This window comes from Miscanthus floridulus, chromosome 17 (assembly GCF_019320115.1).
Source record: "Miscanthus floridulus cultivar M001 chromosome 17, ASM1932011v1, whole genome shotgun sequence".
Classification (NCBI taxonomy): domain Eukaryota; kingdom Viridiplantae; phylum Streptophyta; class Magnoliopsida; order Poales; family Poaceae; genus Miscanthus; species Miscanthus floridulus.
In genome coordinates this window covers 11,306,893-11,451,071 of record NC_089596.1, presented here as the reverse complement: position 1 = coordinate 11,451,071, position 144,179 = coordinate 11,306,893, and the positions used below count along the sequence as shown (strand labels likewise).

Here is a 144,179-nt window from a genome sequence, read left to right as displayed (position 1 = left end):
TCCCATTGCGCGGAACCTGGTGAACAGGCTAAAAGACATGGTTCTCCCTTTGAGGAAGTAGTTAGTTGAATAAGTTTGATAAACAATTATCTATAATATGTGGACAAGTGTCGGTACTTTCGTGTCCGAAAACAGATTCGTAATTTTGTTTTGCAATTTTGTTTCGTTCATTTTGAGCTTACTTTATTCCCTTTTGCTTTCGAGAAAAAAGGTTTATGCGATTCGATCTTTCCATTCGTTAAGACCGTAGGGCCCAAGGTGTATAAGGGGAAATTTCGATTGTGCTGGTGAGCAAAATTACCATAGCCGTCTAGGCATGGGCTTTTTGCAGTCTTACCAGGCATGTTTGTTTATCTGTTCCCACAAATCTTGCTACCAGTCTCGATGTGAGGAAAAGGTTTGATGCAATGACTGTTTCAAAAAAGGGAGGTATTCGTACCTTTATCAGCCCTCGAGTAAGATCCGACCCCTTGTGGTCCCTGGGGCCGGATGTTACTGGAGACCGGAGCGAGGGTAGCAAACTTACTTTTGTATTCGCACGTACCCCCTACTTAGGATTTTGGTGATCGTTCCATGACCGTGCGTTTGGTCCCATTGCTCGCTCGGCCTTCCCCGAGCCCCCGTGCATGGCGAGGATTCGGTCAAGGGCCGGCTCATTTTGTGACTGTCGTCCCGTCCATAGTTTTTTCGCAACTGGAGGGGTTGAGGCGGCGTCACTTGCCTCGACAGCTCGAGTGATGTGCCTAATGAGCTCGCTAATGGGGATGTTCGTTTGGAATCTGATCCTATTGCTTTGCAATAGGGTCAACAAAGCCCTCGGGTGGCGTTCCGTTGCTCCTTGACCCGCCTTCCAACAGATTTCCCCTTAATGGGGATTCTATGGGCTCGGCTAAAGGCTGGATTGACTTAGAAGGTTGAGATGACCCTATCAATGCGAGTTGGGCAAAGGCCACTGAGGCTCATCTGCATTTTCTCCCCTAGCTCTTGTTTGACATGAAGTGGCCTTGGACCCTTCATGGGTCAGCCTTCGAACCTCAGTCTCTTGATCTCAGATCGAGCGGCTCGAGCCCTCGATCCCCTTAGGGTCTGATAGGGGTTGGCCGTATTTTGAGCGTCACCTCATCCTTGATTTCCGCAACTAGAGGGGCTAAGTTGATGACACTTGCCTCGACAGCTTGAGTGTCGCGCTCAATGAGCTCGCTAACGGGTATGTTCGTGTGGAATCTAGGTCCATCATTCGCTGACGGGGTCGGTAGAGCCCTCATGTGGCATTCCACTACTACTTAACCCGCCTCCCGGCAGATGCCTGAGCCGTTTGATAGGCTCAGGTGGCCCGTTGGCCTCTCCTCGACAGAGATTCTGTGGGTTTAGCTCAAGGTTAGAATCGAACGAGAAAGGTTGCGATGTCCCTGTCCGCTTCTGAGCGGGGTCGGGCAAGGCCGCTGGGGCTCATCTCGATTTTTCTCCCCTGGCTCTGTTTGACGCGAGGCGGCCTCAAGCCCTTCGTGGGCTGGCCTTCGAACCTCGGTCAGTTGCCGCTCATATCGAATGAGGCAGGCACCGCTTTGTGGCATGACACGAAGTGTTGTGATGCGACGATCGCATACGCAACATTTGGATGATGGGATTAATGTACGATTTAATTGAAACATAAGTGGGGGTCGGTAATGTTAGCTTGGTGGTATGAGCGATGAGAAGCTCTTACCAGACATGTCCGTGCGGGGTTCCAATCTGATGTTTGCAATGGGGCCGACGTGACCTGCACGAGCATCATGATTTTTTGTTTCCGTCTCTCGGTGGCGATTCGAGCCATTCGATTGACTTTAAGTGACCTAACAGCTTCTCCTTGAAGGAAATTCTGCAGGTGGACCCCTCTGAACCCTTCTCGAGAAGGCAGATGCAAAAGCTTGGGGTATGGGGAACTGTGAATTCGATTGTGCTGGTGAACAAAAACACCATAGCCGCCAGGGCATAGGGTCTAGTGGTTCATCCAGTTTTACTCAAAGTTTTACACCCGCACCCCGCGTCTCTGGTTTTTAAATGTAAGGAGGGGTCAGGCGATGAGGATGTCTAAACAAGTAGACACCCTCGGCATCCCCCGAGCAATGTTCGTGCCCCTACCGTTGCTGGCGTCGGATGCCCGGTAATGAAATTAACACGCAAAGTAAGTAAATAGAGGTGCTTATCTTTCAGCGGTCGTTTGTTCATTGTTTTACCTGGGCCATCCGATCAACCCAGGAGGCCCGTTGGCCCCCCTAGATGGGGGTTCCATCATCAGGTCGTTCCATGGTCCTACTTGGGGAAGCGAAGAGTCGCCTGCATGCGGGTGCGCCCTGATTCTTGCGCTCGGTGTGTGGTGGTGGTGGGCCATGCCCAGGTAATGTCCTATTTGACCAGGCGGAGTCTCATCGACTAGGGGCATCCTGTCGGTCCAGGTGTGTCCCCTCGGATTCCCATCAGCATTGATTTCCCATCTGCATTGAATAGGGGAAGGAAGAGAGTTTTTCGTCCCAACCTTTTGCCGTTTCTAAGCTGCAGCACCTCTTCCTTAAATAGGGAGGGGGAGGGGAGTTCTTGTCCCATTCCTTCACTTGCTTCTGAGCTGCTACCTCTTCTCCTTCCTTTCCACCGAATGTGTTCGTGCATCGCAATGGTTCCTAAGTGAGAGAGGGTAATGCTAGGGAGAGAAAAACTCATAGATCCGCTCGTGAATCCAGAGCGTGATATTGAGCTAGAGGTCATCCAATGTAGATGAGATGGTGTCGGCCACCTTTGCCAAGAAGGGGCCGCTTCCGCCGAAGGAGGAGGTGCACTGGACAGTGCTGAGCGTTGTCGGTTTTGCCATCATTCGTGGTGGCATTTCTTTGGCAGGAAACGCCCCCTACCGAGATGCCATTGTCAGGGTTGTGGCTGATCACAATGGCGTAGTACCTGGATGCCCTAGCGGAGGTGCCATTGTTAGGGTTGTAGCTGATCATGATGGTGTAGTCCTTGGACACCCCGGCATAGGTGCCGTTGCTAGGGTTGCGGTTGATCACGATGGCGTAGTCTCTGGATTCCCCAGTGGAGGCACCATAGTCGCCGACGTGGTGCTCGACGTTGCAGATGATGGTGCCCTCGAGGATTCTGTGGAGTGGTAGGACATCGCCGATGGAGAGCATGGCACGACGACCGTAGTAGTACTCATAGTAGAACTGGTCAGAAACTGTAATCGAATAAGTTTGTGGGGGAGCCCCCGAGTGAATAGTTTTTATATTTATGAATACATCAGTCCTTTTCGTGATGAAATTACTTTGTAAGCGATGAATTTGTGCGAAAAATGAATAAGTTTTCAACTTTCGTTACGACAATTAGCTTTTCGGCTTTTCTCCCTCTTTTTGTAGAAGAGGTTTGGTGCCTTCCGACCCTTCTCATAGTTAAGGTCGCAAAAAACTCGGAGTGCGGGAGAGCCAACTCTAATCACGCTAGTGAGCAAGGAGGCCATAGCCACTGGGGTGTGGGTTTCCCACAGTCCTACCAGTTATACTCATATTTTGTTCCTAAAATTCTAGCCTTTAGGACTTACCATAAGAAAAGAGGGAAACACAGAGAATGTTTGCAAGATAACATAGAGAGTGTTTGTAAGGTAAACGTACTTATATCAGCCCCCAAGTGAGGTCCAACCCTTCGCACTTTGTAGGGGTCAGATGTCACTAAAGATCAAGGATTTTTAAGACAAAAACTGATAAAAAGGTATGCGTTTATTTAAGGGTAAAAATGACGTAGCTGCTCAATGTTCCAAGCATTGGTGAAGACCTTTCTGTCAATGGTTTTCAACTTGTAGGCACCTGGCCGGAGTACCTCCGTGATGATGTATGGTCCCTCCTAGGGCGGGGAGAGCTTGTGACGGTCCTTGTTGCTCTGCACGAGGTGGAGAACCAAGTCCTCGATGTTGAAGGCTCGGTCCCATACCCATCGGTTGTGGTACTAACGCATCGTCTGCTGGTACTTGGTCGAATGGAGGAGGGTGATGTCACGAGCTTTGTCTAGCTGGTCCATGGCATCTTCATGGGATGCCTCGGCTCCCTATTCGTCGTATGCTTTGATTCTTGGCGCTCCATAGTCGAGGTCGGTTGGGAGGACAACCTCAGAACCATAGACCATGAAGACAGGCGTGTAGCCGGTGGCCTAGCTGGGAGTTGTCCTCAGGCTCTAGAGCACCGCAGGGTGCTCGGCGACCCAGCGTTCGCTGAACTTGTTCAGCCAGTTGAAGATCCTGGGTTTGAGGCCCTGTAGGAGCATGCCGTTTGCGCGTTCGACCTGCCCGTTCGTCTAGGGGTGCGCGATGATGGCCCAATCGACCTAGATGTGTTGTTCATCGTAGAATTGAATAAATTTCTTGCATGTGAACTATGTGCCGTTGTCCGTGATGATGGAGTTTGATACTCCAAAATGATGGATAATGTCAAGGAAGAACAACACGGCTTGCTCAGACTTGATTACGGAGATCAGCCAAGCTTCGATCCATTTTGTGAACTTGTCTATGGTGACAAGCAAGTGAGTGTAGCCCCCGGGAGCCTTCTTGAGAGGCCCAACCAGATCAAGCCCCTAGACCGCGAAGGGCCACGTGATAGGGATCATCTAGAGTGCCTAGGCCAGGAGGTGAGTTTGCTAAGCGTAGTACTGGCACCCTTCGTAGGTGCGTACAATCTGCTCGGCGTTGGCTACTATAGTGGGCCAGTAGAAGCCCTGTCGGAATGCATTCCCAACCAAGGTTCTAGGCGTGGCGTGGTGACCGTAGACCCCACTATGGATATCGCTCAGCAGAAGCTTCCCCTGTTCAATGGGGATATAGAGCTGTAAGATCCCGGTGTGGCTCCATTTGTAGAGTTCAACTTCTACAAGAATGAAGGACTTGTCACGACGTGCGAGCCATCGAGCTTTCGTCTTGTCTATCGGTAGCATGTCATAGAGGAGGTAGTCGAGGTAGAGTGTTCTCCAGCCATCCAGAGGGTCAGGCTCTACCGCTGGATCCTCTTCAAGCTCCATGACCTCAGGGCCAGACGGAGCCATCGGTTGGTTAGCCCCTAGGGTTGGATCAGATGGGCTGTCATCGGACCGCTCTGACCCTTCGTAGCATACTAAGGGTTTGTGTTGGCCATTGGCAAAGACGCCCATTGTCACTGGCTCTTAACCGGACGCTGCTTTGGCAAGCGCCTCATTGAGGCGCCTTGGGTTGTGATTGAGTTCAAGGCCACTGAATTTGTCCTCCAGCCATCGAACCTCTTAGCAGTACGCAGCCATCTTGGCGTCATGGCAGCTCGACTCCTTCATGACTTGGTTGACGACCAGCTGGGAGTCGCCCCGGATGTCGAGGCATTGGATGCCCAACTCGATGGCGATTCGTAGGTTGTTGATGAGCGCTTCATACTCAGCCACATTATTTGATGAGGGAAAATGGAGCTAAACCATGTACCTCATGTAGACCCCGAGGGGTGATACGAAGACTAGCCCCACGCTGGCATCCTTCTTCATCAGCGATCCATTGAAGTACATTGTCCAGCACTCTTGATCGACGACCGCCGGTGGTGTCTAGACCTCGATCCATTCCGTGATGAAGTCAGCCAAAACCTAGGACTTGATCGCCGTTCGGGAGGCATATGTGATGCCTTGATCCATCAACTTGAGTGCCAACTTCATGGTTCTTCTCGTGGCATCCTTGTTCTAGACGACCTCGTTGAGGGGGAACGACGTCACAACCATCACGGGGTGTGACTCGAAGTAGTGGCATAGCTTCCTCTTGGTGATGAGGACAGTGTATAGGAGCTTCTGGATCTAGGAGTAGCGGGTCTTAGAGTCGGATAGTACCTCACTGATGAAGTACATAGGGCACTGGACCTTGAGGGTGTGTCCCTCTTCCTCCCGCTCTACTACCAGGGCGGCGCTGACCACTTGCATGGTGGCCGCTATGTACAGCAGGAGGGATTCTCTGTCTCTTGGAGGAACTAGGATTGGGGGCCTTGTCAAAAGCAGCTTGACCATGTCAAGTGCCTCTTGGGCCACAAACATCCACTTGAAGCGGTCGGCTTTCTTTAAGAGTCGGTAAAGGGGGAGACCTCATTCGCCGAGGCGTGAGATGAATCAGCTAAGAGCGACGAGGTACCCTGTGATCCGCTGAACCCCCTTTATGTTCTGAATTGGCCCATCCTTGTGATGGCTAAAATCTTCTCTGGGTTGGCCTCTATGCCATGCTTGGAGATGATGAAGTCGAGCAGCATGCCCCTCGGGACCCCAAAAACACACTTCTCGAGACTGAGTTTGATGCCATTCGCCCGGAGTTTCACAAAGGTTTGCTCAAGATCGGTGATGAGGTGGTCAACCCATTTGGACTTAACTATGATATCGTCGACGAAGGCCTCAACGGTCTGCCCGATGAGGTCCCCGAAGCATTTGAGCATACAACGCTGGTACGTAGCCCCAGCGTTCTTCAGACCAAATGACATTGAGACATAGCAGAACGATCTGAAGGGGGTGATGAAAGACGTCACGAGCTGGTCAGACTCTTTCATCGTGATTTGATGGTAGCCGGAGTAGGCATCAAGGAAGCAGAGGGTTTCGCACCCGAGGTAGAGTCGACTATTTGGTCTATGCATGGCAAAGGAAACAGATCCTTTGGACACACCTTGTTGAGACCCATATAGTCTACGCACATCCTCCATTTCCTGCTCTTCTTTCACATGAGAACAGGATTAGCTAACCACTTTGGGTGGTGTACTTCCCTGATGAATCCGGTGGCCGACAGTTTTGCTATCTCTTCACCGATGGCCCCGTGCTTTCCCTCATCGAAGTGACGTAGGCGTTGCTTTAATGGCTTGGAGCCTGGATGGATTTTTAGGGTATGCTCGGTGACCTCCCTCAGAATGCCTGGCATATCCGAGGGTTTTCCACGCAAAGATGTCTTTGTTGCCGCAGAGGAAGTTGATGAGCGCACTTTCCTATTCGAAGGAAAGCGTGGTACCAATGCGTACCATTTTACCCTCAGAGCTGCTGGGATCTATGAGGACCCCCTTAGAGCCCTCTGCCGATTTGAACAACCTGGTCGATTTCTTCACATCGGGCGCTTCATTGGTGACCTCCTCTCTAAGGGTGGTGAGTTCCCTAGAGGCGACTATTGCTGTGGCATGGCCGTAGCACTCGACCTCGCACTCGTAGGCCCACTAGAAGGAGGTGCCGACGGTGATGACCCCGTAGAGGCCCAGCATCTTCAGCTTGAGGTATGTATAGTTGGGTATGGCCATGAACTTCATGTAGCATGGTTGTTCTAGGATGGCGTGGAAGGTTTTGGGGAACCCAACCACCTTGAAGGTGAGGGTCTTAGTTCTATAATTGAACTGATCCCCGAAGGTAATGGGTAGATCGATCTGCCCGAGTGGCATGACCTACTTCCTAGGCACGATGCCATGGAAAGGCGCTTAGGTTGGGTGGAGGCGTGTCCAGTCGACGCCCATCACGTCGAGCGTCTTGGCCTACATGATATTGGGGCCGCTGCCTCCATCCATCAGTACTTTGGTGAGTCACTTTGGGCCAATGATCGGGTCGACAACAAGCGGATATCTCCTCGGGTATAGGATGGTATCCGGATGGTCGGTCCGATTGAAGGTTATGGCGGATTCCAACCACCAGAGGAAGGGAGGTGTGGCTGGTTGGGCCGTGTAGACTTCGTGACGTGTGACCTTCTAGTGGCGTTTGGAGTCATAGGTCGCTGAGCCTCCAAAGATCATAAGGCAGCTATCCGGTGTTGGATAGCTGTCGTCCTTCTCCTCGGTGTCATCCATAGTGGGGGCAGGTTCCTTCCCCTGCTCCCCTTTATTGGAGCTTCTGGACAAGAACTTCCGCATGAGGCTACAGTCCTTAAGCAGATGCTTTACGGGAAAGGCATGGTTTGGGCACGACCCCTCGAGTAATTTTTAGAAGTGGTTCAGAGTGCCCTTCGCGGGCTTCCAACCACCCTTACGATCAGTGGTGGCCACGAGCGAGTCCTCGTGCCATTGCTTCTTGTTCTTCCTTTTGGCAGAACGATTAGAGGTGCCTTTGCCAGCACCCTCGTCCTGCCTTGCCTTGCCCTCGAGGCAATCAAAGATCGCTTCGACCGCCTTCTCTCCTAAGGCGTGGCTGGTGGCGATGTCCAGGAGTTCCTTAGTGGTTCGTGGGCCCTTGCATCCTAGCTTACGAACCAAGGACTCATAGGTCATCTTGGATAGGAAGGCTCCTATTACGTCGAGGTCAGCAATGTTAGGGAGCTCATTGCACTATCGGGAGAAGCGCTGGATGTACCCACAGATGGTCTCACCGACCTTCTAATGGTAGTTCTTGAGGTCCCATGGGTTCTCAGGGCGCTTGTACATGCCCTGGAAGTTTCCCACAAAGATCTCCTTCAGATTCGCCCAACTCTGGATTGCGTTGGACGACAGGTGTTCCAACCACACTCGTGCCGAGTTGGCCAAGAACAGTGGAAGGTTGCGGATAATGAAGTCATCATTATCTGCACCATCGGCTTGACAGGCAAGCCGATAGTCTTCAAGCCAAAGTCCGAGGTTTGTCTCCCTAGAGTATTTAGGGATATTGGTAGGTGATCGATACGTTGGCGGAAATGCAGCATTGAGGATGTGCAAGCTTAAGGACTGAGGCCCTGGTAGGCCAGGGTTCGGGCTTCGGTCCTCACCGTTGTTGTAGCATCCACCGTGTTGAGGATGATAGCCATGGTGGGCTCCTTCTCTGGGGTCACTGTAGGTGCATCTGCGGGCGTCGATGGTGCTATGTGCGTCACGGTTGTGGCCAAGACACTGATGTATTCGGACTGCAGCGCACTACCTACCACCTTGTGGTGCTTGGTGGACTGATGCGTCCCTGGCGGGACACACCGAGGGTGTACACTGGCTAGTGTTGAGCTCGTGTCGTCAGGACAACGAGCTTACCGCCTGCTGTGCCACCGCATGCTCGAGCAGCATGCGTATTTTGCGGTGGGCCCGACGATCCTCGGGCGTTGTGACCTCTGGAAGGCCATGAAGCAAGGTCGTTGTGGCGGCGATGTTCTGGCTTACTCAAGCAAAGTGAGGAAGGGTTTCATTGTCGGCGATGATCCTTCGGTTTACATCACGGGCCATAACATGTGCACGCCCACCGTTTCCACGGCGTTCGATGTCCTGATCGACCTCCGTGTACTCCCGAACAAGCTATTGTTTAGCTTCATCTATCTCCCGCTTTCAGGCTCAGCTGCTCCACCCCTACATGAGGTGGGGCCGCTGTCCCCCTTCGGTTCTGCCGCCATGGTTGCTTGCCGGAGTAGTCTCCTCCGCAGAGACACTTTTGACATGTCCCTCGGGGGTTCCCGCCATGAAACATTACCAGGAGGGGTGATGGCTCCCCTTGCTGGAGTTAGAGCCAGAGTTCAACCTCGGCCCCTCCGCGAGGAGGCCATGGAGGGATTCTGTGACACTTTCGATCATCCCCACAAACTCGTTGTTCACGGGAGATAGAATCGTGCGCTGTGCCATAAGGTGGCTTACGGTCGCCGTGGCATTGCGGAGACCAAATGAAAGCACCATCGAGGTGCTCCATGCAGAGTGTTTTGGAGAGAGGGTGAGGCAACGTGGGTCCTCCCTGGATGGCTGGGGTCCGAGGGAGACGCCGAGCTGGCGCTCAAGCCTCCCGTAGCTAAAGTCAATGGAGGGGAGAGATTGGATGGCGACGTGGGCCAACGCCAACTCTCCTCCCACCGTGACAATGAAGTCTAGGTCATCGAAACACACGTGTGTGTTCGGGACCCAGCTAATTGCGTGGCTAGCCATCGAAGGCCTGATTTGGAACGTGCAAAGGCTCCTACCTTGCGTGCCAACTGTCGGTGTTTCGAACAAACACCAGCTAGTAAATTTATAATTGTTGCGCGTTAGGCTCGGATGGTGTACTAAAGGACACAAGGTTTATACTGGTTTGGGCAGAACGTCCCTACGTCCAGTCCGCTGCCGCTCGTGTTATTAGTACCGAAAAAAGTTCATAGTAGGGGGTACAAACGGTCGAGAGAGGGACGGGTCCTAAGTCTCTGATGGAAAGGTTGAAAGGACGCCAAGAGCTCGGTTGCTGCTTGGCTGTGTCTTGTCTATCAAAAATGATCGAGGCCCCTTAGTGGGGTGCCCTGCCCTCCCTTTTATAGACCAAGGGGGAGCAGGGGTTACAGATGGGAGAAAGAGGAAAAAGCCAAAGGTAGAGAAGGTCCTTTGAGGGAGCCGGGTCTTCCTTTTCCCCTATGTCTGCCCTGCTAACATGATAGACCGTGTTAGGGATGACATGTTCATGGATCCTTATAGGGCCGTGCCCTGGCCTTCTTCAGTAAGTGGGTGCGTCCCATCCTACTCCGATGGACGGTGCGGCGTGCCAGAGAGCCAAGCTGTGACCCTTCAGGGAGTAGATAGGGAAGTGACCATGCGTCCGTCACTGTGGATGATGTGAGTTCTATCTTGGATCATAGTGGTTGTCGTATGCTTGTGTTAGTATCTGCGTCCGAGGGCTGATGGCGGCGCCTACAACACTGTTTGGGCTCCGTCAGGATGAAAAGGGTCTAAGGTGCCCGTCCCATCGTATCCTAACACCACCTTCCTGCAGGCATGCAGGGCATGGCCCTTAGTACTGCGGTTGACTCAAATGTCCTGTCGTACCCTGTGCTCGTCTTTATGAAGGAGCAGGGTGTGGTTGTTGAGCGAGGTGGAGCCTGCCCTCAGACATCGGGCGAGGTGGAGCCAGCCCTCAGCCGTCGAGTGAGGCGGGGCGTGCCCTTGGATGTCGAGCGAGGCGGAGCCAGCCCTCAAACATCGAGCGAGGCGGAGCCTGCCCTCAGCCGTCGGGCGAGGCGGAGCCTGCCCTCGAACGTCGGGTGAGGCGGAGCTAGCCCTCAGCCATTGGGCGAGGCAGAGCCTGCCCTCAGACGTCGGGTGAGGCGGAGCCAGCCCTCAGTCGTCGGGTGAGGCGGTGCTAGCCCTCAGACGTTGGGCGAGGCGGAGCCAGCCCTCAGGCGTTTGGGTGAGACAAAATCTACCCTCAGCCGTCTAGAGAGGTGGAGCCTGCCCTTAGCCATCGGGTGAGGTGGAGTCTTAGCCCTCAGGGGTTGGGCGAGGTGGAACCAATATTCCGTTGTTTGGGCAAGAAGTGTAGTAGCGTTCTTGTCTGACCGGAAGCGTCAACGTTTGATGGTTATTAATTCTACCTCATTAGGTACCCTGACATTAGGTCCCTGACACTGAGCTAAAGCCAGAGCCATGTAGCCCTCACAGTTGTACTGTAAGTCCTAAATATTCGCTTACAAATAAGTCCTTAAGGAGAGGAATCTAGAGCATCATAAAAACAGCCCAATGCTCTAGCCCCCTTGTTCCATGTTGCTAAAAAGCATCTTTTAGTATTTATTGCATATACCATTAGTCAAGTTACAAGATTATGGCCTTTAATTGAGCACTAACATTATACTACCCAATGCAATACCACATAGGTGACAAGGAATCCAGGATATCAAATAGCTAGGATAATTACTATGGTTGCCAAGGTAGACACATGCATACTTGCCTTAAATTATTAAAGTGAATAGGACAACAAGGAAGATCCCATGCTATACTTGCCTTAAATTCTGATCCTTCTTCTATTGAATTGTAACCTCCAAAGGACTTCTTCTGTATCACCAACTTCTTTTATATCACCAACTCAAAGCTCACCGACTGGACATGATCATAGAACACCACACAAACATCCATGCAATCAGACACGAAGCAAACAATAATACTAAATTAGAACAGTACACCAAACATAATAAACAACAAAGTAAAAAGGTTTTAAAGAGGGTCTACACGTTAGTACGATCACATAGTCACGAAAAGCACTCTAATCGGAGCTATAACGAAAAAGTTATGAACTAAATAAGATTTCTTTTAATAAATAATAGATTAAATCTAACCTCGAATTTCAAAATTTGAAAATATATTTAACAGTAGTATAAATATGTAGATTACGCAATTATGAATCTAACGCAACTTGAACGGATCAAATCGGAGATAAAACAGAGAAATTATGGCCTAAAGAAAACTAGTGGCAAAACTGTAAATACACGAAAACATATTTTGAATCTACTAGAAAAAATACGCTTTCAGAATATGATAATGTATTCTGGAAGTGTGCCATGGACTGCGGGTTAGATTATTCAAAAGCCAAGGGTCTCTTTAGCAAAAGTACAGGGACGGCGGGTTCTATATTAGAAAATGGCAGGGACTCTTTTGAAAGTATGCCGACCGAAGAGGTACGGTTGGATTTAAGTCATCCGATCGAGATTGGACGGTGGGGATTAGATGGGGGGGGGGGGTTGAGTGAGGGCATGGCCGGAACAGGGAACCGACACGGTGGGACGCCATTGCCGGCGACGAAGAGCTCGTCGGCAAGCGTGAAAACGGTCCTAGAGACCACGGAAAGGCAAACTGGAAGCACGGGGAGGAAGAGGAGAGAACTGCAAACTTGGCTAGGCATCTTACCGGGGCGCGGAGCGGACAGAGGCGGTGCATGGCTCGGCGGGGCGACGGCGAACAGCGGCACTAGGGCTTCGCGGCGGCGCGGCGATTCGGCGACTTGGCAGCGGCTTCGAGGCTAGGAATGAAAGCGGCACGATGCGGGGCTGCTATTTATGGCTGGGAAGCAATGTGGGGCCCAAGGCAAGGCGCGGAGTCGTGGCGACGTTGGCCTCTCGCGGCGGACAGAGTCTGTGGAGGGGACGACAGAGGTAGGAGATGGCGTGACTGACAGCTGGGTCCCACAAGTCAGCGACAGGGGAGACGTGGAAGAGAGAGGGCACATCGGGGCGGGGAAGCAGGCCGAGAGAGGAGAGAGGTGGCGCGAGCGCGCTGGGCCGCGGGAGAAGGAAAAACGGAGCTGGGCCGAGAGCAGAGGCGCGGAGAAATTGGGCCGCGGCGATGGACTGGGCCTGAGTGGGAGGGGAAAAGGTGGGAATGGACCGGGCCAAGGAGAAAAGGCCGGCGGGCCAGATGAGAGAAAGGAAATTTCTTTTCTTTTTAACTCATTTTACTTTTATTTTAAAGCCATTTCAAAACTCTTTTTAAAAGCAATTTGAATTATTTTGAATTTTATACAAAACCACACATTTCAATAATTCCAATGCACCTGCGTGTATGGACAAACAAGTTGCTAAACCTTAGGATGAATTTTAATTTACTGAAAGATATTATTTTTTCTATGTTTTTATGAGCACAAAAATACAAAATTAAATTTTTTTAGTCCTATTTCAAAAAGAGCAAATTTTAAGATGTTACACGTAACGCTTACATCAATCTTCATGGCTTGACTTTTCGGGTGGCTATTGATGGCGTCTCTGTATGCAGATTCTATTTTGGACCCCTGATCGCATTTGGCAAGTATAACCAAGCCGATCCCTTCAAGGCTGGCAAGGTGCTCGAAGCCACCAACTGGACTGCCCTCTTGCAGTTGCATTGCACCTTCTTCAGTATCTGCAGTATCTGTAGCCATGGCATTATGTATTATCGCCAGTATCTGTAGCCATGGCATTGCGTCTGGCTCAAAAGTCAAACGTGACGACAGCGCTTGACTTCTCCAGAATTTGAAGCGCTTGAGGCTGTGGAATGTGTTTGGGTGGATAATGATGTTCTCTGGGATTGTTTTAGCTGATAAGTCGAGGAAGGTGAGGCAGGGCAACTGTGCAAGCACCTGGACGTCGTCACTTCGGAGCTCATGGACACTTAAATCAACATCCGCCAACCTGTCAGCATGCGCAATCCAATTTGGTAGCTTGGGCATTGTTACGCCATTCAATCTAAGCCTCTGTAGATGCCGTGGACGTGTCAAGCAGTTACTCCAGAACTGTGCTGAGGGGGCCCTTTCACTTGATCGAACCTGAAAATCCAGATGCCGGAGGTTGCTGTTCCCAAGCTTGTTATTTTCTACGCCATCTGCCCTGGAGAAATCGAACATCACATTAAGATTCCAAAGATTGGTGAACTCACCGAGATCTCTGATGCACTCTATGGAATTAGTCCCAACATCAAACTTGGACAGATCATGTAGGTTGCACAACTAGCTAAGCCCATTTTTGAACACTACACCTTCTGGTAAACGGAGATGCCTCAAAGATGACAAGGAATTAAAATCCACTAGTTGTTCACTCGAACCATACAACCATGAGTTGGGCATATCTAGAGTCATCAAATGCTTTAGCTTGCCAAATTTCTTTGGCAGCTCGAGAAGAAAACCATGGACCCTCACATACTTGAGCAGAAAAAAGTGATTTACAGCAGACAAATAAAGGCACCTACGAGGCAAAGAATCATCTTCCATGTCCAAGACTCTCAAAAGTTCAAATTTCGAAAGTGGAGGCATACAATTAGTCACACTGAAGGAAATGTATGACCGAACCGTTGATGCACTCACACTCTCCACTGTCAGGGGCATGTTTGTAACACCCAGCCCGGCACACGGCACAGGCCCACTCTACCAAGGGGTGGGCCCCACCTACGTAGCAACTCGCTTGCGCTTTCGTTCTCGCTTCGCGTAAAACGGTTAACCGAATGTTACTACACGTCCTTGGCCTGGCTATTTAAGCTGGTTCGGCCATCGCTCGGTTCCCGTACTAAACCTTGGGTAAACAGTACTCGGTGGTGCTACAGTGAACTGATTGTGGCCCGGCCCAACTCGGTGATACAGTCGCGCGACTACAGTACCCTGCAGATACACAGTACCCCCCAGCTATTCAATTCGGCCCAGCTCGGCCCATTTAGGCAGGGATGTTACAATGTTTTTGACATGGAACTGATGGCTGATCCGGCGAACTTGTGATGCTCCATTCATTGGATACTTCTTATCAATTATGGTGATGAAGTTTTCCTCTTGGCACTTCAATATAATAAGATCGAGCATTAGGTCATGAACTTGACAATATTTTGACACCTCACCAAAATCAGATTCATCGAAGAAAAGTTGGATCATACTTCTGTTAATGAGTTCATTGAAACAGTTATCAGCAGCTTCCTCTAGATCTAAACCATGTTTTTCCCTAATAAATCCTTCAGCCATCCATTTTCTCACCAAAGCTTCGTTGGGGATTTTATAATCTTCAGGATACATTCCAAGATATAGCAGACAAGTCTTGAGCTCATGGGAAAGGTCATTGTAGCTCAGACTTAGCACATGCCTCATCCATTCCAGTGTAGGATTTGTGTCCACCTCTGAACCCAATGAATTATGTATCTTCTCCCATATCTCAATGTGCAAGTGGTTAGCCAAAAGGCATGCAATGCTAGTAATTGCCAACGGTACCCGTTTACATTTCCTTAACATGTCATCTGAAATCTCTCTGAATTTCTTGGGACAACTATCTTCTGTATCAAATAATCTTTTGAAAAATAGCCTTCTTGAGTGAAGCTCATTGAGGGGTTGCATCTGGTATACATGGCCTTGACTTGAAAAGCAGCAAGCTGTACTGACGTCTTGAATACGTGTGGTAGTTATCACTGCTAGCATTATTATTTTCCACAAACGCGCACTCAATAGTGCGCCAATCCTTGATGCTCCATAAGTCATCAATTATGACAAAGTACCTGCAAAGTAAGTAACTTCTAGGTCAATCCTGTTTGTGCATCACAATATGACAAAGTAAATATGAGTAATATGTCACCTAAATAAGATGGTAATTTATGCCTTTTCCATGGCTTCAACTACCATTTTGATATTTGCTAGTAGCTGAGCAAAAAGTCGATATACGAGGGAGGACAGATCGAAATAGCAATTCATCGTATGACCAAATAACTTTTAAGAGCTTTTGGTGTATCAATACGAAATTAAAATATTGCTATTAGACGATAAGATGACAATGGAAAAATATAGATATTTGAGACAGCCAATGAGAAATAGAACACATACTAAAGTCTACAAATAAGTATATAATACCATAAATTCTAGATAAACACATACCTCTTATTTGTGAGCGTTTCTCTAAGGATCTCGATAAGCTTTTGGACATCATCTTCCGTTTCCAAGCCACCACCATATCCAACTCCGGAGAGTATGTCCTTCAGAATCTTTGGCATGTGAGGAGTACTAGAGACAGATACGAACGACGTGCATTCAAACTCATTCCTGATTTTAGCATACACTTGGTTTGCAAGTGTTGTCTTGCCGAGGCCACCAAAACCCACGATGGACAGCACTTTAAGTCGTCCAGATTCGCTGTCATCTTCTTCCATCAACTGCTTGATGATCTCCTCCCGTGGACCATCATCAATGCCCACAAGCCTCTTTGCATCTTCATACATTGCACGAATCCTTGGGTCAATTTCCACTCTAGGCTCTCGGATAGATTCCTCAACCTTGTATCTATCTCGGCTCTGACTTTGTTACTCAACACGAGCTTTGATATCTTGAATCATGCCGGCAATCTGGAAGCGCGCTCGCAGTTTCCTGATCTTGCGTGCAGTCTTTTGGAATAAGCCATCCTTGTCATCTCCGGCTTGGTCATGGTGGTGCATGAAGATGTCAATGATATCCAAGCTACCAAATCATTTTCTGACTTTCAAGCTCAAAACCAGTAGTGAAGGCACCAAAATCCGGTAGTGATGATGCCGACATTGATGTTCAATTCTATAGTAGTGCCAAAAGTGTTAAATCGTCTTATTTCTACACTATTTTTGGGTTGTTTTTTTGAAGTCAAATAGTTTGGAGATAATCTACATGATTTTCTATGAAATTAAGGCTTTCTTAAAAAAAAATTGGCCAAAACTTTTTGTATCACTGATAGATTTCCAATATTTCCTATTTATCAGTCACCACTATCGCTTGCCACTAGTATAGAAAATATTTTTAGAGACGGTCAAAAGTGATCTTCAGAGACGGTTTTAAAACCGATACTATGCCAGCAATTGTAAAAATAAGTGATTTTCAGAGGTAGTTTTAAAGCCGCCTCTAAAAACGATTTTTAGAGGCAGTTGACTTAAGACAACCGCCCTTAAAAATCGATTTGCAGAGACGGTTGACTTTTTAAAAATGATTTAGACTCTAATAAAAATAAGAAAAAAAATTCTAATGTAGCCCGAGGGCTGAGGACTTATTTTGTATAAGTGCCGACACCCAGGATTCTAACCTCGCGCAATCTCTCCCTCTACCACCGCACCACACAATCACTTGTATCTAGTTTTACGATGCTGTCTATTTGTACTAACATGTACGAATCTTGTAATTAATATTTTAACTCATAAACAATCTTAAATGAGAAAAACTTTCAACTACAAAGTTTTAGATCTCATTAAGCACTACAACTCTGATATAGAATATTTCTCCATCTAAGGTCATTTGAAAAATTAAAAAATTTGAAATTCAAAATCTGAGACTTAATTTATATATTTGGAACCCTAAATGATCTCAAACAAAAATTTTATCAACTACAAAGTTTTAGATCTCGTCGAGCTCTATAATTTTGATATAAATTTTGTCTTCATCCGACTTCATTTAAGAAATATATGAATTTATTTGTGTTGCAGCTATTTTTAAGGACGGTGACTTAGTCAACCGCCTCTGAAAATCGATTTTTAGTTGCGGTTGTCTTAAAAGAACCGCCTCTAAAAATCACTCATTTTTAGAGACGGTTGACATAGGCAACCATTCTTGAAAATAGTATTTTTCAGAGGCGGTTCTCTTAATGGAACCGTCCTTAAAAATAAATACATTTTTAGAGGCGGATTTCTTAATGGAACCGCCTCTAAAAATTGATTTCTAGCAATGACTGTATAGCTACAGCACCTCTTCCGAAGGTTAGTGACGACGTGTTAAGACGACCGCTTCTGTTAGAAAAGAGAGGTGCCTCTAAAAAAACATTTCTGTACTAGTGTGCCCTCCTTCTCGATGCGATTGCCATCCTTGTCTTAGTGAAGAATATGAAAAGATCGAGACAGAGAGGGAGGGCGATGGGCACGTGAGTGGGCCCCACGACAAGCTTCAAAACAGGTCCCAGTCCAGCATGAAAATAACAGTCAACTCTTTTTCTCATCTCCTTGTCCCTGTCTTCCAGTAAACAAAATAATGAGTAAACAAAATAATGATCGGGATTTGTATAGTGCATGAGGTGCCCTTGTTAGAGGTACCCATATCACGGATTAGCTCATTGCTGTCACGGATTAGCATCTCAGCTTGCTCATCGCTGAGGAACTTGATATCCCTTCGGACACCCTTGAGGTTCTTGTACTGATCACTAAGCAGCAGTGACAGCTTGGAGAGGAGTGAGCTCATCATGCACCCCAGTGGCAGCGGTCAGTACAATCCCTGTTGCCATCGCAAACCTCCTATCTCCCTTCCCCGGCAGCGACGGCAATGGCGTGGTTTTAGGTGGTTTGTGCTGGATCTGTGGTTGTTTGAGTGAAATGGGCGTCGCTGTGGTGGAGGTTCTTATGATCATGCAGGAACAACCATATGCAAAACGTTACTACTCAGCAAGCAGCAATAAGCAACCAGCTGCCGAGTTAGAAACAGTAATAATTAATAAATGTACTCATTAAATTAGCAAGATCCACTACTACAGAATGGACTTGTTGTTCCGGGCGGTAACGGCCTTTAGTCCCGGTTACCGCGCCGGGACAACGATCCCGGGATTAAAAGTGGAACCTTCAGTCCCGGGTCATCAAGCCGGGACTAAAGAGGGACCTTTAGTCCCGGTTGGTATTACCAACCAGGACTAAAGGCCCTCCAGCCGAGCAAACCTGGCCGCACCCTTTAGTCCCGGTTGGTAACCCTAACCGGGACTAAAGGTTCATTTTCTTTTTCTTTTTTTTGTTTAATTTGTTTTCAGTTCAGTTACACATATTTGTTTAATATATAATATATTTTTATGTACGTATTCTACGCTGTTAATATAAATACACGCACGCATATAATTACATCTAATTCTCATCTCGAGCATTATTATATTCGAATAAAGTATGAAACTATATATATTATAGATATATATGTATATATACAACACTTTCATAATCTTGTTCTCGAAAATAACGATATCAATAAACATTTAATTTACATCATTAGTTCCTTAGATCAAATTAGAACTCGCCGTTGGGATTTAGCACTTTTTCTAGAAGATATCCTGCTATTGACTCTTGAACTGCTTTCAGATGGTCTTTTTGCATGACTCTTCGTTTCAACCATTCAGTCTTGCATTTGAAATAAAAGGAAAAGTATTAATACATATATATACATTCATTTAAAAATAAATAAAAATTGATATATACGTACTCTGAGGACATCTTCAGGAGTTCTTCTTATGTATGCAGTGATAAATTCACAAACGTAGTATCCATACAAGTTATTACCTGGTTCCTGCCGCAAACACCACTGTACGAGAAGAAGATTATTCTCATTATCTCACACGTAAATTGAAGTACGATATAGTAATTAAACACGTGGGGAAGTATATATAGTACAACTTACTGGTATTTCAACTACATTAAGTGGTGCCTTGCAATCCTTGCGGTGTTGCCGAATAAACTCTTTCTAAACCCTGTGTGACCAATAATGTATGATCGTTAATAAATTATGGCAAAGTCTATTCAATAATAGTTGTGCGCGAGAGATCGAAATTATCCCTGGATAATGTCTATCATATCTTGGTATAGTGCTCGCTCTTTTCTCAATGAGTCCAAGATTACTAACTGACTTGAGTTTAACTCAATGACAATGAGTATCCAGTGAAACCTGCATTGGTTTATACACACACGTACATGCATATAAGTTGTATTGATATTACATAAAATGTGTAAACTACATTATTATTAACACTTACTCAAAGTTGTACGGGAAAAGTATTGTTGTCTTGTCGTGCTGCTTCACGAAGAACTTCATGATATTCGTCTGTGCTTCAGATACCCAGTGCTCCTTGACAATAAAATCGGTTTTGAATACGATATAAGGATCAATGAAGCCAACACTGGTGTCTTGTATTCTTTGGAGCTCTAACATCTGGAATCTGTATATAAATATAAGTTACATGTGAGGATAATTATATACACGTACGCATGGAAGTGAGTTTATTAAATAAAAGTAAGAATCACTTACAAACAAAAGGAGCTAATGATTGATTTGTCCAGAGCGTCCAAGTGGAATAGTTGATGCAATTCTTTGAAACTAATATGTAAGATGTCATCTACACGGAAGTAATGATGGTTCTAAATCTGACAAAGATCCACTGCTCACCCCTGCCACACGCCTACATGTACCACTTGTTGAGCAAGTATATTTGCGTACCCAATTCATTCAGAGGCGCAGGGTTGTACAGACTTTTGCCAAATTTATAAGTCTTCCAGGTATCAACTTCCAGGTTCTGGATTGGAGCTTTGCCCGTCACTTGATCTAAGGTTAAACCAGTTTGTTCAAAAAAATCATTAAGGTCTTAAACCGACACTTCTCCAGAGTTGTCTGGTCGATAGACTTCTATGTTGGAACCATATTGATTAGCAACAACAAGATTTTACATTGGTTGCTTCTGTTGTCCGAGTTGTGGGACATCCTTCCCTGATGCTCTTTTCCTTTTCTTATGTGCATCATATGACTTCACGAGGGAGCGGTCATAGTCTGATAGTGGCGGTGGCTTATGAACTTCAAGCATCTTTTTCTTGTGAGCTTCGACCTTCTGCCTTAGCTGATCTCGTGGTATGTAAAAGTACGACTTCTCCTTAAGCTTCGCTTGTCTCTGCTTTGGGATATCTATAAAAAAATCTTTCACTTTTTTGCCTTCTTCAGCTGCTATTTGCTCATCAGTTTTTTAGGAAGTATTTCTTGAGAAATAACTCTTTTTTGGGGTCTTCTTTGCCGCCGGGACCTTAGACGTCTTTGTAGTGCGTCGCTGTGGAGGTGGTGGGGGCGGTGTTGGAGACCGGCGTGGAGGTGATGAGGCCGGTGTTGGAGTCCGGCGTGGAGGCGTTGGAGATCGTTGTGGAGGCAGTGGGGCCGGTGTAGGAGTTGGAGATTGTTGTGGAGGCGATGGGGCCGGTGTAGGAGTTGGAGATCGCCGTGGGGATGAAGTCGTCTCGCCCCCCGCAACGCTGTGATGAGATGGGGAATGAATGATTGGGCTAGGCTGGGGGGAGACCCTGCTACAAAAACAAGTTGTGGGTCAATTATTTTTGAAGCCAATATAAAATTAATGGAAAAATAATATTTCATTCACTATCATTCGTACCTAGGGTGAGGTAGGGGAAGCGGTGGCGCTCCAGGAATGATGATGAAGCGTTTGCGCCATTGAATAAATGTCTTCTCTGCTTCTCCTAGTGTCTTCTCCCTATCACCGCCTTCAATGTCAAGAGGAATATTGCTGTAACCTTTGAGCACTCTATCGATCGAGATGCTAGCATATCCAGGTTGAATAACTGACCCATGGATTCTTGGTGTCTTCGTTCGGTCTATTGGAGATACAACCCCGACAGCCATCATGATTGATGCATTATTACCATCTGGAATGTGCAGCTCACATGTTGTTAGAGGCTCGGTAATGTCATCAATAGGGAAGCACAACCCAGCATCACCTTGAATAACTGGCAGCTCCGTGGAAGCACAACTGCTTTTCATCTGACCAACGGGGCTAATGGTGACTCCCGGCGTCGATTGCATTTGACTCATTGCTAGCTGCACTTGCCTCTTGATCTCCTCCTGCATTCTTGCCTCAAGAGATTTTTCTCGTTCACGTGATTCAAGCAATGCTTGTCGTGACTCATTAACAAATTGCTCCAATACACGGATTCGGTCTGCCTCCTCATCCTTCTTTCTCTGGCGGCTTCTGTAGGTATCCCTGTCTGCTGGGAATGCTTGTAGCCACGGAACCGCCCCATAGCCTCTTGTTCGACCACCGTGTTCGGGATTCTCTAGGGCATATGTCAATTTATCCTTTTCTCTGTTGAGCTTGAAAACACCACTGTCAGCTTCTTCCCTAGCACGAGCTAGTCTCTGTGTTGCTCTCTCAATTTTTTGGCTGAAAATTAGCTTGCCAGTGTCTGGGTCTAGGCTTCCCCCATGAGCGTAGAACAAATTCTTTGCGCGTTGAGGCCAGTTCTTCTCTATTGTTTCAGGTATGATTCCCTTGGCAGTAATCTCTGCTTCTAGGTTCTGCCACTTGGGAATAGCACTCCTATAACCACCTGATCCCATGCGATGATGGTATTGCTTCTATCGGGCATTCTGCTGATTCCTCATCACACGTTCCTCACTCTCTTGAGATGTCTTGTATTGTACGAAGTCATCCTAATGGGACTCCAACTTGACAAACGCCTTAGCATTGAAATTCGGCGTTTCATTCTTCAAGATAAACTTTTTATACAATGTCTTCTTCCAACTCTGGAACAATGTTGCCATCTTCTTCATTGTCCAATCTCTCACTAGCTCCTTCAAAGCATCATCTGCTTGTAATGTGAAATGCTGAGTGATATCTCTCCAAGCTAGGTTCTTGTCACGATCAGATACAAAATTAACATTAGGAGCGGTTATCTTCTGCTTCCATTCACGAGCACTAACTGTGATCTTATCCCTTACAATGAACCCACATTGATTGACATATGTCTGAGCATGTGGTCCCAATGGTTTGCCGGTGTCGGTGTCGAATTCTGATATTATGAAACGGCCCTCTAATGGCTTTTTTGGCCCTCGGACTTTCCTACTCTTGCCGGTGGTTGATGTAGATCCAGAGACCGGCTACATGAGTAGAAACACAACGATTAACAACAAATATACGTACGCATGCATCTATAAGAGATGATATATAATCGAATATACCTCGCCAGTATTTTCTTGCGCGACAATTTGTTGATCTTCAACCACCGGCATATTCAGGATATCCTCATAATCAGCAAAGTACTGACTCGTGTCATCTACATCCACATTGGTGCCGGCGTTGATAATATTCGCCATTATGTCATCATTCGAATTATCATCCGGAGCAGCCATTTGTATCTTCAAGATAACACATAGATAGAATTACTATGGCACATAATATAAGTACATGTGATAACACATATAGAATTACTAAATCCAATTAAATATAATAACACATGGAAATAATTAAGTACATGTATATATACATATAGAAATAATTAAGTACATATATATGTATACATATAGAATCTCTAGATAGAATTAATTACTAAATCTAATTAAACCTAACATATATACATAGATAGAATTACTAAATCAAAATTAAATCTAACACATATAGAGAGAGAGATAGAATAATAATTACTAAATATATCAAAAACTATAATAAAAACTATTTAAAAAAACTATCTAAATAAAGTACTAATTAAATTTTAATACATTTAAATCTAATTAACATATATCAAAAACTATCTAAAAACTAAGAATAATAAACTACTAATTAAATTTTAATACATTTAAATCTAACATATATATCAAACACTACCTAAAAAACTATCTAAAAAAACTATCTAAAAAGTATCTAAAAAACTATCTAAAACAGGCTAGCCGGCCATGCATGGCGGCTGGGCGTGCTGGCCGGCCACGGGGCCGAGCAGAGCCGCGCGAGGACGACGTACGGCGGAGACTCGATGGCCGCCGAGCGGGGCTTGACGACGACGGCGGCGCGGGCGCGGCAGAGACGACGAGATCGAGACCGGGCGGGGGTACACGATCGACGATGGCGGTGCGGGCGCGGCAGAGACGACGAGATCGACGTTGTAGATCGAAAAGTAGAAGATGAACCAGTCGATATATATAGGCCGGGACCCTTTAGTCCCGGCTTGTAACACCAACCGGGACTAAAGATATTTTTGGGGAGGCAATTCCGCCCACCCTTTAGTCCCGGTTCCTGGCCTAGGCCGGGACTGAAGGCCTGAAATTTTTGCAGCCCGTCAAAGTGTTGTTTTTTCATTAAGGATTGTAGATCTTGATGAGCTGCTCAAATGAGACACTAAATGACCTCAGATGAAAAATCTCTGAATACCAAGTTTGATCATCTCAGCAAGATCTACAATTGTTACATAGACCATTTTCCCATTTGAGAAAGTTTTATCAAACACTAGTCACAAATTCTTGAATCTCATATAGACTTTCTAAAACTATGTCACACACTTGTGAAATTTGAACTACATTTTGTTCAAACTTTCTCAAATGAAAAAATGGCCTATATAAGGATTGTATATCTTGATGAGCTGAACAAACTTGGTATTCAAAACTTTTCAATTGGAGACAATCTAGGATTTGCATCGTTGTATCATGCGGGCACAACAGTGAATTTTTTCTTGACATATGACCCTTGGTTATGATCTTGTCGTAACCATGGAGTGTCATCATCATTTAACATGATGCTTGGATCTTTCTTCACTATGAATGGTGGAATTCGGACATTTCTTTCATAATCTTCTGACATGTCTGACTTGTCTTCAATTCCCACTATATTTATTTTTCCAGAAAGAACTATGTGGCGCTTTGGCTCATTGATCATTGAGTTGATGTCTTCGTTTTTTCCTCTCTTTGATTTTGTAGACATGTCTTTCACATAGAACATCTGACTCACATCGGCAGCAAGGACGAATGGTTCATCTTTGTACCCAATATTGTTGAGGTCCACTGTTGTCATTCCATACTCTTTGTCGACTGTTACCCCTCCTCCGGTTAGCTTCACCCATTGGCACCGGAACAAAGGGACTTTAAAATTAGGTACGTAGTCTAGTTCCCATATATCTTGTATGCGGCCATAATATGTTTGTATATTCCCATTTGGATCTGTGTCATCTATGCGAACACCACTATTTTGATTGGTGCTCCTTTTATCTTGGACAACTGTGTAAAATGTATTCCCATTTATCTCATACCCTTGGTACGTGAGGATATGCCATGATGGTTGCCTAGCCAACAAATACAGTTGCTCATCAATATTGTCATCGCCTTGACATTCTTTTTGCAATCAACCATTGAAACTTTCCATGTGCTGACGCCTAATCCAAGCTTCAGTCTTCCCTGGAAACTTGGATCGTAAGAACTCCTTATGTATCTCGATGTACGGATGCACCAATGATGAGTTCTGAAGAACTATGTAGTGTGCTTTATTGAAATAATCATCTTCCATGCCAATATATATTTTTTTCCCTAAAGTTCCTTTACCACTGAGTCTCCCCTCGTGTCGTGATTCGAGAACGCCAATCGGGGCAAGGTCAGGAATAAAGTCAACACAGAACTCAATGACCTCCTCTATTCCATAGCCCTGGGCGATGCTTCCTTCAGGCTTAGAATGGACTTTCACATATTTCTTCAAGACTCCCATAAACCTCTCGAAGGGGAACATGTTATGTAAGAACATAGGTCCAAGAATACTAATCTCCTTCACCAAATGAACTAGGAGGTGTGTCATGATATTAAAGAAGGATGGAGGGAACACCAACTCAAAGCTGATAAGACATTGAACCACATCATTCTGTAGAGTAGCTAGTTCCACTGGATTGATTGCCTTCTGAGAAATTGCATTGAGGAATGCACATAGCTTCACGGTGGCTAGACGTACATGTGGAGGTAGAATTCCTCTTAAAGCAACTGGAAGCAATTGCGTCATAAGCACGTGGCAGTCGTGGGACTTTAAGTTTAGGAATTTCTTCTCTGGCACATTTATTATACCCTTTATATTGGAGCAGAATCCTAATGGGACCTTGATGCTGCTTAGACATTCGAACATGCTATCCCTCTCTTTTTTGCTAAACATGTAGCTAGCAGGACTTAAGCAATTGCGTGTAGCTTAGACATTTGGAATGTGTACCTATTCTCTTTTTTGCTAAGTAGTGATCTAACTGAGTCGCAAGCCTCTTTCTTCATGACCACCACGAAGGCCATCACTCGGGAAGTCGGGAGGTTCCTATCCTTCTCAGATTCTGTCCGAACCAGCTAAGACTAATTAGCTTGAGCTAAAAGTTAGCTAGTTAAAAAATAGCCAACTAACTATTAGCCAATATATGTTTGGTAGATTCTCAGGCTAATAGGTGCATATATCACTAATAGTAAACTATTAGCTAGTTATTATATTTGGTGAATGAACAAAGAGTATCTCTAGCAATGCCCCCTACTTGACCCCTTATTCTGGATTTGGATAGTGAGGTCTAAAAACTAACTCCAGCAGGCCCCCTACTAGGCCCACCAGATTTGTTAGCCTCTTATTTCACCCCTCCAACCCTCTATTCCTGTTGGCCGCTACTCTTGACTACCCAAACTTTTTCTTGCGACCACTGCTGACGTGCCTTCGTCTCCAGCGACTGTGCCCGATGCGGCCCGGCGTGGCCTGCCCTGCTACTCGCTTCGCTGCCACGCTGACACGATTCTCCCCCTCCGGCGGCCCTCTCAATGCTAGCACGACGGCCCTCCCTGGTGGGCGGGAAGGTCACCGGAGCGGGCACGACGGTCCTCGGCGCGGGCGCGGCACTCTGCTCGGTGTGCCTCCCCGGAGGTCTCTCCTCCCACCGCCACCTCCTCTGTCTCCTCGATGTCGTGTGTTGGCTCTCCTCCGTCCAACAGTCATGGCTGAGTTTGTCTATAGAGAGAAGAACATGAGAGGGGATGACATATGGGTCCCACATGTCATACACTATCATAATGGATTTGGTGGGTCTGTTTTAGGTAGTATTGCTGGAGACAACAACAAAAAATGGTCAATCTCAGAATAGGTGGCTACATAAATAGAGAAGTAGGAGGTGTATGGGGTCAGTTTTAGATAGTGTTGCTGAAGATGCTCTAACAACTAGCTAAGCGTAGTAGTTAAAAAGTAGCTCATCTATTAGCACTCCTGTTTGGATAACTAGAGCTAATTTTTAGATGCTAACCATTTGTTCATGAGATCCAAACAGTTTTGTTTGCTAATAAGTAGATAATTATGTGCCGGGTTCAAATTAAACAGCACCGAGATCGACAGAAATCTGTACAAACTCCTATGGGACATTCTGCATTGCACACGACAAGTTCGATTCCGGTGTGGGGTCTCCTCCTTGCACCCGGCAGCGGATTTCGTCCGGAAAAGGTACGCTCCAGGCTCCACTGCACCCAGAGCGCAATTCTTCATTTGGCTGCTGATCTCTACCCGAAAAGGATGATAACCCTCTGTGTGCGATCTGTGAGCAAATGGAACAAGAGAGTGGCGGAGGGGTTGAGTACTTGAGTGGCAAACCAGACCAGGAGGCCTCACCAGTCAGCAAGGTTAGAGCAGGACTCAAGCAGTCAAGCGTGGCGCTATTTCCGATTGGTCCAGACATTGCAGAGCTCTGCAAGATGCTCGCCGGCCAACGACTGGACTGCCTTTGCTAGCTCCAGGCCTCCAGCTATCAAGTTCAGGGGCGAGGCAGGGTGCCCGTCCATTTGCTCGCCGCCCGTGCGTGTTTGGGCTTACTGGGAGGGGGAAAAGGAAAAAAAAAACATGAGAGGACAAAAACAAACAAAAATAGAAATGACGACCACACCTTGTGATCAGAAGACAGACGCGCTAATCCACTGCGCTATGCGGTCATTTGTTGTTTGAAGTTTCCATTGATTTTACTTGAACTAGTTTCTCATCGCATTCACAAATAAAAGTCAAAGAAAACTATGAGATCTCCCAACGGCAAGATCACTTAGGTTGTCTGGGCTTGCCATAATCCACCTTAACATCTTTCCTTTTTTTTAACATAGGTGGCAAGAGCTATGTCATTGAATTAAGACAGAAAAGAGTTGGTCCAGTTTATAAGGAAAGTCATGTCGGGAAAACATTATAATTGCATGGTTTAAAAAGGAAAACAAGTAACAACCCTAACATCAATAGCATGACCGGTTGGCCAACGCAAAAACGACGCAGCCCCGCCACGTCATTATTGCCGAGCTCGAGAATAGCCGACCCGGTCTGGCTTCTTCCAATGGACCAAAGCCTAAGCCTTAAGGTCACAAACACACCCTTGCCATGAGAATTAACACCACCCAAAAGAGGTTGCAGATGTCACCATTGCCGAGCTATGTCGGATCCCCACAACATAGCAGCTTTGACTTCACCAAAGCAAACTCTTCCAAGCAATTCAATCATCGCCATGTGGTGCACTGTGCAACACAGAAAGGTAGAGTCTCATCGAATGAGCAAGAGGACCAAGTACCAGTCGGTGAACATGAAACTCCGAACCGTCGCTGGTGCAGGGAATCTGGACAGGGTTTTTACCCGAAGAATCATGCAAAGCGAGAGGACGGCTAGCACAATGACAGCCGCAATAGGGAAAGCGGCACCCTTCCATCCACAACAGCCACATCAACACACCACATGCCAAGAGGACATCAACCATGATGCCCGACGCGAGTGTATCCACCAACAACGCGACACCGGTGCCAAAATCGCGGCCCTTGCTAAGCTGACGTTATCGATGTTACCAAAAGGCACAGCTAAGGCCATGACGTGCCCGTCGTTTGCCGCCAGAGGGCAGACGCCATTCATGTTGACTCAGCACATGGCCAGCGCCCGACCAAGACGTACCCAAGTCGACCTTTGCCTAGTCACCATAGACTGCTCCAGGCCAGACCCAGCCATGGAGAGACAGGATCCACCCAAGGGGATGGCTGACAACTGACCCTCGAGTCGCCCAGCCACCGCCAAGGTCGCCTCTAGGAGTAGGCACGAAAGGGAAGGGGATGTGAGGGAGTGCTTGGGCTCAGGGAGAGAGCCTTGCCGCCATCCTTGCGTGCTCGTATACAAGCTTCTGGCGGCGCGCTTAGTTGACAGTGAATGCAGAGAGAGAAAAGGCGCTTGACCTTGTATTTTGACAAATAAAGCAGATACACATGCATACGCAAAAAAAAAAAACAAGGAAAATGATCAAGACCATGTGCTCTTCTTATTCAAGTTCTTGCATATAAGTCATTACATGGCATTGTGGCCCTTGTGATGCATTCATCCCTACATCACCAACTATTCTCATTCACACCACTCATCGCACTCAATTACCATGGTTGATTTTTGCCTCCACGGGCAGTAGAGGTGGCTCATCGCCGCCGCCCCAGAAATCACTAGGCTTAGAGGGCGGTATGATCTTTTGCGGCAACAAATTCCCAACCACGCCATGTGATGTTGATGGAGGCAGCACATCCAAGTAAGGCCGTGCATCTGCCACTGTTGCCAGGAGTGTCGTCGCTAGTAGTAGCAACACCACCACCACTGTTGCCCCGGTGGCGGCAGTGTCACTGGTACAGAAAACGTTTTCACAGGCGGTGGTAGAGGCATTTATACAGGCGGCCAAGTCCACCGCCTGTACTAGGGGTCAGTACTAATCGGCCCACAGTACAGGCGGCGGGCTGTGAGCCGCCTGTGAAAAAAGGGTTTTCACAGGCGGCTCACTTTGTCAACCGCCTGTGTAAATAGTTATTTACACAGGCGGTTCACTTTGTCAGCCGCCTATGAAAACCCATTTTTCACAGGCGGCTCACTCTGTGTGCCGCCTGTGTAATTATTTTTTTATTTCAAATTTTAATATTTGCCTCCACACTGTACTATATTTGTCACATATATATATATATATATATATATATATATATATATATATATATATATATATATATATATATATATATATATATATATATATATATATATATATATAAGATATGCAAACATGAACCATAAAATTGCATCATACATACAACACATATAAATATTACAGATGTGTACACATGAAATCAAACATCAAGCATAAAATTACATATAATACACGTCATTTCATGTTATGAGTTCAACCATTTGGTGTTTACATGTCATTTCGTTTCAAGTTTAGACCTGCTAGGTCTGTCAGCGCTCTAAATCTTTCACTTGCTAAATCACCGGCTTCATCAAAATATGATCCGATACTTGGAATTATTTCTCTCATAATAAAACCGCACAAGTCTGCTACTATATCTTCCATAGTTTTTGGAGTGAATGGCCACTGCATGAATAAACGAGTGAGCGACACATGTACTTAGGGTTAACACGATAATTTGAAGTACGTATACGAGGTCACGCTTACCCAAAGTTGTAGGGTGCCAATATAAAATCCCTGTACTTATATCTCAGCATTGCTCTACCGAGATAGAGGGCATATTTGTCCTTGTATTTTCGTTGCAATTCCTTTACAGCTTCTGCAACTTGTTCTGGTGTTTTGTCCTTCTCTATCTTTGCTCTATCTTCATTTATAAGTACAAATTTGTGCATATTTTCTTGTAACCTGATTGGACTCAGGTAACCGACCATCGATCTTTGCTCGTGGTCTTGCAAACTACATACAACATCCACATATTAGAGTTTATCACATTCCAAATTTAATAATAACAATGTGTGTGCATGAGTGATACTTACAGGCACCAGATTGTAATGAGTTGGACGTCAAGTTTCCTATAGTTCAACAGCAGGTGCATGTCCTCAAAGGTAACAAATGCCCTGCTTTTATCCTTGCCAGGAGCAAATACGTCTGCTGGTATGTCAACACTAACTGCATGCAGGCCAGCATTCACTGCTCTCATGTACCAGTCATGAAACCTTTTTATCTTCCATGGACCCTTTTCAAGCACCGTCCATTGCAGCATAGGCCTTCCGGGCACATAGTTACTGGGGACATTGACATAATCATCAACCGTTGGCTTTCTTACATCCTTAAGGGTCAATGGTGTATTTGATGGCGGTTTGACATGTACATCGCCACTTGGGGCTTCCTTTGTTGGTGGCACGGCTTCAGTTGCTTGGCCGGTGGCTTCCTTATTCTGTGACGGTTCGAGCTCAACGACTCGTGCCGTCCGCTGCTTTCCAATCCCTTTCAGAAATAGAATTGTGCCTACTGCTTTCCCCTTTTTTGGCTCATAGGGAGAAACCAATTTTGGAATTGGAAATTTCTTTGCCTTCTTGGAGGCCGGTGCTTGTGGGGGAGTTTGCTCTGCTTCCTTATGCTTTGGTGGTGGCGGGGGAGTTTGCTCATCTTCATTCTGCTTTGGTGGTGGCGGGGGAGTTTGCTCTACCTCCTTCTCTGGTGTTGTGTCCTTCTTGGTTGGCGGAGTCTGCTGCTCAGGCATGTTCTTGGCTGGCCCCTCGAGCTCATCCAACGAGAATGACATATCATGTATTGGGGATGACAACGGTGGCTCATAAATATACGGGGATGCTGGGGCATGCATTGGCGATGCTGGCTGTTGACTTGTTTTGGCCTCTTGGGATGCTTGATGCACTGGTGGAGAGGGTGCCGTTGGTGGATCAATCAACCTTATGTACCGTCTCGGCCATTGTATGAAGTTCTTGATTGCTTGTCCAAGCTTCTCTATACCCTCAGAGGTCGGGATGTCGATGAAGTCGTCTTCATATCCACTCTCGACCGTCAACACTTCCACCCTACAGTATGCATCTTGCATCTTGACACCATGGAACCTACGTCCAGGGATGGCATTGCCTGTGGCCACTTGCTTTGTATGCTGATTCCTAAGGCCATATCCAATTAACAATGAGCAAGGCCAAGGTTTATCAATATCGTCAACTGGATAATGGTCCTGATTTGATGTTGACGCTATACTGCTTGGAAAGGGCATAGATTGTGTGGCCATCTCCTGGCTACCCAAGGGTTGAGCTGGGACATGCTGCATATATGAAGGAGCTTGTGATGACATCTGTTGAGCAGACACTGCTCCCGCCAACCGCTTAATCACTTCAGGATTAGGGTTTTTAACGAAGTCTTCCATCAAATCCCTAAATTTTTTGGCAGCCTGCTGCTCAAAAAAATCCTTCATGTGCTCCTTATGTCGTTCTCTTTTCTTATACATGCCTTTCCACTCTTCACCAAACCCTTCTTTCCAGGTGGTTCTAGATGAGATGCCCCATACACGACCTGGATGCTCGGGGTTACCTACAACATGATATTTAATGTCAGTGTCGATTTCTATTTTACTCGAACAAAATGGAAAATATAATTTTGTTACCTAGAGCATGGGAAAGGCTGTCCCTCTCCCTCTGTGACTTGAAGGCACCTGTCTTTTCCAGGTTTGTTGCTTCCAAAACCTTCTCGGCAACTGGCTTGATCTCATCGGGACAGGAGATCTCATCGCTCTCAGTGTTTGCCTTCCGAGAGCGAAGCCAATTCGCACTTCGTTCTGGCACTATATCTGTCAATGCCAACTTGCCCTCTCTCCTCTTTGCTTCGTCTTCTACCCTCCATTTAGGAATCTTGGTCTTGTAACCTCCAGTGCCGAGGTGGTGGTGGTACTTGTTCTTCTTCGCAAGTCTTGAGGCGGCTTGGCTCTTAGCCTTGGAGTCGTCGGAGTTTTTTATGACACTAAAATGTGCCCACTGTTCTGCTGTGATAGGGTACCGCTTCGTTGGGTCCCGCCCCTTTTGCAGCCACTTTTTATTCATATCGTGCCTATAGCCCTGGAATGATATTGCTAACTGCTTCATGACATGACCCTTGACCAAACCTTCTGTTCCCTCTGGGAAAATAAACTTAGTGCACAATCGAGTCCAACAATTCTTCCTCTTTCCTTCAGGCACCATACTCCAATCACTCCAGGTGATATCAAATTCTTCCTTTACTAACCATCCAATGGCGGCCCTAAATTTGGGTAGCGCCTCTAGAGGTGCTAAGGGCTCTCCGCTCGGGCTAATCTCTGTAATCCTATAAACTTCTTCTGGAAATCTATTCCTTCCTCTATCTCCTCGTGCCCGATCACTCTTTTTCTTTGTACTTCTTTGCTCGGAGGATGTCCCGGTCGTTTGAGGTGCCGTGTCCTTATGAACATCTTGTGACTCTACCTCCATTTTGGCAACAACTTGAGAGAACACCTCCTGTCAATTCAGTTGTTAGGTACATACATACACATGCATTATTCTCTCGTATAGACAATCTACGAGCATATATACCTCATCATCATTTGGCTCATCTTCAGGCTTGTAATTAGGGTCACGTTCCAACTCAAGACGGGCCTTCTTAGCTCTAGGAGATTCACGTGGTGATACGCTCGGGCTCCTATAAGGTTTGGATCCAGAGGAGTCAGATCCCCGTGTACCTATCTGGGCATCGGCCTGCTCAGCATTTGATGGAGTACTCATCTGCATGAAATATAAGTATAACCACGGAATATAAGTATAAACATGGAATACAAGTATTAACATGGAATACAAGTATTAACATGAATTACATAGCCTAATCAATTAGCGAACCTATTATTAACAAACCTAATTAACTAACACTAATTTGCAAACCCTAAATAATGAATATTAAATAGGAAACCCTATTTAACAAACTAATTATTATTTCACAAACCCTAATTATGCATGAAATATAAGTATTAACATGGAAAAAACATAGCTAAATTATGGAAAAAAACCCTAACAAAAAACAAAGTAAGCCCTAACAAAAAAATTAGCTAATTACTAACAAAATTACCTAACAAACACTAATAAAACATTACTAATTAATTAAAAAAAAGGCAAGGCGGCCTGCCAGGCCCAGCAGGCAACGCCGCCGGTGCTGGAGGGGCGCGCGTGCGGCGGCGCACATGGCAGCCGCCGCCGCACCGATCAGAGCCGCCTCGGAGCGGAGCTCGGCGGTGGCGGGTGTGCACGGCCTACCTCTCGGCGTTCCGGCGAGGTCACCGCGGCGGCGCGTAGGCCGTGGATGGTGCGGCAGCGGCTGGCGGCGGCGGCTCGCTGCGGCGGAGCGGAGCTCCCTCGGCGGCGGCGTGGAGGCGTGCCGGCGGAGTGGAGGTCCCTCGGCGGCGTGGCGGCGGCAGCTCACGACGGTGGCGGTCCGGCGAGCGGTGGAGGAGCGGCGGCGGATTTCGGCAGCCTGACGGCGTCCAATTTCTGAACTCGCGCCTCCGGGACTTAGAAATTTTCGCGGGCCACGCGCGGGAACTTATATTGGAGCACATTAGTACAGGCGGGCCATATTGACCACCGCCTGTAAAAATCTTTTCACAGGCGGGCGTCATTGACCGCCGCCTGTACTAATATATTAGTACAGGCGGCTGTTGATGAGGGCCGCCTGTACTAATACATTAGTACAGGCGGCCCTCATCAACAGCCGCCTGTACTAATATATTAGTACAGGCGGCGGTCAATGACGCCCGCCTGTGAAAAGATTTTTAATTAAAGGTTTGTTAATTAGGGTTAGTTAATATTTCATGTACCTAGGGTTAGTAAATAATATAGAATCCAAAGGTATACAAGAAGGGGAAAGAGGTTTTAATTAAGATTTGTTTAATTAAGTTAGAAAATAATATCATAGTCCAAAGGTATACAACAAGGGGAAATGTAAACATCTTGCTTAATAAGAAAGAGTAGCATTAGGTACAAATGATAAGTGATACATTAGTTACATGATAAACAATCTAGCGTGCTACAGTCCTTCCTTGTCCATCATGGCGCACCCAGGGCAAAGAGGTTTGCGGGATACTTTTCTCCACATTTTTTATCTTTTCTTCAAACTTTGTAAAAAGAGACATCTCGCTGAACTGGTTAACATCCTCTAAATCCATTACACCATCAACTCCTACAATTTGTTGCTTTCTAGGGATTGCTACGTGCTTTGGCTTTTGGGTACTTTTCTTTTCATTCGTAGATAGAATTTGTTCCACATAGAACACCTGTGCAGCACGGTTAGCAAGGATCCACGGATCATCTTTGTAACCTACTTTACTTAGATCAAGAACTCTTTGGCCATAGTTATCCACAGTGACATGTTTATCTTGAACCCATCGACATCGGAACACTGGAATCTACAGGCGTGGACCATATTCAACCTCCCATATGTCATCAATGAATCCAAAGTATGTAGTTTCTTCACCAGTTGTTTCATCTACAGCCTCACATCGAACGCCACTATTCTGTGCCATGCGCTTGGTGTCCCTAAAACTGGTGGAAAATGTGAAGCCACTAATGTCATAGCTCTGCCATGATATGACCTGGCTTGATGGTCCAGATGCTAAAATCTTGATGGTTTCTGATTCATCTGTCATGTCCAAATTCTTTAGCCATGCGGTGAACCGACGCTTGTGTTCCTTGTGTACCCAATCATTTGTGCATCCTGGATTCTCCTCATGAAGCTCTTTCATGTGCTGCTTGGTGAATGGGTCCATTATTATGAGTTGTTGTAGTATGCTGTAATGTACCTCTAGGACTATGTTGTAATCTGGCGGGATGAATGATTTCCATCCCATCCTCCCTCGTCCACCAAGCCTTCCCTCATGTCGCAACGGAGGCAAACCAATTGATACCTGGTCTTTTAGGAGATTATTACATAATGGTCCTCCAGACTCAATGGCCTCTTCTGTAGTGTATGCCTCTATCATGGAACCCTCCAGATGAGCATGATTTGACATATAGCCATTCAATATTGACATGAAACGCTCATACGTCCACATTTCATGGAAATACATGGGGCCCAATGCCTCAATTTGAGGCACCAAATGAACAATAAGGTGTACCATGATATCAAAGAACGATGGGGGAAAGCACATCTCCAACTGGCTCAATGTCTCTGCAGCAAATTTCTGTAGGGACTCTAACTCATCACCGATAATTACCTTCTCAGATATCTTATTGAAGAAGTAGCACAACCGTGTGATTGCCATCTTTAAGAACACTGGATTTATAGCCCTGATGGCTATAGGAAGAAAAGTGGTCAGCATTACATGACAATCATGTGAGTTGTAGTTGGTGAGTGTAAGGTCTTTCATCGAAACAAGACTCCTTATGTTGGAGCAGAAACCAGATGGAACTTTTAAATTCTTCAACCACACACACATTGCATGTTTCTCCTCTCTGTTCAGGTTATAGCTTGCTGCCGGTAGATGGTACTTCCCATTCTCTAGGAGTACAGGGTGAAGTTCTTTTTTGATCTTTAAATGTTGCATGTCCAAACGTGAATTGAGACCTTCCTTTGTCTTGCTCTTTATGTCTAGCAAAGTTCCAACTACGCTGTCAAACACATTCTTCTGAACATGCATACCATCGATCGCATGTCGTACGTCTAAGTCTTTCCAGTACGATAAGTACTTAAAGAAAATAGACTTCTTCTTGAATGTGTCCCCCTCATTTGCCTTCACAACCTTTCTTGGTTTCCCATCTTTGGTCTTTTTTCCAAACACAAACTTGACATTCTCAACTATCTTATACACTCTGTGCCCTTTACTATAACCTGATGGAGCAGTAGATTTTGATTCATCCATATTGTCAAAGTACTTATTCATCTTTTGTAAGCGGTACTTATGGCCTGCTGGTAGCCACCTCCTATGCCTCATGTACACTATCTTGTTAGATGGAGGAAGAGACACGTGCCATGTTCCATCTATGCACTCTACACAACCAACCTTTCCCTTGAACTGGCCTGATAATGAGAAGAGAGCAGGATAATCATTAATTGTGACAATAATAATTGCTCTCAGTGTGAATGTCTCTTTGCGGAACGCATCGACCATTTTCACACCCACTTCCCATAGTATTTGCATCTCTTGCATTAAGGGCTCTAGAAATACATCCATATCAACTCTAGGTTGTGTAGGTCCAGAAATAAGAATGGTTAGCAAAAGATATTTTCTTTTTTGACACAACCATGAAGGAAGGTTGTATATTGTCATGATCACTGGCCATGTGCTGTGCGTGCTGCTCCTCTCGGCAAATGGATTCATTCCATCAGTACTCAGAGCAAACCTTACATTTCGTGGATCCTCGGCAAAGTCTGGATATTTCTTATCGAATTCTTGCCATTGCTTTGCATCGGCTGGATGTCGTAACTTTCCATCATCTTTCCTTTCATCAGAAGCATGCCAGGTCATAAGTTCCGCATCATCAGGGTTTGCAAACAAACACCTCAAATGATCAACCACAGGGAGATACCATATCACCAATGTAGGAATTCTTCTCAACGCATAATAGTCCACTTCGATATTGCTAGTGGGCTTTGGACGTTTGTCTTGTTGAGTCTTTGTTTGCGTCTTCTTTCGCTTCCTCCCTGAAGATTAGAGGCTGCATTCTCTTCCTCTCGATAATCTTTATTCGTCTTGTACCTACTAGCACCACAGTTTGGACAACTGTCTAAGTCTTTATACTGATCACCCCGATATAGAATACAATGATTTCTACATGCGTGGATCTTCTCAACACCCATCGTAAGTGGACTGACTAGCTTCTTTGCATAGTACGTGTTAGCAGGCACTTTGTTCTCCTTAGGAAGAAGGTCTCCAAGTACACGCAATAAATCATTGAAACTAGCATCGGACCAACCATATCTAGCCTTAATCGTCAAAAACTGAAGAATAGCCCGTAGTGTCGACCACTCTTTGGTACAACCTTTCGACTCGTCGTACAAAGGCTCTTCTGCTGCCTTCTTCAAGGCTTCCATTCGCTTCATGAAGAATATTGATGGATCCGCACAACGGTTCATTATTGCCTCTAAGAAATCTACATCTTCAATGGCATCAGTGTTAACATGCTGAGTTTCATTAACATCGGACGTAGAATTATGAGTTTGATTGACATCTGGCATAGCATGATGGGTTTCATTGATATCTGGCATAGCATCACATTCATTGAGATATGGCATTGGACCCTCCACATTGATGTTACTTGCAGTGTTGTCAGTTGTCCGCATATAAGGTGTAGAACTACCCTCACCATGTTTTGTCCAAATCAAGTAGTCCTCCACAAATCCTCTGCAAACCAGATGAGAAGTGATTGCTTCCACATTGTCAAATACCACAATATTTTTACAGTCTGCGCATGGACAACATATGTGCTTCGCCTTTGTTCTCTGAGCATGTATCTTCATGGCATCAATAAATTTTTGGACCTCCACTACATAAGATGGGTCTAATCTTGATAAGTTGTACATCCATAATGACCTCTCCATATTTATCTGTAATTAGTTAGGAAAATATTGTATGTCACTCTAAAAACAAAACGAAAATAACCCCTCATAACTAAGATTCTATCCTCCATCAATTAAATAGATATGAAAACCTACCTCTTACAGAATTTACAAAATAAAAAATTTAAATAATTATTTAAACTCATTTTTATAATTATAAGAATTAATTAAACGGAGATGGCATCTTGATTAACAAACCCTAAGTATAAGCAAAAATAACAAACCCTAATTAACAAACCCTAAGTACATGAAATACTAACTAACCCTAATTAATAAACCATTAATTACTAACTAAATTAATTAACTAACCCTAAGTACATGAAATATCTAACCCTAAATAATAAACCATCAATTACTAAAAAAAATTATTGAAAAACCTAACGTACATGAAATAATAACTAACCCTATTTAACAAACCCTAAGTATAGACAATAATAACTAACCCTAATTAACAAAACATTAACTACTAAATTAATTCATAAACCCTAAGTACGTAGATTAAAAAACTAAATTAATTCACAGTTTATAATTACAGGAAATAAGTATAACAATTGACAAGACTTTATAAAGTGTTAATCATTATTCTATTACATAGATCTACTCACAAGAATTCTAAAAAGTATTTATTTTCTATAATCCGAGCAAGATACAATTTACTATGAATTTACAAAAAAAAAGCTAAAACTCTCTCCCTTGCCCTAGCTATGAACCCTAACCCTAACCCTAGATTTAGAGCACCTCCAATACAAGAATTGAACCAAAGAATCACTAAAAAAAATGGCGGCAACGACACTAACTAACCTTTTGGAAGTTTCTCACCAAAGAAATGAAGTTCAAAACCTCCCCCCTTGGAATCGCCACTTCTCTGTCCGCCACTGTGCACACAACACGCGAGTAACTGTTCTTGTCTGGAGGTGGACGAAGGGAATTTATAGCAGCATTAACACAGGCGGTTGGTAAGGAGGACCGCCTGTGTAAAACAATTTACACAGGCGGCTCTCCTATCTCTACCGCCTGTGTAAATACGTGTATTTACACAGGCGGTTTACAATGACAGCCGCCTGTGTAAATGGTATTTACACAGGCGGTTGTCATTGTAAACCGCCTGTGAAAATACACGTATTTACACAGGCGGTAGAGATAGGAGAGCCGCCTGTGTAAATTGTTTTACACAGGCGGTTCTCTTGCTGGGCCCACCCTATTTTTTGTACTGGCGTCATGAAATTGTGAACCGCCTGTGAAAAAAAAACAACGTGCCAGCAAAAATGATTTCTGTAGTAGTGTGTTCTTGTTGCTAGACATGGCTTTGGGGTTTTTTCTTCTCCTTTTCAGTATTTTGTATAGGAGAGTGTACTGTGTGGTGGGTACAAGCTTGGACTCATAACGCATATATATATAAGGTTGAGTCGAGAGTAGATTTCTCTTGTGGAGAGAAAATAAATGGAAGACTTTTAATGCACCACCATGGTTTTGGCACTCATTTATATCTTCCTAATTTGTGCTGATGCGCTGGAATTTGATTAGGTGGGGTATGGATGGCAAATGAGGCTAGTCCAGCGGGATAGTATACATAACCGATGTATTGACTCTCCTTGATGATAGACCCGCGTCACCCTCTATCTTTCATCCCTGCAACGTCGGCTGGTTCTGCTTCGGCGGGGAATGGAAGACAAAAGAACAAAGAAAGAAGAAGAATTCTTTAATTATGTTTTGTCATCCATTTTTTAGTCATTTTGTATGTACTAGCAAATGTGCCCGGGTTTTACATGAACTCAATATATTTTGGACTCGAACTCTATACCATCGCTAGACTCAAGTTGTTTTTAACTCATACAAGCACGGGTCAGGGATCTGGTTACATAAAGGATACGAAGGGCGTGAGGGCAGTATCTGCTTACTAAGTGGTTTACTATAAAGTTATGTTAAATATCCCCATGTGTATATTCAGTAGCAGCTACAAAATAAGTTATTCTGTAGCCACCTTCATTTACGATAATTTTATATACTAATTTACGATAATGTCAATACATATTTACGATAGTCGGGGATATTTACCATAACGTTATAGTAAACCACTTAGTAAGGAGTTACTATAATCTCGTAAATTAACATAGTAATTAGCGTAACTCAAAGTGGCTACAGAATAAGTTATTTTGTAGCCAGCTACAGGATAATAGTTATATATATATATATATATATATATATATATATAACTATTATCCTGTAGCTGGCTACAAAATAACTTATTCTGTAGCCACTTTGAGTTACGCTAATTACTATGTTAATTTACGAGATTATAGTAACTCCTTACTAAGTGGTTTACTATAACGTTATGGTAAATATCTCCATGTGTTATAGTAACCCAACTATCGTAAATATGTATTGACATTATGGTAAATTCGTATATAAAATTATGGTAAATGAAGGTGGCTACAGAATAACTTATTTTGTAGCCGGCTACTGAATAGTCTCTCCCTATATATATATATATATATATATATATATATATATATATATATATATATATATATATATATGTGTGTGTGTGTGTGTATGTATGTATGTATGTATGTATGTATATATAAGGGTTGAGTCGAGAGTAGATTTCTCTTGTGGAGAGAAAATAAATGGAAGACTTTTAATGCACCACCATGGTTTTGGCACTCATTTATATCTTCCTAATTTGTGCTGATGCGCTGGAATTTGATTAGGTGGGGTATGGATGGCAAATGAGGCTAGTCCAGCGGGATAGTATATATAACCGATGGAGCCACAACAAAAACAGCCTGTATTGTACTCTCCTTGATGAAAGACCCGTCACCCTCTATCTTTCATCCCTGTACCGTCGGCTGGTTCTGCTTGGGCGGGGAATGGAAGAAAAAAAAAAGATAAAAGAAGAATTCTTTAGTTATGTTTTGTCATCCATTTTTATGTTATTTTTGTATGTACTAGCAAACGTGCCCATGTTTTACACGAACTCAATATATTTTGGAATCTGAATCTATACCATCCTTGGACGCGAGTTGTTTTTAACTCGTAAAAGCATGGGTCAGGAATCTGGTTTACATATAGGATACCAAGGGCGTGATGCAGCTTGGAAAGTAAAAAAAAGTGAGCCGGAAAAATAACTTCGCTCTTTAATATTAGGTATGTATTAAGTTTGTGACCATAGCTCAATTAGTTGTATTCACTGTATGGAATCTATCCGTCTAGGTTTAAATAATTGACTTGACACATATACTCATATATTTTTCTGTATTTATTCTAAGCGCTAGCTTCTCATTCAAAAAAATGTGCCTATTTGATTTGATTCACGGTAAGATTCCCATCTTTTTTGTCCAAAGAAGGATGTGCAAACACATATCATTTGGTGATATATAGTTGAACTCTGGTGTTTAACCATTCCATATTTTTTTCAAAAGGTACATACACTGTTCCAAATTATAAGTCGTTTTAGTTTTTTTTTTGTATATTGTTTTTGTTATACTACTAGAAAATTCAAAACGACTTCTAATTTGGAATGAAGGGGCTACTGTAGAAAAGGTATTAATTAAAAATAAAAATATACTACTTTTAGAAGAAAAAATGTCCCACGATATAAATAATGATGTAAACGTGGCAATCACAACAATGCTAAAGAAAATGGACCATGCATGACGAGGGAACATTTACTAAATACATAGCTTTTACTATGCACTTAGATATATATTATTTCTAGATATTATAGTAAAATCAATGTATTTGGAGCAGAGTAAATTAAAAGATGTAAATAAAACTAACTAAAATGAAAAATAAATCAGGAAGAAGAAAAAGAAAATCGGAAAAGAACTAAGCAACAAGGAACACATCACGCGGATGTGGTGCCCAATGAAAGAACACTTAAGACGTACCAAAACACGCAACATGCGCACGCCCCTGGTGCTTGTGTAAGCGAACATATTTTTTTGTATTGAATGGATGTTTTTATTTTATTTTATATGGGGTTGATTGTTAAGGTTTGAACATTTGTTTCCTCGAATTTTCAGACGTCGATACGTAATGATTTGGTATAAGATATTTCTCTTTCTTTGGAGAATATCTGATGTCAAAACTTTTCTTTATCATCTAAAAAAACTAACAAAGGAAGGTAGCTGAGATAAACGTTACCCAGCAAGCAGCACTAACCAATCAGCTGCCCGGTTAGAAACGGTTATTAATCAATGTACTCATTAAATTAGGAAGATCTTACTGATTCTCAAAATCCTCCCTGGCCTCTTTTTTTTTTCATGAAGGCCATCACTCCGGAGGCTCCGATCCTTCTCAGATTCTGTTTGAACCAGCTAAGACTAATTATTAGCTTGAGCTAAAAGTTAGCTAGTTAAAAATTAGCCAACTAACTATTAGCCAATATATGTTTGGTGGATTCTCAAGCTAATAGGTGCATATATCACTAATATAATGATAAACTAGCGAGTTGCCTAGTTATATTTGGTGAATGAACTAACAACTATCTAAGCATAGTTAAAAAGTAGCTCATCTATTAGCACTCCTGTTTGGATGAACTAGGGATAATTTTTAGTTGCTGATCATTTGTTCATGAGATCCAAACAAGCCCTCGAGGGAGGCGATAATGATCGTGGTGCGAGACGCAATCTTGACTTTGCCTGCCCGCGACATCGATCAATACATGGCAAATCGTAAAACAAAATCCGGCACTTTGCTCAAGTCCAGCCGTCCACAGGATGGAGGCCTCATATCATATAAGATTATGTGACATATCTGTATTTATTTTAAAGCTTTTGGAAATAAAGTTAGGATCACCATTGGAGGGGATGCTTCATGTGCTATTTTTTGTTTGTTTGGAAAGGTTCCAATTTAATATTATGGGGAGTTAAAAATATCTAGTAAGATTGGAGATGCTCTGAGCGACATGGGACACATCACAAAGTGGCCCAAAGCACACCATGGGCCGAAAGGAGAATAAAAGGAAAGACCTCACAACGATGTCGTGGATGCTTGTCTTATCTGATGAAACTTGCGGCAAAGCTCGTTTTCTCTTTCAAATAAAATGTGCACGCTCCTCCTTGGTAACAATGCCTTGCTGATGACTCCAATTAGGGCGGTGCAGTCATTGATCCCTTCTTGTTGCCTAAGAGTTTTAGAAGGAGTGGAATGAGAGAATTTTTCAAAGACAACATCGTCCACTCGTTGCGAAAATAAAAAAAAAGCCACGAGCATATATGGTAACACCGAGCTGCGCGAGGCGGCTAAGCCAGATAATTTGAATTTTTTATGAGGCTTAGCGCGATGTTGGATCGATGTCGAGTCTACTCTGATGTGGTTAATAATTTTGGTATTTTTGTAACTAGTTTTTTAAACTCCTTCCCTATTCGAAATAGGAGGATCTCCTCAGCAAGCGTGTTGGCACAGATCTCCTCAGCAAGCATGTTTCTCATGTTGACAGATCTCCTGCTTGTAGCTTTAAAAAAAACGGCTTGCTGACTTCTATAATTTCAGAATCAGAAGAAATTAAAAACGTCACAGTTGTCACTTTGTGTTCAAATTGCTAGTTGCCATGACCAAGATGAAGAAATGATACACAAAGAGTCTTACAACCTCAACACCACTCTGCACTAACAAACTATTGATGCATAAATGCATGCTGAGGCTCATGCAAACATGCAGCCGAAACATAGAGGTACTCCGATCGAGAACATCATTACATCACGCCTGGCGAGGCGGCGGCTGATTGTTGTGCCCGTTGCTAGGCCCGAAGGGAGGGATGGGTAGTAGGATGGGTAACGGCGGGAAGACGACGACGCTTGTCTCGATGCCAGCTGGCGGCGCTTTGGAAGGAGAAGCCTTCGTCACCAGCAGCATGCCGATGCTGGCGGTGACGGACACCTCGCCCGGCTTGGCATCAGTCATCGCCACCGGCTCTGGAGCGGCAGGTTGCGGGCTGGGGGCAGCAGGACGCGCCGCCGAGGCCAGCGAGACGGTCGTTGCCAGTACAAGAAGCGGCGGCAGAAGCAGCAGTGCAGCCACCGGCACTCTGGCGGCGGTGCTGCTGTTTCGGGTGGCCATTGTTGGCTGATGTTGGTGGTGACTGGTGACTCCGGTGGTGGACGCTACTATATATATATATGTGTCTGCCTATACATTTTGGTGTGTGAACGTGACGTAGCTAACTTGGCAAGGCGCTACCATATTACCATGTCTCTGCAACTAAAAAAGCAGCGATAGTTTTCGTCCACCCGGCTAATCATCGCGTGCCGTGCGACCAATGACTCCGCCCGGCACCTCTTCTTCTCTGTAAAAAAAAGGAAAGTCCCTAATCTCCGCTCGCAATTTCATCCACCGGTCTCGCTCCCGCCCTCATCCCCGCCCCGCTCCTCACGCCCGCGGCGGCCGCCACGCCCGTCGCTTGCGATCCCGCGAGTCAAAAAGCGATGCGCCGGCAGGTGGCACCAATCTCGCGATCCATTCCCTCCGCGATCCCGCTCCAATCACAACTCCCTCACGCGCACGGCCACGCAGCTACCTTCTCGCCCACGCCTACCTCCCTGCCGCTCGCCGTTCGCGCCGTCGTCCTCGCCCATCAGGACCCGCACTGTCACCTCGCCGTTTGCGCCCGCACAGTCGTCCTCGCTCCTCCCCGATCCGCATCCTCGCCCCGCCCCGATCCGCCCTGCGCCATCGACCTCGCCGTTCGTGCCCGCGCCGTCGACCCCCGAGCGAGCGAACTCCCCCACTCCATCGCTCCCCCGAAGATTTACACGGCGCCGACATGTGGGGCCACTTTCCCAGCGCTAGCACGCGAAGTCGCGAAAGCCCTCGTCCCCGCCGCTCAGATCCAGCAAGGGCAGGAGAAGGGATGGATGTCCTCTGAAGCCGCATGGTTGGGCTCCTCGTCAGCAACAGGAAGGAGATGAAGGTTGGTTTTCTTTTTTGTTGCGGTGTCCTGTTTGGAACTTTCCAGCACCGAATTTCACGGCACGGAGCTCTGATCGTTTCCCCGGCCGTCTCACCGCAGTCGATTTCGTGCGGCCTGCAGGCTTCTGGGAAGGACAGCCCCAACGGCGTGTTGCAGGTCAGTCCGCTGTCGTCATTGCCGTCGGAGCATCTGCCTGCTGATCCGGTAGATCTAGGTGCTCAACCTCAACGTCGAAGGCCTGTTGGTTTCTTTTCATGATCATGGTAATTATTTTCCTTAATTTCAATCTACGTATTAATGTGCCTTAACTGGACTGATGAATGAATGGCACTAACAATTTGCTGCTCCTACTTTATTTTTGCTTCGTCAGATGCACTGGTGAGACGCAGCAACACTCTGCTAGCTAGCTGTTCGTTAATTTGGTTTTGAGAAAGATAAACTGGCAGTAGAGATGATATGTTCCATGTGCATATTTCCTGGGAGGAGTTCTTCAAAGGATCATGTGATTCATTGTTTCCCAACTGATATCTGGAAGATTTGATGAAATTGCAGATCAAGCAAAGGTTTTTTTTTTCCTCATCATGTGAAATACTTGCATGTTAGCATCAGGGCTTAGGTTGGGAAATAACAGTTTGGTTTGGAAAATTAAATGGTACAAATCAGGTTAGTAAGTTTTTTTTGTAAATATCATATTGGTTCAGAAATTGGTTGCGTATCTCCAGTTTCCTTTGTTTTGTTGTAGCACCAAGCAGATCTGTGTCTTAATCTTAGGGATGGCATTAGCGAAAGTCAATTGTGAATTGCTGCAGGATCAAATAGCATAACAGGAGAGATGCTTGAGACCATAGAGTACACTTACAATAAAGAAACCACATTTCAAGGAGCAGAGTTTCTATTGACTGGATTTCCTATGCATTAGAAGGACAAAGAAATTGATTCCCAAATACAGTAATCTGGTGTTGATGGACACGCCAAGGCCAACCGGTGATCGGGTACCTTTCGGGGACCTTACAAATACAATACATGGAGGTGTATAAACTTTTACAACATCTCTACATATTCTTTGTTCATATGTTTGCAACTCACCAAAATTTATTGAAGTGAAAAAAAACCTCCTACACTGTAGACCTCATGGTTTTATTTTATTGATTTGATTGATCAACTTCGTCGAACTTGTTAGGCTCTTAGGATGCACTTGGTATGTGCTACACGCTGTTTCTTATCATTACTCCTAACCTGCGTCAAGAAACTTGCCTTGTGGAATGCTGATGTGCTCTTGATTTCTTTGGATTATGAAATTTTTCTGTCAACTGTCAGTAGTATTAAGTTTGATGAGAAAATTTGACATTCTGGTGTGCAGCCAGTCAGGCAGGATAACAAGCAGAGGAGGATTAGTCTGTTGGAGCTTCCTGCACTAAATACTGGAATCGTTTCCACGAAGCAGCATGTATTTCCCCGATTGTTCACTTTTCCTTTAACTTTGCGTAAGACCAGACAGCGGAGTTTGCTGTTCCCAAGTTTGTCAAGAGAGGCAGCCAGGATTGTGTCAGTATTATCTTCTGCATCACCTAGCCTAGAGTCAAACACACTTAGCTCTCTAAGATTGGTCAACTCGCCAAGATCCCTGATGCACTCTATGGAATTAATCCCGATGTCAAAACGGAATAGACTGTGTAGGTTACACAGCTTGCTTAGCCCATTTCTCAATGCTATACTTCCTCCAAGTATTGGAAGAGATAGATGCCTTAAAGACGACAAGGAAGTAAAATCTGATGATTGGTTACTGAGATACAACCCTGCCCATGACAAATTTATGGTCATCAAATGCTCCAGTTTCCCAAATTCCTTTGGCAGCTCCAAACGAAAGCCTCTGACCCTTAGATACCTCAGCAGAAAAAAGTGATTTATAGCAGACAAGTCAAGGCACAAAGATTGTGGCCCCGCATATGAGCCCTGGTCCATGTCCAAAACTCTCAGAAGTTTAAACATTGAATCAGCTGCAGGGAAGGTATTATATGACCGAACTTGTGATGGATCCATCCTTTCGACTGACAGGGCCATGTCTCTGTGACTGAACTGATGGCTGATCCAACGAACTTGCGATGCTCTATTCATGGTAAACTTCCTATCGATTATAGTGATGAAGTTTTCCTCTTTGCACTTCGATATAATAAGATCAAGCATTAGGTCGTGAACTTGACATGCCCACACCTCACCAGAATCATCATCATTGAAGCAAGGTTGGATCATACTTCTGTTGATGAGTTCATTGAAACAGTTATCAGCAGCTTCCTCCAGATCTAAACCATGTTTTACCCTAACAAATCCTTCAGCAGTCCATTTTCTCAACAAATCAAACTTGCGAATTTCATAATCTTAAGGATAAGTACCAACATATATCAAGCATGTTTTGAGCTAATAGGACAGATCATTGTAGCTAAGACTTAGCACATGTCTCATCCATTACCATGTAGGATTCGTGTCTAATTCAGAACCCAATGAATTACGTACCTTTTCCCATGTCTCCACACGCATGCATTGGTTAGCCAAAAGGCTTGCAATGCTAGTAATCGCCAATGATATCACCTTTACATTTCTTTAGCATGTCATCCGAAATCTCTTTGAATTGCTTAGGACAACCGTCCTCTGTGTCAAATAACCTTTTAAAAAACAGCCTTCTTGAGTGAAGCTCATTAAGGGGTTGCATATGGTATACATGACCTTGACCACTAAAGCAACAAGCTGTAGCAACATCTTGATTGCGTGTGGTAGTTGTCATTCTACTGCCATAATTATTTTCCACAAGCACACTCAATAGTGCGCCAATCCTTGGTGCTCCATAAGTCATCAATTATGACAAGGTACCTGCAAAGTAAGTGACTTCAAAGTCAATGTTGCCTGCATGATGTCTGTTATCCAACCCACATGGCATTTCCAAAGATACAAGCAAAGTAACAACATTTTAAATACAAAAACAATATGACAAAGTAAATGAGTAATATGTCACTTGGTCTCGTGGAAACAAACAGGAGAATGAGCACTTGTTCGGTGATGCTTTGGTTTATGATTCATGCTTAAATCAAGGTAACTTCAATGTAAAGTACATATATTTTTGGGCACAGTAAAATTCATGTGAAAAACTAAAAACTCAATCTAAATTTTAAAGAAAAAAAGAAAGATCTATGTGAATAAAAATAAGAACTCCTAAAATGTAATTCTGTGATGCTATTAATTGATTTTTTTTGTTTGAAACAGAATCATGCTTGGTAAATAATTTTTCAACTTCATACAACATTAAGCTCAAGAGGGAAATTATCTAAGAAAAAACATTCCCACAAAAACAAGAAAACAAAATTTCAATAAATTGGTTAAATAAAAAAGAAAGATCTATGTGGATAAAAATGAAAATAAGAACTCCTAAAATTAATTCTGTGTTGTTGTTAAATGATTTTTTGTTGGAAACAGAATAATGGTTGGCAATTTGAAAATGAATGAAATTGACTTGCTCAACAAACAAACAAACAAGATAGAGATAGCTACTGATAAGCTTCCTTGGTAAGTTCACATATTGCTATTAGACAATGGAAACATCTAGATATTTGAGAAAGTCGATGAGAAATAGAAAATATTAAATTTCCACAGTTAAATATATCATCATAAATCCCAGATAAACGTATACCTCTTATTCTTGAGCGATGCTCTAATGATCTCAATAAGCTTTTGGACGTCATCTTCCATTTCCGTGACACCATTTTGTATGTCCTTCAGAATCTTTGGCATGTCAGGACTTGTAGACACTGACACGAATGCCGTACAGTCAAACTCATTCTATATTTTAGCATGCACCTGGTTTGCAAGTGTTGTCTTGCCAAGACCACCAAATCCCACGATGGATACCACTTTAAGTTGTCCAGGATCACCATCACCTTCCAGCAACAATTTGATGATTTCTGACTGTGGACCATCAATGCCGACAAGCCTTTTTGCATCCTCAAACAGTGCAGGCAGCCCTGGGTCAACTTCCACCACTCCAGACTCTGAGATAGATTCATGTATCCTGTACCTATCTCGGCTTTGACTCTGCTCCTCAACACGAGCTTTGAGCTCTTGAATCTTGTTGGCAATCTGGTACCGTGCTCGCAGCTTCGTAATCTTGCGTGCAGTCTTGTTAACTAAGCTGTCCTTGTCATCTCCCTGGCCATGCTGGTGCATGAATATGTCGATGCAATCCTCGATATCATAAGCCATCTCACGAACCTTGTCTCTCCACGCCTTCGTTTGGACATCAAGTTTGTCCATGCCCACTAACTTCTCCAATGCAGCATTCATGTCAGTCAACTCACGGCTGAGGAACTCAATATCCCTTCGGACCCCCTTGAGCTGCCTGTACTGATCACAAAGCAGCAGCGATAGCTTGGAGAGGAGTGAGCTCATCACCCCAGTGGCAGCGCTCACGGCCATGCCTGCCATCTCAAGCTCCTAGCTCCCCTCTCTGGCAGTGACAATTGTGTTATGGCATCTCCATCCACCACTGCAGACGCCCTCTTTGTCGAGTGCTGGGGGCACTCGGCAAAGCCAGCCAAGCACTCGGCAAAGGTCTCTCGACAAAGATTTTATCGGCAAAAATTTCTTTACCGAGTGCCAAAAATCGACATTCGGCAAAGTCTTTGCCGAGTGCCAAGCCCGCACTCGGCAAAAAAATAACCGCCGTCAACATTTGACGCCGGCTTTGCCGAGTGCCTAGGGACTGGCACTCGGCAAAATTTGAATTTGTGCCGAGAGCCAGGGCTCAGCACTCGGCAAAGAAACCATTTTTTTTTTAAAAAAAAATCTTTTTAAAAATAGTCTTTGCCGAGTGGTACCATCTGGCACTCGGCAAAATTGACCTCTTTGCCGAGTGCCAGGCTGTGGCACTCGGCAAAACTAGGGAAGTGGCTGTTTTTGCAGCATTTTTTTCCAGCTTTGCCGAGTGCCACACCCATGGCACTCGGCAAAGACTTCTTTGCCCAGTGTTGGCACTCGGCAAAGCTGGGAAATTTGCTATTTTTTTGTTTGTTGCTTTCCTTCGAAAGCAAACATGCAAAACTCATATATAATACATGAGGCAGCACACAAGCATTTAACATCACACAAAACGCATACATAATCCATCACATACATCCATAATACATCACAAGCACATCCAACATCCATCACAAGCACATCCTCCTGCATAATCCATCACACGCACATCCAATGTGTAAATCCATGACAACATCTAAGTCTTCATCCAACACAAGTCCTAGATCAAGAAAAGTCAATGAAACATGAAGGAGCACCACCTACTGCCACTGATCCCAATGGGAGCCTGAAGGGGCACCTCCGTGCGGTGGTGGACCTGTCCAGCCGGAGTGTGTGTGCTGAGGCGAAGGAGTCGGGTTCAAACCCGACGACTGTTGCACAAAGGAGAATTGAATTCATTAGTATCTACACAAGCTAAAGGACTTGATCAACCATATATATATACTCACCGGAGTGCCTAGAGCCAGAGGAGTAGGAGGCACAACTGGAGCGAGCAGCGACTGGGGCACCACCACACCCGGGAGAGTGGTGCCGAGGCTCGACATGAATGAGAACATGTCCTGCATCCTCTGCGCCTCGGCCGCCCTCTGGGCCCTCAGGACCTCCCACTCGGCCCTCTCGGCCTCTCTCTGGGCCCTCTCCCTCTCCCTCTCGACCCTCTCGGCCTCCCTCTCGGCCTCCATCCTCTCCACAGTGGCCTGCAATATTCAATCACCAACGTTTAAACAATGCAAATGCAAGGTACATGTGTAAAAGTAATGAACGGCGAATGAAATAGAACTAACCTGGAGTGCCGCCATCTGCTGCAGTGTGCTCGCCTGCCGAGGTCGAATGGGGACGAAGGAGCTCGTGCTCTGTGCTCGGATCTGGGCGAGGTTGGGCACAGAGGTCGAGTCGACCATGTTGGAGGCCATCCAGTACCGGCCGTGCTGCTTCCCTCCTCCGAGCCTCATCACGAGGTCGGTATCAAGGGGCTAGGTGGCGGGGTCGAAGTCCTCCCCATGCCGCTCGCGAGCCGATGAGGCGTAGTCGGTGAGCTTGCTGTGGACGCTCGTGTTGCTGTACGCCTCGGGCCCGTCCTCCGGGTTGTAGACGGTGTCTGGGGCTGTCGCCTTGCCCTTGTGTGCCATGGCGTACGCCATGAACTCGTTGCATTCCTGGCCATCATACGACTGGGACTGTGAGGAAAACACAAAGACGATTAGAAGTAATAAGAATTGAGCGTTAGAACAAATAAATAAATAAGTGCGTAGCGTGTACCCAAGCCTGGACGTACGAACTGAGGGGCCGGTTGCCTTGGTGGTGCGCCGGCCCACCCATCTGCAGGCAGCACTCCCGACGGAGGGCGTGCCTCTCCCTCCACTCATCGGAGACCCACTTGTCCACGATGGCCGCCCAACAGTCTCTGTGGGTGGCGCACCAAGAAGGACACATCTGCATGCCATCAAGTATTAGAAATGTTAGAATATAAAATGAAGGCTACCTATTCTTCATGGAATGAGCCAGTAACAATGTTTTATAACTTACTGCGAGGTACTGCTCCCTGGTGAGTGTCATGGTCCTGGCCTCGCTCTTCCCCGGGTACCGACCAAGGACGTCGCACGAGTGGTTGATGTGGCACTACAGCCTCGCCTCGTAGTACAGGTCTGTGACTCGGCCCCTGCATGCCCTGTCCTGCACCTTCGTCACCCAGGCGGGGTCATGCCCCTCCTCCAACGTGAAGAAGTCCTGCATACAGACATCATGTGTCCTTTCATTATTTCAAGAACGTCTAATGAATTCATAGTATTGAGCAATGTAGTGTGATGTAGACTCACCCAGAACTCACGCCTAATCAGATATCACATGTGATGATGTCCTGGTTTGTGAACACCATACGTGATGACGTCCTCCAAACGTTTTCAAATTTTTACCACCGCATATGCATGTGATATCACGACATCTCGCCAAGTTTCATGATTTTCGGGATTCGTTTGAATTTTATAGAATTAAATAACCACTCGCACGCAAGTTCGCGACGTTGCCCCGTGAGCACGTTGATCGAAATTTGGAGACAGTTCCTAGATTTAGCATAAAATGACACTAACAAACAAGAATAACATTTTTGGAATGGATCAAAACTATTATTCGATGCACCTGCAGTTCAAACCTACATTTTCCGGAAAATTGCAAGAAAACAAAATAAAGTGAAGAAATATAGCAAACAACAATGAAATTGTGCCAAATTTGAACATGTTGTTCATGGTACAAATACAAATCTAAGAAAAAAAGTTGGTGGCAAAAAACAAAAACAAAAAATTTATTTTGCCGAGTGCCAAGGTTTGGCACTCGGCAAAGTGAATATTTTACCGAGTGCTAGCCCTAGGCACTCGGCAAAGCCAATATTTTGCCGAGTGCCAAACAGAAGGCACTCGGCAAAGAGGATGGCGTTGGGTACCGTTATCCCCGGGCGCCTCTTTGCCGAGTGCCCAACTTTGCCGAGTGTCTGGCACTGAGCAAAGTTTGGCTTTGCCGAGTGCCTTATTTTGCCGAGTGCCAGACACTCAGCAAAGCCCTATTTGCCGAGTGCCAAGTTTCGCCGAGTGCGGCACTCGGCAAAGGCGGCCTTTGCCGAGTGCCCGATATTTGGCACTCGGCAAAGATTTGAGCACTAGGCAAAGTCCCGGTTTCCTGTAGTGATCGGCGGCTGTATCAGCTAGCTTAAAAGGGACATATCAGCTTGTCGTGCAAGGTGGATAACAGAGCACGCTGTCAGGCAGGTGAAGTCGTAGCCCTTTACTCTCTGCTCCTGCTCTTTGTCTCACGCCGGTGAAGGCCACCGCAGCCCGCAGGTGATGGGGATGCAGGGAGCTCCAGCCCTGTGCTGGCCGGCCATGGCGGGCCCTCTGCTGGCGGGCCATGGCGGCGACACGGCGGTGGAGGAAGCGGCGAACGGCGGTTCAAGGAGGACTGGAGCAGGCGGACAAGCCACAGGGAACGAACGGACGGAAATCGAGGAGGGGAGGACGATCCACGGAAGCACAGGAGGCAGACGAGCGCGGCCGGTGGCGCGGTCCGACACTTGGCTCGGAATCGGATCCGCCTGATCTGTCCGGCGTGGCCTCCATTGGACGCCACCGTCGTCGATACGCCGGTGGCAGAGATTGGCAGCCGGCGGAGTAAGACGAGATGGGAGGGAGGGAGCTCGGCCGAGGACAGGGGGAGGCGACGGCGTATCATGTTGTTGAACAACTCTCGCCGGTCTAAGCGGAGAGTTTCGTTATGTTGTTTCTAAGCCGGCCAAGTTATGTAGAATGAAATTAAATAGAGTCTGTCTACTGTACACACGTGTGTTTTAACATAAGCCAACATATGGTTGTTGGCTGTATGTAAAATACACATATTTTAGCATAGGAAAAACCGTGTTTTTGGACTAGTTAGCACATGGTTGTTAGATGCCTAAGAAACACACGAATTGAAACACTGGAAAAAACATGTGTTTTAAGAGAATGCAATACACAAATTTCATCAGGCAAACAAGGCCCACAACTGTCGTTCAGCCCAATAAAGACGTGCTAGAGAGGCCCACTAACTAAGAGAGAGAGGCCCAATATCAGCAAAGAGTAGATCAGATAGCATCACACCAGTTTTCTCAAAGAGTGTGTTGCATAGAAAACGTACCTTCTACTTGAGACAACAGCAAAGGACTACTTCTATTGTTGGACGGTCCTTTGGATCAAACGCTAATAGCTTTTCTAATAGTTTAAGTCCCAAAGGATCTGCACTGGGAAACTTCTGAGAAAATGGAACAGGGTCCTTTTTTCTCATGCTGCTCAAGTACCTTCTTGCTTTCTCATTCCGAACCTGAAAATGAATAAAAAACAAGTTCAACTTTGGAGTCACTGAGCCATGAGACGAAATAAAAATAGAGTTTCCTTGGTTATAGCACTATACCCGAGAAATTTTATCCATTGACGGTGTGCCTAGAAGATCAGTCAATCAAATCTAGCTGATGAACAACATTTTTACTAGGAAATAAAGGCTTCCCGGTCAACACCTCAGCAAATATGCATCCAATGCTCCAAATGTCAATAGCCAGTGTATACTGCATTATTTGGGGATAACAACAATTAAAAGCACATTCAGATTATAGACAGTTTGGCAATAATTTATATAAAAAGCAAGCATTCTTAATAGTAAGAAATGCTCATTTGATCATTGTAAAGCTGGAATTCAGCAGGTTATTGGTTCCTACTTTCTATTTGTGCATAATAGGGACAAAAAAAGTAAGTATCAATCAGATTGAACCATGCATACAGAACCAAATTGCAGAAATTGCAACCTATTGTTCAAGCAAGCACAAATTCCAGAAGAAAATGCATCAATTAGTATTTTCTAGAACTGCAATTCAGTTCTGCAAGCAACACCCTTTCGACACAGTATAATTGTAACATGAAATGTGCTTAGAAGCTATTAATTTGCCATAATAAAACAAGAGCATTTGTTTGTCATAATTTTAACATTCACCCTATGTACCTAAAGAACAGAAATTATGCCACACGTAATGATTCATGAAGATATTTCTGACAGTTTGAAAAAGGATATGAGAGCGTAAAAGGGAACAATCCAGCAGCTATGAACTTTTCACCTCATATATGCACTTGACAAATGCCACTGCCATTGTCAATTTGTTATTATGTTAACCGCACTATGCCTATAGCTATGAGACTATGGTAGAATGCGCCTATTAGTCAGCACTTGGTAGATATGACAAAAAGGCACAAAATGGAACAAACCCAAAGGAGAGTTCTGCATAAACCCCCCATGTGGTCACTTGGATTTTGAAAGGGTTCAACAGTAAAATGCAGAAAATTTCCTTTTTCTGACAATCTTTCTAGAACAGAATACTATGCAAAGAAACCAGGAAAGAGAGGGAGGGCTGACATATATGTCACACATGAATTAACTTATCAACTGCAATCTGCAATTGTATAACCATTAGGCCTTATCAGAATTCACTATTTCCTTAGCACGATAAAGAAAATCAACCAGACCAATCTCAAGGTATCCATACTTATAGACTAGCAATATGAATTCTTGGCACTCAATCATCATAGGAGGAACACATAACCCAACCATTCTCCTAGTACAATCAAGTGGGCATCAACAGACCGCGTCACCCAAGCATCCACACGACAGAGACAAAAACTTGCCTTGGGCAAGCACAAACCACAATAAACAAAAGGAAAATGTGAGTTAGCATAAATCACAAGAGACAATTTTTTTCTATGGAAGGACAGAGACAAATATCTAAGATGTGTTGCCACAAATCACAAAAAAACTATGAAAGGACAAGGACCAAAAGTGGTGTGCCAGCACAAATCACAATTAACAGAATTATAATCTAGAAGCAATATGATATTATAGAAAATATCATAGGCACAAATTAAACCCTTGATCGAGGACGAGCTCTTTCCAGAGGAGGGGAGAGATGTTATGGTTGGTAATAACTATAGGCGCTGTCGTAGGGGCTAATTAGGCGGGAAAGGATCAAGGGATCAAATCAGGAAGGCTTGAATTAGGGAGAGGAAAGAGTTCAATTAGGAGAGAATGAAGCTGTAATCTCCTTTATATGTAGTGGTTTTCTGAACATATGTTTTTTCTGCTTAATGAAATGTAAAAAGGAAAACAAAATAGTGAGAAAGTTACATATAAAGACCGGATATTGCACATGTTAAACACCATAATTGCAGTAATTTAAGTGTGCAATTTACTACTTATAAATGTGCAATTAAGAAATGGATAAATGAAACATGGTAGTAAACTATATGTAAAGCGCAGGTTAGCTTTGCATACGGCTACAGAACTGAAACGACACAGCAATAGCAATACTGAAGGAAACTTCTGCCTCTGCTATCAACTTTGAAGAGCTAAATACTGAGCATTGCCGTGCAAGTGCAGCTTCAGTATTGAAAGGGAGAAATGATTTGCCTCTGGCTATTAGAAAAGTACTAGTATTATTACTAATTTAACTATGGTGTGGGCTAGCACAAATCACAATAAACAAAGAAAAAGTTTTGACCTAGTAAGACATTACACAATTGTAGAAAATGTGGAAAACAGACAAATTATGAATCCCAAACCGCTCAGTTCAACTATACCATGTACAACCCACTACACAAAACCCAGATCAAAAAAGTTGGAAGGATTCTCGTGGAAGAATGATTTCCTTACTAATAGTCAACCCCTGAAAGTAAAAAGGGACATATTGCATATCCTCAACACTAAAATTGCAGTGCTCAATAATTGCAATTTACAGCATTGTTGGTTGCAATTATTAAGTAACTGAATGTTTTATTTGTTTTTTCGTGAATAGAACAGATTAATAGGAATAGAGCACTGCGACTATTATGGACAAGAACAATAAACGCCACTAATCCATTAGTGGATAGGCCTGAGGAGATACTATATGTTCAGAGCATCTATAGCAGTCTATTCACATGCCCGGGAGCATGTAGCAGCAGTAGCAGAGCGCGGCCAAGGTGCAGATCAGACACACTGACAGAGAAGATTTTAGGATTTTGAGTAAATCAACACAAACAAAAAACAATGCATATAGGAGGGTAGAAGTTTACTGGAATTCTATCAAGGTACTTTTCTCTGATCCGGTTAGCTGCAGACTGCCTCTTCTCTATAACAAAAGGTCTGACAGATCAAGGGTTCAGTTATGTAACATGTTAATAGATTTCAAGATGTGTTAGCATAAATCATAAGAGATAATTTTTTTTCTATGAAAGGACAAGGACAAATGGTGTGTGTTGGCACAACTCACAATTAACAAAGTTAAAGATGTGTTAGCACAAATCACAAGAGACAATTTTTTTCTATGAAAGGACAATGGCAAATAAGAGGTGTGTGTTGGCACAAATCATAATTAACAAAGTTTAAGATGTGTTAGCACAAATCATAAGAGGACAATTTTTTTATGAAAGGACAAGGACAAATAACAGATGTGTGCTAGCACAAATCACAATCAACAGAATTCAAGATGTGTTAGCACAAATCACAAGTGACAATTTTTTTCTATGAAAGGATAAAGACAAATAAGACGTGTGTGCTAGCACAAATCACAATTAACAAAGTTCAATATATGTTAGCACAAAATTACAACAAACAATTTTTTTCTATGAAAAGACAAGGACAAAAATAAGGTGTGAGCTGGCACAAATCTATGAAAAGACAAGGCCAATTTTGAAGTTCCATCATACATGTTAGGCTTAAAATCTATTATCTCAAAGATCTGGTAAAGAATCAAATACTAGTCCCATGACAAGTAAACTTACCCAGAATAGAGAAGAATATCATGAAACCAGCTGATATATGCACTACCCTTTAGTATTTTCACTGCAGTTAAGGAAACAATTGTCGTATCAAGCCGAAAGATCTATTCCTTAAAGAGAAGAGTTGTATTAAAATAGAAATTATATGCACTAAATAAAAATGTAGTGTCTGATGCTTACGCTGAAACAGAAGACCCATTTCCAGTCCCAAATAGCCCATACAGAAGAATATCGATGCCCTAAAGCAAGAACAATTGCATGCTCTAAGTTAACTAAAATAGTGACAAAGTTATTTATAAAGATCAGATATTGCACATGTTACACACCATAATTGCAGTAGTTGAAGTGTGCAATTTACTACTAATAAATGTGCAATCAACAAAATGGTGCTTCTACATAAAGGAATAGAATAAAATCACGGTTGGGTAGAATTCTAATGCAGTTTGCAGTAGAAATTCATCATTCTCCATGGCTACATGCAGGTCAAAAAATTGCCTAGCTCAAAAAACTTATGCTGGACTACTGAAGCAACCTCATATTCACAATTAAGTTCATACCAGTTCACAGTTTAGACAAGTTAAACTTAAGTTCACAGAAAAATACACTCAAATAAGATGTGTGTGTTGGCACAAATCAAACAAGTAGAATTGAAGATACTGAAACTACATCATTTGTCATACAGGTAATTTTAGTCATCATCACCTTTTACATGAAAAAGACATAAAACATTAGAGGGAAATTGACATAATTATAATTTATCATGCAGGATATTGCAAGAAACAATACTTCAATACACAATGAAGGGGGCATATATAATATAGGACATGTGTGTTCTTTCATTATCAAGTATCAATATGCATTAATTCAAAGAAACATATTAATCCAATTTACAACAAATTCAATTTGTGTCAACAAAAGTATTGGTAAGAATAGAAAGTTTCATTACAAGGAGGAGCTAAATAACAAATTATTTTGCAGGAATGTTGGGCTACATCAATTGAAAGAAGAACACAAAATTATGATGAAACAAACATGATTGATGAAGACGATTTTTCTTGTGAAGAGTACTGTAATCCATGGAGTCAAGACATATTTGATGAAATGAATCTTCAAACAGTAAGTGTGTGCTACAATGATGCTAGTTTAGTTAATATTTATTTTTCCAACAATAACCTAAACACACACAATTGTTTATTATATAAAATTGATTATGCAGGAAGCTATTGGATCAGAGGATCAACGACACATCTCAAACCAGGAAACTGGTACAAATCAGAATGTTAATGATGGACTGCGGCAGCCAGAAAACATTGACAACAACAATATAAATGAAGAAGACATAGAAATATTCCTGGAAAATGAAATAGAAGAAGAAAGGCTAAATGATGGAGCAGATATTGATGACAAGTACATACCAAGCATAGGAATGCAATTCAAAAGCGTAGATGAAGCACAGAGATTCTGCAACGAGTACTCTTACATGGCTCGGTTCTCCCTGGTGGTTGCAACCAATTACCGGACTACAAGTAAGAAAAGATCGGTGTTGTGGTCCAAGTAACAGAAAGAGGAAGGTGTTGTGGTCCAAGTACAACATTGAACGACAAGGACAAGAATTATACAATAAAGCCATTTTTGTTAAATTCCAGCGAGAGCTATAGGATACAACAGCACTACAAACTGAAGTAATTGAAAAGGATGAGTTGTTTCAAGTATTTGTGGACGAAAATCAGCCACTACAACCACATCGAGTGAGGAAGTACCTTGTTCTTGTTAACTTACAAGAGAAAGGTGGAGAAAGAATGAAAAGAAGATGAGTAAAGAAGTACCTATGCTAACTCAAGCAGAGAGCAGCACCCTGAGGTTCAACAACCTGTCCAGATGGCTTGTCACAATTGCATCAAAAGGGTCAAAGAAAAAGAGACAGTATGAGTATATGTTTGAGATTTCAAAAGTCCTAGAGGATCAAATGGATATGGTGGCTGATCCAGGAGGTGAACAAATCAATATACAAGTGCTTAGCCAGCTATCTCAAAGACTTTTGACATTGGCAACAAAAAGTTGTAAAACAGAGTCGAAGTTTGGATATTTGCTTGAAGCTAAAAAAATTATGGAAGACGAAATACAATCACTCGAGGAAGAAGATGTCCAGTTTCAGCTCCAAAATGAAGTGAATACTTCAACAAGCATCACTAATGGAGTAATACATGGACAAGAAAACAACAGCACAAATAGTATACAAAATCCAGAAAGGGTGAAGAGCAAAGGAAGACAAAAAAAGAGGAAGAGGTACCCAACAATAGTAGAAGCAGCAAAAGAGAAGGCAAAAAAGAAGAAATCAGCCACAACAACAAAGAAGAAATATCAAGTGCAAAAGAAGAAGACAAAGGGATACAACAAAACAAGGTAATTAAAAAGTTCATAAAAAGGGCGTACCCAGTGCAGAGAGCTCCCGCTCTGTGCGGGGTCTGGGGAAGGGTGTCAGTGGCAGTTCATACTACCAAAAAAATGTATCTGTTTAAGGACTGCAATACTTATTATTAAGATTTACTATAACAGGAGAAGATCAACACAACAGTGGAAACAACTCAACAGAAAGGCAATAGATAGAAGAATCAAAAACATCGGGTTGACAACAAGATTGAAGACCATTCGAAGAAATATCAAAAAAATCATAATATTATGACAAGACATGTAATATTAAGTTATGAAAAAGCTGAGAATTGATATCACAAACACTTTGTGTAATGCTGCTATGAGTACTGTAACTTTTCATATTTGTTTGATATAATCTCTGCAGTACATGTGAAATGCACTCCTTACACGGATTTAACTCCTCCACATTAAATCTCCAGCCATGTATCTAACTAATTACATAAAGATTTGTGATTCAAAAAACCTCCAAAACAAAATACCAAGAAACTAATTACAGACACGAGGATCAATGCCCTGTAAAAAAATTGAAGCAACAATAAAAACATGTACTCACATAGCAGATATGTAGTATGAATAGCAAAAAGTACCTGCTTATAGAAGTTCATTACAAGAGATTTGTCAATAGAATTTCCTTTGCTGAAGAATAAATCAACTGCAAGCTTCACCCTTATGTTTGGGATATCAGATTGGTCAAACATATGCCTGTCAATGTTTTTGTCCCACAACTCCATAAACTTCACAGCAAATATACCACAATCAACACTGGAAAAAAACAAACAAAATGTCAATAACCTAAAAAAATGCATGATCCAATATTATACAATACTATATAACATGTAAGGTTCAGGTTCAACAAAAAAAACTATAACTGATTATTGGATCGTATTTTATAAACCAGAAACCAGCATGTAGGCAATTCTTTCTTATAAGCTAAAACACTTAAGTAACCCAAACTAAAGCAGCTTAGTAGGCAACATGTGAGGTTCAGATTTCAAAATATCAGTCCAGATATGTATCTGGACATGTACATATGTATGATTTCAGACATCAACTAAGCACACCTAATCAGACCACACTACAGCCATGAGTCAAGAAGCTGAATATAGACCCATTCAGAGAACCACAGGCCTCATTCAAACTGACTCAACGAGGCAAAGCACATTGCAACAGGCCATCACACAAACTATTCTCATACCGGTAGTATACAACGTAAATAAAAAGAGAGTTTAGAGCAAATTTCAATTTCAGTGCACCACTTAATCTAACATTAGTAGTACTTGATAACCAAACAGGAACTTCTAATTATAGACTATAAAGCACCACCCTAAAAACATTTAAAGATACTTGACTGAAAACTAAAACTAAAAAACAATGAAAAAAAGCTTGACTGAAAACTAAAAAAAAACATTGAAAAAAGTATTATTCATTTAACTGAAACCAAAAGAAACAATGAAAAAAACTGACTCATTCAATTAGAAACTGAAATTACTGAAATAGATTCTAGTGGGCTAAAACAGGCTATTCGTTTTCACATGTGAAATTAGCACAGGCAGATACGGCAGTGAAACCAGCACACCATCATTCAGAAAAGTTTTAGGACATTCAGAAACTTATACTGAACAAAACATAATGAAAAGAAAAAAGACTGAAATACGAAACACAACCTGAGCTTATACTGAAATAGATTCTAGTGGGCTAAAACTAAATTATTTGAACCGCATATTACACATGACTTGAACCGAAGAAAATTGAAAATAAGTTCTACTAAAATAATACTGAACTTGAACTGAAGGTACAAGAAAAAAATAGAAGAAAATCAAATATGTTATAATAATCAGATTCTACCTAATTAGTATGTTAGCATTTTTTTCTCTAATGCTCCTACAACAAGTATGAACGTGCAAGACATGTGAATAAATGAGGCTCAGATACGGCTCTATCATCAGTCAAGAATTCTCAGAAGCAGCACTGGCGTTTTAAGCTGAATGGTTGTATCATCACTGACAGATCAATTACATGAGCAGAGATGGTGATTCTGATGCATATAAAACAACTAAAATGAAGGGGCAGGTGGCTATTTTCTTGGACAGCTCATATTAAGAAATTCAACCATTATTTTTTCCACTGCTTCACGGGTTAGATCAGAAGCGCGGTTAATGTCAAATCACTGCCACCAATCAAACGAACAAAGCAAATCAAAATATCACAAATACTCTAAATGACAAAGATGCTATGAATATTTGTATCCATTCCTTTGACACAGACCGATCAAAAAGATTTTTCAGGGCCTGCAACACTGAATGGCAAGCTAGATCTAGCACAGGCATTGGGGCTTCCTTCTTCAAAGGGTACAAATCCGACAAGCCCGGGGTTACCACCATGCAGCAATCTAATCCAATAGTCTAGACCCTTCGAATCGCAAATGGGTAACATCAAAAACGAAAAGAAAAAATTACTGAAAAAAGGGGGAACACACGGATCTGTGGTCAAGCAACAATCACATTGCCTACTGGGGGCTAAGGAAGGAGAGATTTGGGGATGACAGATGCAACAGAGAACGACGGAGGGAGAGAAGAAGACTCACCTCAGTATATGAGGCGGACAAACAGCGACGGGCGACGGTAACCACAGAACTGACGAAAACAGCAACGGACGAGGCGCAGACAACAAACAAACTGCGGCGCGGGAGGGAGAGGCGCAGATGCGGACGAGGCCACCGGAGCAGGGATGACAGTAGCGGACAAGGCGAGCGGAGCAGGGAAGACAGCGACGCACGAGGCGAGCGAAGCAGGAGCGACAGTGGCAGACAAGGCGAGCGGAGCAGGGACGACATCGGCGGACGAGGCGAGCGCTCCAGGCGAGGCAGCGGACGAGGCGAGCGGACCAGGGGAAAATGAACCGGCGCGATTCCCAATTCAAAACAGCGAAGGCACTACACACGTTGGGCAGCGCCGACAAGATGACCCCACAAGGCAGTGACATAAAAAAAATTTATGTGCCAAAAGGAGGAGAAACACATATGTGCTCTATAGCATTCCTGAATTAAATATGGATAAAACATCTATTTTCAATGGAGAGTTAGACATTTAATTCCATAACTCATAGAGAGTTGATATTCGTACCAAGAGAGTTTTATCCCCATAAAACTCACTTATCTTTTCTTAAAAACATTGCCACATCATCAAAAGTGCTTATGTGGCAGCTCATTAAGTGCAAATGTAACTCTAATGAAACTCCCACTAACATTGGCCTTAGCAATCGGGACGTTTATGTCGGAGAGGGCGCGCTGCTTGAATGACCGTCCACATGCCAAAAAAAAACATGCGTTTTAATGTAATAAGACAACTGTTGTATTAAGTACAGCATTACAATGTGAGAAAATTTGAGCTCAGCTATCTCTCCAGCCTGAACACTCTGATGTCAAGCTAAACTCCATCCTCTCTAATCCCGCGGGCTATACTACATGGGCGGATTCAAGGGTATTCCCGGGAATACCCTACTATTTTGGGACATCTTAATGTATATATATGAGTATATACTTATATGTATGTGTATTTTATATATTTATATATATATATATAATACAATAATACAACATTCTGTATAGCATTTCCACTCAATTTAGCCCAAAAAAGCAAAAAAAAAAAAAAAATCAGCCTTTCGGCCTTGCTTCCCAAATATTTTAAACCTATGGATTCAATTTTTTTATGAGATGGAAGTGGGAATACCCAAGATTCAAATCCTGGCTCCGCCACTGTTATAGTACTCTCGTTAGGTGGGCTACAACATTGGGCCTCCACTATTTTTTTCTCGAATTACGCACGAAAGCTAAGTATCATTTCATTAAGAAGAAAAATAAAAAAATACAAAGGGAGGGAAAGGAAGACAGCCCCTCCTAGGCACCCCCAACAGGGTTTAGTCAATACATCATGCTAGAAAATAAACTAGGGAAACATAATCAGCAACCTCAAACGACCAAGGACCTAGGGATGATCCAAGACGAACGGCCTAGCAAGGAACTCATGTAAGGCCGAGGTTCCCACCATACACAGTAGATTACTCTCATTGGCCACAAATTGAAGAAGCACCTCTATATTAGGCCTAGCACCTTAAAAAAAAGCAAGCATTTTGGTGCTTCCACAATTCCTAATAAAAGCAACTAAAATGATCAGACTATTGGGGCCTTTGTGTGAAACCCTTAGACCCCCTTTGTCGGTGCCACCTCACCAACCAGAGAAGAGAATATAGGATCCTTGAGGAGTAAAACATAATAGGTCTAGCTTTTGAAAAATCACTTTCCAAATTTGCCAGACCAACACACATGAGATGAGGATGTGTTGAATATTTTCCTCCGCCTAATCACAAAGCAGACATGCTAGCGGGTGAGGAAGCCCCCGCTTGGCCAGGCAATTGACAGTCCAACAACTGTTGTTAATGGCCATCCAAACAAAAAAAACATCGCAAGGGTGCCCAAACCTCTCCAAATACACTTATGAGGCGCGAACCTGATGCTTCCAATGGAAAAGGCATTGTACACAGACCTGATGCTGTATGTTACAGTAATACTTAGCTTCTATTTGTGCTGGAACTATTGTCGATAAAACTAGGTCATCAACCAACCCCCAAATAAACCTGATCCATATGTTTTCATTTCTTATGTCAATCTTGTCGTGAGTCGAATAAATCGAACTACACCTTCTTGTCGGCTTGTTAGTGATAGGCTTTGTTTGTTTGCTGTCAGTTTGCAAGAAACTAGAGGATCTTACAACACAAGGTCGAGATGGTGGTTGTCCGAAGGGTATTGTAGGCCACTTCATCTTTGAAGCAAAGGTGACATTCGGGATGCGAAGAGAATCTTTCCGAGACAATATGCATGAACTCAAGAAAAATAAACAACCCAGAGTGCTCTTATTATCTATGTTCTTGCTTAGAAGTTACATCGCGTCCATCCCTCCATTAGCAACAAGTTTCTCATTCACATCGAGCGCATGCTTACCATGGTCGATCATTTCCTCCATGGATGGTGGCTTGGTAGGTTTGCCACAGCATGGTGGCAGTGGACGCCCAGGCGAAGGGCTAGGCCCCCGTGGCAGCAAATCCCCAACCACATTTGGTGTCATCGCCACCGTGGAAGGAGGCTTCCTAGGTCCAACGGGTGGTAGCGGACAGCCAGGCGAAGGGCTAGGCCCCCGTGGCAGCAAATCCCCAACCACATTTGGTGTCATCGCCACCGTGGAAGGAGGCTTCCTAGGTCCGACGGGTGGTAGTGGATGGCCAGGCGAAGGGCTAGGCCCCCGTGGCAGCAAATCCCCAACCACATTTGGTGGCATCGCCACCATGGGCGGCGGATGGCTAGGCCCGGAGGGAGGTACCCTCCTCCGTGGCAGCAAATCCCCAACCACGCCAGGTGGCATTGCCGAGTACGGCTGTGCATCAGCCATCGTCGTCAAAAGTGTGGTCAGTAGTGTCAGTGCCACCACGACCACAATTGGTGACGCGGTGGCCCTGGCGATACTTTTCTTGCTGCTAGCCATGGCTAGCTTGTGATTCTTTTCTTGTTGTGGATCTTTGTGCATAGGAGAGCATTGAGGTAGATGGAAGCTTGGACCCCATGTATATATATAGTGGAGCCTAGCTTGTAAATAAGGCATGCATATGGAAATCAATGCGATTAGTGGAATGCTTTTATGGACCTCACGTATGTTTGGCTTGCATTTATAGTTTCTTATATTTATCAAATTTTAATATATGCTCAAATGGAAGGCTTCTATTGCACGGCTGAATATGTTTAGCTTGCACTTATATCTTCCTTAACTTTTCCAAAGTATGTTCAAATAGAAGACCAATTTCGGAATGCGTTTAGTGCATCTTTGTGCTTTGCCTGCTATTTTTTTCTTAATTAGTCCTTATTAAATTTTCTCTATCTTAAAGACATAACTTCAACTCTTCATTTACTACTACTTTTTACAACTCAATATAATCAATATGTTATAATTCAACCAGTTGTAATTATAGGTCCCTTTAAGATTTCTGTCGCTCATACTTTCTCAAGCTATGACAATCGACGTACATAAAAACGTAGTGGCATTATGAAAAATAATGCTATTAGTGTGTACAAATCTTTTCATTTTCAATGCCATATTTTTCTAAGAATTCAAGTCAAAAGTTCAATCGTAATTAATTGTGACAAGGAAAGTTATAAAAGTAAAACATTTTTACAAACTTGTAGCTAGCAATGTTATTTCCATATATCCAATTCTCTTCGTTATAAACATATATATTACCGGCGGTCTTCTATAAAAACTTCAACAACATAGAGTCTAAACGAACATTGTAGAGTTAAATGCACCACAGTAGCCCTCGAACTTGTAAGCGTGTGTCACTTAGGTCCACAAACTCGGAAAATGCACTTTTGGGTCCCTAAACTTGTCAAGTGGTGCACCGTAGGTTCATATAATACACGTAGGCATTTTTAGCTGACGTGGCATGACAACATGACATGTGTTCTTACATTTAACCCCTCTAATTCTCTCTTCTTCTCACGTCGTAGCCCATGACCAGCACGGCATGGTTCAAAGACGTGCCGTAGGGCCAGATAAGACGCCGGGCCTGCGTGCTTTTGCGATGTCCTACAGGGCTCCGTGAAGATGCCCTCTTTGTAGCTCTGGAAGGCGCTGCTGTGGCGTGCAAGCAAATCTCGGCCTCAACAAGTTCTTCGACTTGACTGTGGACGAGTTCACCAGCATGTACACCGGCACCTTGCCCGAAACTGACGACCAGCAGGTCGTCGCCGGCAGCCTCGCCAGTGGCAGCACGTCCTGGTCAAAACATGCAGCCGCCTGTCCCCGCTGAGACCATGCATGGAGCTGTCACTGCCGTCAAGGACCAACTGACCAAGGATAATGCGGCGTGTCGTAGTTACCTGTATGGCTGTATGTATATGCTACATACTCAAATGAATATACATGTGTGAATGAGTCATTCAAAGATGCTAGTAGGAAGCTGCTGAGCTTTCTCTGTGGTAGTGTGTGGTGGGTTCGGTGGAGGGCATCAACGCGATCAGGACAGTGACCCTGCTGACACTGTCCGAGCAAGAGGTGCTCGATCGACACTGCTCTGATCCGACTACTGCAGCTGCAGCGGTGGTTACACGTACGCCGCGTTCGAACACACCATCAACCACGTGTTAATCGTAGATCAGTGCGGCAAGGCTCTGAACTAGCACTTACAAATTTCATCGCCACCATTGTCGGTAACAGGAGGCGCCTGGTCGGTGGTTCCGTCGCCGTTGTTGCCAGTGGAAGGGGGCACGCGCCTGGTTGGCACTTCCGACGCCGTTGCCAACAGTAGGCGGTGGCGGCGTGGTGCTGTCAGCACGGCCAACGCTGCCGCCGCTGGTGCTTTGCCCATCGGCGGGCGGCGAAACGAGTAGAGTGGCATCAGAGTCGTGCAACCTGTGCGATCGAACAGACACAAGAATATGAATTATAAACTTTTGACAGTCATAAGTTGAGCGACAAGTGTGATATTAGTGGCTACACGCGGTGAAGTGTACGTGGCGAGATTACCCGGAGCGAGGGAGGCAGAACGCGATGGTGTAGCCGGCGGCGCTATGGCAGGTGAAGGTGCTGGAGCCGTCGTCATAGGTATAGCTGTACGTGCGCGGGCACGCCGACTTGAACACAGACGAGTAGGCTGTCGGGCGGCACGCCGTCGGCGTCGCGTATGCGCCGCTGCAGCAGGGGCCTGCGGGACTATTCTGAACCATGCCATGCTCTGGTCATGGGCTACTATGTGAGAAGAGAGAATTAGAGGGGTTAAATGTAAAAACACATGCCACGCTATCATGCCACGTCAAGTAGAAATGTCTACGTGTATTATATGGACATGCGGTGCACCAGTTGACAAGTTTAAGGACCAAAAATGCATTTTCCGAGTTCGTGAACCCAAGTGACATACGCTTACCAGTTCTAGGGCCGCTGGTGCATTTAACTCAATATTATATTATTGTTTCAGTGGTGCATGCGCATGTCGGTATATTAAGATGCATTAATCTTAAGATCAGCTTTGAGGTGCTCAGCTGGGAAATAGGGTCTACGTATATTTATATCCGTGAGTATATAAATATGCAAGTTTCTGTGTCTATACTATATTTGGAATATAAATAAATTAGGTGCAGAACCTGCTTTTCTCGAGGTTACGTATAGTGTTGAAAATGGTCGGTAATGGTACGAAGAGGCCTAAATTGTTTTTGTTTTCACTTTTTTTTAATTGAAATAAAATCGATGATGCTATGGCCGGGAACAAAGATAGCACTGGTATTACGGCATATGTTAATATCGGTCGGTAATCGATAATACATGTTAAAGGAACAGTTACATAGGACTGTATATATAGGAATGATAAGACAAGTCTTCAACCATGTTAGGTCCAAATTACCCGCTCCTTTTTGTCATATGTCCAGATTATCTCCTACACTAATTTTGGGTTCTACTTACTTCGTTCGCCAACTATTTTAGTAGGTCAAATTTACCCTTTAACTAGATTTGTTATTTTTGTTTCTCCCCTTATAAGTTGAATTTTAATTTCGAATTTTCTAAGTAATAGAGGACATTATTCTTTAGCTTAAAAATATATCTTATTTTATCATCATTATTTGTCATAGGTTAATGTTTGGGGGAGGCCTCCCCGGCGCCGCTCCTCCCCCGGCACTCTGCCCTTCTTTAGTCAGACTAAACTACCTCGCAGCGGGTACTAACCCTCACGGTGAGGGTTTCCAGTGTACCATGTTTCATCCATGTGTTCAGGTACCGTGCGTGAAGGCCCGCTTCGCGGGAGGACTACGGCGAAAGGAGAGCAAGTCGATGATGCCGGGCCGACCCTCGGCCGGGTTGCGCGAAGGTTTGGTGCCCGCCGCAGGGGGAAACCGACTTGGCGGCGGCGGCGGTCCCATCAAGGTGGTTAGGGTAGAAAGTAGCTGGCCAAAGGAGGGAGATTACCGCCATACCCTTGTCCGTTATGTAGCAATTGCCCCATCGGGCTTGGTCCTAATGTAAATTTACCGCGCCTCCAGGTATGACCTATAAATACCTGGGGCGCTCATGTAAGAGCGGGGATTCTTGGATCCCGAGCAAATTAATGGGCATTTAATCCGTATTTTTCCATCGCCCGACGCACTATTACATTTGCTCGCTCTCACACGTTTGCTCGAGCTCTTTCCTGTGGGAAACCCTCGGGCTCTCCCCACGTGTTCAGTTACGAGGGCGAGAGGCCAGGAGTGACCCCACAATTAATAAATTTAATATTAAATTGACACTATGGGATACAATATTGTATGCAACATATTGATGAAAATTTGGCAATGTATTTTTGTAGCACAAAATATGATATTCTCTATCATCTCACAAAAAATTTGAAATTAAAACAAATTTTTTAATCTAGAGAATAGTTGAGGGAGTAAATTGAACCAAACATAGTTTAGGAGGCGTAGCTTTGTGACCCAAACTCTAACAAGAACCCTCAAATCTCAGCCTCTTCTTTCTTATGACAAGCGGAATATGTACGTCAGTGGCTTGGGTAATATTTTTCTTTTCCTCGTTTGCCCTTTTTTTTCTTTCTTCGGTGATGGCAGGTCACCTCCTCTTCTCCTTCGTTCCCATCTCTCACTGGTAGAGAACCGAGCTTTACTCCCGGTGGGGAACCCCCTCTAGTCCCGGTTCCCCACCCGGGAGCAAGCATCCGGGACTAAAGGGGGGTCCTTTAGTCCCGGGTCAGGAACCGGGACTAAAGGAGGACCTTTAGTCCCGGTGGGACCCTTGTAGAAGATACGATCCTTGTTGGGACCCTTGTAGAAGATACGATCCTTGTTGGGACCCTCCTTCTTCACTCGGTACTCCATCACAATCTTCGTCTCATCACAACACTTGCCGCATGGAATGAGAGGAAGGCCCGGCCTAAGTCGCTTTGGAAACCCATGAGAGGCCGAGGACCCGGAAGCAGTTGCCATCTACTCTCTATACTCATTTTTTAATACACTATAAATTTCTCCTTTTATAAACAAATAAAATTAACAAACTATAAAATTATCTAGATCTCTAAACAATGATATTTTTAATGGTCATTGTGTTCTCGTCTTTTACTGCGGCAGGTAAGTAATTCATATGATATTTCCGCAAATTAACAGAAGAATGGGAATGTACACACATAACAGACTACTACGTTTAGGTACGGTGATTGACAGACTACTGCGACGATATCGGGACATGTGAATAAATAACCATCCGTACTAGTTGACCTTGCTTACGTGATCAGCTCGGCGAGCATGTCTCCACCGGACGGCACCGTACTTGGTCAAGGAAGAGCTCCGATTCTACGAGGAAGGGAACACGGTCTTCCACGACCGTTGTCGCTCTCCCTCGTAGAATCAAAGCTCCTCCTTGACGTCCGTTACCGCTCGGCAGAGAACATCCTCGCCGACCTGAACACGGTCTGCAAGTTCAACTAGTAAGGATTTGCTATAATTTTCTAACTATTTTTCTAACTTTATATTTATATATACTACGTTTAGGTACGGTGATTGACAGACTACTGCGACGATATCGGGACATGTGAATAAATAACCATCCGTACTAGTTGACCTTGCTTACATGATCAGCTCGGCGAGCATTTCTCCACCGAACAACACCGTACTTGGTCAAGGAAGAGCTCCGATTCTACGAGGAAGGGAACACGGTCTTCCACGACCGTTGTCGCTCTCCCTCGTAGAATCAAAGCTCCTCCTTGACGTCCGTTACCGCTCGGTAGAGAACATCCTCGCCGACCTGAACACGGTCCGCAAGTTCAACTAGTAAGGATTTGCTATAATTTTCTAACTATTTTCTAACTTTATATTTATATATACTTTAACCTTCTTTCATGTAAATATACAAGCTTGAAGTGATTTTGAGCTCAAATTGCTTACAAATGAAAAAAACCACAATAAAGAACCATAAATATATATAGTGAACAAAACGGCATAAGATAATGGTAAAAAATGAGAGTATGAGATTGGTAACCTTTACAACTGAAGAATCGATGGAGGAATCGAAGAAATCGACGGAGGAATCGAAGAATGGATGAAGGAACAATGGAGGGAGGGAGGAAGCAAGAACACTACTGCAGTGAGCTTCAAAATGTGCTGAGCTCGGGCTCGGGGCCGGGAGGAAGGAGGAGACGGCCGATTTATAAAGGGAGAACATTTAGTCCCGGTTGATGGATCCAACCGGGACTAAAGGTAACTTTCCAACCCCGGGCGCAGCCACGGCCCGGGAGTAGACCTTTACTCCCGGTTGGAGCCACCAACCGGGAGTAAAAGTATACCTTTAGTCCCGGTTGGTGGCTCCAACCGGGACTAAAGGTCCCTGCCACCTCTGTCTGGCGCAGTAGCCGTTGGGCAGGGACCTTTAGTCCTGGTTGGAGCCTCCAACCAGGACTAAAGGTATTTCTAGTCCCGGGGGCAAAAAATTCCGGGACTAGAGCCCATTTTGGTCGAGGATCAAAGGTCTGTTCTCTACTAGTGTCTCCTATGAAAAAGCTATGGATTTATTTACAACTGTTTTTTCTAGAGGTTCTTTCTTAAGAGGCCCTGTGAAAGTAGCCTTATTTTTAGAGGCATTTTCTTAAGAGAACCTCATATAAAGGTCCATTTTAGAGGGGAGCCTCTTTAATTAATGGACCATTTTCTAAAATGTAGCTCTATTTTAAGATTTGTCTTTCTTTAGATATCTGTACCCAAAAATCAATATCTACACATGGGCTACAACAATGGGCCTCCACTATTTTTTCCCAAATTATGGAGCTGCATGTCATTTCATTAAGAAGAAGAATAAAAAAATACAAAGGGAGGGACGTTAGAAACCCCCTCTTATACGCAACCCCTAACGGGGTTTAGTCAATACAACATGCTAGAAAATAAACTAGGAAAACATGATCAACAACCTCAAATGACCAATACCTAAGGAAGAACCAAGACCAACGACCTAGCAAGGAATTCATGTAAGGCCGAGGCTCCTGCCATGTATACACCATAGATTACTCTCATTGGCCACAGATTGAAGCAGCACCTCTATACTAGGCCTAGCACCTTAAAAAACGCAAGCATTTTGGTGATTTCATAATTCCCAATAAAGCAACTAAATGATCAGACTATTGAAGCCTTTGTGTGAACCCCTTGGAACCCCTTTGATGGTGTCACACCACCAACCAGAGAAGAAAATATTGGATCCTTGAGGAGTACAAGATAACATGTCTAGCTTTTGTAAATTCAGTTTCCAAATTTGCCAGGCCAACACACATGATATGAGGATGTGTTGAATATTTTCCTCAGCCTAATCACAAAGTAGGCATGCTATTGGGCGAGGAAGCCCACGCTTGGCCAGGCAATTGGTAGTCCAACAACTGTTGTTAACGGCCAACCAAACAGAAAATTTACGTCGCAATGGTGCCCAGCCTCTCCAAATACGCTTCCGAGGCACGAACCTGATGCTTCCAAGGAAAAAAAAGCATTGTATGCAGACCTGCTGCTGTATGTTCCAGTAATACTTAGCTTCTATTTGTGCTAAAACTGTTGGCTGTAAAACTAGGCCATCAACCAACCCCCAAATAAAACAGCTACTCTCTTAGCACTTTTACATTCAAAGCCCCTCTAATATCTGCTACCCGGGGCCTAGACCACCGTGCGTTGCTTTACATCTCTTTTGGAGACCAAGTTAAATAGATTGGGTGCGAGTTCAGAGATTTTCCTACCTTGCAACCATCTATTCGACCAAAATTTAGTTGACTCCCCATTGTCAACTAAAGTTTCAACAGCATCATTGAAGAGGGCTATGTCATTTTGTGGCACCTGGATTGGCAATCCTGCCCAAGATCTAGATGCATCGGTTTTTTGTGCCCAAAGCCACGGATGTGCAATGCCCAACCAAGACTTTCTAAGTTATGAACTGTATGACCACCATATTGAAGAAGATGCAACACTTTTTCTAAAGCAACTAGATAGTTCACACCATTTTGTTGCTCTTGGCCTTTCCAAAGGAAGCGTCTGCGCCACTTATCAATTGTCTTGATAACCAACTTAGGCAAGTCCATACGATCATGAGGTAGATGGGGAGTGTAGTTAAAACCACCTTAACCATGATCAATCGACCAGATTTGTGCATTAAGGAAAGCCTTCCATCCAGGGAGGTAATCAACCACCTTGTCAATCAATGGGAGAAGGTCATTCTTGGTCGGCTTGTGAATTGGGAGAGGTAGGGCAAGATAAGTGCAAGAAAAATCCTTTAAGGCACACGACAATATTTTAGAGGTGAATGTTGTTTTCAATAGCCACTAAAAATAAAATGTAGCATCTCAAAAAGTAGAGTCCTAGTAGTTATTTACACTTCGATTCATAAGTTTTAGTTTCTTTTGTCAATCTAGTCCTAAGTCGAAGAAATTGAACTACACCTTCTTGTTGGCTTGTTAGTGATATGCGTTGTTTGTTTGCTGTCAGTTTGCAAGAAACTAGAGTATCTTACAACACAAGGTTGAGATGGTGGTTGTCCGAACGATATTGTAGGCCACTTCATCTTTGAAGCAAAAGTGACATTCGGGTTGCGAAGAGAATATTTCCCAAACCATATGCATGAACTCAAGAAAAACAAACAACTCAGAGTGCTCTTATTATTTATGTTTTTCCTTAGAAGTTACATCGCGTCAGCCTTGTGTATTCATCCCTCCATTATCAACAAGTTTCTCATTCAAATCGAGCACATGCTTACCATGGTCGATCATTTCCTCCATGGACGGTGGCTTGGTAGGTTCGCCGCAGCGTGGTATTATCCTCCGTGGTGGCTTTCTAGGCCCAGAAGGCGGTGACATGCTAGGCCCAGAGGGAGGTATCCTCCATTGTGGTGGCATTGCCACCAAGGGTGGCGGATGGCTAGGCCCGGAGGGTGGTACTCTTCCTCGTGGTAGGAAATCCCCAACCCCATCAGGTGGCATCGCCACCGTGGAAGGAGGCTTCCTAGGTCCGACGGGTGGTATTAAACATGGTGGTGGCATCGCCACCATGGGCAGTGGATGGCTAGGCCCGGAGGGAGGTACTCTCCCCTGTGGCAGCAAATCCCCAACCACGCCAGGTGGCATTGCCAAGTATGGTTGTGCATTTGCCATCGTCGTCAAAAGTGTGGTCAGTAGTGTCAATGCCACCATGATCGCAATTGATGATGTGGTGGCCCCAGCGATGCTATTCTTCCTGCTAGCCATGGCTAGCTTGTGATGTTTTTTCTTCTCTTTATATGGATCTTTGTGCATAGGAGAGCATTGAGGTGGATGGAAGCTTGGACCCCATGTGTATATATATAGTCAAGCCTAGCTTCTAAATAAGGCATGCATATGGAAATCAATCTGATTAGTGGAATGCTTTTATGGCCCTCACATATGTTTGGCTTGCATTTAGAGTTTCCTATATTTATCAAATTTTTATATATGCTCAGATAGAAGACTTCTATTGCACGGCTGAATATGTTTAGCTTGCACTTATATCTTCCTTAACTTTTCAAAAGTATGTTCAAATAGAAGACCAACTTTGGAATGTGATTAGTGCATTTTTGTGCTTTGCCTGTTTTTTTTGTTAATTAGTCCTTATTAATTTTTTCTATCTTAAAGACATAACTTCAACTCTTCATTTACTACTACTTTATAACTCAAAATAATCAATATGTTATAATTCAACCAACTGTAATATAGGTCCCTTAACTTTAAGATTTCTGTCACTCATACTTTCTCAAACTCTGACAATCGTTGTGCATGAAAATGTAGTGGCATTATAAAATAAATTCTATTAGTGTATTCACCAAAAAAGGGTACTTCTGTAGTATACAAACCTTTTTATTTCCAATGCCATATTTTTCTAAGGAATTCAAGTCAAAGTTCAATCATAATTGTGGCAAGGGGAGTTATAAAAGTAAAACATTTTTATAGACTTCTATCTAGCAATGTTCTCTCCATATAGCAAGTGGAGCTGCTTTGCCCATCGGTTTACCAAAATGGCTCTTGCTCCACTAATGGAGTTGTTTATGGAGCTGTAGCCAAAAATGGTTTCATTGGTGAAGTGAAGCCATGCCAACAGGGCCTTCAATATCGATCGGTAATCGAAAATACATGGTAAAGGAATGCTTACACATGACTGTATATATAGGAATGATAAGACAAGTCTTCAACCATGTTAGGTCCAAATTACCCACCCCTCTTTGTCATATGTCCATATGATCTCCTACACTAATGCTGGGTCCTACTTATTTTGCCAACTTAAGTTAGGATCGCATGACCTATTGTTCTTAAGTATGCCTGTTTGAAGTCGCACAACAATATACATGTATGAAGATTGGTCTAATATTTACTTGCATGCCATTTGTGTTACCACATTAACATACATAGTTGGTAACATGTTGAAAGGACCGAGGATGCCACCTAAAGGGGGGTGAATAGGCGTTTCTAAAATTCAACCCTTCAAAATGCGGAAATGATTATTGTTGGAGTTTACAATTACTTGGAAACCCCAAGTCAGAGAACAAAACCCCTCACGAGGAAGCCAACAGAGAAAATAAGGTGTATAGGAACAATCTAGAAGATACAACCCTGCAACACAAAGTTAGAGCAACAAATAAATAAAATCAGCACTGCTCCCCAATACCGGATGCGTCCGGTATATGCGGGCTATGCAGATCAGCTCCCAACTTCTTCCTTTTGATTCCTCCTTTTGCACCAAGTTGCTGACACCTTTTGGTAACCTGTTTGCAAGCTCAAGCAACACACAAATATCACAAATCCCAAAAGAGAGAGAGATCGAGACACGATATTTGTTCTACAGAAGTTCGGACTCCATTGAGTCCTACTGTCCGTTGAGGGGGCTGCGAGCGACCCAACAAAGGTCAGCTCTAGAGAACCACGAAGGCCACTCTAGCCGGAGTCTTTTCTAGCTCCTTTGCCTCCTTCCACTAGATGATTCCTTCCCTTTTGCAGCGATGGAATCGAACCGTTACAAACTTCCCGAGGCACACCACAATCTCTTGGGTGCTCTCAGGCGACGCCTAGCCATCTAAGACCAAAGAGTCCAAGAGTAACAAAGAAAATCATGAGATCAACAAATATGCACAAGTGCTCAAGGGTGGCTTGCTCTTAATTTGAATCTCACTCAACCCACAAGATGGATTTTGCAAATTTGAATCAATCACTCACTAAGAGATGGTTGGAGAGAATCCTCAAGGCTCAAAAATGTGTATGAATGTCAGTAGAATCAGCGACCTCCAAAGGTGAAGGCTAAGGGGTATTTATAGCCCCTTTGAAAAACTAGCTGTTAACTAGCCGTTGGGGGAATACTGGACACGTCCGGTATCAATACCTACCCATACAGCTCTAACGATCACTAAGTAACGCAGCGAGACGCCAAAACTCCCGACGATTGCCGGAACTTTCGACTCCCAGAACTCCCGATGTTTGTCGGAACTCCCGGCGAACCAAACCAAGAACACTGAGAAAGCTGCTGTGGCTGAGCAGATACCGAACATATCCGGTATCAATACCAGACTTAGCAAAAACTGGTTAGCTCTTTTGGCTCTCAAACACTCAAACTTCACATAGGTTGGCTTGAGCACTGATGAATAAGTATCTATCAACATGATGCATCCCTCTTAATAGTACGACATACCTATTAACTCAAGATCAAATGAAACCAGAGTTGAGCTGCTTGAGTTGATTTCCTTCAAACCAAATGCCATAGACTTCAATCATCATCAATTGAGGATGTCAATCATGTCGATCTTGATTTTCTCCTTGAGCATAGCCATCTTGAGCATGTGACTTGATTCCATTCAACAAATGTGAATTAACTCCAAATGTATCAAGTCATTTCCACATTTCATCCAATGTGTTTGATCCTCCAATTCAATGTGACCATCATAGTTTGATTGGTACCTCAACTAAATGCAAGTACTCCCTTCTTCACCCTAGCTAGGTTCCTCAGTTGCCAAGCTGTCGCTTGTCCTTCACCCTTGCTTTAGTACCTCGAAGCCTTTCCTTGCTATCTTCACCATCTCAAGCTATCAAGTCACACTTGGTGTTGAATCATTCATCAAGATCATTTGTATAATTGTCTTTCAATATAGCAAGCTCTAAAAAGTGAGACCATTCCATATGCAATCCCTTATATCTCATTAATTATTTTTTTCAACGTGCTTGCTTTCATATGAGTCATCGAAATCCCACAATGAATAAGCCTTGCAAGGATTACATTTGCATTATTGTCTTGTATTTGAACTAGATTATTTATACAACAACACATCATTTTTGCTTTCATCAAATACCTGTAAGATAACCCATTTCTTGTCCAACACTTAGCAAACGGGTTAGGCCTTTAATCACCTTGTCATTCAATCATCCAAAACCCACTAAAGGGATTGATGCACTTTCAATCTCCCCCTTTTTGGTGATTGATGACAACTTGATTAAAGCTTACAAAAAGATATTAAACATTAAAGCTTTTGGGTTCAATGATTTATGAGAAACTCCCCCTTAATATGTGCTTATGAATGGAATTCACAAAATGACCTCAAATGCCAATTGCACATATTAAAACATATATGAGACTCCCCCTAAATCATTGCATCCATGGGGTGCAAGTGTGTGTGACAAAATAAAATCGTGATGCATATGACAAGATATATCACACAAGAATCAATATAAAAGCATCACACCATACATTTTCATTCTAAGACATGCATGGTCCTTATAAAAATAGATACAACACATGAATATCACACATATAGCACTCATCACAAATTTTCTCAAGTCCACAAACCACTAAGATAGATTATATTACAAGATAAAGATCATGTCTCATGAGTCTCAAAAGATACATCCAACAAGAACAAGTCTCGTCTCATACATGATATAAAGATAAAGCTCATATAATCTGTCTCAACTCAAAATGATACAACAATAAAGCTCATAAGATACAAAAGATAACTACAGCTACAGTAAGTATGTCCAGGTAGAAAGCTAAGCAAATGAAACACCCTGAAGCTTTAATCTCTCTCTCTCTCTCTCTCCCTCCCTTTGTCATCCATCACCACAAAAGGTAGTCAGAAGATCAACAAAGCACAAAGGGGCTGCAAGCTGTATCTGGAAGCTATGATCACTCCTCCTCCTCATCATCATCCTGTCCACCATCATCCTCATCCTCTGAGTGTGTTGCACCAGGTGGATGAGAACCACCATCACCAGCAGGGCCATAGCCACCAAACCCATAGTAGCCGTATCCACTAGTGAGGTCATCCCAAAAGTCTGAAGCAAAGGCCTCTCTTGCACTAGGACATGGCTGAAAGTCAGAAGGCACACATGCCTGGAGTGGCAAGGTGTCAGGGTGCTCCGGTGCCTACTCCTGCTGCTGCTGAGACTGCTGCTGCTCCTGTCACTGAAGAAACTCAGCAAACTGTCAGTCATGCCTGACCTGTCTCTTTTCCTCAGTCTCATTCTCACTGGAGGGGGTCGTCATCTAAATAGGAGACCTAGGAGGATTAAGCTCAAGATTTTGGGAAATCATCTTGAGCGTGCGGGTATCCTTCCTCCTAGCCTCACTCTCCTTCCTCTATCTGACTTCACTGTCCTTGCACATCCCAAAGATAGCACTGAAGAGCTTATGAATAGGATAAGGAGGGCTGTGGCAATGTGAAGAAGAACGTGGAGGAGCACGTGGTGGAGGTGAAGGTCCTACTGCTGCACCACCCTGAGGTGCATCTACCTCTACTGCTGCTGCTGTTCCCCCTAGACCAGGTGGGGATACTCCTACCTCTATCAGATCAGTCACTATCTTCAGAACCTTGTGAGGTCTGTCATAATCAAACTGGTGCCCTGTCACTTGCTCAATCATATGCATAATGTATGGACCAAAGCCACAGCCCTTGATGGGCATCTCACCAACACTTTAGATCTCACACTAGATAAAATCAAAGATACTAAAGGGGTGAGCATCTGGTGCCATCCTATGGAGAAGGTTCCTGGAGTAATCTATAATAGTGCCTTTGTCACCACCCTTGCAGTCAATCGTCTTCCTGAACATCCTATCTAGGTACCTGTAAGTGGGATGAAGGCCATTCACCTTCCCAACTGAGCCACCTCTATACATATAAGCCATCCTCTCAGGAGGTAATACCTGCTCAGTGTGAATCTTGTCTCTCTGAAGCTCCTCCTCTGAAATACCTAGATGCACTACGAAGACTGCATAGTCAACAGCGTACCACTGTTCCTCTAACATCTAGTGCATACGCCTCGGCTCCTCCTCTACAAACAGGGTAGCATAGAACTGCGCAATAACTTCAGAGTTCCAGGGATGCTAAAACTCCATGAGCTAGTGCACACCGATGCGCTGACAAGTAGCAATAGCATCATCAAGAGAGCGCTTCTGTAACTCTAACATGTGTCCAATCAATCCACTGAGGCTTAGCCATAACTGGGTTCCTAGAGAGGATCACACTAGTATAAAAATCAAGCTGAAACATAGCGCGAAACCTATGATCATATGGGCAACTCTCTGGCTGACTCCTAGGATCAATTCTCCTTTACCCTCTAGCTCTCTCGGTGATACCTTTAGCCTTGTAGTTCACTGTAGCAACATAGCTGGGTATCTTGGTGCTATGCACCTCAAGCATACCAAAGTGAATACTGTGAGCTGGTTGTCCTCCCTGAGGTGGGTGCTGAACTGGAGGTGCCTCCTCCTCCTCAATCTCCTCCTCATCATCTGGACTGTTATCATCTGACTCTCTGTCGATGCTCTTTCTCTTCCTGTTCTCAACTCTGTAATCCTCAGTCTCATCATCATTAGAAAAGGGGCTACTGCCATCACCACTCTCTCTGTACTATGAAGCACCTCTAGTAGGTCTCCTGCTGCTCTCCTCCTGACTGAACCTAGGATGCATCTCTTGTCTTGCCTTCTTGTGTCTCTCAAAAGCAGCTCGGGGGGTCATGCTTGGCCTTGGAACGAGGCTCGACCTTGCCATCCTTATGTCCCGCCATCCTTTGCTGCCCTGTATCCAAGTAGGCATACCACAAAGATTGGTCTTAGAAGCATGTCCAAAAGATATCTCAATTTAGTTGAAATATAGAACAAAGATCAATTGTCTAAGTGTTTTACAAGCACCTTAACCAAACTAGGTCACAAGGTTTGCAGAACACAACGGATAATTAATCGAAACTCTATGATCAACCAGTGAGAGGATTGGGGCAATTGGAGTGGAAATCCTGCTCTGCTGACGGATACTCGACGCATCTGGTATGCATACCGGACATGTTCGGTATGGGCATGCAGCACCCCCACTGATGGTATGCCAGTCCAACATACCATCTAGCGGTGATACTGGAACCATCGACGATGGGCTGGCATACCGTTCATTGGTAATGAGGGAACCATCGTCGCCGGGCCGGTGTACCATCCGGCGGTGATGATTAAGACACCAACGCTGCTGATAAAATTTTTAATCCTTTTTGTGAATCGGCAAATGCTACTGAAGTTGTGGCATAATCTAGCACTGTTCATTGATTGGCAATAGGTATGGCACTAGATAAAAGATTGCAAACTACATGCTACTTACTATGCTTCTTGATGGAATGCCGGTCCGGCGTCGATGGTTCCATCATTACCGCCGGTTAGCATGACAAGCCGGCATTGATGTGTACAATGTCAACACCGGCCTGTGAGCTCGCCCAGCGTTGGTCACGAGATCATCGTTACCGCTGGTGCGCAACCGGCGGAGATGAAACTCGCCGAACACCGCCGACTTTTACCAACTGGGGCCAAAACCGTCGGTAAAGGGGGTTCGGTGATAAGCTGTCTGTAGTAGTGGCGCAAAGTTCCTGACCGACGTTATTTAGATCAAAAGATGAAAATTAACGTGTGTTGCAATAGGAACAAAAAAATATCGTTATAATTCATTTTGAACGTATTGTAGTATATTAATAAAAAAGTTTAGGTAACTCATCATGACTCTTTGTACTACTTTAAGTCAGGGTAATATAGCAATAAGAAGAGGTGGTTTTAGTTTAGGTGTGGCACTAATTAATAAAATTGAAAACCGCTAACATGCAAAAGAGTGTACGAAACTTGATCGAAATAATAATATACATTTCGTCACAAACAACAAATTAGAAAGTTTGATCAAACATGTAAGATCAATCAATTAAATGAATACAGTGGATTATTCCTGACACAAACATGACCATGGCTGGGTTGTTGCCAGAGAGACAGCAATGTTCCTATAGCATGCAAAACCTATCTAATTGCTAACCCATGGCACCTAAGTTGACAATAATATTTCCAATTTTTTTTTGGCACTGATGCTGCTCAACAAAAGCATGTAGATTTAAAAAGTTGAGAATGCAGAATAAGAACTTAAAAAACATATATTCATGCAAAGGGGTATCCAAAACTGGCTAAGAACACAATATTGTGATTACCTCGTCCTGAAACAAGGTGGCCTTGGAAAATCTGCATGATGCAAAAAAAAAATGTTTAGAAGGTCTGTCACTTGTTTCCACAAGTTCAGGAACCACAGGAACACTCAATTTATTTTGCCCATGCCAATGCCAATGCTCTTATTAGCATCTAAACAGTATGAGTTATATATATGCTAGATAAAAATTCCTCTGCACGTAGCATGGGGCTGCAAGTCCATTGCTGCAGATTCCAAATGTTTGTTGTACTTCTTTTCATAAATGTATCCAATGGAGTTCTGGAGCAAAATGGAAACTATCAAAGTCACGGTCGGGAAAAAAGCAAATGGAAAAAAATTAAAAATATAAACCAAATAAGATGAGATACGTATACATATTTGTACTCTTACTTTTACTATTTGATTAGAACTCCTATTCTAAACAATAAAATCCAAAGTCACGTTGGGAAAAAAAAGCAAACAAAGAAAATTAAAAATAGAAACTAAGTAAGATGAGATACGTATACAAATTTATACTCTTACTTTTACTATTTGATTAGAACTCCTATTCTATTTAGTTTAGGATTTTTATTAAGATTCATGATTGAAGAGATCTATTTGGATCAGAATATAACTCCTATTTATCCAGATCGGACTCCGTACCATGTTAGACAAGAGCTATTTTAACTCGTATGAGTACATGTTATATATAAGTCCGGATAGAAGAAACTCTATATTATCCAATAGTTAGAGGGAGACAGACCAAAAAATGGATGGACAAAAAAATAGCCTGAAATTTTGCCTTTTATTATCAAGTATAGATGAGGTTAAGAGATATGGATATGTGCTTGTCGTTGTGATAGTGTAGATGGGTTGTTGCAGTGTTTAGATTTCTTGTATAGTTAGTTTGTTTTCTTGTTGTTCCATCTACTTGTTACCCGAGATTGTAATGCCACGCTAGGGGCGTTCCTAGCTTTATTTCACGAAGCCATGAGCCCGAGAAGACATCACATTATACCAAACTTTACAATTGTCACACATATTTTTTTTCATCCTGACTCTCCCCCATGCTATCGCCAATTATAATTCCCCTATCCGATGTGGCTCCACCGATGAAGCCATCGGCCTGGTGCGGTTCCTCTCCATGCCACCCATCTCGTCCCCCATTCAATGCGGTTCCTCCCCTCCCAGGAGGGCACTCAGACCCCCACCCTTGCCATCTCTGGCGCTCCTCGCCCTCGCTCCTGCGTAGCTCAATCGATTAGAATGACAACAGATATGGTCAAGTGATGAGTGGGTCCAATGTGCCGGTGCCTACTAGAATGGATTTGAGGATCCTAATTTGAGGGCTTCCGTTGGAGTAGATGCAAAAAAAAAAAAACCATACCCTAAAAAGTAAGAGTAGTCTCTCAAATGAAAAGTATAGGCCCTAATTTGAGGGCTTTCGCTGTAGTTGCTCTAACTCATCAATATCTATGTTCTAATTGAGCCAATTGTACTTACACGTCACTCTAAGAATTCTGCCACTCAAGCTTTCTCAATTGATTAAAAACAAAGATACAGTGACAATGCAAAAATTATGTTATGGGCCTGTTTGGTAAAGCTCCACTAGCTCCAGATTCACCAAAACCAGATCTGGATCCCATTTTTCTAGCCAAACGGTTTTGGATGCAGCAGCTCCACCATGGATCTGCTCCACCAAAATGGTGGATCTGCCCCTAGATTCACCAAATTGGTGGAGCAGCTCAGGGGTGCTCCACTAAATCCAAGGAAATTACTCACCACTACCACTGGTTACATAGAAATAACGATTTGATTCGTTTTGTTTTGCATCTTTCTCGCTGCCGTGAGTGCCCGCGTCCCATGCCTGGTCGTCACGAGCAGCGCAGCCACGAGGGTCACCCCAGTCACCCCCCCGCTAGCTCCGTCCATGACTAGTGCGGTACGCCTGGCCATCATAGTTGCGAGCTCCGTCCGCCATGGCTGAGACCTGCCCGCCCAGCGTGAGGTGCGTCCGCCCGGCGTGACCGTGCCCGCCCGTGAGGCCGTGCGCCCGTCTCACCTTCCGTGCACGTTGGAGGAGGAAGCTGTTGTTTTTTTGTTGCATTTTTCATGTTGTACCCTACGGCATGGGACCTAGATGGAAGTGAGATAGAGATGGAGTTGGAGGAGGAAGCTGTTGTTTTTTTGTTGCATTTTTCATGTTGTACCCTACAGCATGGGACCTAGATGGAAGTGAGATAGAGATGGAGGTGGAGCTGTACCAAACAGTTTCACGAATCATAGACCCGTGGTGGAGCAGATCCACGGTGGATCCAGGTGATTAACAGATTGCAGATTTAGATACACCTTTTGCACTGGTGGAGCATATTGAAACATTTTTTTTCGAAGAGAAGGGGGACTTATATTAAATCTTGACACGGTATATTCCCAAATTACACATAAAAAATCTAAAATAAAAAATATAACAATATTCTATCCAGATCCTTCCACGTCTTCTTCCCCCGATGGCGTCCCTCGAACGTCAGAGCCAAAGTGCAGTCTTTATGCCGAATCCAATGACCAACCCCAAAACATTGGACATGTCACAGGATCCAACGCTTCGGAACCAGTCCAAAACCCATCTAAATTACTAAAAAAATATCGGGTTCCATCGTCAGATACGACATAAGCTGCAGATTCATTACCTTGAAACCTCGAAATTCTCTCCATGACCATCGACGATGAGATCGATGACCCTGAGTCGCTGTCCTCATAGTGGGCTCCTAGAAGCACCTATGCCCTTGTAGATAAAGGCCATAAATTGGTCGCCTGCCAATGAAATCGACGCCTGCAACGATGATCTTGTCGTGGCAATAACCGAAATCATCGTAGGCAAACCCGATCTTGACCGAAAATCATCTAATTTCGCCGAAAAATTTATTGGACTAAACCCTAAGCAACTAGATAGAAAAACTGCGAAAAAGGATGGGTCCCCTCTTCTTCTTGGCCCCGGAAGACGCACTAGAGAGAAAGAAGGAGATGGCCCTAGGAACGGCGGCGGTAGCGAGAGTTGTGGTTGCGGCCGCTTCCATACGGCTGCGAGTCAGGCAGTGGCGAGCATATTGGTACATTCACCACGAACAAAATATATTTTTGAAGATGGTTCGTTGTTATTGGTTCAACTCGGTTGTTCACACGATTCGTGCTACATCTACAAGAAGCGGCAACACCTAGGGAAGTTCCAAAGATGTTGTGATATTGGCTTTCTTATTGGTTACTCATCAAAGTCCAAAGCATATCGAGTATTTAATCATGCCACCGGCTTGGTTGAAGAAACATATGATGTAGAATTTGATGAATCTAATGGCTCCCAAGGAGCACATGAGAATCTTGATGATGTAGGTGATGAGCCATTGAGAGAGGCCATGAAGAACATTTCGGTTGGAGACATCAAACCCAAAGATGATGAAGATGATGTACATGTGCTTGATCCACCCTCTTCATCAAATGTGCCACAAGATGATGATAAAGATGGAAGAGTAGAAAATGAAGATACGCATGTCGAGAAGGAGAAGGTGGCCGCTCTTGTGATTGGTTCTTCACTATCTCCACCGACACCGCCGTCATCATCCTCTACACATCTATGCCTCATGGCCAAGGGTGAACGAAAGGTACAAAATGATGATGATAGTAATGGTGATGACAATGCTAGTGATGATGAGAATGGTAGTGATAGTGATAAAGAATTTGAATCACCTTCTTATGATGATCTTGTCAAATTTTTAAACCAGTACACTAAAAGCATTAGAAAAGACAAGAGCTAAAAATGAGAAACTAGAACTTAAGAATGACTCACTCTTAGCAAAGTATGACATAGCCGAAAAACCTAATGATGAGCTTCAAGAAGAGAATAAAATTGTGTCATCCAAACTCAAGGAGCTCAAAACCTCTAAAAGGGAGCTTAGGGAAAACATGATAAACTTGAGGGGATACACAATGAGCTCACCACTAACTACAACTTGCTAAAAGAAGAGTACACCAATCTCAAGATTAATCATGACAATCTTGTTCTTTCTCATGAGTTATTGTCCAATGAGCCGCATGATGCTACTAACAATGTTGTTAAGATTGATATAGCCACATCATGTGGTGACTTGATTGTTGAGAGCATTGAGCAAGGTTCTAGTAGCAAAGGCAAGAAAGTGGTTGAATCCGACAACTATGATGATTATGTCAAGCTCAAGAATGAAAATGAAAAGCTTAAGAAGGATCTTGAAAAACTATCGACCACAAACACAATTGTGATAGAGAATCTTGACAATGATCATGATATAGCTCTTGAGAATGACATGCTTAGAGAAGAGAACAAGAGACTCAAGATGGAGAAGAATCATGATGAACTTAGAGAAGAAAACAAGAAACTCAAGTTGAAGAAAGAACATCTCAAGACCAGTTTGAACAAATTCACAAGAGGCCAATATCTCCAAAGTGATCTACTTATAAACACCATGATGAAGATGGATAGAAGTGGTATTGGGTTCTTGGTAAATCAAGAGAAGAAAGCTCAAGCTCAACATCAACAACAATACAAGTCAAAGACTAAGCCAAAGAGATGCTTTGAGTGTGGACAAGAAGGTCACTTTGCTCATGAGTGTGAAACCCCACCACCACAACCCTTGCCCAAGCATGCTAGACCCTTTGCCTTCAATGCTCACTACATGCTTAGAAAAGATTCTAGTGGAAAGATGAAAGTCATGTTCTTAGGTCCACCTAAGAAGAATAGGCCTAAGCAAATTTGGGTTGCTAAGTCACTAATTGAGAAAGTCATGAGCCCTCATCAAGTTTGGGTTCGTAAACAACAAGCTTGATCTCTTGTGTGTAGGTGAACTATAAGACCGGTGGAAGTCATTAGGTTATTGATAGTGGTTGCACTCAACATATGACCGGTGATCCTCGTATGTTCACCTCACTAGATGAAGAAGTAGATGGTCAAGAAAGGATTACATTTGGTGATAATTCAAAGGGCAAAGTACAAGGGTTGGGCAAAGTTGTAATATCAAATGATCACTCAATATCAAATGTGCTATATGTTGCTTCATTGAGCTTCAACTTGCTATCTGTTGGTCAATTGTGTGATCTTGGCTTTCAATGTTTGTTCACCGAGAAGGAAGTGGTTATGTCAAAGAAAGATGATGATCAAGTTATATTCAAGGGCTTTAGATACAACAACCTACATCTAGTGGATTTTACCTCCGAAGATGCAAACTTTCCGAAGATGCAAACTTGAAGACATGCTTATTCACCAAAACATCACTTGGGTGGCTTTGGCATAGAAGATTTGCATATGTTGGGATGAGCTCACTCAATAAGCTAATGAAAAATGTGTTGGTGAGAGGTTTGAAGGATGTGAAATTTGAGAAGGACAAGCTTTGTAGTGCAAGTCAAGCCGACAAGCAAGTTGCAAACACTCACCAAACAAAAGCTTACATGTCAACAACAAGAGTGCTAGAGCTTCTCCACATGGATCTATTTGGACCAATAACTTACAAGAGTTTGGGAGGCAACCTCTATTGTCTTGTGATAGTTGATGACTACTCTAGATACACTTGGGTGTTCTTCCTTCATGACAAGACCAAAGTAGCCGCATGTTTCAAGAAGTTTGCCAAGAGAGCACAAAATGAATTTGAAGTGAAGCTCAAGAAAATAAGAACTGACAATGGGAAAGAATTTGACAACACAAACATTGAAGCATATTTTGATGAAGTTGGGATCAAGCATGAGGTCTTCGCAACCTACACTCCTCAATAAAATAGTGTAGTAAAGAGAAAGAACTGGACACTAATCACCCTTGCAAGAACAATGCTTGATGAGTACAATACACCTCAAGATCTATGGGCGGAAGCCATCAACACCGCATGCTATGCATCCAACCGCCTATTTCTCCAAAAGTTTCTTGGCAAGACCCCTTATGAGTTGCTCAATAGGAAGAAGCCGGATGTCTCATTCCTTCGGGTTTTTAGTTGCCTCGTTCTTATCGCTAGATGTTTATTTTAAATTCCGCTATTTATCATTCCGCACTCTAACATTTGGTAATGTAATAATGTAATTTTTAAGAAACTCTGATGTATGAAATGGACAAGTATTGTAACTCGTTCTCATTATTGGATCCTTGGGGAAAATGTGGATCTTTCGGGTTCTCCCTTGGGGTGTGCCCGACAGATACCGCCCGCTGTAGCTTGCTTTCGGGGTGTTTAGTGTCTGGCGGAAGACGAGCACCTCCGTAAGCATGTTATTTCGGGTGGTTCTGCCACAAAAGCAAAAGTTGATCATGATAGCTCAAGTGATGATGAGATTGATGATGCAAGCCTTGCTCTCATGGTGAGAAGAACCATCAAGATGCTCAAGAAGCTAAACAAGAATGGTGTCAAGTTTGATGGCAAGAAGAAATTCTTCACTAGTAGTAGAAGGAAGCCCATCTCCGAAATGGATTGCTACAATTGTGGAGATCTTGGTCATCTAGCTCATCAATGCCCCAAACCCAAGAAAGACAAGTACAAGAAGAAGTACAAGGGCAAAAAAGATGACTCAAGTGATGATGATGATGATGAGAAGAAGAAGAATAAGCCATTCAAGAAGAAAGATGGCAAGAAGGAATTTCACAAGAAGAAGAAGAATGGCAAGGCCTATATTATTGGTGATTGGCTCACGAACATTGAATCATCAAGGTCACGGGTTTAATTTCTTGAGGTCACAATTTTTTTTGTTTTTTGGGTTTTTTAGACCATTAACGGAGGCGGGCATGTTAAACTGCCCGTCTACATAAATGGCATTAATGGAGGGGATGTTTTAAGATGCTTGTCTCGCCTCCGTTAATAAAAACCGACGACCGTCTACAAATAATAATTTCTTTGGTAGTGGGAGGCGGCAGTCCTAAGACGCCTGCCTCCGTTAACTCTTAACAAAGACAATAATAACTAAGATGATCGTCTCTCTGTTAATGTTTTGTTGATTTGAATTGTTTCGTTTCCTGGCAGCAGTGAGATACACAACGTTCATATCTATTTGGGGCGACTAATTTATTTGATCATATGAGCATAATAAACTAAAAAAGTATTCTGCCTCATCAAAAAGTTAAATCCGGTCTATCTCGGCCTAACATAACATTCCTATGAATCAATCAATAATTACTTGGCGCCGTGGGCCAGTATGTCTTTGGCGGTGACGCACGGTGGTGGTAGGGAAATCCAAGGCAGCCGGAGGGCACCTGAATGATGTACGGCGACGGTTCAATCAAAAAACCGTCTCTAAAATTATTTATAGAGACAACCCACTTCTGAAAATTGATTTGTAGATACGGTTCATGTTTTTCGTGCGCCCTTAGAAATGTCCTCTATGTTCAGATACAATTGACAATACCAGGTGTCTCTAGAAATCTTATTTCTAGAAGAGGTTAGAGTTTCCAACCACTTCTAAAAATAAAGACATTTTATAGGCGGTTGAAAACACCACGTACCTCTAGAAATTGATTTCTAGAGACGGTTAATAATGTAGCTCGCCTCTAAAAATAGGTGCAGTACAAAAAATCATAATTTTTTGAAGTCAAGTCGATGAAGACAAACTTTATCAAGGTTGTAGAACTAAAAAATATCTACAACTTTTGTAGTTGATCCATCTGCAATTATTTAGTATCTTGGAGTTATGTCTTAAGTTCTCAAGATTTCAAAATCATTTTTTATTTTTCAAATGACCTCGGATGGAGAGACATGCTATACTTGATGAGATTCAAAAATTTACATTTTACTCTTTTTTAATTTAAAACATTTATGTAAAACCCTAAATTTTGCCTCTTTTCAAAAATAGATTAAATTGATTTAATTATGTAATTATATGTGCATTCAAATGTAGGAAATAATAAATTTTTGCTTAATTAAAATCAATCATAAGGCTAGACACATGTCTCTGCATTCATGCTAGTGCATTTGAGTTTTTGTACTGTGTGATTTTTACCAAAACTGAAAAGGATTCAAAATCTAATTGAAAACATCTTTGAAAATTTGTTTAGGAAAAAGAAAAGGGTATTCCTTTCCCTCTTTTTCCCTCTCTCCCAATCTGGCCTGCAGGCCTAGCCGGCAGCTCCCGCAGCCCACTCCCCTCCCCATGCTCTCCTTCATTCCCTGGGCCGAAGCCCACTTCCGCAGCGGAAGCGCAGCACGCGTGGGCGCTCTCTCCCTCCATTAGGCCGGCCCAGCAAGAATTGAGGCCCAACACGCCTCACCTCCCTCCCTCTCTCTGTACAGCTGACGGCTCGGCCCCGCGTCTCTCTCACCGACGCCTAGGTCCCACCTATCGGCGCTTTCCTCTACCTCCGGCTCCCTCTTCACTATCACGATCCGCCATGGCCACTCGTCCACGAGGACTGAGCACTCTGACCAAGCCAGGCCACAGGCTAAGCCCTTCCGCGTCTACCGCACCCGCACACCAACCGCAGCCACCGCGACCTCATTCCGTGCGCGCTGAATCCGCCGACATCGAGCCGAGCTCGCGACCAAGCTCCTCCACTCGTCCCTCCCACTCCTCTGCTCACTTCAGTGGCTCGTGGCCTCGTGGACTCGCTCCACCTCCAATCGACCGCTCCTGCGCTCTCTCTCGCCCTACAGCGCCATCAGCCGCAGCGCCGCCGCAAACCAATCCGCCGCCGTCGACCTCCCGAGTCCAGCCACCTCCTATTGAAACTATTCTTATCACAAAGCCATAGATCTAGCCGGGTACATCATGTAAATGTATAACATGTCCTAGTACATGAACTAGACAGAGATTAGAGAGAGAGGTAGTGCTAGGTTACCGACCATCGTAGGCTTTCGATCCGCTCATGTCCGCCATGGAGTCGGTGAAGTCTGCACAAAGGCTACGACGGTCGGTGAAGATGGTGACGGTGATGCGCGGTGGCGACCGGCGGTGAAGACCGGGGACGGCGCAGCTGGTGGCTTCCCATCACTGGCTACGCCCCTCTCTAATTGGGTTAGGGTTTGTCGGTGGGGAACTGTAGCTCAGGCAAACCTCATGACTTGAGCCGCCGGCCCCCACCTCTATTTATTGCGTAGTGTGACAGGGGCCTCTAGCCATAGTGGGTTGGGCACCCCCGATCAGGGCGTGGATCAAAGGCCCAACTGGGCCATTGGGCCTAGTTTGGGATTGGAGATCAATCTAACAATCTCGCCCTTGATCTCCTACCATCTTTCAATTTCATATCATTTACTTTTGTTCATTCCATTACAGATTAGCGCATAGAGCATGTTTTATCATCACGGTCAATTGCCGATAGATTTAACAGCTACAACACACCACTCTATTCTGAAATAGATACTTAACTTTGGGCCTTCTTTTGCCCAGGAATTATAGGCTTTCCCTTAAACCTATGTCGGCTACATGTTTTCTAAACACGTTGGGTGGTAAGCCTTTTGTAAGCGGATCCACGAGCATCTTTTCGGTACTTATATGCTCAAGACTTATGACATGATCTCGGACTTTATCTTCCACAACATAATACTTTATGTCAATGTGTTTGGTAGCACTATTTGACTTATTGTTGTGAGCATACTGTACTGCCAGATTATTATCGTAGTATAACTTAAGTGGTCTATAGATGTCGTCAACCACCTTCAAACCGGGTATGAACTTGTTTAGCCAGTTCACCTGCCCCGTTGCCTCATAACACGCTACAAACTCGACATACATTGTGGATGATGTAGTGACGGTTTGCTTTGAGCTTTTCCATGAAATAGCTCCCCTGCGAGAGTGAATACATATCCAGACGTGGATTTTCTATCATCTTCCGCATAATCAGAATATGAATATCCCACTATATGGAGTGAATCAGATCTTCTATACGTCATCATGAGGCCTTTCGTTCCTTGCAAATAATGCAAGACTTTCTTTACAAATTTCTAGTGTTCTGTTCTAGGATTGCACTGGAATTTGCCAAGTAACCCGGTAACAAATGCCAAGTCAGGGCGTGTACATACTTGAGAATATTGCAAGCTTCTGACAGCTTGAGCATATGGAACCGCTTTCATTTGATCGATCTCATATTGGTTCCTAGGGCATTGAAAATCCCCATATCTGTCACCCTTGACTATAGGAGCAGGTGAGGGACTACATTTGTGCATACGGAATTTCTTTAAGATCCTTTCTATGTATGCCTTTTGTGACTGTCCTAATACCCCTTTACTTCTATCTCGGTGAATCTCGACCCCTAGAACGAACGAGGCTTCACCAAGATCTTTCATATCAAATTTTGAGGACAAAAACTTTTTTTGTCTCTAGTAGTAGACTCACATCACTACTAGCAAGTAAGATGTCGTCCACATACAAGACAAGGAAGATAAACTTCCCATTCTTAAACTTTGCATAGACACAATTGTCCTCAACATTCTCTTTAAACCCAAAATTCCTTATTGTCTGATCAAACTTCAAGTACCACTGTCTTGAAGCTTGTTTTAATCCATAAATGGATTTCTTTAGGCGACATCCCATTCGTTCTTTTCCTTCCATGACAAAACCTTTTGGTTGTGCCATGTAAACATTTTCCTCCAAGTCCCCGTTGAGAAATGCCGTCTTTACATCCATCTGATGTAATTCTAAATCATAATGTGCCACCAATGCCATTATGATTCTGAAGGAATCCTTACATGAGACTGGAGAAAAGGTCTCATTGTAATCAATCCCTTCTCTTTGCGTAAAGCCTTTTGCCACAAGTCGCGCTTTATATCTCTCTATATTCCCTTGAGAGTCAAGTTTGTTTTGTAGACCCATTTACAGCCTACTGTTTTGGCTCCTTTAGGAATTATTTCCAAGCCCCAAACTTTATTGGCATTTATAGATTTCATTTCATCTTCCATGGCCTCAAGCCACTTTGATGAATGATCACTTCTCATGGCTTCTTCAAATGAGGTGGGATCATCCTCCATTTGAAATTCCTCAGTGTTGTATACTCCATAGTCAGCAGGAATAGCTGATTTTCTAACTCTTTGAGACCTTCTAGGGGCCTCCACATTTGGCACATCTTCTATTTGAGTCTGTTGTTGCTCGCCCTCATGTGTGGCAATAGGTTCTACAGGATCCTAAAGAATAGGTTCCTCATCGTCATTCATTGTTGCCACAGGCGTAATAACAACAGGTGCTGGCACCACAGTATCTTGCACTATTGGTGCAGCGACAGCAGGTAGTGAGAAAAATGGCTCATGAATCATTGGAGTGGGCGCATACACCCGCTTCTCTTCAAGGTCAATTTCTCGAGCTACCATGCTCCCCCTCATCATTTCATCCTCTAGGAAGACAGGGTGTCTCGTTTCCACAAACTTTGTATGTCTGTCTGGACAGTAGAAACGAAAACCTTTTGACTTTTTTGGGTAGCCAATGAAATGGTAACTTACTATTTTGGGATCTAGTTTCCCAATGTTTGGGTTAAATATTTTAGCCTCAGCAGGACTCCCCCACACACGTAAGTGGTTTAGTGAGGGTACTCTTCCTGTCCACAACTCATACGGTGTTTTGGGCACCGACTTACTTGGTACTCTATTGAGAATATGAATGGCAGTTTTTAACGCCTCCATCCACAAGATCAATGGTAAGGTGGAGTAACTTATCATATTGCACACCATATCCATCAGGGTACGATTGCGTCTTTCAGCTACTCCATTCTGCTGAGGTTCGCCCAGTGTAGAATACTGGGTTACTATGCCATTCTACTGTAAGAACCTTGTAAAAGGTCTAGGAACTTGGCCATATGGGGTATGCCGACCGTAGTACTCCCCCCACGGTCGGACCTGACTATCTTAATCTTTAAATTGTGTTGGTTTTCAACTTCTGCCTTAAATATCTTAAATTTATCCAATGCTTCTGTTCTTTCTTTGATTAGATAAATGTAGCCATAACAGGAGTAATTATCTATGAATGTTATGAACGAATCATAACCATCCACACTCTTTACAGGAAACGGACCACAGATGTCCATGTGAACAATCTGTAAAATTCATGCGCTTCGTTTGGCATCTTTCTTCATTTTCTTTACATACTTTCGTTTTATGCATTCTCTGTATTGTTCTAAATCTGAGAACTCTAGTGGAGGAAGAATATCATTCTTAACTAGTCTTTCTATTCTCCCCCTCAAAATATGGCATAAACGACAGTGCCATAATTTCGACATCGCATCGTGAGCTCTCTTTCATTTTCTGTTTACATCCGCAGATGAGGATACATTCTCATTGTCACACGCAACGTTCCCATCATCGCATACAACATTCACATCATCACGTAGTGATAACAAAGAAAGCTCATTTTGTAAGATAACAATACCAACACATGAATTATTAAATGTTATCTTACATTTGCCATTTCCAAAATGGCAATCATATCCATCATTGTCCAAGCATGAAACACTAATCAAGTTTCTTTGTAGGGAGGGAACATAAAGTACATCTCTAAGTAAAAGTGTGAAACCATCAATAAGCTCTAGAGAAAGATCGCCAACGGCTTCAACATCTGCTCGGACTCCATTTGCAACTTTAACGTGTCTTTCTCTTCTTTGCATAGTCCTCATCGAATGGAATCCCTATAAAGAATTAGCAAAATGAATAGTTGCACCTGAGTCAATCCACCAAGTAGATTTCGAATACTGTACATACAGGGATTCATTTATGAACGTAATAATGTTCTCACCTATCTTTGCCATGATCATCTTTAAGTAATCGAGACAATCTTTTTTATAATGTCCCGTCTTCTTGCAATAGAGACACTGGTCTTTCTCTACTATGAACTTGTTCTACTGAGGCTGATGCAGCATGGGACCCTTTTCGTTTGGCTTTGAGGAGGAGTTAGCATTATTATTCTTTTTCTTGTTGTCTTTCACATAATTGATAGTGTAAACATTGGCAGCTTTCATTCTCTCCACCTCTTGCACACACATAGCCATGAGCCTCTCTAAGTCCCATTTCTTGGGCTGTATGTTGTAATCGACAACAAAAGTGTCAAATTCCTTTGGCAAAGAAGCAAAAAATCAGATGGATAAGGAACTCTTCCTTGAGAGCCAGATCCATTGGTTTTAACTTGGTTGCCAAATTGCTCATCCTTAGTATGTGCTCTCTTATGCCACCATTTCCAGAGTACCTCTCTGTCACCAGCTGCTTTATCAGTTGGGTAGCATATGTCTTTGAAGAGCCAGTGAACTGACTCTTTATTCTATCGAGGTACTCGGTGACGGTGTCACACTCTGGAATTGAGCTCACAATTGTAGGCTTAGTCGTGTTCTTTATCACAGCCATACATTTCTTGTTGGCAGTGACCCACTTCCTATGCTCAAATTCATAGGACACCTTTTAGGATGCAAAATCCCTTTCTCTGGTTGCCTAAGCGGCATCAGCCTCATTTGTCTCCCTCACCGGTGCCACAAGCTCAGTGGGACACGGTGAGGTGACTACCCAGTCCACCTTAACCAAGATGAAGGCCAGGTCAAACCTTTTCTTCCACTCCGTGTAGTTATCACCTTTGAGAGTGGGGATCTCTTTGATACAACCCATTAAGTTGTATCCGCCTGAAAACACAATTCATATAGAGTGAGAACATAAATAATAACAATAACAATTGCATGCCTTAGTTCCAACGTTGGTCAAAATTAAAACATACAATTGTCCTCTACACTAATTCTACATCACCGTTGGGCAGAAATAGAATTAATGCATGACAAAACATCATAATATTGCCATTAATCAACGTTGGTCAGAATAATAACAATATTATAATTAACTAAAAACATATCCATTTTTCAAAATTAAATTTTCCCGTTGGTTCGAATTTAATAATGAAAATAACAACTTTAAATACGTAGCGGAAAGCGTAAATATTCTCATTATTATTTTTCCATAAACTTTATAGAACTGTACTTTTCTCTGAACAAAATTGTCATTGAATCAAAATTGTGCAGAGTCGGACATCAAAATTCAATTGAAATTCATCAAATATGTATCAAAAAGTTTCTAGAAAAAATAAAACGAAAAAATATTATGTTTCACTGTGTTGTGGCCATTTCGGCCCATAGCAGCAGAAGCGGCCCACGACCCACGGCCGCCCGCGCCCAGGCCGCAACCTGGGGTTGGGCCGAGAATTCGGCCTCGCGCCCTTGCTGTAACACCCCGGTGTTACGAGCTCATTTAGCACAGCAATTTAGGCATAAGAAAAATTTCCTAAACAAGTTTCTCGGATTTTAAAAATTTAAATATTGAGCTTATGTCTAAAATGCCATTTTTAACAAACGATAGTGAGCAAAGCTCCAACTCACGAATTCACACGTCTCCATGCCACTACTGTCTCGATCTGTGCTCGCTTGTCTGGGCTATCTCTGTGCCGAGCCAAGCACCCGATGGACAGTGTCCCAGTCGCTTTGGCTTACTCACCGCTGCCCTCTTAACCTTGCCACCGACGCGACCACACCCTATCGCAAGTAAATGCATGCCGCCCTGCCTTGCTTGTCCCGCTAGCGCCATCGGAGGGCACTGCTCAGGGTAGACCACTCCATTTTCATGCGCGTCATGCCAAGCCCTGCCTGCCTCCGTTGTTGGTTACATGGCCGCTGTTTCTTTGCCGCAGTCCGCGTTCTGCCAAGGCCGAGCCATCTCATCACTGCCCCCACGGCCGGTTCCCTCTGGGCCTCACCCATGTAGATGCTCTCGCTTAACTAGCATAGTTGGCCGAGCCTGTAAGGCCGCTGTCCCATCTGCGGTTGCCACCACTGGAGCCACGCCGCTTTAGAAGTAAAATACGAAATGAATGCGGCACCACGACCGTGAGTATCGGGCGCCCTTCTGCCGAGCTACAGCATCTCACCAACGCTGGCCCGTCCCCACGGGCGGGCGCGCCCGCCATGGCCAGCCACCATCGTCCGCGGCCGCCGTTGCAACTTCTCGTGCCCCCGTGGTCCGCTATGAGCTTTGCCTCCCCGAGCCACTTAGCTGCAGTGCTGCCCCTCCCCAGCTCACCCTCCTTTCCCCTGCACTAGCCTGAGCCCGTGCCCTGCCACGCTGGGTCCGCTGCTCTTGGTCGAGCCTGCCGAGCTATGCCCGGTGTCCATACCACCATCGCGCCCTGTGCCCGCCACTGCCTGGGACCATGTTGAGCACAACTCCACAGCCGCTGTGGCTCCTCCTTTGGCCGTGCTGGAGCTGCAGTTGCATCGCATCCACGCCCCATCATCGCCACCACGCGCGAGCACGCCTGTCGCCATGGGTGCTGCGAGCCCGAGCTCGTCCACCACCGCTTTCATCGCACCTATCGGTGGCCTTGTCGTACGGACGTATGGCTCGCCCTCACCACTAGCTAAGCGCACGCCTCCACCTCCGTGCTGCGCTCCGAAGTGCCCCACCGTGGAGCCATTTTGTCCCCGCATCGCGCGTCCTCACTATGGCCACGCCTCACACCGCGTGAGCGCCGACGCCTCGCTGTCACAGTACCACACCGCCTCCATGGCCCGCCGTCATCTGTGCCGTGGTCTCTTGCCGGGTCTTCGCCGTGCTGCGCGTGCGGCCGGACCGCCGTGCCCCTCCCCATGCTGTGCTCTGCTTGGAGAAGGTAGAAGAGGGTATAACTCCAAGACGCAGTTTTATACAGGGTTTTATTTGCAAATACGTGACTTGAATGAATAGTGATTGTGGATCTCGGAGCGAATAGGGAATAGTGCGGGGCTCTTTTTGCAAAATATGCATCGCGTTTGTGGGCTTGGCTATTTGGGCCGGCCTGTTGCCGCGCACGGTTGCTGGGCTGGCCACCGCTGGCCGCCCGTGCCGTTGCCGCGTCCTAACAGGCCGCGCGACTGGGCCGCGAGCGCTGCGCCCCGCCTGGGCCACGGCCGGCTGATTGGGCCGCTGCCCTGCTGGCCGGTCGCGGGCCGCACTGTTGGGCCACCGGTTGCGCTGGCTGCTGGGCCGGTTGGTACCTATATAATTAAATTGAGATACTTAACATTATAAAAATAGAAACTTATAGGAATTGTTGTGATCAATTGGTTAGAGTGTTGAATCTAAAATCTTTACAGTAGGTTCCTAATAATATTAGGTACTCATGGTAATTTTGCAGCTCTAGAATAATCAGTTTGCTAGGTCGCTAAAGATGCTATATTTCAAATAAGGATTAAATCGATAGAATGAAATAAAGAAACACCTTGGTTTATATAACTAAAAGAATTGTTGGAAAATAATGCCTTATCCGACAACGTGTATATGTAGCCTAAGTACGGTCGTCGTTAGAACTAGCTCGATTACATGAGAGGCGTACGTCGTATTTTACGAGTCACGATTGCCGTTGATTAATTATATCTTTGCATTGCATCGTATGCATATCATATAGGTACGATGATGGATCAACGGATCGATCGAAGGATGATTGGGAATCTGATGATGAGGCAATGGGCTTCCTATTCAGTTGATGGTGGATGATCGGGAGATGCAGATACTAACTTTTAATATATATCTTACCCAGGCAAGCCCCGGTGCATAACCCCTACTTTTCTGCAGTTTAAATTATATTTGTGCATTAAGTTGTCAGGAGTTGAATGAAACCCACTTACATATATATCTTTATCCTATGAGTCTTACTAGTATGACAGGATCGTGTAGAATGCTATGCTACAGGACTCCGGTAGAAGTCGAGTGATTGCCTATCACTCGTGAGCTATAGGAAATATGTTACTATATCATTACCACTTGGAAAATATAAATGGTGGAAATGATAAATGGTGACTGGGCAGGGATATGGTTTGGGTATTGGTGGGTGTAAGAGGTTGTGTCGCCATGGACGCGGGGCATGGCTTGGTTACACTGCTTTTCCTGTCTGTGTCAATTAAGGACCGATTGTTGCATAAGATTCTAGGCAAGTCACAGACTTATTATCCTGAGCACATACTTGTGTATGGGCGCTTGGAAGACTTGTTGCTCTCTTATCATGGATCCGGCTCTTTCCGGACCGACTATCAGGGTTTTATTTTGGTGGAGGAGGTCCTTGCACCGCACTGAGTCCGGGACTCAGGGGTGGGGGCTTGGAGTCCCAGTTTGGACAGGGACCTAGACACTCGGGATAGGAGAGTGATGGGTTGGTCCTGCTTGTGCCTGGGGTACAAGCGGGGCGTGTGTTTTTGGGGTACCCAGCTGGGGGCATTGATTCGCGAATCGCCGGGCGATCCGGTACGGCTTGTCTACGGTTTAGCATCGTAGTAAGAACTGGAAGATGAAAGAAGGGAGATGGATAAAGGAAATCTGATTGCTTACCACCTGCTTCAAAGTAGCATAGGTGCTTACATAGAATGGTTAGTTAATGAACCAATGCGGGTATTAATAAAAATCCAATATAAGGATGCACGCCTAGTAATGCTTCCTGCAAATACAATAAACCCACAAGCCAGATAGCCTTGCATATCCTTGGAGTCTTTTCTTTCCTCCTGTTCGGGTAAGTCTTGCTGAGTACAATTGAGTACTCATGGTTTTATTCCCCCTGTTGCAGGTGACAGGTGGATGCTAGAGCTAACTCTTGTGTGTGGATATCTCCTGGTGGGCTCAGCGAGGATTCCTTTATGCTGCGATCGTAGTTTTTATTTACAACCCTCACCAAATGTTTTTATAAATGAAAGTTTATAATCTGTTCTCATAGTTTACATATCACTGTTTTGTCATGCCATGAATAGATGATTATTTCCGCTATAATTTTGATCACATGTTTATATTCCGCTATTCAATTAAATTGTTCATACTCTGATAACATGATTACATTCCGCTGTTATAATAATAAATATTGTACTCTGATGTTGCATTAAAAGTGATGTAAGAAATGGTTTAATGATGTTGTAAGCTTTATTCTCTCGTTTGTGATCCTGATGGCAAAAATGTGGATTTTCGGGTTCTCCCCTGGGGTGTGCCCGACGGAACCGAGTAATTTGGTGTTCTCCCTCGAGTGCTTAGTGTCTAATGGAAGACGAGCACTCCTATGAGACATTAGATTAGGCGGTTCTGCCACAGGTGGTATCAGAGCGCAAATGAGGAAATAAGGCTTCGAAAACCTTTTTTAAACTAAAATTTGACAACAAACTCTTTTTAAAAAGTTAGGGCGTTTGTATGCGAAGTTATATAAGTAGCCCTATTACTATGGTTACGTATCCAGGATAGATGGCACTCAGCTAACTTAGATAGGCTTAATCAAGTTTTCTACAGGTACACTGACTCGAGCATAGTCCGATAGTATCGACTAGCTACAGGGAGAGAACGATGTGCCAAAAATCTAAGAATGGTTGCCCTATATGTTGGCAACAGTGGAAGGACGTATAGGACGTGCATTCATGCATATCCTGTTTGTGCATTGTAGCGCTTGTATTGCTGGTAGATACGCCATCCATAGGTGTCGCGCGCGTCGTATTGTGCATGACTAACTTGTTCCTATTCTAGAGTTAGGTCTGCACTATGGCTTCGTGTTTCGCGTTTGTCCGTGGTTCGCACTGATCGTGACCCACGTCTGCCCGTACCCCTGTCTACGGTCTTGTTGGACCGCTGCCCTATAGTCGTACTAGTCAGTAATGGCATCACACGTCGCTCGCCTTGAACACACGAAAATTGGTCGATTCGTCGTAGTGACCCCGCGCGGGAACCCTAGTGAACCATGCCAGGACCACTGAGCGTTTCGCCTTTATAAGTAGAGCCTGACTTAGCTATTGGCATCACCACTCGATGCACTTTAGCTCGCTTAGCTTTTCCTTGAGCCAGCCTTTTGCTCAGCCTTCCTTGCAACCACTGCCAGAGATGGCAGGAGCCTGGGTTAGTACCTATTGCCTGAACATTGAGGGTTTTCCCAAAATCCTGCATGCCACCTTGCAAAAGCTTAGAGTCAAAGATCATCCCGAGTATGAGGGCCGTGAGTATGAGGAGCATGGCACCGAGCGGTGTGAGGTTACCGTCTACATTGGGAAGAGTGAAGAGTTCCCCGACCTCACTGAAGCCTAGAGTGTGACCGCAACTGAGTTTCGCTTCATCGACACCTACCAGGTTGTGGCCTACAAAGCCTTACGGTACCTCTGCCAAATCTATGAGGAGCCCATTACTCGTACCCCCATGCGGTTCTTTCCACCGTTGGATAAGAATCGGCGGGCATGGAAGGCTCACATGGAGGCTCTGCAAGGGTGGGATGCGCAAGAGGATCGTCCAACCGTGGTGCACTTGACCACGTATCTGCTCGCTCTAGATGAGTAGTACGACCGTCAATCCTTGGTACTGAGGAGCTGCCTCCATCGAGCTGAGGAAGCCGAGATCTTCAATCGGATGCTCCAGGTGCAGCTCGCCGAAGCACATGCCAGTGCTGCAGCTGCTGAGAACTAGGAGACTGCCATGTCGGAGGCCCTAAAGGAGGCTGAAGATCGGCATGTCCATCAGTTGCGGGTGGCCTATCTTGTCACCAGGGCTAAGCAGAGAACATTGGCAGCTGAAAGGTAGGATGCCCCAATCTTAGAAGGGATCCCTATCCCCCGTCAGAAAGAAGAAGAACTGGTGTTGCAGCACCGCCAGCACCCCCACCCTCGAAAGTGTCAGAAGTCGAGCCTTGATTCCTCTCACTCAGCCATTGCCATGAGAAGATGTAGATTAGTTGCCTTGTGATGATGTACCCATAGTAGTAGTGTTTTTCGTCACTGTCCTCTGGTATTGTATTCTTGCCGTTGTTGTCATCCGTAGTTGTTGAGATCGTCCGATCGTAGGTGAATGCTATGTCATGAATGGGAGACTGGTTGCCTATATGATGTACCCGTATAAGACCGTTGGAACATGCATTTTATTTCGCTGTGTTTATTGCATTCCTCTACCTTAAGTTTTGTTAGACGTGCTTAAAGTTTTCAAGAGTAATATCAAGTGAGTTACAAGAAAAGTTGCCATTTAGAGATCAGCAAAACAGTCATGATTGGAGAACATTGGACATTGTATCGGCTAATTGTGGATGTCCCAATAGAACACTTGAATCTCTTTAAAACAAATCCGACATTGGATTTGAATTCCTTGTCCCTTGTTGTGAAGGGAACCCTTGTATTTGAATTTTTCCTTGCAATACCCCTCTTACTCTATGGTCTATGACCCTACCGCCTTCATGACATGTAAGTTGGTAGTAGTTGCTTGGTTAATAGCTTATGGTGCCGCGATGAAACCGAGGGCTCCCTGTGGAACAACTGCCACATGTGACGCTGCTCGGCACGCGCTGGTATCGAGGTTGTTGACCAAGTACCTTTACCAAGTTACATCACCGTACCATTTTGTTTTAAAAATTTTCTCCTTGGAAATGTTCAGGTGTTCAAATGGGAAATCCACAACGGGTTGATGACATAGTGTTCTTTCAAGGTAAGCAAGAGGAGGTGGTTTTGGAGGAAGAAAGTATGATATGGTCTCAGTCTACATGAAAGACGGATGTGGTCGGGAAAAGGGAAGAAAAAGAATAGTAAGGAAGGTTAGCCGTGGGTAGTCGTAAAAGTCTAAGTGGACGTCTTGTCCCAAGCCCTGTGCTTAGTTGACTGCACTTCGCAAGCTGGGTCATTTCGCCGCGTGCCCTATGAAAGCCATCTGTGTCAGGACCTGTAGCACCCTGTTTTCGTGTGGCCTCAGCATCGTGTCGTGCTCGCCGTCTTTGTGCATTGTGCATTTCTCCTTTTCCCAGCATCCAGACAGCTCTCGACTCTCACGCCTCGTCCCTCGTACCGGACCCCCCTTCCCTCTCTTTTTGTTCTTTTGGTGACACGTCCGCCCGCATGCTGACCTCATCGAGTGGACCTCTCCCTTTTCTCTCCTTTTTTCCCCTACCGTTCGCACAGGAAGCACACCATGTCTCCGACCTTATCTCCACAGCATGCACCATCTGTGTATCCCATCTCTGTTCGCCGCTATAAATACCCTTGGTCCTTGCTCTTCTTCTTCATCCCCATTCCTCTCACATTCCCAGCAGAGCTACGAAATCCAGTTATCGTTGCGAAGCTAGTCGGCAGTCTGAGGTGATAGTGTGATCTGAGAAGCAGGAAGGATCTGGTTCGGTGAAGGAGTTCAAGTTCCCTTTTTGGTAGTCAATCTTAGGGTTCACGATGTTTTACTTCTCAGTCGACTGTTTCTGGATCTGTTGGTGCTACGCCATGTGTTGGATAATCGTCTTCTTATTCATTCTCCATTGTCCTCGTCTATCCCAACTTCTGGATTAAGTCTCGGTTGTAGTATGTTGCTCTTAACCTTGTATCCCTAGATCCCCGTGTGGTTAGTATTCGAAGTTGTGTAATCTTTCGTGTAATCCCTGATCTACGAAATGTAATCGTGTTTTCCCCTTCTAGTTCTTGCTTCGAATCTTGGGACGAGATTCTTTTTAAGGGGGGTGGGTTGTAACAACCTGGTGTTATGAGCTCGTTTAGCACAACAATTTAGGCATAAGAAAAATTTCTTAAACAAGTTTCTCAGATTTTAAAAATTTAAATATTGAGCTTATGTTTAAATGCCATTTTTAACAAACGATAGTGAGCAAAGCTCCAACTCATGAATTCACACGTCTCCCTGCCACTGCTGCCTCGATCTGTACTCGCTTGTCTGGGCTATCTCTGTGCCAAGCCAAGCACCCAATGGACAGCGTCCCAGTCGCTTTGGCTTACTCACCGCTGCCCTCTTAACCTTGCCACCGACGTGACCACACCGTATCGCAAGTAAATGCATGCTGCCCTACCCTGCTTGTCCCGCTAGCGCCATCGGAGGGCACTGCTCGGGGTTGACCACTCCATTTTCATGCGCGTCATGCCAAGCCCTGCCTGCGTCCATTGTCGGATACATGGCCGCTGTTTCTTTGCCACAGTGCGCGTTCTGCCAAGGCCAAGCTGTCTCATCGCTGCCCCCATGGCCGGTTCCCTCTGGGCCTCACCCGTGCAGACACTCTCGCTTAACTAGCATAGTTGGCCATAGTTGGCCGAGCCCCGTAAGGCCGCTGTCCTGTCTGCGGTTGCCACCACCAGAGCCATGCCGCTTTGGAAGTAAAATACGAGATGAATGCGGCACCACAACCGCGAGTACCGGGCGCCCTTCTGCCGAGCCATAGCGTCCCACCGACGCTGGCCCGTCCCCATGGGCGGGCATGCCCGCCATGGCTAGCCACCATAGTCCGCAGCCGCCGTCGCAACTTCTTGTGCCCCCGCGGTCCGCTGTGAGCTTCGCCTCCCCGAGCCACTTAGCTGTAGCGCTGCCCCTCCCCAGCTCACCCTCCTTTCCCCCACACCAGCCTGAGCCCATGCCCTACCACGCTGGGTCCGCTGCTCTTGGCCAAGCCTGCCAAGCTCTGCCCGGTGTCCGCACCACCATCGCGCCCCGCGCCCGCCACTGCCCGGGACCGTGTCGAGCACAACTCCATAGCCGCTGCGGCTCCTCCTTTGGTCGTGCTAGAGCTGCAGTCGCATCGTATCCGTGCCCCATCGTCGCCACCGCGCATGAGCATGCCTGTCGCCATGGGTGCTGCGAGCCCGAGCTCATCCACCACCGCTTCCATCGCACCTGTCGGTGGCCTTGTCGTGCGGACGTACGGCTCGCCCTCACCACTAGCTAAGCGCACGCCTCCACCTCCGTGCCACGCTCCGAAGCGCCCCGCCATGGAGCCGTTCCATCCCTGCATCGTGCGTCCTCGCTGTGGCCACGCCTCACACCGTGTGAGCACCGACGCCCCGCTGTCGTAGTACCACGTCGCCTCCACGGCCCGTCGTCGTCTGTGCTGCGGTCTCCTGCCGGGTCTTCGCCATGCTGCGCATGCGGCCGGACCGCCGTGCCCCTCCCCATGCCGTGCTCTGCTTGGAGAAGGTAGAAGAGGGTATAAGTCCAAGACACAGTTTTATACAGGGTTTTATTTGCAAATACGTGACTTGAATGAATAGTGATTGTGGATCTCGAAGCGAATAGGGAATAGTGCAGGGCTCTTTTTGCAAAATACGCATCGCGTCTGTGGGCTTAGCCGTTTGGGCCGGCCTATTGCCGCGCACGGTTGTTGGGCTAGCCACCGCTGGCCACCCGTGCCGTTGCCGCGTCCTGACAGGCCGCACGACTAGGCCACGAGCGCTGCGCCCCGCTTGGGCCACGGCTGGCTGATTGGGCCGCTGCCCCGCTGGCCGGTCGCGGGCCGCACTGCTGGGCCGTCGATTGCGCTGGCCGCTGGGCCGGTTGGTGCTACCGCCTGGGCTGCTTGCTCGCTGGGCCGTTTTAATGACTGACGGTCTTCTTTAGTTTCTAGAGTATTTGATAGTTTAGCTTATAAAGTAAACTTGTAAAATTCATAGAAAATCATAGAAAAGTCATAAAAATGCCAAACTAGTTTTGTTAGTCTCCTAAAATCATGCTCTACATGTTAGTATATTGGGTTCACATAGTTTGATAATATTTTTGGGACCTATATAATTAATTTGAGATACTTAACATTATAAAAATAGAAACTTATAGGAAATGTTGTGATCAATTGGTTATAGTGTTGAATCTGAAATCTTTATAGTAGGTTCCTAACAATATTAGGTACTCATGGTAATTTTGCAGCTCCAGAATAATCAGTTTGCTAGGTAGCTAATGATGCTCTATTTCGAATAAGGATTAAATTTATAGAATGAAATAAAGAAACACCTTGGTTTATATAACTAAAAGAATTGTTGGGAAATAACGCCTTATCCGACAACGTGTATATGTAGCCTAAGTACGGTCGTCGTTAGAACTAGCCCGATAATGCGAGAGGCGTACGTCGTATTTTACGAGTCACGATTGCCGTTGATTAATTATATCTTTGCATTGCATCGTATGCATATCATATAGGTACGATGATGGATCAACAGATCGATCAAAGGACGATTGGGAATCCGATGATGAGGCAATGGGCTTCCTATTTAGTTGATGGTGGATGATCAGGAGATGCAAATACTAACTTTTAATATATATCTTACCCAGGCAAGCCCCGGTGCATAACCCCTACTTTTCTATAGTTTAAATTATATTTGTGCATTAAGTTGTCAGGAGTTGAATGAAACCTACTTGCATATATATCTTTATCCTATGAGTCTTACTAGTATGATAGGATCATGTAGAATGCTATGCTACAGGACTCCGGTAGAAGTCGAGTGATTGCCTGTCACTCGCGAGCTATAGGAAATATGTTACTATATCATTACCACTTGGAAAATATAAATGGTGGAAATGATAAATGGTGACCGGGCAGGGATATGGTTAGGGTATTGGTGGGTGTAAGAGGTTGTGTCGCCGTGGACGCGGGGCATGGCTTGGTTACACTGCTTTTCCTGTCTGTGTCAATTAAGGACCGATCGTTGCATAAGATTCTAGGCAAGTCACAGACTTATTATCCCGAGCACATACTTGTGTATGGGCGCTTAGAAGACTTGTTGCTCTCTTGTCGTGGATCCGGCTCTTTCTGGACCGACTGTCAGGGTTTTATTTTGGTGGAGGAGGTCCTTGCACCGCACTGAGTCCGAGACTCAGGGGCGGGGGCTTGGAGTCCCAGTTTGGACGGGGACCTAGACACCCGGGATAGGAGAGTGATGGGTTGGTCCTGCTTGTGCCTGGGGTACAAGTGGGGCGTGTGTTTTCGGGGTACCCAGCTAGTGCATTGATTCACGAATCGCCGGGCGATCCGGTACGAACTAGAAGATGAAAGATGGGAGATGTACAAAGGAAATTTGATTGCTTACCACCTGCTTGAAAGTAGCACAGGTGCTTACATGGAATGGTTAGTTAATGAACCAATGCGGCTATTAATAAAAATCCAATATAAGGACGCACGCCTAGTAATGCTTCCTGCAAACGCAATAAACCCACAAGCCCGATAGCCTTGCATATCCTTGGAGTCTTTTCTTTCCTCCTGTTGGGTAAGTCTTGCTGAGTATAATTGAGTACTCAGGGTTTTATTCCCCCTGTTGCAGGTGACAGGTGGATGCTAGAGCTAACTCTTGTGTGTGGATATCTCCTGGTGGGCTCAGTGAGGATTCCTTTACGCTGCGATCATAGTTTTTATTTACAACCCTCACCAAATGTTTTTATAAATGAATGTTTATAATCTATTCTCATAGTTTACATATCACTATTTCATCATGCCATGAATAGATGATTATTTCCGTTGTAATTCTGATCACATGTTTATATTCCGCTATTCAATTAAATTATTCATACTCTGATAACATGATTACATTCTGCTGTTATAATAATAAATATTGTACTCTGATGTTGCATTAAAAGTGATGTAAGAAATGGTTTAATGATGTTGTAAGCTTTATTCTCTCGTTTGTGATCCTGATGGCAAAAATGTGGATTTTCGGGTTCTCCCCTAGGGTGTGCCTGACGGAACCGAGTAATTTGGTGTTCTCCCTCGAGTGCTTAGTGTCTAATGGAAGACGAGCACTCCTGTGAGGCATTAGATTAGGCGGTTCTGCCACACTTGCCCGCCTGGGCCGAAAGGCAGCCCAATCAATCTGAGGCGTCTGTTTTCATCCGACGGCTGAGCATCGATATCACAGGATCAAAACCCCCTGGCCGCAGCTGACCTTGAAACCCTAACCCATTTAGTTCTCTCTTCTCTCTCTCTTCGCCGTGCTCCTTTCTCCCCCCACAGCGTAGCTACAGCGAGACGAGTCCGAGCAAGCAGACGACGGAGGGCGAGCAGAGCCTCGGCACCATCGTTGGCCCCCTCGCCGGCGAGCGTGCTCCCCAGTGGGTGAGAGCGCCACCGTCAATCGGTCTGGCTGTAGCGCCCCCTTGGCCAGAGCTTGACGAGCAGCGCCCCCGGCTCGGCCTTCTTCTCCCCACGTGTCGGCGAGCCACACTACGGCGGTGTTAGCAGCGGTTGAGGCAGGCCTCCCCTTCCCCTTCTTCCCTTTCTGATTTGTTCTTTTTAGATTCAACCGATTGGGGATCTAGGGCTAGGGTTTTGGGTTAGAGTTAGAGATTCACTTTGTTCTTCTGCTTCCCAAATTGATTTCGGGTTTAGGGTTCGGTTTCGAGTGGACTTGAAACCGAGCCCTCCTTCTATTCTTTCTTTCACCCAGTTAGGGTTAGGGTTAGGAAAACCCTCTTCTTTTCTCAGATCCAAACGGGTCTACTCTGTGTTTTATCATTCACCCGTTCTAGATCTAAAACCCTAGAAAACACTGGCTCTGGTACCATTGTTGAAACTATTCTTATCACAAAGCCATAGATCTAGCCGAGTACATCATGTAAATGTATAACATGTCCTAGTACATGAACTAGACAGAGATTAGAGAGAGAGAGAGAGGTAGTGCTAGGTTACTGACCATCGTAGGCTTTTGATCTGCTCGCGTCCACCATGGAGTCGGTGAAGTCTGCGCAAGGGCTGCGACGGTCGATGAAGATGGTGACGGTGATGCACGGTGGCGACCGACGGTGAAGACCGGTGACGGCGCAGCTGGTGGCTTCCTGTCACTGGCTGCGCCCCTCTTTGATCGAGTTAGGGTTTGTCGGTGGGGAACTGTAGCTTAGGCAAACCTCGTGACTTGAGCCGCTGGCCCCCACCTCTATTTATTGTGTAGTGTGACAGGGGCCCTCCAGCCATAGTAGGCTGGGCGCCCCCGATCAGGGCGCGGATCAAAGGCCCAACTGGGCCATTGGGCCTAGTTTGGGATTGGAGATCAATCTAACACCTCCCTCATCTCGTTTTGCTCCCACGGCTTCGTAGTTTTGAGCCGCGCCAGCTAAGGCACTCCGTGACGCAAATCTGTGACCTTTGTGAGGTCCTTCGAGCTCGCCGGAGCTCCAAGTCGAGCTGCTCGCCTTCGCCGCTCAATCCCCCTCTTCGGTCCACCTTCGGCCATGAGAACCCCCGCTGTTGGATCAACAGTAAGCTCCTCCTCTGTTTGCGCCTATCCTCGACGTCTCTCATGGCCCGTAGGTCACTTTCCGCTCTCGCCGGCAGGTCTTTCGCCGCCGGTAATGGCCGCGCCATGCCGACCACCCTGTTCCGGCCGACAAGTTTCTCTCTCTCCCTCCCCCTTCTAATCTCATCCTCCCGTCTCCAGATCAATGGCCAAGATCACGCCATACCTCTTTGCCGTGGCAATTTTACTAAAGAGACCCTCTCCTTTACTGTAATCAACCCACAGTCGAAATGACCCCGCTTGTCAGCCGTAGCATATTTTGCTACCAGACCCCTGATCTTTTCAATATTTATGCCCACCGTCCCTCGCCGGTTTTAAATTCAGTTTTGATTTATTTTAATTCAAAATTAGTTCGTAGTATTTACAAAACTGCCATCCAGAGCTTTAAATCATCATACCTTTTCCATTTTAAATCCGATTTGAGTGCAATTCGCGTCTACGTGTTCATAGTGATGTGTAGAATAGTTTTACAAACCTTTAAACATCTTTTCCCACTGTTGGTGTACTGTTCTAATTATAATTCTTATTTGCTTCGTGCATGATTACCCGTAGATGCTTGTATGTTGATGTATAATCGAGTATAGACGGTGAGCAGTACCTTGGTGAGCAGGATCAATATTTTGAAGACCAGGACCAGCAAGGAAACTCTGAGCAAGGCAAGTATAGCATGGGATCATCCTTGTTGTTTTATTTACCTTAATAACATTTAATCATTTGCATGTGTCTACCTTGACACCCATAGAAATTTATCCTAGTTATTTTGATATCCTGATTCCTTGACACCTTGGGAAAATTTGCATATGGGTAGCTGATGCTAGTGCTCAATTAATTATGATCATGAACTGTAACTCGATTAATGGAATATGCAACGAAAAATAAAAGATGCTTTTTAGCAACGTGAATTAAAGGGTGAGAACATTTGGCCTTATACATGATGCTCTTGTCCTCCTAAGGACTTATCTGTAAGTGATCACCTAGTACTTACAGTACAACCATTAGTACTATATGGCTCTGGCTTTAGTCAAGTACGAGGTACTTTTCTAGCTTGTTAGTGGTTACCCGAAAGGGCGCAAAAGGGGCGTGACGAGATGGGTATAGGACAGCCTTTGTTCTTATGAGTATAGCCGAGAAGGTATTGTGTCATTCGAAAGGGGGTTCCTACACCTGCTTGCCACGGAAACCTAGCGGCCCTAACTTTTTAGATGAACCTTTGAAAGACTTCGTAGTGAACCTTACCGATCTTCCTTGGTAGTGGGGTCAAGAGATTAGCTACCTCGGGCAAAAGGGTAAATCACGGCTCATGGGTAAAGCTGTACAACCTCTGCAGAATGTTAAAAATTGTTATAACAGCCGTGCTCACAGACACGAGCGGCCTGGACTCCTTATGGAATAATGACAAATGATCGATGATGTTTTTAAATGCTATCTCATTATTCATGTGATTAATTGGGGCATTGCTAAACTTGTTGCTACTAATGCTAAAATTTGACTCATTAAAAAGCTAATTGCAGTAAACCCGTGCCTCAGCCCTTTTGAGCCTCGTGAACTCCATATTATATTTGTTAAGTATGAGATGTACTTATGCTTGTTTATTTTTATTACTTTGAACAAAAATCCCGGATGTGTAACAAATTATGGTGCTTATTAAGAGTTTCCTAAGGATTACTAGACTTGTGGTTCACCAGTCAACCGTCTCTGTGGTGCTTGGAGGCCTCACGTTCAGATTAGATTTGAGTTTATGCTACTTTGATAATTTATTTGTTCCAATGTATGCATTATCATTCGATATGTAATAAACTCTGAGCTTGATACAATGTAATTGTCATCTTATGTGTGATTGATTTCTGGGCACATATAGGATTCTTCATCTGATTTTGTCTTTTAAATCGGGTGTGACAATTTAGGTATCAAAATATGTGCTGCAAGATTTGTAAAAGTCAATAGAAAAATAGCGTCCCACACTTTGTCACGTAGTAGTAGAGGGGGGCTTGCGTGAGGCTTGATGTTGGAAGTTCAAATCTATAGCCGCGCGTTTCTCTTATAATATAAAAAATACTTTTTTATGGTTGTTTTTCAAATTTTTTCAAAAAATATTTTCCTAGATACGGACCATGTTGCCAAAAAAATGACTTGCAAAGGCAGTCCCGGCCATGACCTGTCTACGCCTTCTCGCAGGCCTATTAGTGATAGGCGTTGTTTGTTTGTAGTCAGTTTGCATGAAACTAGAGGATCTTACAACACAAGGTCGAGATGGAGGTTATCTGAAGGTTATTGTAGGCCACTTCGGTTACATTTGCGTACAGAAGAGAATCATTCCTTGACCATCTGCATGAACTCAATGAAAATAAACAACCCAGATGCTCTTATTATTTAGGTTCCAGCTTATAAGTTACACCACATCATCCTTGTGTATTCATCCCTCCATTACCAACAAGCTTTTCATTCACACCGAGCACATGATTACTATGGTCGATCATTTCCTCCATGGATGGTGGCTTGCTTGGTCCAGAGGGTGGTATTCTCCTCCATGGTGGTGTGGACGGTGACCTTCTATGCCCAGAGGGTGGTGACTTTCTATGCCCAGAAGGCGGTGATTTGCTAGGCCCACAGGGTGGTATCCTCCATTGTGGTGGCATCTCCACCAAGGGTGGCGGATGGCTAGGCCCGGAGGGTGGTACTCTTCCTCGTGGTAGCAGATCCCCAACCCCGTCAGGTGGCATCGCCACCATGGAAGGAGGCTTCCTAGGTCCGACAGGTGGTATTAAACAAGGTGGTGGCATCGCCACCAAGGGCGGTGGATTGCTAGGCCCAGAGGGTGGTACTCTCCCCCGTGGCAGCAAATCCCCAACCATGCCAGGTGGCATTGCCGAGTCATCGTATGGCTGTGCATCTGCCTCCATCATCAAAAGTGTGGTCAGTAGTGTCATTGCCACCACGACCACAATTGGTGATGTGGTCGCTCTGATGATATTATTCTTGCTGCTAGCCATGGCTAGCTTGTGAATTTTTTCTTCTCTTTTTGTGGATCTATGTGGATGGGAGGGTATTGTGGTGGATGGAAGTTGGGCCCCTCTATATGTAGTCGAGCCTGGCTTGTAAATAAGGCATGCATATGGAAATCAATCGAACTAGTGGAATGCTTTTATTTGTCCCTCACATATGTTTGGCTCGCATTTATAGTTTCTTGTATTTATCAAAAAAAAAATATATATATGCTCAAATGGAAAACTTCTATTGCACTACTGAATATTTTTAGCTTGCATTTATAGCTTCCTTAGCTTTTCAGAAGTACGTTCAAATAGAAGACCGATTTTGGAATTTGTTTAGTGCATCTTTGTGTTTTGCCACCTTTTTTGTTTCTTAATTAGTCCTTACTAAATTCTCTCTATCTTTGAGACATAACATCAACTCTTCATTTACTACTAGTTTTGTATAACTCAATATATCAATATGTTATAATTCTGCCAATTGTAATTATAAGTCCCTTTCAGCCAATTGGGACTTCTATGCCCGCTCTAAATTTTTTCTTCCCTTTGGTGCCCTTTCCGTCAGTTGGCATTAACTTTTAAAGCGGGTATAGGAGCCCAAACGATTATTTCGAGGGCACAGAAGGGGCAACCACTTTTTCTAGGGGTACGTAGGGAATTCTCTCTATAGAAATGAGTTTTACTGGTGGTAGTTTTTGTATCTTTATTTACAGGCGGTTTTGTGAACCACCAGCATGAAAGATAATGAGTGCCCTTTCTGTCAGCTGGCCATTAACTTTTAAAGCGGGCGTAGGAGTCCGAACGATTATTTCGAGAGCACAGAAGGGACAACCACTTTTTCTAGGGGTACATAGGGAATTCTCTCTATAGAAATGGGTTTTACTGGCGGTATATACAGGCGGTTTTGTGAACCACCGGCATGAAAGATAATGAAAATGATGATGTTCCATTTGCGTATGCTCGAGAACTGCTAGTGTAGATCTATTTACACCGGTTATTATTGGCATTACGATGCCGCTTGTGTAAACAAATTACATTGGCGAAATACTTAGGTTAACCGCTAGTGCTAATGTTTATACGGATGGTTTGTGTAACAAAGTTGCCTGTGTTAATTAATATCTAGAGGCGGCTCAATAACGTTAACCATCTGAAAAAGATATTTTTTAAAAAAAATGAAATGTTCACTACTACTGAAATGGTATTCAGATGCGGCCATTTTGGATTTCTAGAGTTGGGCACGGCTTCCGTCGCTATTAATTAGCGATTTTCCAAAGGTAGGAGCCATGGCCGCCTCTGTTAATTAACTAAGACGGACGCCCAAGAATAACTTTGTTAATGGTATTAACAGAGGAATCACCTTAAGACGTTCGCCTCTGTTAACTCTTAACAGATGTAGACATAACTAAAACGGTCGTCTCTGTTAATGCTTTGTAGATTTGAATTATTTGGAGGTTTCCTGTCAGTAGTAAGAAATACAACAATCATATATCTATTTCGCGTGTTTAATTTATCTGATCACAAGCATAATAAAACTAAAAGAAATATTCTGCCTCATCAACAAATTAAATCCGGTCTATCTCGTCCTAACATTCCTATGAATCAATGAATAGTTACTCGACGCCGACCACTACGTTAAAAACGGTTTGTCGCAATGGGACAAATTTTTTTTGGGGCGGCTGGTGATGGAGCCACCCCTACAGTGGCGTGCTCGAGATCCACGAGACCAGCCACCTCTACAAATGGAACAGCAGGGGCGACTGGTGATACAAGTCGCCCCTACAAATGGGTAGGATTTGTAGGGGTGGCTCACTCACCAGCCGCCCCTGGTGTTGCTATTTATTGGGGCGGCTGGTGATTGAGCCATCCCTATAAATGCTCCATGTATAAATATCTGGGATTTTTAGGGGCGGCTCAATCACCTGCCGCCCCTACAAATGTCCGTTGTATAAATGGCTGCAACCCCCTTCTTCTTCCTCGGGTCACTCAATCCAACCCGTGAAATAAAGGTGGGGAGGCCTTGGGCACCTCCTAAAAATTGCTCTATTAGGGAGAGAAGGTTTTGGTCTCAAATCCTTTGGTGGAGAGGTTGTAGAAGGTAAGAAAATGCTATTCCACACTTTTTTTTAAAGTTTTAATGGTTGATTAGTGAGTAATTAGAGTTTTGTTTTTCTCTCTCTTCTAGGGTGCTTGAGCTACTTATGAAGCAAATTAGACCCAAGTTTTAAATGTACTAGGGTAAATTAGGTAGGGGAACAAGATCATACCCTTATTTGGTCCATGTTTCTTGATTTTTGTGAACAATTAGTTAGTTTTATGGATGTTTTATGTGCATGTAGATCTAGATCTAGGGTTTGGTTTTTTTATTAATTTCGTTTTTGTAAATTTATGTTTGATGAAATTGGACTAGGGTTTGCATGAAAGATATTGGGTAAAATATAATTATTGCTAATTGTTGTCTTTGAAATTGTTTATTGTAATCAACAAATATGTATTTTAATTATTTATGAATAAATGTGCCATTAATTAATTTTCCTCTACCATGGTGTGTTTGTATGCTTCATGTAATTATATTTGATTTATATTCATATATATCTAAAGTATATACAATTATTCTCAAGTAATTATTAATTTGATTCATTTTTATATATATCTGAATAAGTAGTCATTTAATGTTTGTTTTGTTGTTGTTGTAAAAGATAGAGTATAGGAACTCTTGGATGTATGGTTCGTTAAGGTTCAAGGCAGGTTCCTTGAAGAGGTGGATAAATTTATTGAAGCCGCAAAGAAGCATGCAACGACGTTGACAGAGAATAAGGATACAATTATTTGTCCCTGTAAAGATTGCAAGAACCGTATGGCATGGACAGATGTGACTATCATCAGATCACATTTGATTATGCGAGGATTTATTGAGGACTACACAGTGTGGATTCATCATGGTGAAACGGTTATTGTTAACGACGAGGATGAGGAGGAATACGACAACGAAACCCTAGAATCCCTGTCCTAATATTTAGCAGAGCTTGATGCACGAATGTATTTCGAGTTTGGCAATGAACAAGGTGGTGATGCTGGTGGTTGGGATGGTAACGACAAAGGTGGTGTCAATAATGATGGTGGAGCACATGTCGTGGATGAAGATGATTTGGAGGACATGATTCGAGCCCTTGGACCAGAGATTTTACTAAAGAGCCCGAAAGATCTAGAAAATTTGGAAAGGGTGATAAAAGCATCGAAGGAGACTGTGTATGGTGTTGAAAAGGGTTGTCCGACACATTGGACATTGCTATGTTTTGTGCTTGAGCTACTCATCCTGAATGCTAAGTACGGCTGGTAAGACTATAGTTTCAATGATCTATTGTATCTCCTATCATGGGTGCTGCCACAACCAAACTCAGTTCCTACCAACACATACCAAGCGAAGAAGGTCATAAGTCCATTGACAATGGGGGCTAAAAAAATCCATGCATGCCCCAACCACTGTATACTTTTTTGTGGTGAAACGTTCAAGTTACTGGATAAATGTCCCCGGTGTGGGGCCAGCCGATACAAGAATAATGACCTTTATGGTGGGGACAAAGCCTCCATAGGGAAAAAGAGGAATAAGAAGGGTACAAATAAGGTGGTACAAGAATCTCAGCCCCCAGAGGCCACTCCATTAGGCAACGATACAAAGTAGAGAAGAATTCCTGCCTTGGTAATGTGGTACATGCCAGTGACCGACCGCTTGAGACGTATCTTCCTAAACCCTAAAGAAGCTGCACTCATGACATGGTGGGATGATGAGCGCAAGGTGGATGATGATAAGATTACACACCTGGCTGATTGTAGTCAGTGGCAAAGGTTCGATGAGAAGCACAAAGAATTCAGCGATGACCCAAGGAATGTACGGTTTGGCTTGAGCACCGATGGAATGAATCATTTCAATAAGAGGATGAGCGACCACAACACTTGGCCAGTGATCTTGACCATGTACAACATCCCAACGTGGTTGTGTCAGAAGAGAAAGTACCTTCTCCTCACTATTCTTATTTCTAGCCCTAAACAACTAGGCATTGATATAGACATGTTCCTCGAGCCTTTGATGTAAGAAATGGAGAGGCTATGGAGGCATGGGGAGCCTATGTACGATGCGTTCCAAAAAGGAGGACTTCATATGTAGACCAATAATATTTATTACTACCAATGATTACCCCGCGATGTTTGCTTTGTCTGGACAGATCAAAGGGAAGATGGGATGCTTGGTTTGCTTGGATGGTACTACATGGGTGTACCTAGATGCATCCAAGAAGATAGTTTACCTAAGGAACCGACACTTCTTAAAGACAAGTCACAATTACCGCAGCAATTTGTTCTTTAGATTTTATGACAACACCCCGGAGATTGAACCCCCTCCAGAGAGACGTCATAACGGAGAACACATGTACAAAATGGTGAAAAACATATGCGGCGTCTATGGAAAGAAGAATCTAGATGTGACAAATAGAGATATAAGCACACCTCCTGTCGAAGGCGTACCTTTCAAAAAACAATCGATCTTCTTTTAGTATCTGCCTTATTGGCCAGACTTAGAGGTCCCCCAAGTCATTAATGCTATGCACGTGTAGAAGAATGTCTTTGAGAGTCTCATTGCTACCTTGATGGACACAGGCAAGTCAAAGGATGGTCTGAAATCACAGAAAGACATGGTGCAACTAAACGTGATGCCACAGCTTCACCCAGTACCTGAGGCTAATGGAAAATACACTCTATCCATGGCATGCTTCAACCTAACACCAAACGAGAAGAGAGCTATATGCACTTTCCTGAGGGGGTCAATGTCCCGACTGGGTTTCCAGCAAATGTGAAGAAGCTAGTGTCGATGAAGAACTTGTCAATAACACACTGCAAGGCTCACGATTGTCATGTGATGCTGACAGTGTTTCTACCTATTACAATCAGGGCTATAAAGCTAGAGTTCTTGAAAATGGTCATCACCTGCATGTGCTACTTTTTTTCGAAGATCTCATAGAAGACGATTGGCAAGGAAGAGCTGAGTAACCTACATGAATTTGTGGTGGAGACACAAAACCAACTAGAGATGTGTTTACCTCTTGCTTTTTTTTGATATAATGCCACATCTGATGATTCACATGGTTCATCAGATACATGCGCTGGGCCCTTGCTACTTGCATGAAATATGGTCCTATGAGTGGTTCATGTCGGTTCTAATTCGATATGTGCATAATCGAGCATACCCAGAGGGCTCCATGATAGAGGGTTACAATACTGAAGAAGTCATTGAGTGCTCTCAAGAGTACCTAAAAGTACAGAAAGAGATTGGTAAACCCAATTCTCGTCACAAGGGTAGGCTGGCTAGGAAGGGCACCAATGGTAGAAAAGTGGTCATCGATCATGATTACAAAGAGGTGAGTTGGGCGCATTACAGTGTCTTGTAGAGTACACAACTGATGCAACCGTACATTGATGAACACTTGGCTATCATTATGGTGGAGAGAAATGGTCATTCGGATGATTGGGTCATGAAACAGCACAAGCAATGACTAACTACATGGTTGAAGGACCAAAACATACCGCCTGGAGAAACCATAGACTCTATTACCATCAGTAGGTTGGCGGAGGGGCCATCGAGACAAGTGACATCTTGGAATGCTTATGACATCAATGGGTATACGTACTATACCCACACAAAGGATAGTAAATATGTGAACCAAAACAACGGCATTCGAATAGAGGCCCTCGATGGATTGGGGTGAAAGATCCAATACTTTGGCATCATTGAAGAGATATGGGAACTTGACTATGGAAGGGATATAACGGTGGCCCTGTTTCGATGCCGCTGGATCAAACAACACCAACTGAACGAGATTGGATTGAGAGTCCTAAACCTCGAGAATCTAGGCTACCAAGATGACCCTTGGGTGCTCGCTTCACGTATCGCACAAGTTTTCTATATGTCTGACCCACAAAGTAACCTCCCCACGAAGAAGAAGATAAAGCACGTGGTTGCCTCTGAGAAACAGCACATTATCGGAGTTGATGGCGTGGACGATGTTGAAGCTTACAATAACTACGATGAGATGCCGCTATTCACAGACTTTCCTAAGAAGATCAGTGTTGTGGAAAAGAACCTGCCCAAAGATATATTGCCTTGGGAACGAACAGATGTCAAGGGGAAAGTCGTTACAGCGGGCTAGCTAGTTGTTGAACGTGGAGTGTTTGTGTAAGTGTGTGTTTGTAAGACTTCATTTATGCATGCGTGTTAGATTATATATTTATGTATGTGTGTAAGACTATATATTTATATATGTATGTGAGACTATATTTATGCATGTGTGTGAGACTACCCTTTGCAACATCCAAATGAATCTATTTCAACATCCACTCTATTACTACTAAAACTTTATGAAATCACTTAACACTTTATGAAATGAAGAAATGACCAAAATAAAAGTAGGAGATCTTGACGAGTTATACAACTTTTATATTCATCACCTTTATTTCTGAAATCATTTAGTGGTTGAAAATCAGGTTTGAAGCTGTCATTTTCTGAAATTCAAAATTTGAACTATTCAAATTTTGTCAAATAAAAAGATGACCAAAATAAAAGTTGTAGATAGTGATGTGTTCAACAACTTCTATATTCATCACCTTTACAGCTAAAATCATTTAGTGGTTGAAAATCAGGATTGAAGCTGTCATTTTTTGAAATTCAAAATTTGAACTGTTCAAATTTTGTCTAATAAAAAGATGACCAAAATAAAAGTTGTAGATAGTGATGTGTTCAACAACTTTTATATTCCTCACCTTTACAGCTGAAATCATTTATTGGTTCAAAATCAGGTTTGAAGTTGTCATTTTCTGAAATTCAAAATTTGAATTTTTCAAAATTAGTGACAAAGATAGATGACTAGACTAAAATGATAGAGCATGATTTTAGAAAATTTTAGAAAAAAAATCATCACATTTGGAGTTAGTATGAGGGAGAAAAACTAATTAAAGTTTCAGCCACAGATTAAAAAGAGAATTCATACTTGTTCATAATTGATCATCATGAACAGTTGTGATTTTTCTTTGGAAAAAGTCTACTTAACCCCCCCACCTTTCATACTTGGTCTACTTCACCCCCAACTATGAAACCGTCTGTTTTACCCCTGAACTTTCTAAACCCTCTATTTTACCCACTGGGCGGTTTTCAGCGGCGGTTTGCTACTGTAGCAAACCCGCTGTTACTGTAGCAAAACCGCCGCTAAAAAACCGCCTGGGGGTCAAATAGACGGTTTTAGAAAGTTCAGGGGATAAAACAGACGGTTTCATAGTTGGGGGGTGAAGTAGACCAAGTATGAAAGGTGGGGGGTTAAGTAGACTTTTTTCATTTTTCTTTTTAATCTCTGGGTAAAATTCATAACTAGTCTTTCTCCCTCATACTAACTCCAAATGTGATGGTTTTTTTCCTAAAATTTTCTAAAATCATGCCCTATCAAGTTACTGTGTTTATTTGGTCATTCTTTTCGTTTGACAAAGTTTGAACAATTCAAATTTTCAAATTTAAAAAAAATGACAAGTTCTAACAAGATTTTAAAATACTAAATGATTCTAGCTAAAAAAGTGATGAATACCAAATTTGTATAACTCATCAAGATCTACAACTTTTATTTTGGTCATTTCTTTATCTAACAAAGTGATAGTAAACATTGTTCACAAATCAACATGTCTCTCGTATAGTTTATAAAATTATGAGTGATATTTGGATTTGTGAACAATGTTTAGTAACACTTTGTTAAATGAAGAAATGATGAAAATAAAAGTTGTAGATAGTGATGAGTTCAACAACTTTTATGTTGATGACTTTTCTACTTGAAATTATTTAAGGTTTTAAAATCTTGTTTGAAGTTACCATTTATTAAAATTCAAAATTTAAACTGTTCAAATTTAGTCAAATAAAAAGATGACCAAAATAAAAGTTGTAGATAGTGTTGTGTTCAACAATTTTTATGTTCATGACTTTCTTATTTAAAATTATTTAAGGTTTCAAAATCTTGTTTGAAGTTGCCATTTATTGAAATTCAAAATTTGAACTTTTCAAATTTTGTCAAATGAAAAGATGACCAAAATATAAGTTGAGTTCTACAACTTTGATGTGTACAAAATTTTCATTTGAGGTCATTTCGTGTGCAAAAATTCTATTAGTTGTTTTGAAATTCAAATTTTCAATTTTTAAAATATTGTTTTTGTAAAGAAGAAAATATAGAATTATATCTATATATATAATATAATTGTTTATATATGCATATATTTATATATATAGAATAATAAAAAAACTAATATATAAATTTACATTGTGTTCTTTATATATTTATGAATTACAGAATTAGTAATTAAAATAAATTAAAAAAATATTTGTAGGGGCGGCTAACTCAAGAACCGCCCCTACAAATAGATTTGTTGGGGCCGCTAAGTCAGAAGCTGCCCCTACAAATGAACTCCGGTATATAAACCAGAGCCCGCGAGCAGGCAGAAAATTTTCTAAGTCCGAGCGCTATTCTCCTCCACGACGCCGGCAGGCTATCGCCTCTGTGCCCTACCTCCACCGCCTCCGTGCCCTACCTCTGTCGTGTCGTACCTCCCCCGATCCGCCTCCAACCCCGGTCCGTCTCCTGACCTATGCGCCGTCGTTGCCCCCGGCGGCTAGGGTTTCCGCCACCGTTCCCCTTCCCACGACAGCCAGGGTTTTCGCTGTCGGTGCCCATGCTCCCTCCCCGGTGGCTCTGGTACCCGATCCGCTGTGCGCTCCGGTGTCCGCTCTCCCTCCGCCGGCCCTAGTGCTGGTGCGCCCCGACGTCCCTGCTCCCTCCCCGGCGGCTTTGGTACCCGCCGTGCGCTCCGGTGTCCGCTCTCCCTCCGTCGGCCCCGGTGCTGGTACGCCCCGACGTCCCTGCTCCCTCCCTGACGGCTCTAGTACCCGCTGTGCGCTCCGGTGTCCGCTCTCCCTCCGCCGGCCCCGGTGCTGGTGTGCCTCGATGTCCCTGCTCCCTCCCTCGACCATTTGGAAGTCCATTGCCCATTGTTGGCTTATAAGTAAGTTGCTTCTTTAGCATGAGATCATTGATAATATTATGGTGTTCAATCTTTTTTCCCCGTAATATTATGGTATGCACTAATAATTAAAGCAATGGCCAATGGAGCATGAATATTCTTTATTAAGTCAATTCTCCCATATCTCTCTTAGTATACTGTTGTCGTTGTTTTGTAGTTTATCTATCGGTGTTTTAGCAGTAAATGGGACACATATTTTTATACTAGTTCAAATAAGAGGTGTCATGTGTCATGATGTTTTATATTCGGGTTAATCGTGAGTAGAAGGGTTGCAACTATTGTCTATTATAGGTATTGGCGTATTGCTATAGATGGGCTCCGTAGCTCTTCTTGTAAACTGTGAAATAAGGGTAAAGATATAGTCTTATCTTGATTGGTTTACAAGTTGGTTATAGTCTGTTACAAAAAATTCAATCATTTTTAATGTATATATATCTTGGTTATGCCTTATCTGCTAAGTCGATGAGGTAACCTGAGCCAGATTTGCTCTTGGCCAATCAACCTGCTCTACACCCTCCTGAGAGTCATTTATGACCTCGCTGATGGTATCTAGAGCCCACTTACTCGATAGTAGCCCTTGAGTTCTTTCATATGGTTGAGCTTGCAACACTCTAGGTGTCATCTCTACAACTTGAACCTAGTATCATTCTAATTTGACCAACTTTAAGTCGTCAGACAAGTCCCACTCAACCCTCTATTTATCCTGGCTTCTTATATCCATAGAACCTTAGAAAACCTTTAAATTTTTATTTCATTTTGATTTCTTATATCCATAGAACCTTAGAAAACCTTTAAATACATCTTAACACAAATACTAGTTCTAGACTTATGTTGTCATCTAAATCGACAAAAGTAAATATAATCATGCATATGGTATCTGATCCTTGCAAGCATGTTGTCATCTCTGTTAACACCTCTAATTTGAATATCCTACAATTTGAGCATCAATAAGGTAGCAGACTACGTTCGTGTCAATATGAACTAATTCGCGTTCCTTGTTCCCCTATGGAGCCAAACTACAGATAAGCAGCATACAGGCATCAAGAACACATAAATGCCTCCACTGGAAATGAGTGTATACTATTCCCAAAGCAGAAATCATGACAACAGGAGACCTCAAATAGTTGAAAAAACAGCTACATTTATAGCCATCAAATTACATCAGCTATACCTCCTGAATAAGTTCTGCTTCTGTGGAATAAGGAGACCATTGTATTATCGTCTCTAAGCTCATACACCAATCTATCAATGTTGTCCATGCCTTCCTTTTCCATTCCTTTTCTTTTTCATAGTCAATCTGCGGGGTTATGTACAAGCATCACTGCATTAGTGAAAGCTCATACACCAATCTGGTTCGTCCTCCACTGTTGCTTCTCTAGTTTCGTCGGCCGATGATGCAAACTATAGCAATCTGAGGTGGCTGTGGGTATTCTTCATGTTGGTGCTTTTTTGTCTTCTTGTGTTATCTCATGTCTTTCATCAAACCGTGGGATACGTCCATTCCGAAGCAACTGTTGTAGGCATGCCTACCTGATGGCTAGGATGGACGTGTCCCACGCTTCCATGGGAGCCATGAACTTGCCTCAGCAATTTGTGTTCTTATTTGCCACCTAGGATGATTGCAGTTAGCTTGCAAGATGATCATAAGTTAGTTTGCAGTTAGCTGAGGCCTGCATTTTTTGTGCCTATGATGTCCACCATTTTTTTGACTGAGGCTGATACAATTGTGAGATCATTTTCATGCCTATGAAGATAATAGTGTCAGTTGAGTAATGGATTATGCACATTTATGACCTTGGACTTGTGAGGTACTAGAGCATTGTTTCTTCTATCTTCTGCTTATGCTTCTCATCGCTGTCATCAAACCATGTGAGACATCCATGCCCAAGCAACAGCTGGGCGGTTGTGATAATCTGATGGCTGGGCTAGATGTCTCTCATGGTTTCATACCTATCATGATCTTGGTTTTCTACTATCTATTTGAGGTTTGTTGCTATCTATGTTTCTTAAGCTCCAAGTTCAAGGTCAAATGAAAATGCAATTAAATCTGAGGCAAATCGATTGAACTAACCCTCATCTTATACTTGCTTTCATCGATCTGCATCTATCTATCTATCTTCGATCCATCCATCTAGCCTGCAGATGTAGCTAGCCTGTAGGCCAACCCTTGCATTGAGAGATATTTCATAGCAACTCCCTGTGATGCCTACAACAGTTTAAACTATAGATATTTCACAGCAACTCCCTGTTAACTTTGTAGATTGAGATTCTGGTGTCGATGGATATTTCTTGTTTGGGATCAAATAATTCTAGGTCATTGCACTCATCTGTTCTTGGCTCCCGTAATGTGTCGTTAGTCTTGCTCGTTGGTGTTGATGTCTGACCATAAATATCTGCGGTGGATTAGTTGAGTCAAAATAGTTTTTAGGGGAAATGCATTTGTTTACCAAATACCCATACAATATGCTTGTAGTTGTATGGCTGACAAAATGACTATGCCTGATTAATATTCCTTTATACTCCTGATCACAAATATATATATTTTTTATAACAAGATCACAAATGTTTGTTTTTCATGGCATTGATGTGACCTACAAGATGGAACTTTGACTAGAAGTATCTATAAAAAATATTGTTTTGAATATAAAGAGTTACTCCCTCTGTCCTGGAATGAGAAGCGTATTTTGATCAGAGAAAAGTTGTACAAAATTTATTTGACCCTTAATTTCTCTTGCAATATGTTGACATTTTCTAAATAATCAATATCATTTCAGAGGCACTTTGAATGCAAATATATTAATGCAAGTTTCATGTCCTAGTTTAAAGCAATACAGTTGCTGGAATAATCTTGCTTTGGGATAGTTCAAAGTAGTGTATCTATTTATATTGCATGAGCTGGAGAAATGATTTACCTTTCTATTGCTATGCTTCATTCTAAGGTGATAACTCGCGTTGCTGTCTACCCAATTGCCTCATTTGGTGTCTGTCATATGTGAGATATGGCTTGCTCAATAACCTTGCAATTGACCTTAATATCATGACTAGAGTTGACCTTAATTTCACTAGCTGTGTTGTAGGCTTGTAGCTTATAATCCCCTCTCTTGTAATCTTGTTGCCCACAGTTTAGTTGCCCTTGGGGCGAAGTTGAGTCCAGGTACTAATCCTATCACGGATAGTATTCCAACTTGTATTAACATTCTGGTGGCCAATGATTTGGCGCCAGGTTCTAAGTAATGGAGTTCACTTCCATGTTAAAAAAAAGAACTCAGTAACTCATAGATGCCTGGGAACAAAACTTTTGTTGTACCAAAACAAAACATCAGCTGGGAACAAAAAGAGAATTCTCAAAGATTGTTCAGTGTAGTGGTGTACCCAAGCCCATCGTACTCTAGTTAAAGTTCACACATAGACTACAAAATAGCAATATTCTTCAATATAAAAACATTTGATTGAATCTATAGATCTAGCAGTGCTATTTCAATTGTGTGCCTATTTTTCATTGAGCTGCCCAACATATATACTATAGGAGGTAGCTCTTGGCCTGAATTGAACCTCACACAATTTACCTTTATGGGTGAGTTTGCAAATGCTTTAGTTTTGCATTTGTATAGCATCCTTTTTTAACATGTGTCTGCTTCTACCATTTGCACTCCGGGCCCATTGCTCAAATTTAGATTTTGTAGCACCACTATCAGCTCAACTGTTTTTGGGTTGTAGTTCTTGGATAAAATGAAATGAAGAACAATGGATGTTTGTTTGATAGCCTTAGGGTTTGAGCACTTTAAAAGCTATACACCAGCTTTTTCATTTCCGCAGAACATCATGTAGCTGGCTTCATCTGTCAAGTGATTCCTACAATGCTATTATTATGAAGTTTTCACTGTTCCATGTTAGTAGCTGTGAAAAGCACATTTCATCATCAGTAGCTATTCTTTGGCAATTACTTTCAATTCCTGCTCAGTTCCAACTACTTGCAAGTTACTGGCTTACTGTTAGTAGTAGTGCTAGTACTATTATTGTCTTACTACTACTCCAACTACTTCTACTACTTACTATTGTTGTCCTACTATTAATACTATTGCTGTCATACTACTAATACTACTGGTTGCTACATAGACAGCAGTACCATTATTTTGATATTTGTTATTTTCCTGCTAGCTAAGATAGTTGAGTCACTGTCATGTTTCTAGGACAAGGCTGCTCTTTTCTAGTCCTGCTGCGCAACAAGACCAAAATTGGCATGATGATCGAATGGCCCCCCTACTTATAAGCAGCTGTTGTTTTTACCACCTTTTCTATCCTCTATGTTTGGGAAGCAGCAGCTATTTTTTACACCTTTTCCTCTCTATGTTTGCTAAGCAGCTGCTGCTTTTTTTTTGCCAAATCTCCCCTCTCCTCTCCTCTCCTCTCCTCTCCTCTCCTTTGTTTTGCCGATAATGAAATTGTCCAAGTTCATATATTATATGGAATATGACCTGATGATTAAGAACTTGTGAGGAACTTGGCATCATTAGCAGCCGCCCCTACATTACCTTCTCCTCTCTTCTCTGTTATGATGCCTTGATGCTCTAAGTTCATGATCAGATGATGATTGACATGTTTCTGAGGCCTCTACTACTGCTACTACTCGTTTTTTGATAAATTGTTGTTTTATAGGACTATTTTGGTTTATAGACCTTTTTGATTTCTTATACCTTCTCGCTTATCTAAAGCACACTTTCTTGCATCTATTAGAACAAAGCGCGAAATAATGTCGCGGACACCAGACAGTGTAGCCCGATGCCCCAAGCATGATGAGCAGCCAACCTATAAGGAGCAAGCACTAGAGGACCAACTTACTCAGGAGCAGTTCGATAACGAGTTAGAAAAGGATCTAGAAGTGATGCTTACTCAGGAGCAGTGTTACGAGGAGGAAGGGGGAGAAGAAGGAAGAACAGGAGAGGCTGCTGAAGGTGAAGAAGAAGATGATGATTATGATGATGAGGACTCAGAAGAGGGATATGTAAGTCCTAAGGATCCTTTCCCACGTGAAGCTAGAAGGAGGCCAATGGAGGAAGATTTGGACATGGATTTTGACCCGAACGAGAAGGTAGGGAAAAAGCCTTAGCTTGTAAATTTTGCTAAAGCTTTGGTTGTGTTACCTCTGCTAACACTTTGACCTATCGTATATACAGGTCCCTCCTGAAACTCGGAAAAGATGATGTCGACGTCCGCGACATCTTGCTGGAGAAGACAGAGTAGAGGAAAGGAGAGCAGAGGCAACAGCCATAGAGACAGACATTGAGGCCTCTACTCCACAACCTCAAGACACAACCACGACTACCAAGCCTAAGAGGAAATGAGGGGATAGAAAAGCAAATCAATATCCAGATAAGGCATGCTATGTTATAACGGAGGTCGGGCCAACAGGGGAGATCCTTGAGCCGAAGGAATTAAGAGGACAATTCCGTAATGCGATCGGGGCCCTAGTAAGAGATAAATTGAACCCAGCAATCCCTAACTGGAAAGAGGTACCAGAGAAAAAAAAGGATGAACTACGGGATAGGTAGCTGAAGCTCAATTTTAGATTTCCGGAGGGTAAGCACGAACTGGTAAAAATTGCTTTCAGGATGATGGGAGAGTCATTCCGACATTGGAGGTTGGAGCTCAACAAGAAGTATATCCAAAAGGGGTTAACTCCCTTCAACGAGTTTAGCAACATAACTCCTAGTCAATGGGAGGAGCTCGTGGCTCAGAAGACTTCACCAGAGGCATTGGAGCTCAGTGCCCGTAACACCGAGCTGGTGAAGAGGAACAAACACCACCATCATCTAGGCCCCAGTGGCTACTATGCCAAAGAAGAGCAGTTTAGGAAGATGGACGAAGATGCCGCAGCTGCTAGGAATATCGATGTGATGAATTTGAAGGTACGCTCAAGGAATTGGATATATGCGAGGAGTTCAGAATTATCCAATGGTAATCTTAAGTTTGATAAGCCAGAGACCCAACAGGCAGTATTAAGGATACTGAGGACAAGGAGAAGGGCTCATTCAATCCTTCTAGAGAGAGGGACGAGCTTAGCCTTGGCTTGGGAAACAAGGAGCACACAGGCCGCACCAGGGGGCTAGGGAAAAGGATGACCTAGAAGCAAGGATTCGAAGAGGATAGGCACATGTACAAGAAACATGGCTAAGACTGGGAGACTAATCTTGAGCTCCAAGTGAAGGCTCTAGTTGCGAAGGCGTTGGAGGAGCAAGGACTGTCTATGGAGCCACAGATATTAATGACGTCGCCAGGAGAACTGGCATTAGTTCGCAGCCCTCCGAATGTTCCTAGCAGCCAAGGTTCCACTTCAACCACAACCCCCATCGATCGCATACGGGAACCAACTAGTTACACATTGGTGTTTCTTAGCGGCCGGTAGAACATTGTGATGGAGGTGGCAACAGGTGTGTGTCGACAGAATATCGTCGGCAGTCCACCGAGGGGTATCCCACGATGGTAGATTGATCGGCAGAGGAGCGTGTAATCAAGAACAAGAAGGCAACAGAGACACACGAGTTATACAGGTTCAGGCCGTCAGTATGACGTAATACCTTACTCCTATGGTCTGTTGTTTTGTATTAGCTATCGTATGATTTGCCGTGATTTCGTAGGGGGTCCCTGCCTGCCTTATATAGTCCGGGGGGCAAGGTTACAAGACGGTTAGATCTGAGAGATAACCAGAAAGTAATAACAGATTACAAGAAACACGGGATCGTGCATATCCTATTAGACTATGTGACATCTTCCGGATATCCTTCCCATGCCTTGCGGGAGGCGCCGAGCAGAATCATGCCCCGCAAGGATCCTTCTCATGGGCAGGACCGCCCCTAGAGGCGTAGCCCATGTGGCCTGCCGTGGGAATCCGGGGTCATACCCCCACAACTAGTCCCCGAGCGCCTTGTACCCGTTGAGCAACGCTGTCTTGAACTTTCCCAAGCAGGTGCGAACAAAAACCGAGCTGTCCAGATCATGGTCCGACCACCATAACGAATCACCGATCAGTTGTGAGCAGTTGCCGAGCAGCGTGCACCATCGCCGACCAGTGTGTTCCGAGCACGTCTTGTCATAAGGGTGTAAGGAGCTCAATTTTAGAATTGAAAATTACTGCATGGTAAAATGAAGTGTGCCCACTTAGAGTCCGACCACGAGGTTAAAGAAACCTTGGTTTAACTTTTAGAGGCTCGGAGTCTTTCGAAAAAAACAAACACATTCACCGCAAGGTGAAGTGTGCCCACTTAGTCCCCGAGCCTGACAGTAGGTGACATAGTCAGGTGGTGCCAGGCTCAGAAAATATTGAACCAGTCGAGCAGGTTACCAGTCCCCGAGCGTAGCCTCGAGATGAAAAACAAACACATTCACCGCAAGGTGAAGTGTGCCCACTTAGTCCCCGAGCCTGACAGTAGGTGACGTAGTCACATTGTGCTAGGCTCAGAAAAAAGTAATCCATTCGAGCAAGTAGCCAGTCCCCGTGTGTCGGGCGTAGATATCGGATAAATCAAACCGTGGAGAAAAAATCAGAGTAATGGCTATGCAGCATCGGGTGCTGAGCCTCATTAAATTGCGGAGAAATTGGTGAATATTTGGCGGTGATAAATGAGCGACGTGGGCTACTGTTGCGTGACAGCCCAACTTGCGGCCCATTAAACCGCTTTGGTGGAGTCGAAATAGCGCTAATGGTGAGAACGGTTTCCCAAAAAACCTCAAGCGCAATGAAAGCTGGAGGAAGTGCTTTATAACCATGCCACCACATACATCGCCTCCTACCTCACTTAGTTTGCCTTTCTTCCTTCCTTCGCAAACCCTACGCTCCACATTCCGCACCATCGCGGGCACTCGCCTCCAACCCTATTCCAATCTGGAGAAAATGGTGCCGAAAAAAGGAGTCGCAAAGCCAAAGAAAGTGGCCACCGGAGCCAGCCGCAACGAGGAGTGGGTGCCGTCGAAGACGTCGGCGGCGGATCTCGATAGGATGGTGGCGGCGGGCGTTCTCCCAGACCGCCTCACTACTGGATGGCGGCTGGCTAGTGGTGAGCCCTTCCCGACACCACATACTGATGAGGTTGTAGTATTTGAAGATTATTTCTGGCGTGGATTAGCGTTTCCTGTCCACCCCTTTCTGAGGGATCTTATGGAGTTTTGGGCGATTAGCCTCTGTAATCTACATCCCAACACCATTCTGCATGTTTCTATCTTTATCCATTTCTACGAGGCGTTTCTCGGTGTTCTTCCACACTTCAACCTCTTCAGGCACCTGTTCTGTCTGAAGAAGAAGGGGGGGTAGTGGTTCCAAGGTGGTCAGTGGCATGTACCTGCAACTCAGGGATGGGATGGCCAGTGAATATATCAGCGTACCGCTAAATACCTCCCTTAAAGGTTGGAATGCCAGATGGTTCTATATCAAACAAAGTCACCCAATGATTCGATGCGACGTCCACCACATCCCGGTTAATCATATTAACTGGTCGGAGAGACCCAACAATGCTGAGATGGAGCAGGTAATGGAACTGCTGGACTTGATTAAGGGCGTTGAGCTTAGGGGTGAACTGGTGGCGGCTAGCTTCATAGTGCGGCGCGTTCAGCCCTACAAAGAGAGGGCCCACTAGGCATTTGACTATAAAGGTGACAACGACGGTACTCGGGAAAACATAGACCGTCTGACAAAGAAGGAAGTGATAGACCGTGCCATGGATCTATTTACTTCTAATGTCTCATTCAGCTGGCCAAAAGGAACGAAGGCTTTCAACTGCACCAATCCACCTCCTCAGGTAACCATTCCGCTTTGCGTCGATCAGGCATTAATTGCCGAGCATAGGACTGACTTACTTATGAAAAGATCCATTCGCAGGATAGGGCAATATACTTTTCAGACATGCCGAGAGCCGATTGGCTGAAAGGGGTGGACATTCGGTGACCGCTACAGCCCGAAGAGGAGGAGCCGAGCTCCTCGTCGGATAGTCCATCCCCAGTATCAGAGAAGATTCGCGGGAAAAGGCCGGCAGTAGATGAGCCGGTCCAAAAGAGGAGGAAAACCACAAGCTCTCATGCATACAAAGCAGGCGGCATCTCTCTTGGTGAAGACTGAACAGTTCAACCACGAAGAACTGCTGTGCTGGAGTGGTCAGACGATGACGAGGACCAGTCAGTGCTTCCGCCGAGCACGAAGGAGGCATCGACGGACGTTGAAGCTCTCAAGCAGCAAGCAAGGGAAAGTTATGTTCAGGCAACGACGGAAATCCCAGCGACGCAAACTACCGGAGTCCCCCGAGCAACAAGAGGGGATAACCGTAGAACCACGCACAGAAGGTGGGGCCCCCAGGTGCCGAGAAGAGCAGCAGCCCGCTGCAGAGGTGCAGGGGTCCTCCCATCGAGCTGACTAGGCAGCCGCGCCAGGGGGATCAAGCAGGCATCGCCGATTCAAGAAAATCAATCGGAAGACCAAACCGTAAGTATATTTGCCTTGGAGTAATAATATTGTTCCTTGATTTCTCTTGGTTACTAACAAGCCGACATTATGCAGAGCAACGCCGAGGCCCGTGACCTCAGAAGAAAAAATGACAACTGCTCCCGGCCGGGAGTCCCCGAGTGCTCGACGAACAGAGGACGGGCCAGCCACTGCTGCCAGCATTCCTGGCGATGGTGAATCATTAGCGCACATGACAGGCGCGTCGGCGACCACGACCGAGACTATGACTGAAAAAGTCGATACTTTGGTAGCGGAAACTGCAGCTGTTGTTGATGCGCCGGAGGCTATGGATGCAACTCCGCCAACAGCCGAGGAGCAAACGTCGTCACCCGCAGGGATGCCGGGAGTGGTCGGCGCAGCGGGCCGACCATGGAGCCCCCCAGTGGTGCCTCAAGCGACGGCGGAAGAGGACGAGGTTGTGGAGATCGAGCGTGCCGCACCTAAACCCCAGTCCGTCCGGATTCTCCGAAAACACGGGGAAGAGGTAGTAGTTGTTGAGGAGGAAGACACCACCAAAGAAATAAAGAGGTTGAAAACCGCTGTTGCTGGAGTAATGATTCAAATCAAGGTTAGTACCTCACCTGGAACACTGATATATGTTGTTGGAGATCAAGGTTTATCTTTTGTCATGTTAATCCGCAGGGGATAGCTCGAACAGCTGATCAACGGCACCAACTGATGAAGAGGATGGAGCCCCTCGCCGAGGAGAACAAGATACTCCAGGAAGCGTTAAGTCTTTCGGAGAAGAGTATTCAGAGGGCCCAGCGCAAGCGGGACCTTGCAGAGTCGAACTCGTGGGACCTTGAACATCAGAAGGAGGTTATGTCCGAGCGACTAACGACTACATCCGAGCAGCTGAAGAAGACGTCCGAACAACTAGCGACTGTATCCGAGGAACTAAAAAATATGTCCGAGCAGTTGGGCAAGAAAAACGGAGAACTAAAAAATAAAACCGAGCAGCTCGACCGGAAGTGCCAGCAGTTCGAGGATGTATCCAAGCTGAAATCCGGTATTCCTTTTCACATAATGTACTTTGCAGTAGTTGGCCATTCATTTTTTTTAAACAGTTGATTTTGCAGAGCAAGATGCAGAACTCAACCAGCTTCGCCAAACCGTTGAGCAAATTCGACAAGAGAAAACGAAAGAGTCAGAGCGAGCAGATAAACTGGCCGAAGAATTGAAATGTAGGTACCCCCTGATCGGAAGTAATGTCGTAATACTTTGTTGTCGTGATGAACCGTTTTAATTCTTGTAGATTATCGACATAAAACAAAGGCGCGGTTCGATGTGCTGGTGCAGGAAGCCAAAGTCCAGAAAGACAACTTCAACACTATAACCGCCGCAATAAAACCAATACTCAACTGCATCGACGTTGAACCGGCGCCCCGTCCTGACAGCAGGCAGCAAGTGCCAAACACCATCATTCAGAGATGCAAGGCAGCGTGGGAGAACTTCAAAAACTTCAACCGCGACGCCGTTTTGACTGTCGCTACTCATGCCCTTGCAGTGGTTCGGTCCCATTATCCGTCCGTCGACATCCAGTCGATAGGTGGTGGGTTCACCGATGGGCTTAGCGATGCGCAAAACCAGCAGCTAGAGGATGATGTTGAGGATGTAGCAAAAATTCTTGTCGGCGATATAGACCTATTTGGCGAAACAGAAACTGCTGGCGAAGCTTAAGAAACTGCCCGGATATTATCGTCTGTAACACTTGATTAACCTAGCAATGAAGAATCATTGTATTTACATCCCGATGCAGTTATGCATAAGTAGTGTTTGATCAGTTAGTTTTCACTAAACTTGACGCCTTAGCTAGGCCGTAATCCGTAACGCGTAACGCGGAGCTCATCCATATGTTGGAAAAACAAGCGTTATCACAAGACCGTAGCCTACCGTCCAATACGCAGAGCATGGAGCTCATAGCACGTTTGGTGGGATGTTGGACCCTTGGTGTCCTCCGGAGTTCTCATTGCAAAAAACATGTTGTTCAACAGCCAACTTGAGTAACTTGGCGAGAAAAATAGTTCAAGTGGCGTCTAAGCAGTTAGTTCATGTCTGAAATCTAGGCCTTGACTAGCCTGTAGTCCATAACGTCGAGCGCAGAGACCCTGACACATGTAGGATGAACAGGCGTGACCAAGGAACCACAGCCGACCAACCGTAACGCAGAGCGCGGAGCCCCTAAGCGTGCGTAGGATGTAGTCGGAGACTAGGTCTTCTCCATAGAAAACAGAAGGAAAAAACGTGTGCTGCTCGAAGATTGGCGAGCTATGTTTTGAAATTTGGAGCGAAAAATCGTCGTCGTTTTTGGTAGAAAAACCTGTGCGATCCAGAGAAAACATAGTAGGCAATTTATGGAGAAATCGTACTCGGCGAATTGGAGAAATCGTGTTCAGCGATTTTTGGAATTAACGTGTTCGACGAATTGGAGAAATCATGTTCGGCGATTTGGAGAAATCGTGCTCGGCGATTTGGAGAAATCGTGCTCGGCGATTTGGAGAGATCGTGCTCGGCGATTAGGAGAGATCGTGCTCGGCGATTTGGAGAAATCGTGCTCGGCGATTTGGAGAGATCGTGCTCGGTGATTTGGAGAAATCGTGCTCAGCAATTTGGAGAGATCGTGTTCGGCGATTTGGAGAAATCGTGCTCGGCAATTTGGAGAAATCGTGCTCAGCGATTAGGAGAGATCGTGCTCGGTGATTTGGAGAAATCGTGCTCGGCGATTTAGAGAGATCATGCTCGGCGATTTGGAGAAATCATGCTCGGTGATTTGGAGAGATCGTGCTCGGCGATTTGGAGAGATCGTGCTCGGCGATTTGGAGAAATCATGCTCGGCGATTTGGAGAGATCGTGCTCGGCGATTTGGAGAATTCGTGCTCGGCGATTTGGGCGTACTTGGCGAGCGTATTGGAGGCCGTCACAGAGTGGCGTATAGCCCACTAACGGTAAGTGAAGCTTATGATGAAGGAAAAAATGGAGAAAAATTATGGAGACCAGAACTTTATTAATATTAAAGTAAAGAATACATATCTATGTTATTTTAGGGGTAGAAACGTATAAGGTGCTCTATGTGCCAGGAGTTGGGAACATCGAGTCCATCTAAGTCGCATAAGCGATAAGACCCTGGTCGAGTAACACTTTTTATGACGTAAGGGCCCTCCCATGGTGAAGACAGCTTGTGAAGCCCTTCGGTTTTTTGTTTCCGACGTAAGACGAGGTCGCCGATCGCGAATGAACGACCTTTGACGTTACGGTTGTAATACCTCCACAGACCTTCGAGGTACTTGGATGTGCGAATGCAAGTAATCAGACGTTCTTCCTCAGCCCGATCAATGTCTTCTGTCTGAACAACTGCGGCTTGGTCTTCATCATAGTTTTCTACTCTGGGTGCTCGGAATGCAATATCCGCTGGAAGTATGGCCTCTGAGCCGTAGACCATAAAATATGGAGATACGCTGGTACTGCGACTAGCTTGAGTGCGTAGTCCCCAGACCACAGCTGGTAGTTCTTTGAGCCATCTGCCCGGATGCTTTTCTTCTTTCTGATAGAGCCTTTTTTTGAGGACGTCGAGGATCATACCATTGGCTCGTTCGACCTGGCCGTTAGCTCTAGGATGAGCAACGGAAACGTATTTAACAGAGATGCACCGTTCTTCGCAGAAGTCCCAAAAATGATGGCCGGTAAAAGTTGTCCCGAGGTCAGTGATGATGCTGTTCGGGAGACCAAATCTGTGTACGATGTCTTCAAAGAGCTCAACTGCTTTCTTAGCAGTAGCTGCGATGAGTGGTTTGTACTCAATCCACATGGAGAACTTATCAATGGTGACGTACACATACCGGAAACCTCCTGGCGCTGGTTTGAAAGGTCCGATCATATCCAGTCCCCAGCATGAGAATGGCCAGGAAGTTGGGATGGTCTGTAGTTCCTGTGCCGGTACATGTATTTGCTTGGCAAAAAACTGACAACCCTCACATCGTCGAACGAGATTTTCTGCATCGGAGATGGCCGTGGGCCAGTAAAAACCTGCTCGGAAAGCTTTGCCGACCAGTGTTCTCGAAGCTGCATGATTGCCACAGGAGCCAGAGTGAATTTCGGAGAGTAGCTTCACACCGTCGTCTTGGATGATGCACTTCTGCAGTATCCCTTCCTTGGCACTTTTCCTCATCAGGCTACCATCTACCGACACGTAGTGCTTACTTCAGCGAATTAGTCATTTGGTTTTGATTTTGTCGGTGCGCACTTCGCCGTTGGAGAGGTATTTGATGAACTGTTCCCTCCAATCAGCGACATGCGAAGGTATCGTGAGTACCAACTGCTCGGCAGGGGGTACTTCTACAACTTCCTTATCTTCTTTAATGGATGGTGTCAAGAGGTCCTGAACGAAAACCCCCGGCAGAGCCACGGTGCGAGAAGATCCTATCTTTGATAGCTGGTCGGCTATTTGGTTTTTATCCCGTACCACGTGGTGGTACTCGATGCCGTAGAATTTCCCTTCAAGCTTCCTGATTTCGGCGCAGTATGCGTCCATCTTCTCACTAGAACAGGACCAATCTTTATTGAGCTGATTGATAACCAGCGTGGAATCCCCGTATACCATGAGGCATTTGACACCGAGCTCGACGGCTATACGGAGGCTGTGGAGACATGCTTCGTATTCCATGACGTTGTTGGAGACCTGGAAATGTATGCGAAGAACATATCGGAGTTTATCCTTTGTCGGTGTGATGAACAGAATGCCCGCACCAGCACCATTGATATTAAGGGCGCCATCGAAGTACATCACCCAGTGCTCGGGGCAAGTGGCGGTAATGGGTTCTTGGATTTCGGTCCACTCAGCGATGAAATCGGTAAGTGCCTGTGACTTTATGGTCGGTCTGCTTCTGAAGTCAATGGAGTAGGTGCCGAGCTCAACAGCCCACTTGATGATACGACCATTGGCCTCTTTATTGCGGAGAATATCCCCTAGAGGGAACTCAGTGACCACGGCGATCTTGTAATATTCGAAGTAATGTCGAAGCTTGCGTGAGGTGATCAAAATTGCATATAACAGCTTTTGCACCTGAGGATAACGAGTTTTGGGCTCATTAAGTACCTCGCTGATGAAATAGACCGGACGTTGTACCTTGTAGGTGTGTCCAGTTTCCTCACGTTCGACGACAATAGCTGTATTGACAACTCGAGAAGTGGCGGCGATGTAAACCAGCAGAGTTTCATCTGGTCTTGGCGCTGTCATGATTGGAGGTTTTGTTAAAAACAATTTGAGCTGCTCAAAAGCTGTGTCAGCCTCCTCCGACCAAGAAAAAAGCTCGGAGGCCTTGAGGAGCTTGAAGAAGGGTATCCCTTTTTCACCGAGGCACGAGATAAATTGGCTTAACACAGCCATGCAGCCTGTAAGCTTCTGTATATCCTTGACACACGTCGGCCATTTCATGTTGGTGATGGCGGAGACCTTATCAGGGTTCAGTTCAATGCCCCGAGCGCTGTCGATGTAGCCTAGCAGGATACCGGATGGAACTCCAAAGATGCACTTTGAAGGGTTCAGCTTCCATCGGTATTTGCTCAAGTTTGTGAAAGTTTCTTCAAGGTCGGCGATTAGTTTGTCGGCGGTTTTAGTCTTGACGACCACGTCGTCGATGTAGGCCTCGACGTTACGGCCGATCTGTTGGTCGAGGCACGTCTAGATAGCCCTTTGGTAGGTCGCTCCAGTGTTCTTTAGTCCAAAGGACATAGTGGTGTAGCAGTATGCACCGAAAGGCGTAATGAAAGACGTTTTGACCTAGTCTTCCTTCTTGAGGGAGATCTGATGGTAGCCGGAGTAACAGTCAAGAAAGGAGAGCAATTCGTAGCTAGCGGTGGAGTCTACAACCTCGTCTATCTGAGGTAGGTCGAAGGGGTCTTTAGGGCAGTGTTTGTTAAGATCAGTATAATCAACACACATTCTCCATTCTTTATTCTTTTTCTTAACAAGAATAGGATTAACTAACCAATCTGGATGATACACTTCTTTTATAAATCCGGCAGCTAAGAGCCATTTTATTTCTACCCTAATAGCCTCCTTTTTGTCTGGCGTGAATCGGTGAAGTTTTTGCTTGATCGGTTTAGCGGTCGGCGAGACATTCAAGGAGTGCTCGATCTTCTCCCATGGTACCCCCGGCATGTCTGCAGGTTTCCAAGCAAACACATCGGCGTTGGCACGTAGGAAGGAGACGAGCGTGCTTTCCTATTTGGGGTCAAGGTGAGCCCCAATTTTCACTGTCTTGGAAGGGTCGTCGAGGCCGAGGCTGATCTCCTTGACTTCCTTGGACTTAGCAGAGGCACGAGGAGGTTCTGGGATCTCCATGTCGTCAGCAGATGGCATCTTGGCTTCGGCGATCACGCTAGCCATCTGGATGGAGAGGTCAGTGGCTTCGGCGAGGGCAAGACTTTCTGTCTCGCAGGTGTAGGCGATGGAGAGGTTGGCCCGCAAAGACAGGACCCCTGTGGGCGAAGGCATCTTTAACACCAAATACACGTAGTGCGGAACGGCCATGAACTTGGCCAGAGCCGGTCGCCCTAGTATGGCATGATAGGCGGTGTCGAAGTCTGCGACGTAGAAGTTGATATGCTCCACTCGGTAGTTGGTTGCTGTGCCAAACTATACTGGTAGGGTAATCTCCCCAAGAGGTCTGGATGCCCTGCCAGGTACCACGCCCTAGAAGGAGGAGTCTGAAGGTGTGAGATCTATTGGACCGAGGCCGAGCTCCCTTAGGGCCCCGGTGAAGAGTAGATTCAAAGCGCTCCCACCGTCGATGAGGACTTTTCTGAAGAGCACCTTCTAGACAGTCGCGTCAAGGACAAGGGGAAAACGCCCTGTGTAGGGTATGTCCGCCCACTGGTCGGCCCTGCTGAAGGTGATGGAGATTTCGGACCACGGGCGATAGCTAGGGTTGGCGGTAGTTTCTTTTGAAACGATGGTGAGCACTCATCGGGCGGCGAGCTTCCATTCCCTTCTGCTCTCGTTGGAGGCGAAACCCCCGAAGATGGTGGCGACCACCTTGTCGTGGTCCTGGAAGGCATTATTATTATCCCTAGGAGGTCGGCGTCCTCCGTTCCCGCCATTGTCGTCGTTGTACTTTTTCTCCTGGAACTCCTTAGCCAAACCAAGGCAGTCCTTCATCTTGTGTTTGGCATTCTTGTGCAGGGGGCATGGTCCGTCAAGGATCTTCTTGTACTGCTCATCATAGTTACGCTTTGCGCACGGCTCATTGATGTTGGCAACAAAGTGATCTGGTCGGCGGTGGCAATTCTGACCAGCTTTGTATCCATCTGGCCGATCTCGTCCGCTGTCCCGATGGAAACTGCGGTCATCGTAGCGGCGACCGTTGTGCTGTCGGTCGTCGTTGCGGTCATCGTGGCGGCGATCGTTGTGCTGTCGATCATCGTTGCGGTCGTCGTGGTGGCGAGGCGGGCGATTAGTGCCCGTATCTTCATTAAAACGCACCTCCGCTTCCTCAGCGTCGGCGTACTAGTTGGCAGTTGTGATCATCTCGCCGATTCCGGTAGGTGGCTTCCTGTTGAACTTAGAACGGAGTTCTCGGGGATGAAGTCCTCGGATGAAGGCAGTGATGACTTCGGCTTCCGTGATGTTGGGAATAGAATTCCTCATCTCAGAGAAGCGTCTGATGTAGCTATGGAGTAGTTCGGACGGCTTTTAGGTGATGCGGTTGAGATCGTGCTTGGTACCCGGCCGCCTGCATGTGGCCATGTAGTTGTCGGTGAAAACTCTTTTTAGATCTTCCCAAGATCCGATGGAGTCTGGGGCAAGGCTTGTGAACTAGCTCATGGCGGCTGGCGTGAGCATGACGGGAAGATAATTTGCCATGACGTTGGTGTCTCCTCCGGCGGCACGGACGATGGTGGCGTAAGCCTGCAGCCACTGAGTTGGATTCATCCTCCCTTCATAGGGCTCGACCCCGGTGATTTTGAAGCCACGGGGCCACTAGAGCGCAGCGCCCTGGTGAAAGCTGGGGGCCCTTCCGGGCTGTCGGGGCCGACATCGGCAGTATTGACGGCGGCAATCGGCTCCATAGCTGAGTCTGGGTTGCCGTACTCTTGCTCGTACTCCTAGCGACATCGTACTTCATCTTCATGGCGCCCGAAACGTCGTTGATCGATATGCCATCGTGCATCCCAAAGGTTACTGAGGTGCACTCAGGCGTCCTGTTCGACCTCTTGGTCGTGCTGGCGATGATGCTCGGCGTGGTGGCCTCCAACTCCCCCCTGGGGAGGTAGTGACTGGTTGGCGAAGCGGCTTTGACTGGGGCGGCGATTAGATCTAGGATCGGCTGATCGGCGGATCACGCTCGTGGAGCATGAAGGTCTCTGAACTTCTCGAATCTCATTAACTTGACAGTGTGCCACTTTAAGCATAGCGGCGACCTTGGCAAGCTCGGGCGTCTGCGGTAGGTGAGCAAGTTCGCTTGCGGCCACAGCCAGATTGGCGCTCGGAGTCTTGAAAATGTCATGGCCGTCAATGCGGAGGAATTCTTCGTTGAGGTTGCGATGGAGGGGCCTTCCTTGTGAATCGAACTGGTTATCACGAGCGGCCTCGGCCATCGCAATGGCGTGTTCGTTATCACGCCGTTGCACATGGTTGGTGTTCCTGTTTTCACGGGCGGCGCGTTCCTCATCTGTTTCGCTATTCCGAGGGGGGCTGTCGATACTAACGTTGAAGATTGCGCCACCCCGGAAAGGCAGGAGAGGAGGTTGCTTGGTGAAGGTCTCGGCGAGGGGCTCAGTGGAGCCTTGAGACTTGGAGTCTAGATTTTCCTCAAGGATAGTTTGGAGGGATGCTCCGGGACCCCGGCTGGCGTGCAGCATGTTGACGGTTGGTGGAAGCTGGTCGGCAAGCTGGTTGGCGAATTTGCCCCTCAGGGCGTCCTGATACGTAGCGGCGGTGTTGGCGAGCCCAAAGGGCAGGGCAGCGAGCCCTGAGGTTTCCCGAGCACTAAACACCGACAGATCGGGATTGTAAGGTGGTCGGTGCTGAACAAGGGTGTCCAGAGCCGACTCAACAATGGAGAGGCAATCGGTGAGTTTCAGGCCGACCCGATCAATAGACTTGATCAGATCATCATTGTTGGCGTGCCTCCTCCGATAGCAAGGAAGCGAGCGGCGAGTGGCTGATGAAGTCGACCCCGGAAGTGGCTCCGAGATTGGATCTGCAGTCGCAGGTGTGAGGGTGGTCGGCGCAGAATGGATCTGCACCGGCTCAAGAAGCTCTCCAACTCTGTCGGCGTTGATGACCCATGTGATGGATCCGACCGTGAAGATCTGGCCGGGCTGCAGGAGGAACGAAGAGCCTGTGGAAAAAGCCATCTTGTTCGACAAGGAAACAGCACGCACACCCCTACCTGGCGCGCCAACTGTCGACAGAATATCGTCGGTAGTCCACCGAGGGGTATCCCGCGATGGTAGATTGATCGGCAGAGGAGCAGTTCACCCCTAAGCTCAACGCCCATAATCAAGTCTAGCAGTTCCATTACTTGCTCCATCTCAGCATTGTTGGGTCTCTCCGACCAGTTAATATGATTAACCGGGATGTGGTGGACATCGCATCGAATCATTAGGTGACTTTGTTTGATATAGAACCATCTGGCATTCCAACCTTTAAGGGAGGTATTTAGCGGTACGCTGATATATTCGCTGGCCATCCCATCCCTGAGTTGCAGGTACACGCCGCCGACCACCTTGGAACCGCTACCCCCCTTCTTCTTCAGACAGAATAGGCCATGAAGCCTGAGTTCATGCAATGGAGGATAGACTATGCAACTCCCGAGGGGCTGGTGTTACTCGGAGACGTAATGGGGCAGTTCATCCTTTGGCACAAACGGGACATTATATTGACTGCTTCTTCGCCGCATCCCCCTCTCCCAAATTTAGAGCGAGTTGTTGAGGTCGGGGAGATATTTTCACCATCTCATGACCACCACATTCCTGAGATGCCACATTCTTCCCCGCCTCCTTGCGAGCATGTGCCTGATAAGCCACAACCTTCTATAGCTCGTACCGAGCAAGTGCATGATGAGATGCCACAGTCTTCTCAACAAGCACAGCCGATACATGAACAACGAGTGCCTCCTGAAGAAGGTGATGCACAAGAAGATGAGGACGTGCCTGAATGGGAACTTTGAAAGAAGCATCCAATCACCATAAGACCAATTTATGTTCCGATGAAAGACGTCTCGTCGGTGCACAAGTGGTATTCCCATGACCAGTTCAAGCCTGAGAACCAAGTTAAAAAAGTCCCATCACGGGCTTCTGAGGAGGCCGTCACTAGCAAACTCCACCAAATAGCAAAACAATATCCAAATGTTGATGCCATCAAATGGTCAAAGAATTGCCCGAAAACATATGAAAGAGGCAAGCCCTTTCTACCAAACCGGGACATCCAATGCCTACCACTTGGAATGAGAAGGTTCCATGATTGGTACTTGCGTGTTCTCCCAACGAGCATAGACCTCGTACAAGCATGCTTCCCCACCGGCACATTTGGAAGCCCAGCCAGGAAAATTGTCTTTGACTTCAATGATATGCTGACATGCTTTCACCTCGGAGCAATGGAGATGAATCTAATTCGCACGTGGTGCCTGTAAGTCCTTGTCCTCCCGATATGATATTAATGTAATCTTTGAATTTTGTTGTAACTAACCCACGCCATGACTTGTAGAATGCAAGTGCACATTGTAAAACAAATGCCACGTGTGAAAGTCGGGTATATAGACCCTCAAGCTATAGCACAAACAAATTTTAATTACCCTAAACAGTGGAAATTGGATGACAAAGAGCTAGCTGCTGGAAAAACCCTTTGGGAGAAAGAGCACATCCGTACGAAGAAACTAAGGGAAGAGTCCCTTAAGGTTTCGACATACATTGCCCTGCTTTTAAAATTCTCCAACATCATTCTACTATATGGCTACCATACAACTTCGAGTAAGTTCAACTCTATACTTAAAGCTTTGTTCGATATATTTTATTCGATGTAAAAGAGCTTATCTAGTTCTATGATTAAATCCATGCAGCAACCACTGGATTTGTATAGGCGTCGATGTCGGGAGGAGCATGGCATGGGTCTTTGATTCAATAGATAGGGACCCGGTGACATATCGATTCTCAAGACGTATACATATCGACAATCCTCATTAGCTTATATGTTTGTATACATACTTGTAAAGTTCACTTTTGGAAACTAACAAGTTGTATTTGCTAAAATAATTCGAACAGGGCATTTAGGTTCAATGTCACTAAACATCACGGAAGGCATGATCCAGTAAGGAAGGAAAAGCTGGCTATAAAAACACTATGTATGGTAAGTGTAACTTATTTCTTCAGTACTCCATTACATGGTTGTCAAAAGCATTACTAAATATTTCCATATGCAAAACACACAGTGCCCCAAGCAAAAGCCTGGGAGTGTACATTGTGGATACTATGTATGTTTTATGATGAGTAACACCGGTGCCTACAGGAGACACCTCTTAAGGGTAAGTTTGAACCTCTTCACCTGTAGTATAAAAACTTCGTACATGGTATGAAATACTAAACCGAAACTTGTTCTCTTGTAGTGGAAAGAAGAGAAAGAAATGAAAAGAGACCCATACAAGGATGACCAACTCTTAGAGCTCGTCGGCGACCTTTGCAACTTCATATTGGACCATATTGTATACGTCAAAGGCACCTACCATGACCGAGAGTCTGACTTAGGTAGAAATCCTCAGTACCAACACCTTCGTGAGCCTAAAAGGCTAGCTCTAGGACGTTGATAACAATGTGTATGGAATTTGACATTGGTTTTACCTTGTGAATTATGTCTATTTAATGACAGATTGTATATATTCTTGTGAATTGGACTTGTGATTGTAGTTTATATAATACTCTTGTGCTTGTAGTTTATATAATACTCTTGAGCGAACGCGGTTCGGAACGTTGGTCGCGGGGCGTTCGGCGGGACGTTGAGTGAACGTGGTTCGGAACGTTGATTGCTCACTCGCAATGCGAACGCGGGAATACGCGGAAACAAACAGGGTAGTTCTGGTCGAATTTAAATTGTAAATTTGAATTTTTTTGTGGGAAAACGTATTGTAGGGGTGGTTCTAGATTGAACCGCCCCTACAAACAGCATTATAGGGGCTACAAATCGATTTGTAGGGGTGGTAACCCTTTATGTAGTAGTGGACGGCCCGTATGTCTCCGGCGGTGGCGCAAGGTGGTGGTTGGGAAATCCAGGGTGGCCAGAGGGCACCTGAATAATGTACGGCGGCTCCACCACCGAGGCCGCCGGACGCGGAGGAGGAGGAGGCGACGACGCTTGCCCCATATTCTGCGGCGGAGGATAGCTGACCACGGGACCCCAAGGTCTCGGAGGAGGGTCGGAGAAGGGTGTGGGTAGTTCGACGATGCTTCCACCCAACGGGCGCGCCGCCCACGCTGTCGAGGACAGCATCAGAGCCGGTAGCAGGAGGAGGAGCGCGGCAATCACAGGTGCTGTTGTGGAGGCCCTTTGCACCGCCATTGTCGGAGCTAGCAGAGCAGCTACCTGTGGCCTGTGGGTGGCTGAGCTTCCCTGGATCGATCGGTCGTTCTTGGATCTGTCGCAGACTCGCAGCGTTTTCTATATATAGCGTGCACTCAGTAGATGGCTCCGGTGCAGTGCGTTTGCTACTGACCTAAAAATAGTGATCTTTTATTAATCCATCTCAGAAAAATAGTGACCTTAAAAAAATTGCTATATTTCAGGTATCTTAATCTTACAAAACTAATTAGTATATAATTAAAAGGATATAATTCACAATTTTTTCTACACTTCTTCTATACTTCAGGTGCATTAATTTTTCTTGTTGTTTTACTTAACATGCAATTTGTCATTGTTTGACTATATAAACAACATTATAAATTATTTCTTGTGAGTTGTGTATTTTGTTGTATGTAAGATTATCATCTAAAATCAACTTAAAATTCAGACACCATACCAGAAATATAGAAAAAAAATTCTATCGGTAATGTTCGGAAGCGGGCGTCCGCCAGCCCAGATGCCCATGTTGGTGGGCCCCGATGACCAAAAGGCTCCACAGTTTCTGAAAAAAACTGACGTAGCGCCGTGACTGCGCTCCGCCGCGTCTCTCACCCGCCCTCCTCTCCACCGCGCCTCCCACTGTCTTTCCTCTCCACCGCCGCCGCACCATCACCGCAGCAGCATGCTCCCCCGCGACCACATAGCCGCTGTCGCCTCACCGCACGAGGCCACACCCGCCCGACTACTACTGTCGCCTCCACCGCGGGCAGGGCACCGCTCACCGGTAGGGATGGCAACGGGGCAGATTCGGATCGGGTGGAGTCTTTATGCACCCGAACCCGAAATCGAAACCCTAAACCACACAGAACACCGTTTCGGGTGATAATCCGCCCCTAAAACCAAACTCGCGAATACCCGAAACCCGAATGGATACCCAAAACCCGCTTTGTATGACAACATAGTAAGACCAATAAGTACTTTCTATAAACATATGCATGATATATATACACATATCCACATGTATAAATAAGAGGCAACAAATAATCAATATTTTCATGAGTCAATTTAGAATAAATTTGATAATCTAAGTAAACAAGTTATTATTAGCATATTATAAAACATGAGTTTTAATTCCGAATGATTTATTTTGGATATGCATTGGATATCCATGGGTGGAAAACCAAACCTGAAACCGAACCCGATAGGTTTCGGGCCCCGAACCCGAGAATCGTGGGTGAGAAATCATCCCCGAACCCAAACCCGTGAAACCCGAAGCCCGTGGATATCCAATCCGAAACCGCCCCATTGCCATACTTACTCACCAGGGGCCACGCAACCGCCTGCCCGCTGCCATCCTTCTTCTCCACCACGACTGCACAGTCAGATCCTGCTGTGTAGTTCTCCGTTCGCCCGCCTGCCTGCCAGGTTCTGCTGAAAGCACATGTTGCAAGTGTATGTTTTAAATGTTTCAGAGGTATGTTGCAAGCGTTTCATATAGATGTTGCAAAAGTAGATCAGGTTTGCATGTTGCAATGGCTATACACTCATTTTGCAAGTGTCTATTCCAAATGTTACACCTATTTTTTCAGACGTATTTTGCAAGTGTGTTTATCTGGATATTGCATATGTTTTCACACATATGTTGTAAGTGTTTTATCTGAATATTGTATATATTTTGCAATGATTTTTAAGTGTTTTTAGGTGTTTTGGCAAGTGTTTCAGACATATGTTGCAAGTGTTACAGCTATTTCGGACATATGTTGCATGTGTTTTATTTGGATGTTGCAAAAGTAGATCTCATGTTGCACATGTTATAATGGGACCCACATGTTGCAGATGTTGGGGTGCCGCCGAGCGGGCGTAGATGTTCCCGCGTGCGACTGCAGGCACGGGCAGGCGACGTCCGGGTGGCATGGGCCCCGTGTCGGCGCACGAAACGGCGTGAAAAACGGACTGCAAGCGCTGGCATC

At 44.5% G+C, this 144,179-nt stretch overlaps 6 protein-coding genes, 1 long non-coding RNA gene, 3 other non-coding genes and 1 pseudogene across 13 annotated transcripts; 1 reads left to right on the top strand and 10 right to left on the bottom strand.

The window, feature by feature from the left end:
• Positions 1 to 4,650: 4,650 nt before the first annotated feature.
• LOC136515225 (uncharacterized) lies at positions 4,651 to 5,052 on the bottom strand. The gene has a single exon (XM_066508882.1). The coding sequence runs from the start codon at positions 5,050 to 5,052 to the stop codon at positions 4,651 to 4,653; it is 402 nt and encodes a 133-aa protein (XP_066364979.1).
• An 8,243-nt stretch (positions 5,053 to 13,295) lies between these two features.
• LOC136515223 (disease resistance protein RGA5-like) lies at positions 13,296 to 18,315 on the bottom strand (annotated as a pseudogene).
• Positions 18,316 to 34,785: 16,470 nt separating this feature from the next.
• LOC136515222 (uncharacterized) lies at positions 34,786 to 36,843 on the bottom strand. The gene has a single exon (XM_066508881.1). The coding sequence runs from the start codon at positions 36,841 to 36,843 to the stop codon at positions 34,786 to 34,788; it is 2,058 nt and encodes a 685-aa protein (XP_066364978.1).
• Positions 36,844 to 44,263: 7,420 nt separating this feature from the next.
• On the top strand, positions 44,264 to 46,977 carry LOC136517872 (uncharacterized). 3 transcript variants are annotated; one of them, XR_010774351.1, is made up of 5 exons: positions 44,265 to 44,847; positions 44,947 to 45,110; positions 45,218 to 45,510; positions 45,657 to 45,876; positions 46,208 to 46,977. It is a non-coding gene; the product is annotated as an uncharacterized lncRNA (long non-coding RNA). The 3 variants fall into 3 exon arrangements; XR_010774349.1 differs by having other exon boundaries at positions 44,264 to 44,847; positions 45,218 to 45,876; XR_010774350.1 differs by lacking the exon at positions 46,208 to 46,977 and having other exon boundaries at positions 44,274 to 44,847; positions 45,218 to 46,054.
• A 357-nt stretch (positions 46,978 to 47,334) lies between these two features.
• Positions 47,335 to 49,360, bottom strand: LOC136517871 (disease resistance protein RGA4-like). Of its 2 annotated transcripts, none has more exons than XM_066511528.1 (3): positions 48,694 to 49,360; positions 48,527 to 48,618; positions 47,335 to 47,712 (listed from the first exon to the last, which is right to left on the bottom strand). In XM_066511528.1, exons 1-3 carry the CDS (start codon positions 49,315 to 49,317, stop codon positions 47,640 to 47,642), a joined length of 789 nt encoding a protein of 262 aa, XP_066367625.1. In that variant the 5' UTR covers positions 49,318 to 49,360; the 3' UTR covers positions 47,335 to 47,639. The 2 variants fall into 2 exon arrangements, with proteins under 2 accessions (XP_066367625.1, XP_066367626.1); XM_066511529.1 differs by having other exon boundaries at positions 48,527 to 48,609.
• Positions 49,361 to 50,006: 646 nt separating this feature from the next.
• Positions 50,007 to 62,642, bottom strand: LOC136515221 (uncharacterized). Its single transcript, XM_066508880.1, has 9 exons — positions 62,245 to 62,642; positions 60,248 to 60,422; positions 53,842 to 53,992; positions 53,569 to 53,751; positions 51,436 to 51,636; positions 51,169 to 51,342; positions 50,694 to 51,086; positions 50,358 to 50,606; positions 50,007 to 50,279 (listed from the first exon to the last, which is right to left on the bottom strand). The coding sequence occupies exons 1-3, from the start codon at positions 62,640 to 62,642 to the stop codon at positions 53,879 to 53,881; spliced, it is 687 nt and encodes a 228-aa protein (XP_066364977.1). The 3' UTR covers positions 50,007 to 50,279; positions 50,358 to 50,606; positions 50,694 to 51,086; positions 51,169 to 51,342; positions 51,436 to 51,636; positions 53,569 to 53,751; positions 53,842 to 53,878.
• On the bottom strand, positions 61,578 to 61,669 carry LOC136519232 (small nucleolar RNA Z223). Its single transcript, XR_010774789.1, has one exon. It is a non-coding gene; the product is annotated as a small nucleolar RNA Z223 (small nucleolar RNA).
• Positions 61,748 to 61,833, bottom strand: LOC136519308 (small nucleolar RNA U36a). The gene has a single exon (XR_010774857.1). It is a non-coding gene; the product is annotated as a small nucleolar RNA U36a (small nucleolar RNA).
• On the bottom strand, positions 61,899 to 62,045 carry LOC136519311 (small nucleolar RNA snoR134). The gene has a single exon (XR_010774860.1). It is a non-coding gene; the product is annotated as a small nucleolar RNA snoR134 (small nucleolar RNA).
• Positions 62,643 to 64,594: 1,952 nt separating the features above from the next.
• On the bottom strand, positions 64,595 to 65,194 carry LOC136515220 (proline-rich receptor-like protein kinase PERK2). The gene has a single exon (XM_066508879.1). It carries the CDS (start codon positions 65,192 to 65,194, stop codon positions 64,595 to 64,597), a length of 600 nt encoding a protein of 199 aa, XP_066364976.1.
• An 8,194-nt stretch (positions 65,195 to 73,388) lies between these two features.
• On the bottom strand, positions 73,389 to 111,079 carry LOC136515219 (proline-rich receptor-like protein kinase PERK2). The gene is made up of 2 exons (XM_066508878.1): positions 110,731 to 111,079; positions 73,389 to 73,825 (listed from the first exon to the last, which is right to left on the bottom strand). Exons 1-2 carry the CDS (start codon positions 111,077 to 111,079, stop codon positions 73,389 to 73,391), a joined length of 786 nt encoding a protein of 261 aa, XP_066364975.1.
• Positions 111,080 to 144,179: the final 33,100 nt, after the last annotated feature.

What these genes read in the sequence shown, in the direction of transcription:
- LOC136515222 (XM_066508881.1), bottom strand. Translation starts at nt 36,843, where the DNA reads ATGACCTGGCATGCTTCTGATGAAAGGAAAGATGATGGAAAGTTACGA.
- LOC136515219 (XM_066508878.1), bottom strand. Translation starts at nt 111,079, where the DNA reads ATGGCTAGCAGCAAGAATAATATCATCAGAGCGACCACATCACCAATT. An exon ending in TAGCCATCCGCCACCCTTGG is followed by an intron (nt 73,826 to 110,730) that starts TGGAGATGCCAC and finishes CACAACCATACT; the next exon opens with TGGCAATGCCACCTGGCGTG.
- LOC136515221 (XM_066508880.1), bottom strand. Translation starts at nt 62,642, where the DNA reads ATGTCACTGCCTTGTGGGGTCATCTTGTCGGCGCTGCCCAACGTGTGT. An exon ending in TGTCCGCCTCATATACTGAG is followed by an intron (nt 60,423 to 62,244) that starts GTGAGTCTTCTT and finishes GTTTTTTTCCAG; the next exon opens with TGTTGATTGTGGTATATTTG. An exon ending in TAATGAACTTCTATAAGCAG is followed by an intron (nt 53,993 to 60,247) that starts GTACTTTTTGCT and finishes CAAATAATGCAG; the next exon opens with TATACACTGGCTATTGACAT.
- LOC136517871 (XM_066511528.1), bottom strand. Translation starts at nt 49,317, where the DNA reads ATGGCAGGCATGGCCGTGAGCGCTGCCACTGGGGTGATGAGCTCACTC. An exon ending in AGACAACACTTGCAAACCAG is followed by an intron (nt 48,619 to 48,693) that starts GTGCATGCTAAA and finishes GACATGCCAAAG; the next exon opens with ATTCTGAAGGACATACAAAA. An exon ending in GCATCGCTCAAGAATAAGAG is followed by an intron (nt 47,713 to 48,526) that starts GTATACGTTTAT and finishes CTTACTTTGCAG; the next exon opens with GTACCTTGTCATAATTGATG.
- LOC136515220 (XM_066508879.1), bottom strand. Translation starts at nt 65,194, where the DNA reads ATGGCTAGCAGCAAGAAAAGTATCGCCAGGGCCACCGCGTCACCAATT.
- LOC136515225 (XM_066508882.1), bottom strand. Translation starts at nt 5,052, where the DNA reads ATGGCTCCGTCTGGCCCTGAGGTCATGGAGCTTGAAGAGGATCCAGCG.